This window comes from Saccoglossus kowalevskii, chromosome 19, assembly GCF_978046115.1.
Source record: "Saccoglossus kowalevskii chromosome 19, keSacKowa6.1, whole genome shotgun sequence".
Lineage (NCBI taxonomy): Eukaryota > Metazoa > Hemichordata > Enteropneusta > Harrimaniidae > Saccoglossus > Saccoglossus kowalevskii.
This window is the reverse complement of record NC_140659.1, coordinates 19,777,380-19,921,558: the sequence shown is the minus strand read 5'-3', so window position 1 is coordinate 19,921,558 and position 144,179 is coordinate 19,777,380. Positions and strand designations below refer to the sequence as shown.

At 37.0% G+C, this 144,179-nt stretch overlaps 6 protein-coding genes and 2 long non-coding RNA genes across 9 annotated transcripts; 3 read left to right on the top strand and 5 right to left on the bottom strand.

Annotated features, from left to right (window-relative positions):
* Positions 1-2,987: 2,987 nt before the first annotated feature.
* Positions 2,988-6,029, bottom strand: LOC100313680 (NocA-like transcription factor). Its single transcript, NM_001168139.1, has 2 exons — positions 5,844-6,029; positions 2,988-5,103 (listed from the first exon to the last, which is right to left on the bottom strand). The coding sequence occupies exons 1-2, from the start codon at positions 6,012-6,014 to the stop codon at positions 3,604-3,606; spliced, it is 1,671 nt and encodes a 556-aa protein (NP_001161611.1). The 5' UTR covers positions 6,015-6,029; the 3' UTR covers positions 2,988-3,603.
* A 5,138-nt stretch (positions 6,030-11,167) lies between these two features.
* LOC144356529 (uncharacterized) lies at positions 11,168-12,566 on the top strand. Its single transcript, XR_013421447.1, has 2 exons — positions 11,168-11,318; positions 12,080-12,566. It is a non-coding gene; the product is annotated as an uncharacterized LOC144356529 (long non-coding RNA).
* Positions 12,567-19,407: 6,841 nt separating this feature from the next.
* LOC102805057 (broad substrate specificity ATP-binding cassette transporter ABCG2-like) lies at positions 19,408-52,042 on the bottom strand. Of its 2 annotated transcripts, none has more exons than XM_078011233.2 (17): positions 51,820-52,042; positions 41,266-41,450; positions 40,625-40,684; positions 39,502-39,616; positions 38,400-38,552; positions 37,560-37,717; positions 29,904-30,055; positions 28,842-28,937; positions 27,936-28,129; positions 27,771-27,836; positions 27,123-27,208; positions 25,518-25,607; positions 24,618-24,742; positions 24,273-24,427; positions 23,742-23,831; positions 23,160-23,287; positions 19,408-21,579 (listed from the first exon to the last, which is right to left on the bottom strand). In XM_078011233.2, the coding sequence occupies exons 1-17, from the start codon at positions 51,901-51,903 to the stop codon at positions 21,432-21,434; spliced, it is 2,085 nt and encodes a 694-aa protein (XP_077867359.2). In that variant the 5' UTR covers positions 51,904-52,042; the 3' UTR covers positions 19,408-21,431. The 2 variants fall into 2 exon arrangements, with proteins under 2 accessions (XP_077867359.2, XP_085349724.1); XM_085493598.1 differs by lacking the exon at positions 51,820-52,042 and adding an exon at positions 43,492-43,755.
* A 4,945-nt stretch (positions 52,043-56,987) lies between these two features.
* On the top strand, positions 56,988-69,536 carry LOC100372928 (eukaryotic translation initiation factor 4E-like). Its single transcript, XM_002737092.4, has 7 exons — positions 56,988-57,065; positions 61,152-61,381; positions 63,759-63,822; positions 64,153-64,266; positions 64,557-64,696; positions 66,359-66,413; positions 69,350-69,536. Exons 1-7 carry the CDS (start codon positions 57,036-57,038, stop codon positions 69,407-69,409), a joined length of 693 nt encoding a protein of 230 aa, XP_002737138.1. The 5' UTR covers positions 56,988-57,035; the 3' UTR covers positions 69,410-69,536.
* Positions 69,537-77,100: 7,564 nt separating this feature from the next.
* Positions 77,101-96,995, bottom strand: LOC102805162 (uncharacterized). The gene is made up of 14 exons (XM_085493735.1): positions 96,980-96,995; positions 95,882-96,397; positions 94,008-94,523; positions 92,200-92,649; positions 89,855-90,220; positions 86,938-87,117; positions 86,225-86,395; positions 84,950-85,363; positions 83,651-84,013; positions 82,798-82,939; positions 81,968-82,038; positions 81,087-81,186; positions 79,500-79,623; positions 77,101-78,722 (listed from the first exon to the last, which is right to left on the bottom strand). Exons 1-14 carry the CDS (start codon positions 96,993-96,995, stop codon positions 78,372-78,374), a joined length of 3,780 nt encoding a protein of 1,259 aa, XP_085349861.1. The 3' UTR covers positions 77,101-78,371.
* Positions 96,996-107,364: 10,369 nt separating this feature from the next.
* Positions 107,365-118,908, top strand: LOC100373073 (protein phosphatase Mn(2+)-dependent 1K-like). Its single transcript, XM_002737093.2, has 5 exons — positions 107,365-107,479; positions 112,405-112,941; positions 114,241-114,436; positions 115,152-115,269; positions 115,517-118,908. The coding sequence occupies exons 2-5, from the start codon at positions 112,434-112,436 to the stop codon at positions 115,769-115,771; spliced, it is 1,077 nt and encodes a 358-aa protein (XP_002737139.1). The 5' UTR covers positions 107,365-107,479; positions 112,405-112,433; the 3' UTR covers positions 115,772-118,908.
* On the bottom strand, positions 118,805-120,329 carry LOC144356528 (uncharacterized). Its single transcript, XR_014927409.1, has 2 exons — positions 120,218-120,329; positions 118,805-119,497 (listed from the first exon to the last, which is right to left on the bottom strand). It is a non-coding gene; the product is annotated as an uncharacterized LOC144356528 (long non-coding RNA).
* Positions 120,330-127,533: 7,204 nt separating this feature from the next.
* LOC146730614 (uncharacterized) lies at positions 127,534-130,274 on the bottom strand. The gene is made up of 2 exons (XM_085493566.1): positions 129,735-130,274; positions 127,534-128,668 (listed from the first exon to the last, which is right to left on the bottom strand). Exon 2 carries the CDS (start codon positions 128,580-128,582, stop codon positions 127,662-127,664), a length of 921 nt encoding a protein of 306 aa, XP_085349692.1. The 5' UTR covers positions 128,583-128,668; positions 129,735-130,274; the 3' UTR covers positions 127,534-127,661.
* Between the last annotated feature and the right edge of the window lie 13,905 nt (positions 130,275-144,179).

Genomic DNA, 144,179 nt, shown 5'->3' with positions numbered 1-144,179 from the left:
TGGTTTTAGAATAGCCTCGGGAACCTGCTTGCCACGTAGCTGAGTGTCCACCCTGAAGGCAAGCGATTCGCAAGATGTGTCACAGTACTCGTCCATGAGCCGGCAAATTAGGGACAATGAATATCACCGTGATTGAAACAAATAACCGTTAAATAAAAGTCAATTGATTTGCACCTTTGCGTACACATTCTGACAATACAGAGCCGTTGTTATTATTGATCATCGGTTTTATGTATCGTGCCGCTGCATGGTTATATCAGGTATTACTGAATTGCCCTGAACGTCCTCAGGCAATAATACATCTGATTTAAAACTAATACATCATAAGCAATACCAATATCATTCATCATACAAGCAACAACGTCATTTCGTTTCAGTTTTTAGTAAATTGTAGTAAATCTATTCGTAGTTTGGCCTTAAATTGTAAGTATGTCACTTGCACGCATGCGTCGCCGGCGTGTGTTATTTGTTTTACAGATGCGTTCGACAAATGATCATTAAATCGTCGATGAATTTGAATATAATGACCGGGGCAGTACACACGTTGCACGAGACGTAACACGTCGAGTGTATATGATTACAAGCAGAGGCATTTTTCTAATATCTCTGTTACAAGTAACAATTTGATGCGGTAGCCAAGAAACGCACGCAGTTTGTTTACAAATGACTGATATCCAAGACAACTCATCTGTAGGTCGTCGGAATTATTGTTTTCAGAGCTCTGAAAAACATGTTTTATTACATTAATATTGTCTCGGAAGATTCACTATACAACCAATCATCAGAACTAATTCTGGTTAACACTGAAAATAAAATCGAGTACGACTACACCTGTTGTCTGACTTTTTTCTAAAGCTTACCTTGACAAATCGCTGTTTTTTTTTGACCCTGCAAGACAATATCGCATATGAAAATATAAAAAATAGCCTGCGGCATACATATAATATATGCAATATATCAGACGCGGATATTAAAAATTGTTGTTTTTTGTTAGGGCATTACACAAAGAAAATACCGCTTTCATACAGTGTTGGAACAAGTCTAACACTGTCGAGTCTTAAATCGTTAGGCGGTAACATGTATCTGGGTTCTACACGTCACACCGCAAAAAGAACTGTTTTGAACATGTCACTGGAGGTATAGGGTTAATGACTTGTACATGAAAATTGGTAAAAATCGCACGTCAATAAACAATGTCCACATTGGTGTGTATCATCATGATGCCCATTTATTCAGGTAAAAATTACACAGTTTAGAGTTTCCATAGAGATCAAGCATAATATCACATTTAACATGTTAAAACCAATATTTCGAAAAATGTAAAGAACAAAAGGTACCGTCGCGATAAATAACAATTTGTCACTGTACAATTGTTCTCGAACTCCGCCAGGAATAACGTTTTCTCGACAAATCTCTTTGTAATTTGAATGGATCACATGTACTTTCATGTTTTATTCGACGTCTATAACAGTAACCCCTTACCAGCCAGTGTTCATCCTCAGTACATATAGTGCGTGGCCAGGTGTCACGTGACATCATTACCCACGGAAAGGAGATCGGTTTCTTCCCCTCGCTTTCAGTTGAACTGTAACATAATCCGCATGTCTCAGATATGGATTAGATGGTTCTTGAAATAATTAACTCAGTAAAGTCGAACTTTCTACGAGGAGGTAGTGAAAAAACCTGGAGGGCAGGTATGATTTTCACTGCTAGTATCCAGATACCGGAAATAGTGTTCGAAATGTGTTAATGACTCTCGTGATGACGTCAGTGATTCGTCAAGAGGGTTTCGTAAAAAGCGCCACTGCAGTTAAATCGAAATAAGTGGGATATGGTGGCGAATGGGAAGAGCTGCTCCTCCTCCATACATGTTCCAAACGAGATAGAAAGTTTGGTTCGAGCTCGTATTCACTAGCACTTTTTAACTTGGTGTGTAGCAGTACGGGCACGCCACTGAAGTTAAGTGGAAATATTTAACACTACAGAAAGTCAAAGCCCATAAAATCAAACTGGGGGATACTGGGGTTGGAGGTAAGTGGGATATGGTGGCGAATGGGAAGAGCGGTTCCTCTTCCAAACATGATCCAAACGAAAAAGTTTGGTTCGAGCTCGTATTCACTAGCACTTTTTAACTTGGTGTGTAGCAGTACGGGCACGCCACTGCAGCTAAGTAGAAATATTTAACACTACAGAAAGTCAAAGCCCATAAAATCAAACTGGAGGATACTGGGGTTGGAGGTAAGTGGGATATGGTGGCGAATGGGAAGAGCGGTTCCTCTTCCAAACATGATCCAAACGAGAAAGTTTGGTTCGAGCTCGTATTCACTAGCACTTTTTAACTTGGGGTGTAGCAGTACGGGCACGCGGGATGCATAGCGAAATGCAGTAAAATGTGAAATGTTCGGTCTGCCGAGATGAAAGTGAAAAATGAACCTTGGGAAACAACGAAGGGCGCTCTCAATTTGAGTTTTTTGGTACATGGAAGGAGTTACATATTCTGTATATCATTAAATTTGGCGATAATTTCCAAAACGTCCCCGGGTTATTAATTTCCACACCAACTAATGATCGTCGTAACGTCGTACACCAGCAGGTAGAAAATATGTGCAAGATCAAAAATCTATATAGTAGAACCCCTGGACACAATTTTGGACGTACTCAACTCATAAACGACCACTTACCCCGCCCCCAATCGGTTGAAGCCTTCAAGTCAGCAAGTCAGAAATTATGATCAACATAATCGCAAGTACTAGTATTGTTAGATAGTTGACATGACGAATTCATCATTATCTGTTATTTACTGAATCGAGACGTAAGGGTAAATATTATATGGAATCATGTATACTGTAGTGAATTCACTATTCACTGAAATAGACAGTATCGCTTTACCATTTGTGAATAACAGTTGAAATCGGCATTGTTCCGCAATTATCATATCAAGAAGATGAGGAGAGGCAAACAAACAAACAAACCAGCACACGTAAATATTAACATATTCAATAATTTTAATATACCAAAATACTGTATTTATATACTGTATGTTACAACAACTCTACAAACGCCCTCTGGGAAAAGTTTAAAGTGATAATACAAAGTCAGGCGCCGTGTAGTGAATAGTACAAAAATACTAATAGACATCCTGCCCCAAAATATATTGTTGAACAAAATGGAATATATCTCATAATTCCAGAAACAAGAAATGAGTCTAGACTGAATGGGGTCATCGCTTTGTCGTGTACCAATATTAAAACTACACTTTCTGACACCTGATATACTGTATAGAAATGACACATCAACCCAAAACGTACATTCCCTGTGGGAATTTTTAAACGAAAAGAAAAATAAGACAATCTAATGCCTGTAAATGCCACTAACGAGACGACGCCTGTGAATCCGTATCCCCCCCCCACTCAAATTTGGCAATTTTTATAACAGTTCACGTTGTTTTGAACACATTTTAAAGTTAGAACAGAAAACGTGACTGGTGTAGAAGAGGCACATTAAATGTGGCGCAAACTACGAATCATTCTCAATAAAATAATAATATATAAAAAGCTTTGAACACTTAAACAATATTTACAACATTTAAATGTGTTTTTTTATTCAATGAGGCACAGCTGTCGGCAGTCTTTGTTTTAAATCGAAATATGGATATGGGGAGTAAAAGGCAGCTGCTGGAAGGGGGATAGAGCTCAGAGTGGCACCTGCTGTACTTACAGAAGGGTTCAGCCCAATGTGTTTGTATGGGTGATATCTGAGTGCACTAAGGGGGCTCAGAGCTCCCCCTGATAGTGTCGGCCTCGGAAACGCTGCAGCATGACCGGCTGCAGTTGGTGTGTAATACAAATGACAAGGGTTCAGTGTTCCCGCTAGTGGTGAGGCTACCATTTGTGTGTGATAGGTATCATTAGATACCATAGTGTGGCTACGCAAGTGTTGTAGAAGTTCTTCACTCGATGAGAATCTCTTCCCGCAGCTGGTAGATCCAGACACCCAGTTGCACACATGGTCCCGCCCTGGTATAACTGACGTGGCTGGCGCCGCTGCCGGTAATGTCATGGTATGTGGATAAAGATATGATGGCGTAGTTACTCCGTTTTGTAAGGCGTACGCTGGGAAAGTTGTGCCCAGGGGTAAGGCGACTGGAATAGCTCCGTTCAGTCCCGAATAGCTCGGAGTGTCATGTCTACATTGCGTACAGTTGGCTGTCGCCGCTGAAAACTGCGCACTCTGACAGTTTTTGCAGTAAGGATCGCTACATATTGGCATAAATGTGGCACCTCCATCCGCAGTTTTAACACGGGCGTATGTAGCGGCGTACGGGGCAGATGACGCTGTCAGAGGACTGCCCCCAAGTCCGTGGTTATGGCTGTGCTTAGGCGTACAGTGTGCTGCTGCTGCGACCGACATAACAGCTCTCATGGTCGGGCTTGTCGGGTTAGCGTCCGAGGTTTGTATAGCATGTCCGACAACTTGCGGTGAACATCCGCATGCACTTGTTGTTGGTGCTGGAACAGTGCCAGCTGCCGGTACTGGTACTAACGTCGGGGCCTGAGAGGCTGCCGGTGGTGTCGAGTCTCCTGGTTTATAAGACGAGGTCGGCGTTGACAGATGCTTGCCGGTTGACTCGTGGTGATTTACCTCAACATGCATACTTCCACAACTCAAACTAATGCCAGTATGACTGATATGATTAGTGTTCGGACTGCTTCTCGGTGTAGATGTAGGGGTCGTGCTAGCAGATACACTTAACGGCGGCGTCTCTCTCTTTAATGGCGAGGCAGCAGCCGACGGCTTACTGTCTGTGCGGTTCGATGGTGTCACTGTAGTTACGGGAGATGTTCCTTTTCCATATCCGAATTTGGTGATTAGAGCGTCCCCTTCGCGTTTTACTTTTTGTTTGTACGGCGTGAACGATGACCTGGAATGCATCGAAACAGTTGATGTTGATTTTTCGTTGCTTGATGATTTGTTAGACAGTGAATCACTGTGCGTTGTTGATGATTTGGATTCCCTGTGTGATACAGTAACCGGGGGATCGGGTTTTCCGATGCTGCTACACGTCTGTGCCAACAAGGCGAGCGGACTCTTTTTCGCATCATACTGAAAAATAATCACAACAGAAAACAAAAATTAGTTTCAAATCTCGGTCTAGCACGCAATTATAATCTATCATGCTTAGTGATGGGGTGAATCGGTAAAGGGCCGACGATCCTAATAAATCAGACATTCACAACTTAAAATATATCGCAGCGCACACAAACAACAAGGCTAAATGAGATAAATACACGCACAGAAATGCCAGGTTTCGGTTCAGCTGTTGTTATCTGTCTTCAATATATGGCCTTCGTGGTTATTTTAGTAACTCGATTGAAGATCATGGAAAATAGCGTGTTTATGGTAAAATATCCGTTGAATAAATAGGTTCATGGCGCAAATGGCGAGGTACACGTTTACATGGATAATCTCTGGTCATATATACTACCATTGTGAGAGAAACATGAACACATTGCGAGCATTTTAATATTCCCCTGCGACAGTCAGTCAGTGAATATTAAAAACAATATTACAGACATCTCCAGTGAAAAAATAATGAACACGATGGACAGGCCATAGACGAGCTAACCCTTTAAACATCGCACAGGCGCTTTTTGTTTTTAAACAGTCGTCGCTCTTAATCAACGGGGAATAACAGTCGGAGAAGTCAGGCTAGCGCGAGTTCGTGACTGACGCGTATTAATTCTTACCAATATAAAATTAAAAATATACACGTAGATAAAATCGAATGTACCAAACGCTTGTTTCCCACGTTCGCTGGCAGAATGATATTATAGAATACTTACTGTTGGCGGAGTTGGCAGCGGTTGAAGGTACTCCGTATGGAGGATATGTTGAGATCGGGCACTAAGCATGTTGATAGCACGAATTGGAAGTCGCTTTGCTTGTCTATCCGGATCCGAGCGTGGTTTTTCTACGTTATTTTCCAATGGCTTCACCGGAGCAGAATTGCTCATGACCTGACAGCGCTGATCGCTAAGCAAGAATGTGCTGGTTTGCTCGAAACCACACAAGTTTTCTTGTGAAGCATGCCGCCCCTCCAGACAACACACAAAAACACAAATTTGCCGACAACACTTCAACTTCCAGCAGTGAATTACTGCTGAGATGAAAGCAGACTGCCGATAACCAACCAATCGCGGCGGTGCACAGGTTGCATTCATTGATTGGTCAGAATGCTGACGTCGCTGTCAAACTGACGAGAAGGCGACAGCTCCTCATCATTTTATCACACCCCACTCATTATCATCACCCAATCAGTGAAGAACATCTTGAATGTATTTTGGCACTCTTCCAGGCAGTGATCAAAAAGCGTAATCAATCATTCCAACGTGATGGCTGTCAATCGCGTCTGATTTATGTCACCCTTTGTAGGCGATTACATGGCTAGGGTAATTTGAAAAAGTTTTCTGAAAAGGCCAGTGAATTGCCGAAAGTAAATCGGTCTGTGTGAGCTCAATTTGTCCGACAACAAAGGGAGTCCCGCTAACTGCAGTATGCCACACTTAGCGTTGTATTTATTGATGTGGAGCTGCATTTAGGCAAACACGGCACTGAAGGTTAGAGTGTTTTGTGTGGAGAAGGCTCTTGGCGTATTATATGTACGATGTCGGAAAACTTCAAAGCTTCACCGCCCTATCGAGATCCTTATCTTTTATCAATCAATCAATCTGCGGCAAGCTGGGGTGTTTGAAAACAGACACCGATTGACGTACTGAAAGAAGTGACAAGACTATGTTGACAGCTTCGGCAGACAAGCGGCGAACTTCAAAGCACCCCGGCCTGAGATGTCTATCTGCGGCAATAAATACGGGCCTGTTTTTTATCTACTCGATGACTGTGTCAGATAAAACCATTGCAACGTAAACTTTATATTTTGTCAAGTGTCCACAAAATGGGAGTGACTTTGACGGGTACGTCTTTGCTCCCTGTCAATTGATGAGTGATGGCAAAGCGGTAAAACCGTCAAGAGACACCTTTCAGAAAGCAGTAAAAAAAATATTAGCCCGCCGCCGGAAGTTTTCTGTAGGTGGAAATGATCTATGTTTTTGTTTATTTATTTATTTGATAGGTAATTTTCAGAAAAATTATAGACCCATTTATTTTCACAACACAAGGCAAGTATTGCAATTTTTAAGGGCACTACGTGGGGCCACACCGGATTTAGTAAGAGGGGTCAGGTCCTTGGTGTCTACAAAGGCCATATGAACATAGAAAGCACATCACGAGCGTGCCACCCTAGAGCCGTGAGTGTACATTCGAAGGCGATTTTGGAGAGCGCGGCATTCTGTATTCGGTGAGCGATTAAAGAGATAGCGAAAAAAACATCGGTGTGGCTCTGATATTCAAAAAACACAGCAGTGTGGCGGGTTACAGCTGCCGCCTTATCGGTATTATACTGGGGAAAAAAGATTGAATTTCATGATAATTGGTGGCGGCGATGTTGTGAGGCAAAGCCAGTTGTAAGAAAGCTTGCTTTACAATGGTTACGCGGAGAAAAGAGTAGAGGCCCTTGAATCGGGCTCACGTCAGAAACACATAATAGGAGCGAGTAGCTGGCGTGATGATAGATTCGCTATAATGTCGGCATCAATCAAAGGCAGGCCAATTCAATCAGCGCACTCTACGGATCTCTCTTCACGTTCCCCCTTGCGGAAATCCATTTGTGAAAGATCTAGCGCTCTCAGAGGGGCGAAATGTAGCCAACAGAAAACACTTTGACGAGCTGGAAATTCGTGCCTGAAAGGGGGCAAATTGCACTAATAAGCCAGATAGACAGCGCCAAAAACAACAATTAACGGCCCTCCCTGAAAGACTGAAGAGTGTTGGCAAATTGTTTTGTTGCTCAGACAGCTATAGTGGGGAGTATTTCTTTGAAGTCGCCGCTCGGCGGTGTGCTATGAAAACGACGTAGTAAACTAACGTCAATCAAAACCGTCAACGTGGACAATAAGATTATTACCCATGTACGCCCATACTATTTATGTGCCAGTATTACGGCTGGGGCTTTCACGCCATGGTTCCTGCCTGGACAATGGCCACAATCCCAACTCAGTATTTTTGTTATGGGAAGGGGAAACATAATCGAACCTGTGACACTGGCAACAAATACATATAGTGCGGAGACTCTTTGAGTGTGGTGAGCGATCAGCGCGTATATGTGGAATATACATCAAGTAAGCTGACTGACAAGCAAAGAGTCACGTTGGCAGATCACCAATCGTCAACAGTCTTCCAGGCAGTTATTGCGTATGTTTTATTTTACTTCCCCTTTCCTAGTAAAAAAAAAATGTTATGCTTGGCCGGATGTGAACTGTCCTGTCGTTAACTTCGCGATGATTTATCGCCAATTGGACTTTATCGTAGCTGTCACGAGGTGACCGATTACCTGTTTTCATTAGCGCAGGACAACGCCCTCTCAGGATCATTTGAAGACAGGGGTCAGCTTGAAAGTGTTGTGTTTGACATCGGCGGCCGCTTTGATGGCGACACCACCCATATATCTGCCATCGACTCAGATGATGTAAACACACAGGCATTTTTTGCATGTACTTGCCAAAACCGTCAATCTTTTACCCGACAGTTGACACCAACGTGTAGACTTTCTCATGACTCAGTCGACATCAGTCATGCTGGCTATTATCTACGCGTTTTCACCACGCTGCCACAAATCAAAATTCACCACAGACTGGTTACCACTATTTAAAAAAAAAAAAAACATTTTTTCAAGAACACACTTTAAAGGTAAATAAATAAATCTATTTCAATCTCATACATGTAATATGTCTGGAAATGATAGAATAAACTTATAATTACGGAAATGTACACCGGGGAGAGCTACGTTTGTAACAATCAGTTGGTTTGCGCATGCGCCCAAGACTCCAATGATGACTGAATATAATATATATATATATATGAAATACAGTATACTTTCTTCAATAATAAAACACAATATGGTATATGCTTTATTAGTTATAGAATTCCCTTTGTTTATGCAGCCAATTTTTAGTATATTTCTTCAAACAAGCCTCATTCTTTAGCCGAATTTTCGTCTTTATATGTACCATGGTCAGCCGTGTTTTTACTGATATTGTGTTTCAAGGGACCTAAAATCGTTCGGACAAGTGACGTTTCTTGTATTGGAGAACAGACATAATGCTCTTTTAAAACTGTTGCGATTCTTTAAAAAAAGAACTCTCGCATGCACTGATTACATTCAACTTACAATTTTTTTCTCTTATTGTGAGAAGTTCTTCGAGACCGATGTCAATCATGCTGGCTTGCGCGATTAGTGTAAGATAGAGGACCCAATTAAAATCTGTGTAGCTTAAACCCTGTTATAAAAGTGGTGAAACAACTGTCCGGATTGGCCTATGAATCAGCACGGAGTTTCTCGAGCCGCCGCTATTTTTAGTAACCGCGATCGACCATTGAGGGCTCGCACCTGACGTACGAGGGGGATGAGGGTAGTGTAAAGGTGGACACGCCTATGCCATACACGCGCAGCATCCGTATATACAACCATTTAATCTCTACTCGTGTCGGTGACAATTATACAGAGTAGAAGAAAATTATAACCAATAAACATGGAACTAACCCAAATAAACCCAATTCATCACTGACAATTTAGTGGCTCCAGAGCGATCATCCAGATTTGTTCTAAATGAGAAAAAAACAGCAGGTATTCGCATCAACCATAGTTTGTGTTATACGTTTTCCCGCCAAAATAGTCTAGCTAGATTTATCGCTAAAATGTTCTCATAGACCATAGTCTATATGATGTCGTCACATGTTCATAAATCCAAACACATCGCAGTACTCCCATTTGTCTCTGCGCTATTACGATAAAACCTGTGTTCACTTACTGTTACTTACTTTTTTGCACGGAGATCCGCACCATTTTAATCCAACTGCATTTGACAAAACATTCTCAAATAATATCAGACGTTATATCTATATACTGCTATAAAACCGATTATTTAGCGAAGGCATATCATGAAAATGATCCCGAATTGGGGACGCCCACTTAAAAAAAATAATAATAAAAAAAACACCATGGAAAATCACTATTTGAAGCGAATCTGAGAAACTGATTAAAATGTCATCAATATATATTTAAATGAATTTACCAATGCCCCCATTTATTGCCATCCATGATCATATTGAATATTTGACGCGAAGCTGGGCTTTTAAAATTCGAAATAAACACACAGTAGACGGCAAACCCTGATATCTACTGGGGAATTCTCTATAATAGCCACGGCTTTTCTTCAATACGCAGCAGGGAAAAGGGGCTTTCTTGTTTTGGCGGCGTTTATATATATACGGAGCTGGCAGAAAAGCCTCGCCGACTCCTAATCAAGCAAAGCAATTTGGATTGCTGTTAGCAAATACACTGCACCCACCGGGGGAGCGGCGTAAGGAAACGCACTTGTAAATATTCTAGCACTGGCAGGGTGCGTGATCGGCAGCTTTGTACTCGGTCGGTTTTCCCAGCGTGAGCGTATCCAACCGATCTAGACAAAACTAACTCGCCGCGTGTTTGTTATATCGATTTAGTTTTTGCCAGAGAGCCGATCCGGCTGAGATTGTCTGCGAGTTCAAACCAGAAATTAGCGTGGGCTCACACACGAAATGAATGTGAATTTCACAAACCGCTGAGTTCAAAATCTCGATATATTACGCCCAGAAGAAGAAAAAAATATAGCTAGCACAAACTTGTTGAGAAAAAAAAATGGAAAACTGACATATATACACACAGAAAAAACCGCCGCCTTTTCCTTTCTTCTTTTCTGAGGTTTTGTTTTTTCAAACAATATAAATCGAACCAGACAATCACCTCGTTATACGGAACAAATTTGTCCAAACCGAATCTCGTCCTCCGCAACTCAAGGCCATTGTCGTAACTGGGGAATTCAGCATAACAATAGTGATTAGCTGTTGCGTCACGGTGTGTCTTTTTTTAATCTGTTTTAAATAGGCGGAAGAATTCCGTTCGATCTTGTTAATTTTCACACTTCGTTACTAAAGTCAATCAAGGCCTCATCATTTGACACGTTGGGTTTCCGGTTTCTGATTATCTCTAACGGCAGGTCATGCATAACGGTTTTGCAAATATGGTAGCAATGCGACAGCGGGCTTGGCTTCGTGATACAATGTTGGCAAACCACGACACTGGGCGAGAGAAAAAGCCGCGTCGAGGGAGAGCAGGACGGAGGAGCGCGATCGATTGGGGACAGAGCAATCATACTGCTAACATGGTACACATAGAAATTCTTTACCGCAGTTAGCTATTCCGTGTGATACGCCCAAGTTATATCTAAATATAGGATTGTTGTTATTGTATGTTTTCAACTCTTTAAAACCCATTGAACATGGATCAATGTCACACACATGTTAATATCGTTATATAAGTTTATGTGTTGATGGGGATTTTGATACTTTTGTCGGAACGCACAGACGAGTCGGGAAATTGTTTTTTTTTTTCGACATGTCATTAACAGGGGTGTTCGATTCCAATGGTATCCCAGGCAGTGTACATGCCACACGATCGCACTGCGTTTTTTTTTCTTCAAATAATTCGCATTGGAAAAAACAACACTACCAGAATGTTAGAAATTATGAAGCCAGTCAAGATAACGTACGGGGAGTTTTGACAGATTCGGTAAAACGCGGGTGGTCTCACAATCATTTTTTCGCACTGTCTGCTTTTATCTCGGTTCTATGGAACCCACCACTGTGTGCGCATACCGCTCATATTTGTACGGTGCAAGCTCCTGTCAACTTTCACGGCACGATATTAGCTGTGTTATTTTGCCCACAGGCTTCTGGTGACTTCACAGAGAAAAGCCGGCTGATTAGCATGCGACTCCCCACACAGTCCATCAAGCTTACAGACAGCGTAGATTTACCACAGCGTGTACTATCTTGGAAAGTAACAGCTACAGGGGCGTGGCACTAACGGGGCATTTAACAATAACAAACTTTATACTGACGGAACTGCGTTTTTTTCTCTCATCAGATGACTGCCGAATATTCCAACTTCGAGCTTCAATCCCCCGGGACGCCCTTTACCACGAAAGATTGGACGAAATGACCCAAGGCACGGAGCACTCAGGGACTTTCTAACCTCTCAAACTAACCGTGTCTTAATTCCATGTCGAATTTCAATGATTTGGATATCCAATTGTAGAAAATTGCTACAGGCTAGTTTTTTCTCTTATTTGTGATTGAATCTATGCCATCCCACCATTACGGACTCCTACTAGGGCGCTTTTCGCTTTCTTTATCTCGCTGCTTGAGTTACCCTGAAATGATCAGTATCGTCGCCAGAGCTTGACTCGAATTGGAAATACTCAATGTAGGAAGGCATGGGTAACCGTAGATCGCCAAAAACAACCTGACTGCAATGAAGTTACGTTGAAACATTGAGTTGACACTATACCACACATCATTCATGTGTATCAGATATACTCAGAAATAAATGTCTTATTTGGCAACTGCGTATACACGATTCGCCCATATATCTGAACATTCTGTATGTTGACAAGATCCCTGTGTCGCTTCTTACACGGGCAATGGTGTCGATGCAAGATTTTTGCCTACGCTGTCCGACTGCCCAGATAGGGGAGGGAATGGAACAGGAAGGGATGGCGCAGGCTTTTTCACTGCCATGCTGACTGATATTGCATGAGAATGTGTCGCCAGCTGGCAGCATGAGTGGTACGTACCGTTAGGTTGTTTTCCGATAAATATTTTCGAACGGGATTTGGATGTAAAATAAAACGAGATTAACGCATGTATGCACGAGATTATTTGTAGTAGGGTAGCTTAAAATATATACTCAAACGTGAACATGATGTGTTGGGTGCTTGTATACAATGTTTAGGAGAAATATCTCAGAAAAAATCAGGGCAAAAATGTCACAGGAAAAAAATCACAAACCATCACAATCAGTAGAAAGAAATAATCTCGCCCCATTATAACAATTAATTTTAAAATGTGTGTGAAATAAATATGTAAACCAGGTTTACGAATTCAAAAAAATACCGTTTGAAAAGAACAAGTACATGAGTGTCGGTGAACAACATGGATGCGAGGTTTGGTATAGGTCGCCATTTTGAATATCACGCTGGTAAATAATAATTATTTTAACAATATTCAAACCATTCCGACACTTAACTCAAACGCTTGCAATGTACGGACACCTAATAACCCTAACCCTAATTTCTACAAGAAAACTGAAGTTTTGCACTCATGTTCTATGCATTGAAAATGCAGTTCCTATAACAAGACTATCACGCACATCTATACAGCAACAACACCAACGTCCATGGCATTTCAAATTTATCTAAAATTATGGTATCTAAGCATTTTAACCCGAATGACATTGGAACATATCAATTATCGACATACTTTTTTTGTTTTCCATTAAACACTTAAATGAACTGAAAATTTCCGCAACCTGACCCACTACTAGTCTAATTTTTCCGCGACTGATTTTACCGCGACCTTTTTGCTATGATTATGTACGAGGTTTTTTAACCTTGCACCGCCTATGCAAGATAATATTTTTTTCGACATCTGAATTTCATAATGCAATTTAAATCCGGCGTCGAGCTCAAGGTAACCAAATAGGCAAACCCGGTGTCCCTAATCTCTTACGCATATGCTCGGGGCATCATACACGCATTTAGCATCGATGTTGATACCGTTAGGAATTAAAAACTGTGGCTATTGAGGGTTGCGTCAGAAATTGTCGTTCGGCACACCAAATGTGACTGAAACCAACCCACAAAGCACGTTGTAGACCAAAGTAGACATCTTCTTGGTAACTGAACTCTGATCAAAGCGTCTCCGTCGGCACCACTCGCTGGGTTCTAACACACACACCAATCAATGTGAAGCCATTTATTTTTATGTTTTAAGGAATTTCACGAACTTGGCAGGGAAACAGTGAGTTCTATTGTTATTTGACACGTTCACGTGGATTTAATTTAGCGGATTTTACTTATTAAGAAAAATAGCGACGTTGAAAACCACTGAACAACCAATGCTCTAACAGTACAAAACAAACTGACCACGCATTTTTACAGTTGCCTACAGTTGTGTTTTCTACATACTATAATTTTTGACATCGTTACCCTAATGCGCAATTCGGCAGTCACTATGCCCGTTGTCCGGGTTGTCATGTCGATTTCATGCAAAAAAACAAACAAACACAAAATGCTTTTACACATTTCCGAGACGTGTTGTTTTTATTCCGTGTTGGTACTTGGAAACGTATACAAGGTGACATGTTATTTTTTTCACTGCTTATTCGTTTAATTTTTAGCGTTCATATTTTGACGAGACGTATCAAATATTTGCAACTATACATGCGGGAATGTGAAATACAATTTACAGAGACCACAGTCAGGCCAAGACTACTCTGGAAGACTTGGGCGAGAACCGCACACCCCGCCGTACACACGGCAAGCGAGGGATTTATACAAAATACAATTTTTCACGCAAGGAAGCAAGGGATCTTTCTAATCTGCGCCGTTTTTTATCCGGGTTATCCGACACGCAACTGGAGAAAGACACCAGATTGTCTGCAGTCTACATTCGCATTTAAAACCATCCTCCGGCGATATGTCTCTCATAACACAAACAACGAAAGTAAATTGCGCCCCACTAAAGAAAAAAACGTATTGATGTTTTAAGACTACAGAGGGCGCACTGGCACCACACACGTCCCAACTTTCATCAAGTGACATTCTGGACAGTTGAATACACGTTTAAATTTCCGCATTGGAAACCATCAAATACTTCGCATAATAGTCCTAATACATCAGAAAAGCTCCATGAATTCTTAAAATACACGATCAGTGGTCAGCTTCCGCTGACAGTATCGGCACACATCGTAGATTTTCAGAAAGCGCCGTTACAGATGAACATGAATTAAAACATGTAATTTTTAATACTGTTGAAAGGTGCTGTATGTTAATAAATACATTATATTATGATTTGTCATGAACCGAAAACGCTGTTCTTTTAGCATACAGCTGAGTATTCGTTGATGGAGCAATGGAATTCTCTGATACACTTGCAATGTTTTGGGAGGTACAAAACGCATGCACATGCGCATATTACTGCGCATGCGCAGTGGTATTTTTCAATTTCAACGGCCGAATACTATAATGAAGGCTGCAAAATTCATGTTTTAAGTTTACGATAAATTGATTCATCAAAATAAAAAATGTCAATGTCCAATTGAAATGTAACTTTTAATATAAGTTAATAAACCGATGCATGAACACTTTCAAATATATTAACGTGTAAATTTGAGCAATGAGGTTGAATGAATAAAAACAGTTTAATATTTGTCCTGCATTCTATGATTCGCTTGTTGCATTTTGAATGTTGTAGTTCTCTTTCACCATACTACACATACATAATAAATGTATTATTATCTGCCATGCTATTGCATGTGAAGCGCGATATTGATCACGACGCGACCACCGCCCTTTAAAGGGCTAATATAGCCGCAGCTCTGCAGCCATTGGTTTTTCGCGGGGGTGATATTAAAACCCGGGAGTTACGTACACCGTACAAGCCTAAACGGATAACTGAAACAAACCCGGATAGATCTGGAACTCACAAAATACAAAAAGGTGGCGACGACCATGATCTTTAAGCCCCTCGCAAATCTTTTTGTACTCTAAATGGGTCATTTTTTTGGTAAATGTTTGTACGCATTTAGAGGCTAAAACGAACAACTAACCAAGGCTTGGCATTTAATACACTGCTGAGCAGTCCCCTAAAGGAGATCAGATCAATCGCCGGAAGAATCATATGACGTCTTACCTTCGCATCAAATTTAAGGTAGAAGCCTACTAATAAATTAAAAACCCAGAATTAATCATTTTGCAATGAATTATACGCCAAGGCAATATAAGGATATTGACCTAAAAAAAGTTGGGGTCACCAGCCTTTGTTTCGAGAAATTGATGGTTGTATTTTAGTGGAAAGTCGCCGTTTTGACACTATTATAACACTTTTACCACAGGTTCCTATGGCAGAGATATTATGCAAAATCTCAAAATCTAACCAGGTGACATAGGCTGAAAAAATCATATATTGTTTATGATGGAGTACTTTTTGTTGTTCTGAATTATTTAAAAAATCTGGGTTTTAGAAAGTGTCAAAAAATGAAATTTTTCTTTAACATTGTGTTCTATGGAATTGTTCTAAAAATAGCAATTTTCAAGAAATATTAGGACACGTTTCTCAAAAAGCTTAACTGTAACACACAAAATAATGTCATTTCATTGTACCATGAGACATTAGCTTCATGATTGTACATAATAAACTAATTAACATTGTCACGTGATTTATGACCAATTTTGTCAAGAATTATGACTAAGCTTCTACCTTAAACAAAATTACTGAAAAACTCGTCCACGAAATGACACGTGGGAACCTAGACAGTCCTTATTTCGGACAGTCTGTCGAGATTAAGGGGTTAAAAAAAACTAATTGTTTCGCCACACTGTCTACCTAAGGCCTCCACGACGGAGTAGTCGATATGAATGGTATAACGGCGTCAGCAGTGATGATGTGTTAAAACAGATAAGCTCGCGGCAAACAATAACATGCACGAATTATGTTACGTATTTCGATACATGTTGTATAAAAATAGGTGCACTTTTGCTAGGGGTTAAATATTAATATGCGATTATTCACTGAAAATGTAGTTATAGATACAAAGAGGATTTCTGTTTTAAACATGGAAGAGCGCATTTCAATTAATCCTGCCGTTTTTTTTTTCAGTCAATGTTTTTTGGCAAACATTTTCTATAATGTCAATACGTGGACGCTGACACAATTTGACGTGAATGGTTTTGACAAATGATTTTTTTGATTGACGCTGATGGGTGGTAAACAGGTTAAGCTTCGAGACAGATGACAAACATGAACAATAGGGTAGGGTTATTAGAGATGAGGAATCGGCGTACATGTCTGGGATGCGTATATGCATGTTGTCATTCGCTGAGACACGCAGATGATTCAACAAATCACTGACAAACAATAACGGAAACGCAATAACGCGAACACTCTTTTATTTACAGTTTTCGTTTTACTTAGTTCTCAACAAATTATTCAAGGTTTCCCGAACGTGGCTGAGTTCGAAGTGAATGCGTGGGTCTTTTCGTGCGATAACATGTTCTATAGTCCATGTATTGGCATAGGGCAAAATACTGAAACAAATAAGACCATACCCCCCCCCATTTTTTTATTTTTCAAAATGTAGTTCATGAAACATTGTTTCATTACCCAGGGTTCAAAAGAACCGCAAGTTGTTGTTTTTTTAATTGAACGGACCGTTTTTTTTCCTCATAGAGACACATGTATTAACTCCGTAACCACATCGGTAATTTATCACATTTATCTAAAAAAAATAGATACATGTCCCTAATTAACATTTTTCACATGACCTTGTATAGCAATAAGCAATTTATTTGCAAAATATAAAAATAATAATCCAACAACTTTTCTGGAACTTTATTTATGTGACGTCATATCTTCAGTTGCGAAAACCGGTTCTTGCCAACCATTCACTGCCACGCACGCACGCAGAAAGTAAACACGTGTCGCGGCCTATACCAATTATTGCACTCAACATTGTCAGTTTATGCATATTTGCCGCGATATACCTGATGACGTCACAAAATATGTTTAAATATGGCACATTACACAAAAAAGAAGAATGGCAATTTAAAAATTGACAATTATATTTTATTTTTAGTTAGTGTTTTCTGGGATAAATACTGTACATATTTAAATAATAAACTATTCAATTTTGTACAAATTCATAGATAAGAAGTTGTCTATTCCAGAGACACTCAGGAAAACAGGATACTGGACAATTGTTAGCCAAAGAAGATGCAGTTTTGTTGGCACATAAACTAGGAGAACAAATTAAAGTTTGAAAACGCTGATTTGATTGTCATTTTGATGTTAAATTTTGGACCAAATGTACAAATTTTAACCATTCGGTTTTCGAAATTTGATAATTTATGTGCATTTATGAGAACAAAATTTTGCAAAAGTCACTGTGACTCCATAGTTCCACAGTGAAAGTCACTATGACTGCCTAGATACCCAGTGAAAGTCACTGTGACTGCTTAGAATTGTAGGGAAAGTCACTTGTCACTGTGACTCCCTAAGATCTAGTGAAAGTCGCTGTGACTCCCTAAAACCTCAGTGAAAGTCATAGTGACTGCCTAAGACCTTGGTGAAAGTCACAGTGACTGCCTAAGACCTTGGTGAAAGTCACAGTGACTGCCTAAGACCTTGGTGAAAGTCACAGTGACTGCCTAAGACCTCAGTAAAAGCCACTGTAACTGCCTAAGACCTCAGTAAAAGTCACTGTAACCGCCTAAGACCTCAGTAAAAGTCACTGTGACTGTCTAAGACCTCAGTAAAAGTCACTGTAACTGCCCAAGACCCCAGTAAAAGTCACTGTGACTGCCTAAGACCTCAGTAAAAGTCACTGTGACTGCCTAAGACCTCAGTAAAAGTCACTGTGACTGCCTAAGACCTCAGTAAAAGTCACTGTGACTGCCTAAGACCACAGTAAAAGTCACTGTAACCGCCTAAGACCTCAGTAAAAGTCACTGTGACTGCCTAAGACCTCAGTAAAAGTCACTGTAACTGCCTAAGACCTCAGTAAAAGTCACTGTAACTGCCTAAGACCTCAGTAAAAGTCACTGTGACTGCCTAAGACCTCAGTAAAAATCACTGTGACTGCCTAAGACCTCAGTAAAAGTCACTGTGACTGCCTAAGACCTCAGTAAAAGTCACTGTGACTGCCTAAGACCTCAGTAAAAGTCACTGTAACTGCCTAAGACCTCAGTAAAAGTCACTGTGACTGCCTAAGACCTCAGTAAAAGTCACTGTGACTGTCTGTAAGATCCCAAAATTTACCCATTTCCTCGACTAAAATACACAAACCGTGAACTTAAAGTGGTTTACAGGATATTTTCTATTGACTAAATATATATATATATATCAATAAATTAAAAATAAAAACTATACATATTGATTTTCAAGTTCAATGGGTTATAAGGCGGTGGTCGTCGCACCACAATGTATTCGATATGGGACTCACAGCAACATATACAACAATATGTACATTGCAAGGTTTGTTTACATAAAATTCGAACGTACGCTGCGCAACAACCATCGCCCTTTAACAAAAGACGTCATGGGCACACAATATTATAAATAAATATCAGCGGTCTATTAAAGGAAACAGATCGAACATGAAATTATGAATGAAACCATTGTCTGATAAACCGTGTATGAACATGTTGAATGTTTTTATTTTATTTTCTACACAAGACAGCTATTCAATATTATTGTCACAACGTGACTGATCTCTGAATACGATAGCCACAAAAATACAGTTGATATATGAAATAAATAGAGACGGAAACAATACCAATCACAAAAAAGTATCCGCTATTGAGTACAATGGCATAAAAATGGTGTACCAGCGCTTTTTGTGAAATATTCAACACAAGAACAAATGTGATTAGCAATGTAATTCTGTTGAAACAATTCGAATAAATTTCAGAAAAACAAGCAGAATAAATGTTTCCTGGTTAAGTTAGTTCATAATGATGTGTTTGGGATCCTACTGGTAGTGTTTTTGACTAGCACTGAAGATATTCAAGAGTTGACCTTTTCACCACAAGATTTCTCACCCAAATTTGTCTATTTTTTTTATCTTATATTCTTCAATATTCCTAGAAATAAACCCTAATTTTGGAGCCAACAGACAAAATTTTAGTCAATTTTCAGTCTTAACTCCAAAAAATTGACTATTTTTGTCCAAATCTTCCGAATGAAGTGCAGACTATAAATGGGACTATTTTGTGAATTTGTGATTAAAAGAGGGAACTGGTGGTGAAAGGGTTAACCATATATGCACATTAAGAGTACAAGAGTATTTAAATATTCAAATTCACCTGTGGCAGAGACTGGTTAGGTGCACTCAATCGAATTGGATTGCAATCGGTGGAGAATATAAAATAGGTTTACACAGATGGCGCTTATTACAAGGTGTAAAAACAAGCATATCAATCCCTCCAGTTTGGTTAGTACTTAAACTGCAAATTTAGAATGAATTTTGTTATCAAATTGCATAGGCTATTACTGCAAAACCATAATTTCACTATTTTGAGCATATTCACTGTGTTTTAATTTTACAAATTTGTCAGGGGACACAATGAGTTTTATTGTTATTTCACACGTTCACGGAGATTTAATTTAGCGGATTTTACTGATCAGCAAGTATAACAAAATTAAAACCCAACGAATAATTAATGTATTTACAATAATAGAAAACAAGGTCATAAAACTAACCACTGTAAATAGTATGAAAACTAGTTGTAATGCATTGCCTGCTGGCGCCATTTTTTTTTCAAATCCTCAGAGGATTTCAGCAATGTTTTAAAACAAATACAGCCTCAGGGTTCACATATTCATAATGTGGGTGCCCCCAAACTACACATGCACTTCAACCCAAGGGGATCAACGGTGACTGCTTTAATATCAATCCTGTGTACGGTTTACTAGAAACCGTGTCCTGTGCAAGGGAAAATGCTTTAACATTTTTCATGCACATAAGCACAGTGACTGGATGGTATAAAAATATGGTGTTGCTTATTGTCGTGGTTATTATTAGAATAAAATGCGTCCAAGCTAATAAAACAACTCGTGGGAAAATATTGTCACAGTAGATCGTGAGCTAGAGCTCATCGGTGCATGGAATTTATTTGTAAATAAGTGATATAAATTCACCGGGTAGTCCAAACCCGCAAGTCAAAATTAATTTAGAAAAAAAGATAAACTGGATTTTAAATATTTATTTTATCCACAAATTTTAAGTCCAGATTCTGGGGGTGGAGTGGGAGTGGCATGAATGCCAACCCATACACACCGACTAGCATTATTGCATATTTAACGTACGGTATTTAACAATTGGCTAAAATGGATGATAATTGTGCCTCATTTGAACACTAGGTGGCGCTATATTCATTAACTTCAATCTTCAATACTGGTACTTTCAGGGGAAAGTAAAGCACTACCTGAATAAATTTGCAGCATGAATATGCCATTCCAGTTTATATCTGCACCCCCCTGTTGATGAGGTCGGATTTCCATTACTGTATGGTGAATGATGATTTGGAAATAAAACTTTGTATGACTTATACACCCATGGAAATTATACTCTGTATGAAGTAAACACACAAGCTCATCAACAGGGGTGGGGGGGGGGGAAATGTAGTATTTTCATATAATATACCGGTAATGATATGATTTTATTTCAGCTTAGGTATTCTTCGTAGATTGATGTAGGTTAATGTCAACAGTATAACTGTCATACACGCCATTGCTATCTGATTGGACCATATCCCCCAATCGGTGTAGTTGACGTCCTGCGTTTTCAGGTACACAGTGCCAGGCTGGCTGCGAAGGTAAAACGAAAAACAAGTAATTGTAATTTATATGTCTGTATATTGACAGTCCATGAGCGTATACGTCCATTTCCTTGACATGCTGCATATCACAGAAGTACAGACAACATACCACATCCGAGGTACATATGCACAGTAAACTTGGTGCAAATTAATAGAGATTGATTAGGCCTCCCTCAAAAAATGTTGCTTCTCACACATCTGTTTGAAAACACTTTTTTAGCAGTTTCGCAAACTGGTAAAGTTTGCCGTAATTGTCTGAATACATCATTTTAATTGGGCAAGAGTATTTAATTATACACTCATACATGTTTTTAATTACTGTGGAATATTTAATTTTCACTTTTTTTGCTGGAAGAATGATTCAGTGAATATAAAATCCAGTGAATATACTTTTTTTCCTATATTTTACATTCAACTCGTCAAAAATCAGTGAAAATTCCATACAAAACACCCAAAAAGTCTATTCAGCAAAAATGAAAAAATTAATTGCAGCTAAAATAAAGTATTTTACAATACACAAGTTATAACACACAGTAGGGGTAAGTCCATCTGTCAACTGATATCGACAAAAGTAATATTTTGCGATATGGACATGAAGTGTATTTTGAGTTCAAAAAAAATGAATGAGAAAATTATTTGTTCAGAATTATGCAAATGACACCAACAAAATTAACTGCTGTCGACAGTGGCCGGCTCACGATCGTAGAATTTTTGTCAATCAGCAAAATGTAATTGAGCATACAACACTAAATGGCATCTGTATTTTTGTATATAATGTTGATTTGAACAATTATAACAAAGTTTCTAACAAGAAACTACAGGTGTGAATTTGTTCCACTAATGATGTATCTATAATCACTGTACATGTATGCTAGTTCCAGGGCCCAATTTTATTTTACCATGGTTGCAAATAGAACGTTTCAGTCGCTGTAACACAACTTTTAATATATTAGAGCCGATACAATGTCCCAGAATTACATTTAAAATGAAGTTGGTATAATATAATGGCAATAAACCACTGGTATACTATGAGATTTTGCACCACCTGTGACAAATACTTGTGTGTATATGTTGTGAATTTTCCAAAATCTTGTAGTATACCCGCCTTCGGTGACAGTTTATTACACTGTAACCTCAATATAATGAACACCTTTATAATGAATTTCCTGATATAATGAACACATAGCGTGTCTCCCGCTCACAACAAACCCAATGTATTATGTGCTTCATTATAGTGAACATTTCACTATAACAAACTAATTGTATGTCTCCCAAAGAGTTCATTATAATGAGGCTACTTCAGTATGGTCAATGTAAGTAGTATATATGTTACTGTGGAATACTTTATTTTTGCTGGAAAGGCTTTTTGGGCATTTTGTGTGGAATTTATTTTCACTGATTTTTGATGAGTTTAATGTGAAATATATGAGAAAAAGTATATTCGCTGGATTTTATTTTCACAGAATCATCCCTTCAGCGAAAATAGAGAAAATAAATTCCAAGCGAAAATAAAGTATTTTACAGTAGTAGTGATATGTACAACAATATTCAGCGAAATTATTGACTTACCACACTTGAATGGGAGCGATAGTGGCATTCAGTGAGATAGTTTCACTGGTAGGAGGCTGCGTCGGAGGCTGTGTCGGAGCCATCGTATCACAAAATATCATATCCCGTAGCTCAACAGCACTCAACGTCTACAGAAAAAAAATCGAATCCATTATCAATAGGTCATTGTCAGTTGTACATCAACTTTTCATTTTCATTTGAGCTCAATAAAGTATGCTCTCTATGGGAATAATGAGAGAATTCTCATAAAAGGTAATAATATATTGTGTTCATAGTACTTCTAGATGCAACCATAATAATAGGTATTTGTAAAATTTTCGAAGTAATTGTACTACTGTAGAATACTTTATTTTCGCTTGGAATTTGTTTTCGCTATTTTCGCTGAAGGAATGATTCCGTGAAAATAAAATCCAGCGAATAAACTTTTTTTCCTATATTTCACAAACTCATCAAAAATCAGTGAAAATAAATTCCAAGCAAAACGCCCAAAAAGCCTTTTCATCGAAAATTAATTCCAGCGAAAATAAAGTATTCCACAGTATTTTGACAAAAGAATTACAGACTGTGTTTTATTCTACTCACATCTAAGCTGTACTTGAATATACTGAAATAAGACAGCCATTGCAGCCACACAACAATACTATTTAGATTAACAAGGAAACCACTGAACACCTGTAAAGTATAGAAATATGTGCTTTTATACGATCACCAACAAGAATGGCACGACAATTCTGTATCAAACATATATTCACTTTATTTTTGTCACAGGTGGGTCTTGAGTTTTCTTCTCTTGTTAAACTACCAAGTGTACAACTAGTGTTGATTACTCAATTAAAAAACCAAATTTATAACCAGACACCCTTTCTCAAAATGTTTAGAAATATATGCGTGATAGCAAGTTCTTGTCTGTGCTTCGATTCATAGTTATGTATGTAAGAAACAAACAGACCCTTATCTTCTACGCACATTGCGCAAATTCTCTTTTAAACAACAAGACAACAATCAATATTTAGCAGATTCAAACAAAACTTTAACTGATCTTAGATCATCAATAATCACACACAACTACGAGAACTCAAAACAAATCTATCGGTCAGCTGTTATTTAACCTACCATCATAAACACATAGCATAGAGATATAAATAAGTTTGCCAACTGAGCAACAGACACGAGAGAACTCAAACAGAAAGCCAAGGATGATGCCGTGATTGCAGTCAGTATTAGATTCAGCAAAAATATGAAGAAATTATCAACTTCTAATTGAAAACCTGAAAAAAATTAAAAAAAATAATTGTGAAATGCTGAAGGAAAACTGTTTTCAATTACCACAAAAACAATATTGATGTAACATCTCATCATGTGCAGCGAGTATTAGAACAGTCTGATTGGTCATTTAATGTCACATGACACATAACCACCAATGATGTTGATTTATATAATCATGTGACAGAAACTCACCAATCATAAAGTAGGTGACAGTTGCAAAGATGGTTGTGGGTAATATTCTCATGGGAATCAAATCACAGAAGACCTTAGCTAAAAAGAATGCTGAGACTCTGTAGTAACCACTGGCCGATTCATGTCTGTAAATCAAGGAGAAAATGTTACATAATTCTACGCATCACACAACCATATTATGTCCACTAATAATCAGTACTGCTTTCATTTACTACATTCACATGCCGGAATTTTTAATTCTTCATGTTTGCAGAGGGATTACAGCAGTTGAGTTCACATTAGTCAGTCACTTGACTTGAGCCAAACACACGCCCTCATTCTTGATCTATTGTTTGACCCAAACATGACAGACGAAGCTCATATGATAATGATAATAATAATAATTGCTTTATTGGAATCATATACATTCGCTGTTTTATTTATTATGAGTCAATGTGCACATGAACGGCAAAGAAGGATTTGAAGAAGTTGTATTTTTCAGAAGAAACCAGTTGCAGCAGCACACGAACATGCTCCGCTGACAGTGTTCTGCATTCATTTCATTCATTACTATAGCATCTGACCATATCTGGCTACACATTCCTAAAATTGCCATGACATACTAGTATGAATCAGTATATGTTCTCTTAAATTCACCTCCGAGGGTGTGATTTTGGTTTGTGCCGAGTGTTCAGACAGCAGATATTAGCATGTGCTGAGTTTCTATTGGGACCAAGATCAAGTTTTTCTCGGCATGTGCTGACTTGGTCCGAACCGCACACACACACGTTTCGGTATGTGTAGACTTGGTCTTGACACTCCTGGCATGTGCTGATATCTGTAACATGAACACCACTATTGTGTAGCTAGATTCATTGCAAACATAAGGACACTCATCAAAGATGAGATGCATGTACTTACAGAAACTGCACTCGTTCTTGGATAAATAATTCAATAGCGGATAAATTACCAAACACCATGTTCATTATTATGAAGAAAAAGGCACCAATTCTGAAAGAGCATGTTATGAAACTTTTTGTCACAAATGTACAATACATGTACTACTATGGCTTCAAATAGAACCCTACATACTATCACTTTGTTGTTAATTTCAATAATTTGAATCAAACGCCAATGTGTGAACCTAATATGTAACTACTGTACAACCGAGTCTTATCATGTACACCTATGAACAAACTTTGAACTTGACCAGCTGTTTTACAACACAATTTAACCACCACCTACAGCTTGCTTTTCACACAACTTGTTCTGAATTACTATTGGTTAAAATTAATCCCAAATTGCAAATTTTATCAGGCCATAGATCAAAGTTTATTCACATATTATGACAGAAAAAGGCTCTAAAATTATCAACCACCAATATTGACCAATCAACATTAGGATCCTGAACATATGAGGTATAACAACGACTCATATTACCAGCATGTGTTGAACTTCAAAGGACACCTAATTTTAAAGCCAAAGTTTCTAAAAAATGCCTTGTACTGACAACTTTAATTATGTTGAATGGCGTTAAGGCAATGGAAAATGTAGGCAATTGCCTCTAGGAATTTTCATCTGTGTAAATGTACCAAAAAATAATAAATTACAGCGTATGGCTATTCAAATACTGCAAACTGCTTAATTTTCACTGCTAGCATATTTCAGGATTTGATGGCGTTCGTGATGACAACATTTTTGAAAGTCACTGACACTTTGTGTCATCAGATCCCAGAGAAATTTACATTGATACAAAATTTCATAATTTTCACTGACTTTTCATGTGAACTCAATAAAGTATGCCCTCTATGGCAATAATGAGAGAATTCTCTTAAAAGGTAATAATATATTGTGTTCATATTACTTCTAGATGAAACCATAATAATAGGTATTTGCAAAATTTTCGAAGTAATTGAATTATTTTGACAAAGGAATTACAGACTTATATTATATGTTATATTCTACTCACATCTATTCATGATGAAAATTCAGAAGATTTGTCTCCGGGGAAAGTAAAATGTTTTGCAGTAGATATCAATTTATAAACAATAATTAAATATTAAATATTGTTTATTGTCTTTTAGGCCACAGGCCCATATGACTATACATAACAAAAAAAACAAAAGAATACACAAGCACTGGAGAATGTACAGAAATTGTAAAATACATATATATATATAACAAAATTATTATACCGATAATAACGAAAACTCCCTTCTAAGGTTGAATGCTTTATGTAGAAATTTACCAAGATTACGTAGTACCTTTGCTGATTTTGAGCGCATTAGACTGTAATATTTTTCTGGATTGGGAAGATGCCAAAAATACTCAGGAATTAACTGTTTTCGCATAGAGTGAAATAAACAATAATTACAACAATCAAACCGATACGAAAGCATCACTAAGCACCACATGACATGGTGCCAGTCGTTCATCCAGCCAACACTGCATAAAACACTGCCAACAAATAAATCATGTACAATTCTCATACAAAATCAACATAATGAATACAATTATTATAATTACCTGTTTTGTATTCCAGTACTAAGAGAGTCATCTATTTGCCAATAAATAACGCCAACTACAGCAGCAAACAGTAGCATAATAAACATCTGACATAGAACAAAATAAAGCAGAATAACTACAAATTCAAGGTGGATTGCTGTGAATCTGAAAATGTGTAAGGTTGCTTAATACAGTTTCAAAAAGTCTTTGGAATTTTTTTTATATTTTGCGAATAGATGGCTCATTTCTATACAAGGTTATATGTGAAAAAAGAAATTGGGGGTACAGACCTAAGTTTTTTTAGATAAAAGTAATATTACTGTACGTTGACTACAGAGTTAATACATAGGAAAAATTCAAACAACACCAATTCTACTTGAGATAATAAAACAATGTGTTTAGAACTGCACTTTGAACAAACAAACAAATTGGAGTATAGACCTATTTGTAAAGATGCAGTAGTTCCAGTAATTTGTCCTATGTTAACACCAAGTGAGAACAAGTTCTCACAACATGACCACCACGTTCTGGGAAATGTATTGAGTAACTTTAAGGGTTGTTTAGAATTGCCACAGCCAATCGATACTTGTCGGCCATTTCATGAAATTTGAGCTGTCACTGTGATACTTACATAGAACTACTTTGTGTGGAAGGTTACAACCTACTCACCTGCATAACAGATGTAAATGGGTTCCGAACTATATTCAGTACAGTCCTCTTAGAAACTCTAGATAGCTGAAAGAAGTAAACAAGAATATTCGCATAAGAGTTATAAAAAAAAAATCAGTCACAGTTGACTATTCCTGGTTATAGCTAAATGTACAACATACCCACCTGTCGAAACCATGACGTGGCGTACCCAATCATAAGAAAAGCGGGTTCTTCGGTTTCTCTGAACTTTGCTAGAATGGGATTCAGTTTCTTGACAAGATCTTGATACCGAGATGAGTTTATAAACTGCATTCCGAGTTTGTCTACTCCGCTGTCTCTTTGGATGCTAGGATCCGATATTCCTTGTTCTAGTACATCTGTCATGGTAAAGGTAGCACAAAACAACAAAACTTGTATAAGTAAAGTTTACTTCATAAAGAAGAAAATTTAGAACGTAATGTTGATCAGTGTGCCCTCTAACAGACTGATATTGTAGGGATTTTAAATCAAAATAGAATCCCCAAAATCAAGCCAACTCAGATTAGTTGACTGCTTCAAGAAAAAATAAAACTGTATGTGACTGTACTTACTGCATTGAATTTATTTTGTTTATAAAATGTAAATTTCATTTTACCAAATTACAAATTCACTAACTATAGTAAGATCACTTTATCAATGTTCAGTTTTTTGTTGCGCCAGTGAATTAGCACAACTCGTTGCGTCACAGAAAATCTCTGTGCGTCAGTGACGTACCTACCATATCAGCTTAGAGGTCACATAGAAGTTGGTCATAAATATGTCATGCATATTATATAAACCTTATATCCTTTGTTGACATATTACAGCTGTGGTACTGGTGTCAGTGCGAAGAGGTTTTGCTACAGGATGATGAACTAAATCTTCAAATATTTCCAGCAGTTCTTTATCATTTGTCGAGATCCAACCATCTTTTAATGATGATACTTGGTGACATCTATACTTCTAATTATTATGAATCCACAGACACCCAATCTCCCAAACATGATCATAGCGTTCAAATCCCTGCTGGTGAGTCAGTGTTAAATAAAAACAAAAGATGACAAATTTTACCTATAGAATCGTTGAGGGCAGTAACAGCAGTGGAATCTCCATTGATCACATCCAGAAAGAAATCAGGGGGATTGTTATGTTCTTCACATTCATATCCTGGAAATAATCAGTATTCACATATGATATGAAAATAATATCTCAATTATATAATATTTTTTTTATTGATTCATGATTATTTGTTAGAGTAGAGAAATTAATTGCTTTCAGTTTCCAAATTTCCCAACACTATCTCATGCAAATATGAGGAAACACACATGGATACACGCATACAAATTACGATTCTGATGTTAGTTTTGATGATGATGATGAATTGTGTCATAATTACCAAATATTTAAATATTTTCTATTAATAAATTTTTTCCATTTACTGTCAGATGCTGTTATGTAAGCAATCAAATGTGAAAACGCAACAAACAAAGGTCAGTGTTGTAGTGGCCTCAAAACCTCACATGGGATTTAAGAAACGAAAACGGTATTTTTGGGGTATTTACATGCTTTACATATTTACATGGTCGTCGCGCAGTGCGTGTTTGAATTTCATGTAAATAAACAATGTATTTTACACGCGTTGTATACGTCGCTATGAGTCCCATATCGAAAAATCAATATTTCAACATAGAAATAGAATCAAAACATTCTGTTTTTGCAGTAGACATTTGGACTTTCAGAGATTATATTAGATCTTGCAGTAATGGAAAAATCACCTATTGTACCGGAATGCATATGTTCCAGCAGTAAGATGACGCACACTATTCATGTACCACTGTAAAATACTTTATTTTAGCTGGAATAAATTTTTTGCTGAAAAGACTTTTTGGGTATTTTGTATGAAATCTTTTTTCACAGATTTTTGATGAGTTGAATGTAAAATATAGGAAAAAAGGTATATTCGCTGGATTGCATTTTCACTGAATCATTTCTTCAGCGAAAATAGTGAAAATTAATTCCAAGCAAAAAGAAATATTTTACAGTATTTCAAATTAAAATTTAGTTTCCATAAAAACTGAATGATAAATAAGAAATTAAACATACTGAAACGAAGCAAAGAAAAGGTGATATTACCTATACTGGAGAAGTAGTCCAGCGCCAGATCCTTCGGCCCGTGATAGACTGTATCACCAAGTGACAGTAAATGTAACATATCAAAAGTTTTGTAAATAGAGTATCTCGGTTGATGAATCGATAAAATAATGGTCCTTCCATTTTTTGCAAGTCTAAAATACAAAAGAAGAAGAGACTGTGACAATATCACTAATATATACAGTGACAAGAAACATGTTTGGACTGTACAGATCTACACAATATACAGCGCATGAAATTAGGCGAGGGTTCTTCGAACCCGCCTATTCACATAGTTCATACCCACCATAGACTCCGGTCAGTCAAAATGACTATTTTGAACTGTAGGCATTAATCAGCGATTCTGCCGGTGACGGAGAGATAGAATCCAGGTCAGGGGAAGCCCCATGACCTCAAGATTCTTTTACCCCTTACGTCACGAACCCACGTGACCGAGGCCACATGGCAACGCCATAGGCAGCCGTCCATCACTCTGATTCCTTTCTCTCCGCCTCGAGGACTTAGACCAACGCGACGGAAAGAGTGGGGAGGTTGGGGGGGACCCGGAGTCTATGGTGGGTATGAACTATGTGAATAGGCGGGTTCGAAGAACCCTCGCCTAAATTCACTACGTTCAATTACCCACCATAGACTCCGGTCAGTCAAAATGACTATTTTGAACTGTAGGCAGAGTCAGACACCGATAGGTGGCGGGTTTTTCCGAGCAAACAGAAAAAAAAGGAATGATGAAAGTCTTTTCCCAGTTCGGGATGAAAACAAACTCAAAAAGACCTAAGTTAAGACCCAAGAAGGGTTGTGTCTTACCTTGCCTGTGCTGTCCCAGAAGCAAGAAGCCAATGCTGCTGTGGTGACAGGGTTCGGTGTGCCCGAGAAAGCTAGACCCAAGCCGAACTCGGGGGTGATAAGCTTGAAGTAGGACCGAAACAGTTCGCATGAGGGCGTAGGTCGACAGAAGCGAAACCTGGGAGCTTCCAGGAAGTGCTAGTGGAACAGACAATCTGCCCGCAAAAATGCAGAGACTGACTTATCGCCTATGCGCAGAGGCCCCTGCAGTCGTTCGGGCTGGGTCAGCAAACAAGGCCTGACCGGCTACGACGGGGCCTAACCTGAAGAGACCCTGCTCAATAGATTGGGTGTCTGCTAGGTAGTAGTTGATGAAGACGTTCTGCGTTCTCCAGAAGCCTGCCCTCAGAATGTGTTTGAGGGGGGCACCTGACGCTAGCGCTAGTGAGTTAGCAATCGCACGGACCTCATGTTCTTGTACTTGGTGTCTCTGCAAGGTCTGTGTTGAGGAGGATAGTGTATTATAGACCTCCAGTACAGTCGCAGTAATCCACCTGGGGATGGAAGTCGGGGAAACCGGCTTATCCCGCTTGCCAGGGCCGTAACACAAAAACATGTGTTTGGTTCCCCGTCTAGAAAACCTGGTACGGTTCTCGTAGCAACTCAGCGCTCGGACCGGGCAGAGAAGCAATTCCTCCTGATCCTCCGGACTGACAATATTTGCCCGCCGGGGGATGATGATCGGTTGAGGATCGTGTCCTGGGATTTGGTTCTTGGCGAGAACCCGATTCGTGTCTTAGTACAACTTGATCGCCCATAAAAGCGACACGACCGTCCGCAAAGGATAGTGCGTGCCTAGCTTTGACCGGCGCCTACCTGAAGCGAGGGCCAGTAGGAAGACTATTTTCCACATAAAAAAATTGAGTGGTGCTGATTGGAGAGGCTCAAAAGGCAGTCTGCTTAGAGCAGACAACACAGCCGACGAGTCCCAGTTGAGAGGCTCCCTTGTATGGGGTCTTGGCGTCTGGAAAGCAGTAAATAGTCTCCTAAAAATAGGACAATCGGCTAGTCCTGTCCGTACGTTCTGAGTGGTGGGGGACAAGACCGACCTGTAGCCAACGCTCGCTGCGTAGAACAAACCCACTTCGTCAAACAGGTGGACGAAGGAGCCTGCTACCTAGCCAATAGAGGGATGGTATGGATCAATCTCCTTTCCGCTACACCAATCAGTGTATGCTTGCAGCCTAGAAATGTAGGCCACGTAGGTGGAATCCCTGTTCGCCCTGGCCAGGACGTTGGCAGCCCGCTCAGATAAGACTTTCATATGTGCGGGTCTACTGAGAGCCTCTATGCATGTAAGTGATACCTGCTGGGCTCGTTGGTAGTGCGCCGTCTGGTTGGGACGGCAGGTCCGGTAAGTCCGGAAGCACTGCTGGCGCTTCGACTAGCCTTCCCAACAGAAGTGGAAACTAGGCCTTGCTTGGCCAATTGGGTGCAACCCATGATAATATGCGGGTGTGCACCTGTCGAAGCTTTTCTCCGGTGCCCGGTGAACTAGCGGGAAGGGAGGAAAGGCGTACACAACTAAGTGGGTCCACGGGGCTAGCAAAGTGACCCTGGCCCAGGCTCCTGGAGTCAGCAGGAGTGTTACGTACGTCGGGAGCTTGGCGTTCCGGGGTGCGGCAAAACGGTCCAACCTTGGACCGTCCCACGGCCGAACAGCCTAGAGGCTACCCACTGGGGTATCAGCTACTCCGTGTTCTGGAGACGGAGCCGCCCTGAAAGGGCGTCGCCAGACTGTTCCTCACCCCTGGAAGGTGGTGTGCGGTTAGCTCCACACTGTATTCCAGGCACCAAAGGAGGATTTTGCTCCGCTAGGACTGACAACGATGGGGAATGCGTCCCCCCCTCCTTCTTGAAGGAGACCACCGCTGCGTTGCCTGTGCGGAGCAGGACTCTGTGGTCTCGAACTACGGGTAGAAAGCGTGGTAGTGCTAAGTACACTGCTCTCAGTTCGAGCCGGTTGATATGGTAGTCCCGAAACTAATGCGGGGGCCATATCCTTGGGCTTATTGGCCCAATAGATGCGCTCCCCAACCCTAGGGGGAGGTATCTGTTACCAGAGTCATACCTGCGGCGAGCGGGCCCAAGGGGCTTCCTTCACTTGGTCCAAGATCGAAACCCGCCTATCTAGTTCCCATAGGAGAGCTCGGCGCTATAACAAGCGTTATACCGGGCGGCTGCGTAGTGCGGCCTGGGGAACGACCCTTCGAACCGAGGTCATCATTTCGATGATCCGTGTTAGTTCGCGGAGGGACACAGAGGGAACGGTGTCTAGGCATTCGGCTAGGCTGCCTAGCGCTAAGCAATACGCTTGAAATAGCTAAGCCAAGCATACCTCTGTGTCAAAAGTCCATGCCCAGGGACACCAACTGCACATTGGGTCGAGGTGGGACTTGTCGATTTACCAATGAGCCCAACTGGTGAAGTAAATCCCGTGTTAGCCTGACACGTTTGGCTATTACCCCTTGCCCGGGTTGTTGGTAACCGGAAGTCTGGGTACGGATTGAGGTGTACCGACATCTGGTGAAGCAGCAGCACTACCTGTTTCATCACTCTGGTGAACACGTAAGGCGCTGTGCCTAACCCGAACGGGGAGGCACCCGAGATTCGAATACTTGGCCCAGCTGGGCGATTCGAAGGAGATGGCAACTCGCTGGGTGCATCGGTACGTGCAGGTAGGCCCTGCTTAAGTCTAGCGGGGCTAGCCAGTCAAAACTGTGGATGGAGAGAAGAACCCTGAATGGTGTCTCCATGTGGAACTGATCGAGGAGCACGTACTGATTCAGTCTGCCTAGGTCCAAAACTGGACGCCTGCCATTTGTAGATTTGGTACTACGAACCCATTTGGGTAGAAGCCTGGCCTTAGCTCCGGCTGATGTACCCTGTGTATGGCGTCTTTCCCCAGCAAACTGCTACTTCCTGTCTGATTGCTTCCGCCTTGCGGGAGTCCCCTGGCAGTGCCCAACAGGGGAGACACTGACGGGGGAAAAGGAGATTTCAGCGGTATCCCGTAAACTGATGTTACCACCTGGAAAGGTCCAGGGATCGGTCACCCGTTGTCTCCAAACCGGACTACACCGGCGCAATCTGTGTGGCCATGTGTTCGGCAGTTGCGAGGGGGTGTGTGTGCTTCCTTCCCCCATGAGGTGAGTTCCCCAAGGCCTGAAGTAGTCACTAAGTTGTGACCTGGCCATTCACTGAACACGTGCCTCTCTCCCCCCCCCCCCCCCCCCCCCGGCTGCAGAGGTGAGCGTCAAACATGCCTCCCCTGCTGCCGGGTAGACGTCCGCCCAGGGAGGGTGGGGAGCCACCACCTGGCTCTTACCTCCCTGGGGGGCGTGCCACTACCCTCCCCTCCCATGGAAGGGTATAAGCGCTTGCCTCCTGGCTGACTCCAGCTAGCGGACAACGCCCTAGGGCGTTGTGTTTTCTGTGCTTGGGGTGCCCTCCGATTGCCCATGGCAGGACCAACTGGCTAGCGGATTCAAACTGAACCCTCTGATTCATTGCACTCCAAAGCTCCGAGACTGTACCCACCATTCCCTGAACAAAGAGGGTAGAGGAAGTCCAGTCTTGGCTCAGCTTGTCGACGAAAACACGTGCGTCTAAGGCCGCGTCTCGTAGCACGGTAGTGGCCCTGGCCAAGAGAGCCAGGCGACACTAGGGGGTGTCGCATGTAGATGTGCGGTGGCCCACCAGTAAAAATGTCGCCTGGTCTAGGAGGCTGGTGCGTTCTGCCTCCAAGGTCTCCAGAGTGCTGGTCACGCATAATGTGCTCAAGCAACTCTGCCCTCAGGGCTAGATGGGTCGTCTTCAATTGGAAAGGACACCCATGGAACGCGGCTATCCCCCTTTGCCCGGTTTGCCAAATTCGTGGTATCGGGGTCTGGGGAAGGAGCCTTGGAATCCGGTTGGGGGCGTTTTGGTCTCATCCCACGCTATGGGGTCTGATCCCGAAACCACACCAACCGGGTAGCGTTTGGTCCAGTGGGAAGTGTTGCCTTATGTTATCCCCACTCGGGGGCCTTAAGCATTACATCCTCCATGGCTGACCAACGCCGCCCATCAACACCGTTTGCATGCTCTGCGCCCCACTCCGCACTCAGGCGGACAGGGAGAGACTTGCCGATGGGGTTGCTTTGGATCCCGACGCCCGTGATCCCATAAGCGTTGAAGCAACCTTAGGTGGTTGCTTTAGGATCAAGGGTGGGGGTATATACATCGTATCACTGGGATCGATGATACTCCACCTCACCCCAAAAGCATGGCTCACCGAGTCATACAGATGGATGACTCTGAGGGAACGCCCGGAGTACCGGCTGTATCCGACGCGAGCGAACTGCATCTCCTTTCACTTTAATATGTGAGAGGGAGCGTGTTCGACTGTGCGTCTCATGACAGGGTCGGTTCCCTCTGGGGACGCCCGTGGGTCGGTAAGAAAGGAGTCAAAACCCACAGCGGGGACCGGACACAAGGAAAAACTCGTTACCATTGTACCGTTACCGTGTGACGAACCCTAGCTGGCTGAAAGTAGGGGGGGTCAACGTGTGCCCTGCCCTGAAAGCCCTGCCCCGAGATCGGAGACTTGGCTGCCAGCACCCCGTTGGCATTCAGTGCCCAAGGATCCAGAGAAGGACCGGGGCAATTAGCCTGGGCCTCGGCCACCCCCCAAAATAGTGGGAGAGCCGTGCCTGGGAACGGGGGTTCCCCGGAAGAGACGTGTTTGAATGCAAACATGCTTTCGTGTCTCTTCCTGCTTGCCCACCGAGGGGACATAGTGGAGACAGCTCGCTCCGACTGCGTCTGATCTACCCGGCCTGCCAGGGACGCAATTGCCCCGACAGTCCTTCGACCAAAGTTCTCAACTCGGAGGCAAACTCGGCGCCGTGCGAGGAAGGGTCCACGAAGAGACCCGCAACGGGCCCCATAGGAGGAAAGCCTCCAGGGGCACAGCCTCGCTGCAGCCGGTAAAATCGGGTAAAAACACCGCCTGAAAAAACAGACTGTGAGGATGCCCTCCGATCAGCGGGGGAGACCGAGAAAATATCGGTACCTCCGCCGTCGGGCCTCTTACTTGACGTCCCGGTACATGAAGTACCGGTAGCCGAGGGTGAGGACTTTCCACTCATGCAAAACACGCAACTCACTTTAACCGATTTGTTTACTGGACGCGCGACCTTGCTGTGACGTGGTCAGTGTCAGCGATTTTTATGACTCTGAAAGAAAATCTCAGGCCTCAGAACTCCAGTGAAAAAAACACGCTTTCACGCAAAAAACCCCGAAACCCACACGTAGCCACGACAAAGTATCTCGGATGCGGGTTCTATGCTGGTAAATTCTGAATAAACCACTGTACGGTCGGCTCGAAAGACGAGGAGACCGGAAGAAAAAGGCAGCGAGCCTTGGAGCTGTCATTACATCGATATATTGCTAAATACATTAAAAATAAAAGACGACATGCATGAGGGAGACGAATTACAGTTGTAAAAGGTGCCGCCATGAAATCAACATGTGACTACGTAGTGGCGCCGGATTTTGATTTCTTTGCTGTGAAAAATACTACACACAAAGGGAAAACGACACAAGGGTAAAAAAAGACAAGGAAAACTTATCCTACCAGCTACCATGTCGGATGCCGAGCAGCGGCAACAACCCAAGCTATAAATCCGGACAGGAAAAAAAGCAGGCGATCCAGCAGAGCTCGCTAGATTTCATCTCCACTCAAGGCGGAGAGAAATTAAGAGTGATGGACGGCTGCCTATGGCATTGCCATGTGGCCTCGGTCACGTGGGTTCGTGACGTAAGGGGTAAAAGAATCTTGAGGTCATGGGGCTTCCCCTGACCTAGATTCTATCTCTCCATCACCGGCAGAATCGCTGATTAATGCCTACAGTTCAAAATAGTCATTTTGACTGACCGGAGTCTATGGTGGGTAATTGAACGTAGTGAATTTGATTTGATTCTCTGGGTTCTAGTATTGGATATTATTATACATCTGTTACTGTAAGTAACAGCGTGCCGTAATTTTGCGGTATTTTACATGGTATTTTCATCCTACCATATAAGGAAATGCAAATACTAAATATGGAATGATTACGCGTGTGAGCGTCCTCTAATAATAAAAACAAACATGGCTGCTATCGGGGTTTGACCGGACTCTACACAAAGAAGTTAACTGATTCTGTTCTAAACTTCTTGGAAGGAAAAGATGTATAATAATGAGGTTATTACGAGAATACTCATACAGTATGCCGGGCATCGACCTCCACTGCACGTCGATCGATACTCCAGCTGTACTGTCTGTGCATACTTTGAGGTATCCTCATAACCTTATGTTATTATACATCAGTAAGTTATAGTATGCCATCAATTTTGTGGTATTAAACGTGGTATTTGCATCCTGCTTTACAAGGAAAAGCAATTTCCAAATATGATGAAACGATTGCTGGTACATTATCAAAATGGCAGACATGTTTGAACAATTTTCTACAGCTTGCTCAGTTTTGGTCTTCACGGACAAAGCAGTTAGATTGGGAACATGTATAAAAATAAGGTTATTACGAGGATACCGCAAAGTATGAACTCAGACAGTACGTGGTGGCACTACACACCAGTTGATACTCTCGCTGTACTGTTGTGTATACTTTACAGTATACTCATAATACCCTCCCTATTTCGATATTGACATTGACATTGTCAGTGTATGTAAATTATTATTTTGTATATGAGATTTGAACGGTGACACTGTAATAACTCGTAGAATTTCAACAGGTCAGTCATTAAAAATGTTACCTTTTCAATAATAAAATCACAGCATTCGCTGTACTTGCATCTAACCCTGTGGTGGGCTCATCTAGGAATAGTACTGAGGGTTGTATTATTAATTCCATCCCAATGTTGGTTCGTTTGCGTTCACCGCCTGATATTCCACGTATGAATGGTGTTCCTGCCTGTTGTAAAGCACAGGTAAAGAATTAGGAACAACACATACTGAGAGCGATTCCACCAAAATATGATGTTATCGCAATATGATACCTAAATAAATGCTATTTTTTCCCTATTTATTTCGGCTTTCAGTGAACAATGTGTTAATATGGTCACTGGGGAATCCTTATAGTTTGCTTGACCTCATGTTTAGTGACTGACCTTTCAACATGATGGCCACATGTGGGCATTCTCTCATTCAGATGCTTTCTATTCTCAGTGGCGGAGCTACGTCACGGACGTTCTACGTTGCTAAGACGCGCAGCACTGTACCATGTATTTCTATGGGCCCTGCGCAAGCTGCTGTGGAACTCGAGGAAACTGCACAAACCCAACTTTGAAGTAATCCTGAGCAACCAAATTTATATATGTTGCACAGGTAGGGATAATCTAGTTGCACAGTTTTGGAGAGTCTCAACAACTATACCAAAGTACAGTTTTCGGAAAGTTTTCGGCCTTTTGTTTTCACCGTAGTGGTTGCCAGGCGGTGATGTACGCCCCGAGAATTCATGTTCACAAAAAAAAAATTTAACACCACATATCTAATCAGCAATCTAGTATTTATCAGCAATTGATTCAAGAATTAACTAATAATACAATTCCTGGTAAACAACATACCGGTAGTTAGGGGTCCTTCTAAATACTCACCTTAGAATCAGCACATACGTTAAGACCAAGTTCATGGATAACTTGTTGTACACGAGCATCTCGTTCTTCTTTTTTTATACGACCTGGAAGTCGTAAGGATGCAGAAAATTCAAGGTTTTCTCTGACAGTCAGTGTTCCCATGACAACATCATCCTGCATTAATAAAGAAGGAAATGATGGTATTTGTAAAAAAAAAAAAAAATGTATTCATCTCTATCTTACTTCTTTCAATTGGGAATAACGACATACTAAGTGAAAATGATGTAGAGATGTAGAATCATATACAACCTCCCATGGGAGTGGAATATAAGATTTCTCACACGAGTTGGAGATTTTTCTGTCTTGTATGAGCCTTAGACGAGTGTGAGACCAAAATCTCTGAGTGTGAGAAATCCTCTAGCATTGCTTATAGTGTGAGGGTTTTTTTCTCACAAAATATGTTATAGAACAGAGTGAACAGGCTTGGAGTGTTTGAGTATTAGCTGCATGATTGTCAGCATTGGTGGATGTATTATTCCACATTAAAAAACGTAGTCCCTGTTATCCACTGCATTTTTGAGTATCAAACAGTTAGAAATCAGCTAGCAATAATAATAAATGAAACATTCTAGAAAAATACATGAAAATATGCAAAATCTGGCACCAGAATTGTGGCCAGAATAATTTTGGTTCGCAAACACATCACCCGTGGACGCCTTTTCACTCCACTAATTTTGGCTCTCTGTGCAGGAAATGTGTCATTATTATTATGTGTTTATTTCAGATCATAAAAATCCATAGCAAAAAAAAAAATACAAGTCAAAAAATCCTTTTCTCCCATAATTTCCATATCACACTCTGATGAATGAATTGAAATGTACAGTGTTCTGTTATCAAGGGATTAGAAGAAAGATGCAGACTACTAATAAAGCTAAATGTCTTTTTCCGAAGAATTTCATCAAAAGATCTGAAATAAAGATTAACAAACAATCCCTTATTACTCTGTACCACAGAATGTGAATACCCAGATAATTTACGAAACACATACGAGTTATGGTAATCTTGTGTTGTTTATTGTGAATTTGTTGTTTTTCCATAAGTTGCTGACACTACCATGACGTACCTGTACGACATATCCAGACATGCACTTAAAGTTTAGTGGTTGTCTTTGTCCATCTATCAACACCTGACCTGAAAGGCCTCTTGGATCTTTTCTTCCAGCTAAAATATCTAGCAGTCTGAAAGCAATGAAAACAAAAAAAAAGTGTTACAGGTATCGACAAAAATGGAAAGAAGTTCCCAATCAATTGTTTACATTTTATGGGATCCATAACAAACACGACACATCATCAGGATACATTGCATCATTGAACTGAACTAATATTATATTTTGATTTTTTCGATATTTCTGATTTTCAGGAAGATTTGACAAAAATTAATAGCATTATTCTGGCCACAAGAAAGTGTTAACAATGATAACAACCGGATATGGTGACACCCTGCGTCATTACCGTTGCAGACAAGGCAACAAAATAAATGATCAGTTAATGACACACGTCTCATATTCATATTCAATAATATGATAACAATAAATGCTTCTACTTTTCATTAAAAAATAATGTACATTATTATCCTGAACCCCCTCCCCAATGCACACACTGGTTTTCAATATACCCTAAATGTGACATCATGTTTCTTGTGACATCATGTTACTATTATGTACTGTGTGCAATCAAACAAAGGACAAATGATTTATTTGACAATCGCTTGGTTCAATAGTTGAATAGATTCAGGTAAACTGTTCAACTGTAGAAAACTATGGGTATTTTTTCGGGGCAAAGTCGCACGAGCGATAGCAAAAATCTTTTTCAATTTTGGCCCCAAAATTCTTCATGATAGAACAGTTTGACTGAATGGGGAACTACTTTCAAATGAACTTGTCAAATAATCGTCTTTTTAATTCTTTGCTCAAGAAATCAAAATTAATAAAAGCCACCATTTAAAAAAAATATTGACTGCGATAATTTACAAAAGATTAATAATTTCTCTTCATTAACGTAAAACAAAAACTATGAGTATGAAATAATTTAAAGTTATTGATTTCCATTTTTCGGCTGCAGTCTGCAAAAAATTAAAAACAACAAACTAATTAAACCATCGTTGTGACAATGAATGCAAGATCTAGGAATAGTAAACTGACTGGAGTCTGGAATAGCTCCACACATTCAATGATATTCAATACTTACGACGTCTTACCACTTCCAGTTGGGCCTAGAATGGCATTGACACCAGGAGAAAATACACCACTGAAAAAAAAAGCAGAAATAAACAATATTAATTTGATTAAACAATATTAGTTAAATAGCCAAAATTATTGTTGGCATCTTGTGAATTTTGATGCATTGTCATGCATATCATGTGAAGACGAATGGATTTTTGAAACGTCTACTTTTGTACACCAATCCCAACCAAATCCCTCATAGAGTAGAAGTTAATGGTACTGACGACCAATACGAAAGTTATGGTTAGAACCCAGCTTGGCCGACTTTTTCCATTAATAACTTTGCATGGAATCATGACAATGTAGCCATGTGCATACTCACTCCTCGCTTGGAGCATGAACTTATTGCTAATAATGACAATGTAGTGAAATGATGCGTATAGAATCGCATAGTGTAAAATACTTTTATTTCGCTTGGAATTAATTTTCACTATTCTCACTGAAGGAATGATTCAATGAAAATAAAATCCTATATTTTACATTCAACTCACCAAAAATCAGTGAAATAAATTCCATACAAAACACCCAAAAAGCGAAAATTAATTGCTGCTAAAATAAAGTTTTTCACAGTACTGAGTTTTAATATCATAACGGTAGTAACAGTACCTAACATTATGAAGAATATCTTTGTTAGTCTTTTTGCCATCTATTTTTGTGACAACGTTATAGGTAATATCATGGAATGATACTGTGGCTCCATGTAGACGACCGGATCCAAATCTAGTTGGTCCATTGCTGCCATAGGACTTCTGGACTGTGTCTTCAGCATCTGCACCATTCAAAATATGTTCCTGATTGCAATAAATAGAAATACCATCACTTTAGAGGAGCTAGCTAGATAAATTTGACTCCATATGGTACAGATAGCATACACTGTCACAAGAGCACGTACTACGTGTCTTTCGCATTTTTGAATACCGTGATAACTTTGCTCATTTCCACTGAATTCTGTGATGCACATGGAACTCGCACAGAATGGGACCTTCGTCGTCCCATATCACCATACAAGCATTATCTTACAAAACTTTGCCTATTCCCTGGGGCAGAGCTATGTCACAGAATGTTGCTAAGATGCGCAGCAGCGTAGCATGTATTTCTATCGGTTCTAAGCAAACTGCTGTGGAACATCGGTTGAAGAGCTGGTGAAAACAACACAAACTCAACATTTAAGTAATCCTGAGCAACCAAATTTATATATGTTGTACACGTGGGGGAAATCTTGTTACACTGTTGAGGGGAGTCTCAACAACTATCCCAAAGTACCGTTTTCTAAGAGTTTCTGAGATGTGATGGTTGCCGGACGATGAAAATGCCCAGATGTCCACCAGAGAATACATAATTTCTAGCATCAGCAGCCAATAAAAAGTATTGTTACAGGCAGCTCTCTGATTGGTTGACAAACATGATTTGCATAATAGTTAATACACCCAAAATGCAAGGGCCACCAAGATCTCATTGAGCGAGAGAGAACCACACATTTTATCCCCTCCAATGTTCCATTCTCATCCATTACCACGTCCACTGTTCCCCTGACCTACGTAATCATGGTATTCGGAAAAGTGTATGAAATGAGGGGAGAGAATGAAACAATATTTGTAGGGGAAAAAGTCTTGTGGCTTTCAAACTCTCAATGTGATTTATACGGCTGTCTGTATCTAACTAAGGTCTGCAGTGTTTGTCATGTTACAAAGATTTGACTAAAAATAGTACTGACATAATCATAGAATGTGGTACAACACGTGAGAGCGATCAAGCAAGGACAATGCTTGCAGACAATAGACATTTTAACTGTGTTACTTTGCATTAAATTTTCTATGATTTATTGTAAAATATATTGCCTGAACAAAGCCCTAGAGAAATTATTTCATCACCACAACAGTATAAGTATGTCTGTCGATATTTTAATTATGATTACCTTGATTACGTCATCAAGAATAATTAATTCCATGCCGTAATGCTTAATGTCATTTGAACAGATCATGGAGGTACCTCCATGGACAACTGTAGTTAAAGCACTGTGGTTAAAGGTACACCAACACAGGATTTTTATAATTTAAATTGGACCTGTGAATCCAAAGCAGCAATTAACACACATACTAACCCAATATAGCTAATTCACCCACCTGCCTCTACATCTGTGTCTCACCTAATTACACTATTAAGTATGTCTGTTGATTAAACAAGCTCAATTGCTATATTAAACATTTTGGAGCTCCGAGACATCATATAAAATTTAGACGAACCCTAAACACCAAATGCAGCACTAAACACTAAATGCAGCACTAAACTTGTATTTATATAGTATTAATGTGCGTTCAGTGTGATTAGTACTTGTCACTACAGTCAGTGTGATTAGTACTTGTCACTACAGTCAGTGTGATTAGTACTTGTCACTACAGTCAGTGTGATTAGTACTTGTCACTACAGTCAGTGTGATTAGTACTTGTCACTACAGTCAGTGTGATTAGTACTTGTCACTACAGTCAGTGTACAGTTGGATAATACCGCTATCTCTCTATTCTATTCTAGACTTTGAACTTGAACTTGGCTCCAATTTAACAGGAGCCAAGGAGAGGTGCAGACTACCAATTCTTGTGCGAGGGTCACACTTGTATGACTAACTATCTGACTCGCCGCTTTATCGTTTTCCAGTGCGAAATTCCAGGTGACCCAGCGCCCCATGAAAGTCACAGTACATGAGTTGAACAATAGTGTCAAAATAGGCACAGTCGCTCTATGTGAAATAGGTAACCGGCACCGGCATTTCACAGTTTGAAAATGCCCCACCAAATTGAGTCCTGTTAACAGTGGACAGAACAAATCATAACTTACTCGCTCATCGTGTTTGAACATTTCCGGAATATTTGTCGAACACTTATTTTTCGGGTCTCAAAGTCGATTACATAGGTTCTCCGTTTCACGAGATAATTTGTGTACAGTCTCTGTGACCTTTGCCCTTCGCGTCGCCGATTCCATTGCCGATTAGTGTAAATACGATCAGTGGCCGTGGTGTACTGGAAACGCTCTAGTGTCAATAGAAGATTCGATTGTTTCACAGTGGCCTGAACTTTTTACGACCCGGTTTCTCGACAGCCCCCCCCCTCCAACGCGATTTGTTTTGCGTCATCCCTGTCGATCTTAAAAGTATGCGGCTGTCGGTGAGGGCGCACTAACTCGTGCCTATCAACCATTTTCTTGGCGTCAGGTCTGTGTACAGTCACTTGAAAACTGAAAATCCAAATACATGTAAATCGATTCGCCAATCTTCTAAAAAATCGCTGTTTGTTAAATGAGTAGCTATGAAAAATCGGGGAAAAAGAAAAATTTTAACTGATCGATTTATTTGGATTTTCAGCCCTCAAGTGACTGTGCTCAGATATAATATTTGTCGATGATATGTCAATTTCCACATTGTTTCAAGAAAGACAACTGTGACAGTCAATGTGGGGAACTGTTACCTGCAACAAACATATTTAAAAGCAGAAATAGCGCAGGCCATTCAATGTCAATGTACTAGTAGAAATAAAAATGTATAAATCCTTGGTACACATATGTACAGTGAAGAACAACAGCTGGGTTTTGCTTATGAACGTTTTTATTACAAATATCTTTCGCGGTCACAGGGGTTTCGCGATCACGCTGAAAACATTTTTGTTCACAAAGCAAAAAAGATTTTACCAGTCTAGTTCTTGTTAAAAAGAATACATATCGGTAACAGTAACACCTCTGGCAAAGTGGTATTCAAGTAATTGTGTAATTTAAAGGCACGACAAACAAGGAGCGAGGACATGCTGGTATATAAGGTCGTCCGCGGGCATTACAAAAATACTACTAATTTTAATAGATGCTAACTACCTAAACACGAACAACAGTATGTATCATTTTGTTAAATAAGAAATTAGCATATAGTTTAGTATGTAAATGCTACAATTTTACAAGTGGGAAAATAACTAATGAATACAAAACAGTGCAACAAAATGGAAAACATAACACTTTTGTTTTAGTTTTAGTGAAAAAAAAATGTCATTACTACATACATACATATAATATGTTACACATTTCTAAGCTCGGAAATGTATAAAGCGGGAGGGTCGTCACCTGCGCACGCGCGGGAGTTGAGTCACAAACGACGATAACAACACACGCTAAAAACGCAAAGGCTCATTGGTAGACGCTTGTTTGTAAACAATGACACGCTACTAGTATGTATGGCCATTTGACGCATGCGCAGATGACGACTCCCCGCTTTAAGAAACAGACTTTTCTTTAAACAGATGAATTAGATTGCAAAGAAAAATAGCATGATGTTGACACTTCACTTATAATAAAGACAGAATGGGAATATTATAAAACGCTACTTGTATTAAAAACACAAAAAAGAACACGCAATTATTATATTGAAGTTGTCGATTATATTATTATTATTCGGCATTAATTTACACAATCCGCGATTGGTGCCTGCGCTTGATATATCTCGCTCCATGCGATTGCTAAGTTCACACTTACTCAGTTCGCATGGCGCTGAATGAACGAGTTTGGTAGAATAAACGAGGGGACGAAGCCCTGATTGAAGCATACTCTCCTAAATGACTTCATTATCTACTAAGTAAGTTATCATATGGCGTGACTTCAAGTTACTAGTAGTTAAGAACGAAAGATTTGCAACATTCTGTTGTTACAGTTATTTTGCAGCGTATACGTGTTTGGGCCCGTGTATTTCTTTCATTTGGACAGCGTCTGTCTAAGTAGGGCCATTACTACAATCGCCACTAATTTTGTTTTTCACCACGCAACATGTGTTTCAACACAAAATAATCCACGCGAATTGTGTTTCGATACGCAATGTGTGTTTCGCAGGATTTTTTTCAAGATGTTTTTTTTTCACAACAGAAAATGCCGAACCGGAAAACGTTGTACGCCACGATGCGAGGTTGGATAAGTGGTGAGCAAAATTCGGTGAGCAAAGTTTGGGTAAGCAATATTCGGTGAGCAATAAACTATGTAAATCAGCAAAATTCCTCTCACCAAATAAGACTAGGAATCCTTTTCAACGATGATTTATCATTAGTTCATCACAGTTTGTGAAAACAAAATATTAAAAATAACCCTCATTGCACTAATATATGACCATATTAATTATATTCAGTATTGTTATTACTTCTGCCAAGAAGGTTATATTTTGTCGGCATACGGACACCATTTCAGGTCACACCATGATGACAAATAAGTTACATGTAAAAACAGAATTGGGAATAGTTTGTGTTTTTAAAAATAAAATGTGTATGATTTCCGTTCGTTGTTAGTGTTCTGTTGAAGGTGTCAACTAATAATCATAATGAAAAAGATATGATCATAACAACATTAATGTGTATTCTCCAAATCAAATCTATAAAAGAACGATATGTTTTGATAAATACGTTGAGTTTTGATCATTATATGATGTATGTTACTTGACCTAAAAATAGACGAATTATATTGATGAGGTTTGCCTGCCATGTAAGCAATTGATTGTGATGGTAAAATGTATCAATGTAGTCATAAAAACCGTGACTTTATCGTGCTTTTATTTTGGATACAACTTTTAAGGAACATATGACAGAGATGACTAGTATAAAAAATAAATAGTTGTATATTATATTCAAGCATGACATTTAGTATACATGGTCATAACTTCACAAAATCGATATATTCAATAGATGATTTTCCATTAACTGCGAGATCTCGCATATTGCGTGAAGGGCGCGGACCGAACGTCTGCCACAGAAATCGAACGATTTGATTTTGAACTCGAATTTGTTTTTTCATAGCTCAAAGTCGAAAGACCGATTTTCGACAGGGGATTTTTACTTCATCGAAATTCACCATCATCAAATGTATACCCCCGGAATATGTTCGCGCTTGTCGAATCCAACGCGATGTTTGACGTTACCAGGACGCTAGTTTATTATGTACAATCTTGAAGCTAATGTCCCATGGTACAATGAAATAGCATTATTTTGTGTGTTACAGTTATGCTTTTTGAGAAACGTGTCTTAATATTTCTTGAAAATTGATATTTCTAGAACAATTCCATAGAACACAACGTTAAAGAAAAATTGCTTTTTTTTAAACCCAGATTTTTTAAATAATTCAGAACAACAAAAAGTACTCCATCATTAACAATATATGTTTTTTTTCAGCCTATGTCACCAGGCTAGATTTTAAGATATTGCTTAATATATCTGCTATAGGAACCTGTGGTAAAAGTTTTATAATAGTGTCAAAATAGCAACTTTCCACTAAAATACAACCATCAATTTCTCGAAAAAAGGCTGGTGACCCTCAACTTTTTTTAGGTCAATATCTTAATATTGCCTTTGAGTACAAATTATTGCAAAATTAATAAATTCTGCGTTTTTCAATTTATGAGTAGGCTTCTACCATAACTCGTGAAATATTCAATAATCAATCACCCATGAAGTTAGTGTAGTAAGTCTGTCTCAGGATTTCAGGTTAGATTCTGATGGTAGTTTAATTGATAGTTATTTTGTTCTTTGACCTGACTGAGTGATTCTTGGTTTCAGTTGAATAGTTATAATACAAATTATTGTGAAACGGGGTCACATTCCCCCGTTTATTCATGTCATGTTAATTAAGGGTATCACTTGGTGGCAAATAAACCTCCCCTGATTTACCATTGTTAAATTTTTAAAATTACAATTTTACTTTCATTCTTGTTAGCGAGGTTATTTTGTTGGCATAATATAACCTCAAGATTAACTGTTTAAAGCGAGGTGGTCGTCGCGCAGCGCGTGTTCGAATTTCATGTAAATAAACAATGTATTTTACACGCGTTGTATACGTCGCTGAGAGTCCCATATCGAACAGGACGCGGCACGACGACTGCCGCCCTTTAAGTTGCACAATGATATGAATGGAACAACCACATGTTTTATTCATTTGATCAGTTGCTCAGAGGCAATGCACGATGGTGGTCACATTATCAATACACTGCAGTAATTCAAAAAAACTCAACTTTAGAAAGGAGTATATTGCAAAATTAGCGTATTTGTGCTAAGACATGACGGATTTTTAACTCGTAAAATCATAGACACCGCATCAGTCACTAACATAACTTCCATACCAGAAAGAGACAGTAGGAGGTCAAGATAGTTTGTCAAATTGCTAATAGAAACAGTCCAACATATAAACTGCATGCCCCCTCAGTCATGAATGTGAGGTGGATTTTGGTTGGTATAGGTAGAAATTATGAGTGTTCTGCAAAATTAAAAACAACTATAATACAGGCGCCAATCGCCGCGCAGATGAAAATGAAGAGCCGATCGAAGGGCAGATAGAAGCGCTGGCTGATTCGCTAATCGACTAGTACACAGTTCAGAATTCTAGTATTGTTTCACTCTCACCCATCCATACCGTAACCAGAACCTAGGCAATTTGTCAACGCTTGTCAGACTGAGCACGGTTACTAACCATGGCCTGAGATCACGTCACTTCCGGCATTTATTTTCAATGTATGTTTTATTGTCGAGAGTACGCAATGAGGTTTAACTTCAAGATATAAAATCCAAATAGAGTCGGCGATAAACTAACGATACTTTGTGACACCTAGATATTGAATAGTATTAAATCTCACCTGTTGAATAGTGCCAGTTTCCACCGAATCCATGTCTTTACAAATATTTGCAATTGTTTGTGTTTCCGTGTTAAATGTACATGTAGTTGACATTTTAGCAATAATATAATATCATTTACGTAGAATTATATAGACTCGTCAATACTCGGATATCACGTGAATACAGACGTTCACCGAAAAATGTCCCCGAAGCTAGGCAAACCATGTCATGAGATACTACCTGGACAAATTCGAATTCGAATTCGCTTCTTCTCAGGTATGGTACTTATATACTTACTTTAGTAGCTTTGTGCAAAGTCCACCAATGCAGAGTGTTTGCTGAGCAATAAATAATATGTATTTGACCTACCAATACTGTCGATTTACGGTCCATATATGGAATATATGTAAATGAGTAAACGAAGGTTAAGTTAGTGCCCCTCCTCGTGCCATTTCTGGTTCAACACGAACGATAATATTCTTGGCTATATTTTTATTTTTATTTTGATAGAATTCAAAGTTGTCATCGATATTGATATACATTATTGGCAGCAATAAGTCAAGTTCGACACATATATCTCAAAAACATAAGAACGGTCTCAAATCAAAACAGTATCATTCGCTGGTTCCCGGCGTTCCTTGCGAATGGCAAGTAGGACGAACTTGGCTCCGAACAGTTCGATACGCGAACGAATTACAAGTTCCTGTCGGTTAACACAGTTATGTTCAAGTCGCCTGTTTACTTTAATCGGTTTAATAAAACTTTTACGCCCTAAATCTGAAAGAAATGTTCGGTTAATAATTTTAAAACATGTTTGATTCACGCTAGGAAACTGCAATCCTTTCAAAATTATATTATAGGATAAATGACTAACTTTATAAACTTACTAGAACCTTTGAGCACTATTGCTGTTAGACGCGGAAAATCTAACCCACTCAAGCCAGAAATAGTATTGAAATATTCACCAGAATACAGGATGAACAGAAATGTTAGGAAACTCCTTTCAGAGAAATTAGTGTTCAATGTTTCTTTCCTAACTATATTCGTAAACAAAAGTTTTAGTATATCACGTGTGCCATTTCACTACAATAACATTACCTTGCAAAACATAGTTCGCGATAAAATGGTTCGTTTTTACTGAAGTCTGACATTAATAAATAGTTCGGATGTCACATACATTTTTTTTCACTTTTGTAGTACGTTCTCAGATGTAACAACTACGGAAAAATGGCCTGGCGTAGTGAGGTGATTGACCACAATATTGAAGACTGTCTGTGGCTGAGGTACGGCAACCGAAGTGGCTCACAACATGGCATTTTATAAAACCATTTTTACATTTTTATTTTATAATTCATTTTTAATAACCATTTTCGGTTCTGAAATCGATTTTTGTTTCTGGTATCTGTTTTCATTTAAAAAAAATGTTTAAATCCATTTTCGTTTTTTAAATCCATTTTTAAAATCTGTTTTTATTTTCGAATTTCAATGTCGTTTTTAAAACCCATTTTCGTTTTTAAAATCCGTTTTCATTTTCAAAACCCGTTTTCATTTTCAAAATCCATTTTTGATTTCAAAATCCATTTTTGTTTTTTAAATCCATTTTCGTTTTCAAAATCCATTTTCATTTTTAAAATCATTTTTTATTTTCAAAATCCATTTTTGATTTCAAAATCCATTATTGCCTTTAAAATACACTTTCATTTTTAAAATCTATTTTTTTTAAAAATCCGTTTTTGTTTTTACTAATCCGTTTTTATTTTTAAAATCTATTTTCACGTTTTTGTTGACATTTGAAGTATAGGTATATACGTATTTTTCGAGTTGAAGCAAATTTCCCATCATAATTTACATAAAAATCACTGTTGTTTCCCCGCCTATCGCATTAACTTCAACCGTTTTTACGGTAATTGTTTTTACAAACCTGATAGTTTTTTTTATTTTAACCAGTGATGTTTCCATGGTAAGACTTCTTTATGTTTATGTAAGTTCTTCTTCAGGCTATAACAATAGCCGTGGTTCCGCGGCGATTTTGGTCCATCAAGGGTTCTTGGCTAATTCGGTCGGCTTACACTTTTGCGTCAAATGCATTTGAGGTCAGGCTTGTCCACCGACGACGTTGCCTTGTTTACCGACAATACCCTACCCGGTACCAAAACGCAGCAAAACCACGGCTATAACTTATTCTAATCAACCTTCGAGCTCTCATTTTATCAGCTGTAATGTTGATACTCAGGTTAGAACAAGTTATAGCTGTGGGTCTGCTGTGTTATCGTACCGGATAAGGTACTGTAGGTATACAAGGCAGCGCCATCTGTGTATGTACAGGCATTCCACGCCACAGCGTAAGCCGACATACGGATGAAGCTGAGAACCCTCTATGCATCCAAAATCGCCGTGGAACCACGGCCAAATAGGTTATAGTCTGCAGAAGAAATTACGTAAATAGGCCTTATCATGAAAACGCCACTGGTGGAAATAAGAAAAAAATGCCAGAATCCGAGTTACAATTCCTCGTCATGTGGTATGAGGTCAGAGGGCGAGGTCACAGGTCAAAAAGTGAAAATGAAAATGGATTTTGAAAACGAAAATGGATTTTTAAAATGGAAATGGAATTTGAAAACCGAAAATGGATTTTAAAAATGAAAATGAAATTTGAAAACGGAAATGGATTTTTAAAATGAAAATGGAATATGAAAACGAAAATAGAATTTAAAAATAAAAAACAGATTTTAAAAACTAAAATAGATTTTGAAAATGAAAATCGAATTTGAAAACGAAAATAGATTTTAAAAATGAAAAAGGATTTCAAAAATGAAAATGGATTTAAACAACTGGTTTTTAAAATAAAAACAGAACCCAGAAACGAAAGTGGGTTTAGAAATCGATTCCAGAACCGAAAATGGTGTTTAAAAAAGGATTATAAAATATAAATGAGTTTTCAAAATGTAAATGAATTGTAAAAATGGTTTTATAAAACGCCATGTTGTGAGCCACTTCGGTTGCCGTACTGAGGTGCTCAATCTCTTTCCCACAGGTCTTTGCGCTTTACGCTTACGCTTTTTGTGTTCCGTTGCATCGAAAGTCTGATTCGTTTATCTATTGGTAATTGCGAAACCCTACGGTTTCAACAGAAAACGCCAAAAAAAACAGAAACCAGCGAAATCCAGAGCTACAGAACCGCAGCTGGGGGGGGGGGGGGGCAAATATAGCAGAAACCCTTTGTGTATTTGTGTCAATGCGACACAGTTGAAGAGGAATGTCTTGCCCCTCAAAATGCAGGAAAGCGCGTTTCCTCCGGCGTGAGGAATGGTGAGCAGACCCCCCCCCCCCCCCCCATGCTAAATTTCGTGTCGCCGCCTTTGCTATTGTCATGGTTTACTGAGAATATTGTTTCACTTCCATCAACCTAGTATACGACCATAACCAGAATTCGGGCAATTAGTAAACGCTTGTCAGCCTGAGCATGGTCACTTCCGGCAGTTGTGTTTCATTGTCAGAATCACCTAATGAGGTCGAAGCCCCAATATTGAATATTTTAAAATCTCACCTGAATATTGTCTGTTTCCATTGAATCCATGTCTTTACCAATAATGTCAATTGTTTGTGTTTCTGCGTTATATGTAGTTGACATTATATCAGTGATATATATATCTTTTGTGAATTGTGTATACTCGTCAATATGACTCGGATAGGTTACCCGGACACGATTGCTTCAATTCGAGTTCTCTGCTTTTTAGTCCTGGTACTTTGGTAGCTGTGTCCAGCATTGCAGAGTGTTTGCTCGGCAATACACGAGAAAGTAATTGATGTCGAAATGTCGTAGCTGGGTGGAAGCGATGTCGTTAAAATATGCAGGTTTGTGTGATTTAAATATAGCAAATCTCTTAAAATAGTATTTATTATTATATGACGGCCACTGATCGTTATCGACAATGTGAACGGCATGCCCCTTTCTCCCGGGCATTCCTTACACCAATTTATAGGGAGTGATTTGTAATGTAATCTTATTTTAAAGAACGGTGGTCGTTGCACTGCGTCCTGTTCGATGTGGGACTCATAGCGACGTACGCAGCGCGTGTAAAATGCATTGTTTGTTTACATGAAATTCGAGCAGGCGCTGCGCGACGACCACCGTGCTTTAACTTAATAATATAGAGTATTTACGTTCGATTCTTGGAATTCTCCCACGGTCTGTATTAGAGTCATTGCAGTGAGAACATTACTAAAATTACTGTCTGTCCGGCGCATGGCCCGGGAGGGGGTTATTTCAAGTAAAATAGGTAGAGGTGTGTCGACCAATTATTTCTGACCCCATCCACTATTTACATACTCACCTCTAGACCAATATGTTAGTCTGATTTCAGTACTGCTAAACGCATGCGCAGTATCACACGGTGATGTCATACAATATAAATATACATATAACAGGTACGAGTTCAAAATACTGGAGAGAGTCAGAGACGGCTCCCGAATAACATCACGGTCTTCAGGCGTTTTTCCAAAGTTGTTTTTTTAGATTTCTCGAACCTTTCGTTTACATTGAAACCCAGTAGGCGGCACGTAACCGCATAGCTTCAAGTTTTTATGGAAGATCCCCCCCTCCGAAAGGGGTGAATTTTTTCAAATCTGTGAACAAAATAAGTGTTGAAAACATAATTTGAAATTTCACACTTTTTAAAGGATGGTTATCGTCGCGCCACGCATGCGAGAGATATGGGTCTCATATAAACAAATATGGCGACTTTGACTACTAGTATTTGCGCAGATCAACGAGACATTACCAAGCTTTAATTAGGCATTTTAGGCGATTTGGAAAGCATCGAAGGAGTCATCGGCGGTAATTAGTGAAAGTTGCTCCCAGGTCAAAACTCATACTTGTGATTTATCATTATAAAAGCGCATTGGAGTATGGGAAAATCAATGTTCATCAAACAAATGTCGCACATGCGTGGCGCGACGACCACCGCCCTTTAAGAAACATGTAAAACATATTCACAGAATAACCTAGTTATTCTTGCATAGACCCTCTAACGTCAGGCGGATGTGCTACAACCGATAAATAACTAAGTAAAAGTAAATAAACAGTATTCCGTTCCAAGATACATGTACATCGTACATCTACTCCGGCATTATAATACCAAGAACAAACAAACAAACAAGTTATTCACTATCGAAAATCCAATGCTCACAGTGAAGTACGCGTTCGAAATTCGCGTAAAAACATGTATAATCTTTATATCACGTTATACACGCGTTTAGAAATGATATGTCGCATATGACACATACGACTCGGAACAGAACGTGACGCAGCCTTTCTTAGGGGTCGACCATTTGAGATAACAAAATGTTCGCACATTCAAGACAAATACAAATGTTCAGACAAGACCTCGTGAAAAAATTGTACTTCCAGCCCCCCCCCGTGATTTCAAATGTTTGACCCCTTCACTCCTTGTTGGTAGAATATTCTCATAATTCTTATTTCTGATTACAGATTCAACAACAGTCATTTTGTAAATATTGTGCGTATAAAACCCATTTTCACTGATTACAGTTTAATGTATTATCCCGTTTCGTTTCGTTTCGTCGATTACAATAAGCCGCATACAGAAAGTCATTCCCCGGAGTCATCCACACTTCCGAAACTCCTTTTCGCGCCTCGGTCTCATTCGCATTCAGCTCCTGCTTTTTTCTGGGTTTTCTGCCCTGTATTCATGCCAAAGTCACTCAGAGCTGAACATAAAATTGCGTAATGGTATCTGATGGAATAAGAATCCCGGCAAAGTTGTGTGCATTGTGTATTATATTTTTATTTATTTGTTCCTACCCTTTTACATAAGGGGCTCACTAGTAAGTAATCAGGATCTGCAATAAAATTTTTGGAAAAAGCACATACTATATAAATGAAAAAGAAACAGAAAATTTAAAACTTAAAGGAAGTATAAAAAATTTAACTTTTAAAAACTTAAAGAAAATACAAAACAATGAAATTTTTAAACATAAAGTGGATACAGGAAATAAATGTAATCTACATAATCTTTTCTATATTTCATGGCATCAATGAGAAATCTTTTCACAATTCTATCAATTTCTTCACATATCTCATAATTGTAGTGCTGAGTGCTATTGCTTAAAAGGAAACATAATAATGCTTTACCCTTCGTAATATCTTCGTAAAAATTTGCTTCACCATTTTTACATTGGATATGACTTATATTTGTCATCATATTATCCCTATGTTCTTTGTAGCTTTCACACTCTTTCACACTCTTAGCCTTAATACTTGGTTCCATAGTGACAAACCATATTCTACTCTATTAATATTTCCATGACCACAAAGTATTGCTTTCATAACTGGAAATAAGGTATTACATTTTTCTACTATTTTTGTACAGTGGGTGTGGTCGGAAAGGTTACGTGTAATCCAATAGCCTAAATATTTGTACTCAGCAGATTCTTTTATTTTTGATTTTCCAATTGACCACTCTCAACGTTTGTCAACTCTTTTGTTTGTGATTAGGACATTAGATTTATCTTCATTAACGGCCATTTTCCATAAATTACAAAGATTGTTAGTAATTCTTAGCATTGCCACTAGTTGACTTTCATTAGGTGAAATAAGTACTATATCATCAACAAAAAATAGGCCATTAATTAGTAACCCCAAGTAAAGATTCATCAAGCATTTTTTTGTAAAGTGAAAATAATAATGGAGCCAGAAGACATCGTTCGGTGTAAAGTGTCAGTGTCGATATCACCAAATGATATCCTACTTTCTATGTGGTAATATGTCTGTTTATGACTCTCCACAATTTTCCCTGTATACCATTCATACCATAGAGCATACCATAAACTGTCTCTCCAGATGGTGTCATATGCTTTTTTGAAATCCCAAAGTGCCAAATAGGTATTTTTATTTTTGCATTTGCGTGCAGTGGCTATTCCTTTTAGAATAGGTATTTGGTCTGTAGTAATGTAGTGGACACTGAATTTCAACCAGTGTTTTATTTTTTAGTAGAAGAATCTTCTATGCACTTGTATGTGCAAATTGCAAGTGCTGGTGACGACACATTTTGCCACAGAAGTCATATTCGTGTTTGGGACTACATGACAGGGCTGTGTCAAATGGCAATTTGTAATGCGCTGTCATCCTGGCGTCAACCAGGCCCGGTCGAACACAAGCACCTGCTGACCTTAAACCAAGGTTCTCCCAAACTCGCATTCGTTAGTGAATGAATCTCGGCCAGTGGAATTGGCCTGCCGAGCCGACCCTTTGATGTTCAGCCTAAGGTAGGATTTGAACTTGGCTCTACCGATCATGAGTCTGATGCAACAACCACTATGCTACCAGTGACCGGTACCCAATTATTTTTCAAGTATTCTATTATATAATTTCCCTACAACTGAACTTAATGATATACCCCTGTAGTTATTTAAATTTTATTTGTCACCTTTTTTATGCAATGGTATTATAATACCTTTCCCCCAATCAGCTGGTACTACTTCAAGATGAAGACATGCATTAAACATTATATTCAGTGAATTAATGATAACTTGTCCCCCTCCCTTAATGATTTCATGTATGATCTCATCCGGACCAGCAGCATTGTTATTTTTTAAATTATAAATTATTTTATCAACTTGATTATCTGTTACTAATATATTTTGCGTGTTTTGCTTGGAATCTTGATCATATTCAGCTACAGATAGTATTAAACTATCAAATAAATGATCATATTCACAATCATGTCAATAGTTCTCATCTTTCTTCATCAAACAACGAATGACACCAACAGGGGTTGCATACACAGTAACTTGTTCGAGTGCAAAAAACGACAGAGAATGCTCGCAATAGGGGGCAGGATGTTCTCAATACATGTCTGAAATAGGGGGTGTTTTTTTCTTCAATATGTCTGCTCTAGGGGGTACTAAATTTACATTGCGTCCGCAATAAGGGGCATGGTTTGCCAATGAGCTGCCAGCCCTAGGAGCCTATTATTTTATTTTTTAGCAAGAACGCACATGGTGTATGGTTTTAATATAGAGTGACCCCCGGGTCCCAGTTTGAAGCGCGGTGGTTTTAATAATACAAATTTTCTATTGGTTTACAGCAATAAATATATAAGTGATTAAAATAATAATTGGTTATGACATTGATGTAACACATGCGAAGGAACTATTTTTAACAACTTGAAGACGACGGAGTACACCATGAAGTTCCTTGGTAAAATCCAAGATTTCTTGTACCCGGAGTTGTCCGAATACCAAGTCCGATTACGGGCATAATACACCGCACCACATACCATCAAACTGTAAGGTCACGTTCCACGAAAAATAACTCAGGCTTTTCTATTTTATGGGTCATCAAAACGGACATTTGACAAATTGAGAGGGTGACATGGTGACATTTTTTCATTCGTATCCATTGGTTTTCATTATACGGCTGCTTTGCACATCCCCCCCCCCTCCCCCTTCAACCCAATTTCCATCACGGGGACAAATATCTCTATTCAAATCATGATATATTTGTCGATGATGTGTTTCTGTTTTGTCATACGATAATACGTTAGTATTTCCGGAGATTATACAGATAACGTCGGCGATTATCGTCGATATTGTCGATTATCGATTTTTCTTTGAAAAGTATCGCAAACAAAATTCGGAAAACAATTGGTGAACTTTTTTTCCGCTTCCGGTCGACACGCATGCGCATAGAGCCAGTCGGTAACATGTGACTTTGTCGCCATATTGGATCCTTCTATCAAAATGGCGTCCGAACAAGTATCCGACAAACAGGTAAAACTCTCAAATTTGCTGCGACAGATTGTATTTCTGACCGATTTATCTAGACGCTGTAAAATTATATAGTAACAGGAACTTCAGAATGTGGAAAACAGAATTATTGATGCTATACGTCCCTGATATTTCATCGAAATATGTTAGTGAAATTCAACCGGCATGTGTTCACATACGTCTATTCATTTGCCTACACGACCGATGGTTTTATTTGCCAGATTAAAACAAGAAAGTGCATTTTCTTTGTTTTTGCTTTCTTTTTTTTTTGGCCGCCTATGTGACCACTTTGTCCCATTTTGGTGTTTGCTTAAATTTCAGCGAAAATTCACAAGTGATGTAGTCTTAACGTTAAATTTAAAAAAAAATCCGTGAACCAGAAGCAAATGACCATGCTCGCCTATGCTTGGAATTTTTCTCCATTTGTACTACACTAATGTTAGTACCGCAAATTTATCGTTTTCAAAAGGGGAGTGTTCATGCATGATAAAATACTATACGGGGAAAAAAAGGACAGGCTTGTTTATTATATTTATAATTATCGCCGTCAATGTTAGATACGATTAGTACGATTCCGTAGTTCCAGATTGCGACAGACGTTTTTCTACATTTACTTTATCCAGTCGTTGGGTCGCAATCTTATTGTCGTCAATCCACCGACAAGTTGAAGTTGAAATACAGCCGGTCATTGGACTATGAACCACAGTTTAAGTTAGGACAATGTGTTGGTGAATATTTAACTGTCGATTAATTCTTTCATTGTGTTGTTAACGATGTTATAAACAAAATACTACAGACCAGCAATCATTGTTATATTACTGGTAAAATTTCACGTAATTGTGATTTAATTATTATTACTCATGGCCAATTATTCATCCAAAAATAAGAACATTCATTTCTAATGTATGTCTTGCTGTAAAGATCTCAATTGTTGTCAATTCCAGCTTTCCTAAGCTTTCCCCACCAGTAAAACAAATTAGATTACTTTGTATGGACTTCGTTTCTTGTGGTGTGTCTCTTGACTCAAAAACACCTGAAAAATCTTGTTTCATTTTACAGAATTGATCAATGAAACATTTTGTTGGCTAATTTAGATGTTGCCTACAAATATAACAACAATACAAACCCTGTACAATTTCAAAACTGAACCATTACATACTCCCTTCAATACAAATGTTTACACTTAAAATCCAACCCAAACATGCATAAAAGGAAAGATTGCCTATAGCTTGAAATGCATCATGGGTGTAACCATGTGTAGGGCTTCATTATAAAGCAGCGACTATAACTTTATGCATCATCGGCGCTCAACAGTGTTGTAGGGCTTAATTAATATAGAAGTGGTAATGTTAGGTGTTCACATTTCTATTTTTTTTCTTCAATTATATTCCGACATGCAATTACCTGCACACATCTGACATCGCACCGTTGGTTTTGTTGTTGTTTAATTAATTGTAGGCAACATTGTTCACAGCATATCGTTCTGCCTTGTATTCATTCATTCATTTAAAATCAATGAAATGAAAACAAAGTTGCATGTCCTGGGAGGAAATTCAACGACATAAAACTATATTGTATCAGGTTGAATCCCGTTGCTATAAATAGACCAATTTAACAACTGTCTCAGTGTGCGCACTTCTGCAATACTGTATTTGTTGGATACATCACGCACAGATGATGTTTCAGCTGGTGGGTAATCTTTTGGTTAAAAAAAAAAACACTTATTTTTTTTTTTGAGTAAAAAAAATCATTTAGTGCTTATCTGAGCTGAAGTTTCAAAAATGTGCCTTAAGTACTTTAATTTAGTAGTCATTTTTAAAACATTTAAGTCTTTCACCAAAATTTGAGTGAAATTGAAGTTTTTGTAGTCGCTGACACCTGTTCAAGAAAAGATTGTAAAATTGTGACTAGCTTGAATACTAGTAGATGAACTTCGTTTGCAGTGAGCTTTGTTTTCACCATGAAAAATGTTAGTACTTCTTCAATGATTTTTTTCCCTCCTAATATCATGCTTTATTTTATGAGCATTTTTAAGGATTTGTTTATGAATTGCTAAATTACATGTAGTATTTGCTGTTTTACCTGAAGGTGATCTTATACTGTCTGTGATGTACGACAGACCCTTGGATTTTTGTCCTCTGTTACAAGCATTGGGTGTGATGAGCTGTGGTCTTATCCTGAAAATAAATTATTAGGTTCCTTTCTGAATTTATAGCGACTACGTTTAAATTCTATGATTATAGATTCTATTACTTTTCAAGTTAGCACATTTAGCTGTTAGCGAATTAAGCAATGATTGAATCCTGTCATTAATTATGTTTTATAGGGGGAAACGGGCTCTATTATTTGTATTCTTTTTGGCATGTAGACATGCCTTAACATGTAAATGTCTGTAAAATGCTATCTTGGTGAAGATTCAATTCTCTTGTATAACACTGTTCAGTGTTCTCCCCAGAAATTTTTCCATAGAGTCGCGGCTAATTTGCATAATAATTAGCATACAATTTGCATAAATTAACATGTTGTTTGTCATATGGGGAAATACAACAAGACCAGTTTTTTTTCCTTTTTTTTCTATTTATTTTATGTACAATCTGTATACAATTATTGTATAACAATAAAAGTGCACTGCATGTTTAGTATTGCAAATGTCCTGCAGAAACACTGAGTTTTCTGTTTCTTTGCTTGGCCCAGCAATCAGCAACTTTATAAACCCTGTTCGGTCCCGGTAAATTAAACATTGGGTTGATGATTCTCAGTGCTTGTATTCCGTTTCTGTTGTTTTCTGGTTAAGTACTACAACTGTTACGAGTCACGATATTTACGCTACTATGTAATAATAATAGTTTTTTCGGGCTGAAATTTTTTTTAATCATCGATGTTGTCTGTTCAACACAATTGTGAACAAGTCGAGACAACGGAGGTCTGAATTAGGAATTGTCGTCATTGTTATACCACGTAAAATTTAGGCTTTTCCTCCAAGAAATAACACAAGTGTCACTCCAATTTCCACACGTTTCTTGATTAAAATTCCTAATTTCTTGATAAATATATTATTTTCCATTTTGCTTCACTTAATTCATCCGGATCTGAGCACGATATGCGATCCGAGTGGGAAGTTCACACTCGCTGGATTTTACATGGGTGACGCCATCTTGGATTCACGATCACGAGGTCAAAATTGTTTACTTCATAAATATATATTTTTCACATTCTGATCTCAAAACACAAATACAATATCAAAAATACTGATAAAAATCAAAACCTAGAATAATAGTACGATTACATTTCTAAAAATAATAATTCAAATACGTTTCGTACACACCGGAAACATGTGGCTTTTGACCCCAAGTGTGACTATTCATTTGCATATGAATATACGTTTTGCAAAAAGCGTTTGACACCGAGGTTTACGGCTTTGCCTTTATAGAACTGCTTTGTTTTTTTTAAACGATATCCAACCAATGAGAAACAACAGGGGATTATCCCGGGAATTTGGCATTAATACCATACATTTGTAGATTTAACTAGTTAGCCAGGAAACTTTACAGTCTGTGAGAGACTGAAGAAATCAGATCACGGGATAAATAATAGCATCGCGGAGAAAACACATAGCGTCGCGGGCAAATCCGATCGCGTTGCTGTTTTGGCCTGGGAGAACACTGCTGTTATGCGAACCCATTCTCCACTGTATGTGAAGTGGTACATATAATTATGTGCACCCTTACCAATGACATCAATTGTTGCCCCCTATTTTGTTGCAGAATTGCCGTTGCAACCTGGGATCGAGTTTACTTTTTACATATATATACTATGTAACAGGCTAGACACAACAGGTAGTTTATAGCTTTGGACAATTATAATTGTCTTTCAAACTCACTGGCCTCAACAGACTCTAGAAAATAAATAGGAACGTACATTTCAAAAGAGCGAGTTTAAAACGTCAGGCCTTGTATTAATGCAAATTTTACTAATCATCTTCTGATTTATGGTAAATTTGATAAGAAATTGCAATTTACTATATTAATGACAGCACCTCAGAAAACCCCAAAAGTATTGTTAACAACAACCATTTTTTTTTTATTTCAGGTTATTCCTGTAAAACCTACTCCTCAAGGGTTGGCCTCTGACTCGAAAGAAGAGGAAGTTGTCATGGAAGACAAGTTGACTGAAGAAGGTGCTATTAGCACCACGGTATACATCAAGCATCCACTTCAACACAAATGGGCTTTGTGGTTCTTTAAAAATGACAAATCAAAAACATGGGCAGCGAATCTTAGATTAATTACAAAATTTGACACAGTTGAAGACTTCTGGGCGTAAGTATTATAAACATTCTTTGTTTATTCACTTGGTATTGATCTGCATCATATTGATATATCTATCTGTGTGGATGCTTATGATTAAACTTTGTATTGATTTGTAGTGGTGAGGGGTTTGCAATAGGTCGATATATGGAATAGAATGTTTTATTTCTACTGTGAAGTGGATATGACATTTCTTTTTAGGTTCAAGGTCAATATAGTTTTATAAAAACACAATTGTCAATTGATTTACTTGGGGGAAATTGGTCATTTCTAATTTTAAAAGTAGTCTGTATGAAGGGAACTAGTTCAATTGTTAGCTGTATATAATTACTGCCCATGGTTTACCTGAATTTGACAGTATCATTGAGTGTCTGGAAAACTATGAAAACATGGAATATAAGATTATTACGAGGATACCTCAAAGTACCAGTATGCACGAAGGCCGTACAGTTCAAGTATCGACCGACGAGCAGTGGAGGTCGATGCGCAGTGTACTGTCTGAGTGCATACTTTGAGGTATTCTTGTAATAACCTTATTATTATACATCTTTTCCTTCCAAGGATACACTGGGAATGTCGAAATCCAAAATCAGCGAACGTCTTTGTGTAGAGTCCGGTCAAATGCTAGTGTCAGCCATGTTTGTTTTTATTATTAGAGGATGCTTATGCACGTAATCATTCCATATTTGGAATTTGAATTTCCTAATATGGTAGGATGAAAATACCCTGTAAAATACCACAAAATTGTAGTGCGGTGTATAACTTAGTTATGAAATGTAACTCGTCCTCAATAACATCACATTTGACACAGTTAAGTTCAGTTTTTTGGTCGTTTATGTCTGCCTGTCTCAATATGTAGCCTATGACAACCGTTAAAATTAGCCTATCATCTATCTGTCATTTAATTGTTTCAGATGAATAGTTACACAGTATGCTTGTATATCAATAATACAAATTGTTTACTATTGTTTCAGTCATTCTTTGAACGATTATGTTTAACCAAATATTGCTACACTACAGCAAGTTATTATCAACATTGTCGGTAAATGTACAGCAATTGCTTCCAATGTTGTTGAAGTTGTTTTGCTACAATAAAGTTTGTTTTGATACATTTGCGACGCACCCAGACTTCTAGCCGCTGTCATTGGACCCACAACGCTTTTCCATTTTAGCGTGACCGTACACGCGATTTCCAGTAGTTTTAATAACGGATGATTCATCCAACCAATGTACTTGTTCGACATCATAGTTGGTAACAATATCTATGAAATCCAGAGTCCACTCTTTGCGTTACGTCCTAGACTCGGCGGCAACACTGGTCAACTTCTTTCGGCTCATCCCCAAATATTTCGTAATAACACAATGAATAGTTGACAAGCACGGGAAAGTATCGATGGTACACACATTTTCGGCAATTAAATTTATTCTAATCTCCCTCAAATAAATACTTGGCTTAGTCTTCTTGTATAATTCGATGTAACACGTTATCATTAAGTTTTGGGCATTGCTGTGGACCGCCAGTATCATGTTCAATATCACCAGTTGAGGTGAAATTTTTGCATATATTATATGCAGTAGATTTTGTCACACCAACCCTTTTCGCTATGTCAGCAAAAGATATTTCTTCTAAATACAGCTCAACTATCTTTTCGCGAATCGCAGGTGGAGTCGGGAATCCCTGTTTACCCCGAAACATGATGACTGTGAATGTGACAGTCACAGTCAACGAGTGCGTGATTGGACAGTGGAGCGGCGACTTGAAATCTGGGTGTGTTGCAAATGTATCAAAACAAACTTTATTGTAGCAAAACAACTTCAACAACATTGGAAGCAATTGCTGTACATTTACCGACAATGTTGATAATAACTTGCTGTAGTGTAGCAATATTTAGTTAAACATAATCGTTCAAAAAATGACTGAAACGATAGGAAAATTTTCACCACCAGTTTCCTCATTTCATCACAAATTCACAAAATAGTCCTGTTTATAGTCTACACTTTCCTTTAGAAGATTAGAACAAAAAATAGCCAAATATTTTGAGTAAAAACTGAAAATTTACTCAAATTTTGTCTGTTGTCTCCAATATAAGGATTCATTTTCTGAAATATTGAAGAATGTAAGGAAAAAGTGCAGAAGAATGTGGGTGAGAGTCTGGTGGTGAAAAGGTTAATCACAGTTAAATAGCAGCAAGCAATGACACATGCTTATATTGATATACAATATAATTTGAATATATTGATTTAACCAGCGTGCAATGACACAAGGGAAATATTCTGCAAATTGTTGTATGGATATCACTTTCAGTCTGAACGCAACAAATGGTGTTAAAATTGTCAGTTATGCTTTCAATGTTTTTATAGTTACAGAGATAATCGTTGTTTTTAATAGGCTATATAATCACATTCAGGCTGCAAGTAGGTTACAATCTGGATGCGACTACTCACTGTTCAAGGTAGGTTGCAGAGATACGCTAGGTTTACATGGTAGCATTTTATCAGAGTCAAATTATTGCTCCTCCACAAAATAACATGAGATTATCTCTTGTATGTTTATGTGTTACAAGTTTTCCCCATGTCGTTCAGAGTTGAGCTGAAATAGTGCACTTGACATGTTCTCGTTTACATTGTTCAGGTCTATCCTAGTTCAACACTGAGGGTTTCTTGAGCTGAACTTGATGCAAGCTGAACATGTTTAAATGCTCATTTTTGCTGGCTCAAACCAACTCCAGCTGTTGTGCTCTGTACTTTGTCTTCTAGTACTTTGACTGAATTTGTTTTTTTAGGATGGTATTGAACCTATGTGGGAAGATGAAAGAAATAAACGTGGTGGACGTTGGTTATTAAATTTGCAGAAACATAACAGAAATCATGATCTAGACCGATTTTGGTTAGAAACTGTAAGTAGAAGTGTTTTGAACTTTTTCAGTGTCTTCAAAATAAAATATACAAATTAATGAAATATAGTTCAAATCAACAATTGTGTAGTCATTCGTCATCAAGAATATAGTAAAATTTCTCTAACATGATCTGATGGTAGACTATGAATTAAAACAATATTGACAGCCTTCGTTTCGACCTTTTACTTCATAGAAGTGCTTTGTCACTCGAGGGTGCACTGTAGGATAACCATTGAAACGGTCATCAAGTATGAATAAAATTTGAACTAAAAGACTTTTTTTTTTTCTAGTTATTATGTCTTATAGGAGAAGCATTTGGAGAGGAAAGTGATGAAGTGAATGGCGCAGTTGTAAATATTCGTAATAAAGGAGACAAAATAGCAATATGGACGGCTGATTCCACTAGAGGAGATGAAACATGTAAAATAGGGTAAGGATAAAGCATGGGAGAGATTGAAAGCAATGCATGTAGTCAGTGTGCAATCTAACAGGACTAATATTATATGGACCCTAAGTCAAAATTAATTTTATTCAGTCTGTTGAATGCTGGGTAGGTTAGTATGCTGCGCAAGTAAATTACTGTAAAACCTGTTGAAAAAGCGGCATGCAATTTTAGCGAATTGTGGTAAAATGCCGTTAATAGCGAAATGTTGATTTAGCGAATTTCTTGTCATTGTTGATTTCTTTGTTTGGCGGCAATTTTGAATTGATAATAAAGTCATTAGCGACATCTTGAATTAGCAAATCAGTTCTCTCGCTAAACTCGCGAAAAAGACGCGTTTTACAGCACAACAAGTTGCATCACAGGAAATCTTTGCGAGTCAGTGGCGTGTCATATCGGCTTGAAGGGCACACTACATTAGGTATTGTTAAACTATATCAGGATTAGTGAGTTTGAATAATCTAAAAAAAATAACATGCAAAACAACGTGCAAGCTAAAAATCTATGGTAGTTGAATTTTTTTTTTGTGTATGTATAAAAGAAGATCACACAATACATTGGCACATTTATGATACTTTAATCTGCACTAGATATTTTTTGGTGTGTAATTGTGACTTCTTCCTCACAAAGTACAAGGATGTGACATTTATCAGCCATGTATTAAGGCCACTGGGCAGTCACTTGTTAGTCCCCGTTCAGACGCAGTCCGAAAACGGGGACTTATGTTTTGATCTGCGTGCGTGCGTGCGTGCGTGCGTGCGTGCGTGCGTGCGTGTGTGCATGCATGTGTGCGTCCGTCCAGACCTGTATCTTAGAAATGCCTGGACCAATCACGATCAAACTTCACACATACATCATACATGATATTATACATATGCATATGTTTCACAATCTGATTCAAAATGGCCAAATGGCGGCCATTTTTGTGCTAAAAATCATCAAAATCAAGCATTTTTCAAAATTGGTATATAGGTTAGACATTATAGGACCTTGATGCACATCATTTTGTTTTTCAGATAAGATTAAAAATAGCCGACTGGCGGCCATTTTGTTTTAATGAATGTGGTTCTAGTGCCATATCTCTGACTTACTTTGACTGATTATGTTCAAATTTTAAATATACATTATAGATCATGTCATAGATATACAGATATATTGGTTTGACGATTCTATTCAAAACGGCCGAATGGTGGCCATTTTTGTGCTAAAAAATCATCAAATATCAAGCATTTCTGGCATTTCTGGATGGATTTTGTTCAATCTTGGTTACATACATTAGACATTATGTGTTCCTGATGCACGTCATTTTATTTTTGAAATGGCCGACTGGTGGCCATTTTGTATTAATGAATGCAGCTCTAGTGCCATATCTCTGACATGCTTTGACTAATTATGTTCAAATTTTATATATTCATTATACATGTATTCAAAATGGCTGATTTTGTTTTAATTAATGCTGTTCCAGAGCAATGTCTCTCAATACTCGTTTGACGATCAGATACAAATGTCAATCATTTTAATGTTAAACAATCATCATAATCATATTCTTGACATGTTTATGTTCCAGCTATATTACTATAATGCTTGGCTTGTTTTAATCACATATTACCATGGTATTTGCATGACACAAATTACTATTTATATTTACAGACGTTTATTTAAAGAAAGACTTAATCTTGCACCAAAACATATCCTGGGCTTCCAGGTAAGTTGTTTTTGGTTTATTTTTTTAATTTACTGCTTTTAAAGGTCAGCTAAATGCTGTGTTATATACTAAAACATTTTTATTTTTATGTATTTTAAAATGTGGTTATTCATTATCTTGTCATTTGCATACTCAAATTCCCCTGGTGACATACGCAGGGGAACTTGCAGGTCAGCGTGCAATGCCGATAATGTATATAATTCTTATTCAATTTAATCGTCTTTGACTAAATTGAGACTTGTGTACTTGTTGCTTGAGTACGAGTGGACCATAAAGAACACATTAAGTTTATCGTATAGGGTTGAGTTAGATACAACATTGTTTTTTCTGGTGTAGCTGGTCGTTGGTCAATGTACAATCAGTCACTTGAATGGTGATCAATGAAATCGTTTGAAGTGCTGACATCTCCGCGTCTATTTTTTCCCCAAGTTTGTCAAGATGGAGTTTGATGTTTGGCTTGTCTAATAATTATTTGCCAGGTTACTGGGTATGTTCATACACTGGTGTATTCCATCGATTGTCTAAGTAAAAATAAAGATTCAAAATAAAAAGAGACAAAATGTTTTAACATGTTGGGTCATGACGAGAATGGCAGCATTTGATTGTATAACACAAATAATTGAGTGAAACACAGCAAAAATTCAATTTGATTCAAGTGTGATTGTCATAATACGACATTAAATTGACAGCCCACTTATTATGCAGATCTAACTACTGGAAAAGATCACAGTAGTGTGAAGTCGTCATTAACACCAATCACCAAACAATTCAGAAACATTTAGGCAGTGAAATTAAAAACAATTACAAACGTTTGAATGCTGCGTAATTGCCTATTTGTTCGACACTTCTGTTTCCACATTACGTCATTGCTACCTCTTGCATAGCATGAATTATTTGTCCGTCGTCGTCGTCCGTGTCAATGTTTTACTTTTTCGACTTCTTCTTGAAAACTACAAGCCTGAATGCTTTGATACTTGGTGTATATGTACCTTGGGTAGACCTCTCTTAGGTTTGTTCATTTCATGTTGATATCTTCAATTCTCTAATTTTGGTGAATATTTTTGTCATTTTTGGTAAAAAGTGATATTTTCGACTTCTTGTTAAAAACCGCAAGTGCAATTGCTTTGATATTACATATATAGGTACTACATGTGAACCTCTCTCAGAATTGTTCATTTTGTAATGATATCTTTAATTCTCTAATTTTGGTGAATATTTTTGTCATTTTTGGTAAAAAGTGATATTTTCGACTTCTTGTTAAAAACCACAAGTGCAATTGCTTTGATATTACATATATAGGTACTACATGTGAACCTCTCTCAGAATTGTTCATTTTGTAATGATATCTTTAATTCTCTAATTTTTAGCATTTTTGGTAAAAAGTGATATTTTCGACTTCTTGTTAAAAACTGTAAGACCGATTGCTTTGATACTATACATATTGTTCATTTTCTGATGATATCTTCAGTTCTTTAATTGAAATGTGCATTTCTAACAGCGGAGCTATCTCAGCCGATAGGCTGCTTGTTTACCATTTTAATTTTTCGGCATTTGTCTTTAACTCCAAGTTCTTTTATAAATGAGGGCAGATGATTGGTGTAAGAATCTGCGGATAATGGTATAAGGAGAATGTCCATTCCAACTTTTTTTAGCTCTGCTGTTGACAAAGTCGACACAGCGGAGCTGTTCATATTACTGATTATCCGTCGTCGTCGTTGGCAGCGTCAACTTTACAATTTCAACTTCTTCTTCAAAACCGCAAGTCAAAATGTTTTCAAATTTGATATGCAAGTACCTTGGATGGTACTTTCTCAGATTTGTTCATTTCATGTCAAATTCTCTATTTTTGGTGAATATTTTTGTCATTTTTGGTAAAAAGTGATATTTTCAACTTCTTGTCAAAAACCGCAAGTCCAATTGCTTTGATATTACATATATAGATACTACATGTGGACCTCTCTAAGATTTGTTCATTTTGTAATGATATCTTTAATTCTCTAATTTTGGTAAATATTTTGTGTCATTTTTGGTAAAAAGTGATATTTTCCAATATTGTTGAAAACCTCAAGTCTGATTGCTTTGATACTATACATATTGTTCATTTTCTAATGATTTCTTTTGTTCTTTAATTGTAATGTGCATTGCTATCAGCGGAGCTATCTCAGCCGAGAGGCTGCTCGTCTTGTTGATTTTAAGGGTTTAGTCCACTGATGTCACACCTTCGGATCATTTTGAAAACGCTTAAAATCTCACATGATTACTATACACATCGCTGAGTCTACTAAAAATGTTTCAAAAAAAGCTCTGACCGAAAATATATCGTTAATAGTATAGTTAAATTATTCAGTATTATGATGATGATAAACATATAGTTTGGTGGTGCACTTTTACTTCTGCTGGAGTTGGAAAGTTGGAAACAGTCGACTGTTTCAGGATAGGTGGCCATGGCTACAACACAAGAAACATCTCAAATTTACTCAGATGTGAGTAATCATTTTTAACCAAATAGTGGAACACAAATCTAGTTATGTATTGTACATGAATGTGCAACTACTCAGGTTTAGCATAACGTCCAGATCAGGAGAGAGGTACTGATGGCCAAATATTTTGGTTACTTCGCCCATCAAGTCATTGAACCACAGTGAATTTTTTTCTGCTACTTAACAAATACTGTGGAATACTTTATTTTCGCTGGAATTAATTTTCGCTGAAAACGCTTTTTGGGTGTTTTGCTTGGAATTTATTTTCACTGATTTTTCATGAGTTTAATGTGAAATATAGGAAAAAAAGTATATTCGCTGGATTGTATTTTCACGGAATCATCCTTTCAGCGAAAATAGCGAAAATAAATTCCAAGCGAAAATAAAGTATTCTACAGTAGTTTCTTATTTTGTGAGTTACTTTCGTCTGTTATTTATTTTTCACAATTTTTACAGGCACATGCAGATACTATTAGTAAGACCGGTTCAACAGCTAAGAACCTCTACAGTACGTGATACTAGTTACTTCTGCTGTGTGTATGGTGTGGTAGACTTCTAGCTAAATTATACATGGACATCGCTGACCCGGGAATCAAGACCACCTAGGATGATGTGAAATGTATGTCATAATCCCCTAGGATGATGTGAAATGTATTACATGATAGCTTTGCATTTATTTTTGAATCAGCTGTGCCAGCATGTTTCAATTCAAGTCATTTGATTTCGGTGTCACTTAAAATGCTACAAGGAAATTACTGTAAACCATTTTATTTCACTGCTAGGAATTTCCGCAATTTGATTATTTAATAAGGGCATTCGTGACGACAAAATTTTGCGAAATTTGCTGCGACTTGGTTTCTTCAGGACCCCATTGCTACAATGCTGCAATCAAAATTCATGATTTCAAAATTTTGACCAATTACAGGGGGTTCACAGTATTTTCTTTGTTTGTGATTTCCGCCAATTAACTAAATTGCATCTGTTGTCATATTTATTTTTCTCAAACATTTTAACTGTGTTTACAGTAGTGCTGTTCATATAATGTTGCCTTGAAGGTGTGAGCTGAGTTGAGTTGAGCTGAGCTGAGCTTAGCTTCTTTTTCTACATATACCGCCCCTCCTTGTTTCTTTCCTGTACAGTCAACAGATTGTAAAGTACCAATCTGAAATGGGCCTTATACTTTTTATGTATTCTTTAGTTTATAGTTTGAGTGTACTATAAACTTGTTTACAATGTGTGTGAAATAGTATTCTCAGGGGGCGGGGCTATGTCGCAGAAAGTTCTACATTTCTAAGATGCACACCACTGTGCCATGTATTTTTATGGGCTCTGTGTGAGCTGCTGTGGAACATGGCTTAAACAGCACAAACTCAACTTTGAAGTAATTCGAAGCAATCAGATTTATATATGTTGCACATGTAGTGGTAATCTTACCCTGTTCAGGGGAGTCTCAACAACTACTGTAGAATACTTTATTTTCGCTTGGAATTTATTTTCCCTATTTTCGCTGAAGGGATGATTCCGTGAAAATAAAATCCAGCAAATATACTTTTTTTCCTATATTTTACATTAAACTCATCAAAAATCAGTGAAAATAAAATCCATAAAAAATGCCCAAAAAGCCTTTTCAGCGAAAATTAATTCCAGCGAAAATAAAGTATTCCACAGTATATCAAAGTGCAGTTTTCTGAGAGTTTTCGGTCTTTTTCACCATCATGGTTGCCAGATTGTGAAAATAGCCAGATGCCCACCTCCTGAGAATATGCATCTACCAACTGTACTGTTACCACTGCTACAAATGACTCACATTGTCTGTAGCATCTAACATGAAAGTCACTGTGGCTACTATATGTGTCTGAATAACCTTCACTGATTATTTGAAATCAGTTGTTGTGTAGCTGATTGATGTGAAGCCTGTCTAACTTAGCGCATCTCCTGCTAAAAGCGTCCATGGATAGCCAGAATGAAAGGCGGCGGCAGCTAAGCAGGCGATGTGTTGACATCAAAAGATTTTAAACTTCAGAATTCTGTATCACTGATTTTTTGTAGACAAGTTTTTATTCCACATGGGTATTATCTCTCCAGATAGTCCATGTGTACGATACCTGGCTCTAGAGTTAACTCCAACAGTGATAAGACATGTACCTAAAACAGTTCTAAACTATGCCCGGCTTTGAAGATCAGCTTTGCGACAAAAACACTTTTTATTTTCCCTCATTACAGAATAGTACCGGTAGTACAGAATGTTTTTTCTTTCTGTGGTAATGTTAATATGGTTTCTTGTAGGTCAAAACACTGTCAAAATTAGGGGGGGGGGTGACCTATTTTCACTCGGCAAACCACTTCGTTGCGACAGAGTTTACACGGTATTTTGTAGACCATTTAATTTTCTCTGCTGATGTATTTAGCTGAAACATCGACCAACAAATAAGATTGCCCATGGGCAATGTTGCTGCACTTTTTTTTTTTGTGCCATAACCTAGCACAGTGGTAATGTTTTTCAAGAGTGCAAATTAATATACAAATGGAAATTATTTTTGTCTTGTGCATCAATTACTAGAATAATTTTTGGTGATTCATTTTTTTTTCATATTAAAATAGAGGTATGATCTGTCAGGTTGAATGAAAATTTCAAACACACATTTGTAGAAAGAGAATAAATGGGCCCAAAAACTTGTTATTTTTATTGATGTTGTACTAGTTTAGATTTACAAATGATCAATCTTTCTCTAATTTCCGCGATTACTCAAGTCCTTTGGTGAAATTTACTTGGCACAGTAACATTTACATATCACTGCAATTGTTTGATTTGACAACGAATCACACCTCATCCACATGTCCACAGTTATAACAGATATTCAGACTCTATTCTTTGTATATGGATGTCGGTTACAGTGTTCGAGAAAGTACATGCAATGCATCTATGTAATACATCCATTCTACATGCAATGGGCATAACTCAACACTATTTTCTGATATGCCTATATATGGATATACATGTGAGCTTAGTTCAATCAGATCAACACTATTTTTTGATGTGCCCATACATGTATATGGGTATACCTGGGAGTATAGTTCAATCAGATCAACACTATTTCCTGATATGCCTATATATGGATATACATGTGAGCTTAGTTCAATCAGATCAACACTAGTTTCTGATATGCCCATATATGGGTATACCTGGGAGTATAGTTCAATCAGATCAACACTAGTCTCTGATATGCCCTTATATGGGTATACCTGTGAGCTTAGTTCAATCAAGGCAACATTATTCTTCCATCAGTCATTTATTATGCTTAACAATTTTTTTTGTAAATAAATGCATTACAGACAATAGAAATATTGACTACATTTCCAGTCCCCTTTGCTATATGACCACTTTACCCCAGAGTTGATGGGAATCTCATTGTGGACTTAGCAGTAGCCTGGAAATGTAGGTTGCTTAGCAACATTTTGATAGTGCTAACTTTAGGTAATTCTAGAATGTTGACATTATTAGCTGCTAGATTTTTGTGTTTCAAACCTACTTGCAGCTGGCAAAGTAACTGCAGCTGCTTTTATGTTAATTTATGTAAATAATTACATAAACTTGAAAAAAAGATGCTTTCATTATAAAATGTGTAAATTTCTGTGGATTACTTTAAAATGACTTTGTATGTAGTTTATAGGTATACACTCCAACCTTTTTAACACCACTCAACTTTTTGGTCATCTTTCATAAAATGCCTACTATATTTTTTCCCCTCATATATTCTCAATTTTGATCAGTCAGTGTTGTGAATGGGGGAAAATCTGTTCACTAAGTCCAAAACAAAGTTATTGAAATATTCATGAAATTGTGGAACCAAAATTTTGACTGGAGAAAATGCACCATATCTGTTGGTAGATGGTTATTTTTTTGTGTCTACTTATCAGTCTAATTTTTAACCACCATAGATCTGTTGTGTTCAATTTTGAATTCATCATATATTTGCACTAAGCAATTTAAAATATACAAAGTAGAACATCTGTTTTGTTTTGAAAATTATTTCTTATTGTATATTTATTCTTCAACTTCCAATCTTGAAGCACATTTCATCATAGTTTAGATAAGCTTGTAGCCTGTGTTAAAATTCAACTTCAACAAAACTTATATAAATCTGATCAATATTTTTTTCTTTCTTTTAATTATATTTTTAACATACAGAATTCAAAATGATGGTATATTTTGTTTTTCTTTTTTTAAGTATTCATCCAAAAAAAAAATCCACAGCAACATTACAAAGCATTTCCTGATGAAACACTTCCTTTTGGTCTGTGTAGATAGTTAACAGGTTTTTGCACTGAAATTATATAATCGCTAATATTATCTCTAGAATTTCACCGATTTTGCATGTTACAAAATCAAACCCACTACTACGACCATATTTTTTGGATAAAATACAAAACAACAAAAAATTATAAGTTTATATACAAGAAACTAACAGAACAATGTTATTTGTGTTGCCATGGTAATCTGTATGGGGAATATTGGAAAGTTTGTTTGATGTCCTGCCTCAAGTGTTTTTCCTTCAGAACAAGATGTCATGCCAACGACTTAAATCATTTACTTTTGTTTTTCTCATTATTGCATGTTTTCTCCTGGTGGAATTCTTTTACGTCAAAAATTAACTCTGAATGCACGAGATCGTATATCCATAAATGCAAGTACCTGTAGTGCCACAGTTGGCATCACGTTCGTTAATGTCTCATGCAACGTATGCGTCTTTAAAATATATTGTTTACACAAAATGGATGTAAAGAGTGGTGGTTGTTTCGAAAGCGTGCATTTGAAAGAGGTTCCGAACCACAGATAGCAGTAACGTAAAATGTGCGATCGCCTTAACCACTGTTCTTTAATGAGAAAACAAATTAAGACAATGAGAGTGTAAAATTTTCTATGGGTGTAGTTATGTTCGCGAAGCTCAGTTTTAGTCGCAATTAGCGTTAAATGAACAGGTTGACATTGCTTACGGCATTTTCAGTGTTGCAACTCGAAGCAGAAATTGAACCAGGATAAGTGTTTAGAAAGTTTTTATAACAAGTCTGTTATGTGAATATCATGTCTATTTGTAAACACAACTGTACATGTATATTTTCAAGTACAGATGTGCTTTGTTTCTTATTTTGCTCTCCCTCAATCATTAATCATAATCATCTACAAGTGAAAAAAGAAATTTACTACTAAGTTTGTAGTAAACATTTTCTATTTGAAAATAAATACTGTTAGTTTATTCAATATGTATTGGATTTCTTTCATGATTTTGCTTGTAGGAGTGTGTGCAGCGTGTCTGTCAATCTGTTTGTGTGAATATCATTTCCCATTAGCTTCTTTCTGTTTGTCATGGTGCACCAAGCCATGCAAGGCAGGTAACTAGTAATGGTACAGGCATTCTGCTTGTCCATCAAATTTTTAGTCTCCTGGTTACTTAGTGTTAAATCATAGTGGTTGAGTATGGTCCCATTACACACAAAAGTTGTGGCTTGTATATGAATTTGTTTTTTGTGTTTGCAACTAAATTGACCTGACATGACATTGAAGCCTGGTTCACAACAAATCCGAAGGGTCAAATTGTTAGTCATATGCCATGTAGGGCCACTACTCGTATGAAGGGCACCACCAATAGAAAAAGCTCATTACTTCCAATGAATAACTACAGAGGGCACTGTGTCATGCATTTCTTAGATGTTTTTTTAGAAGTAAAATTCATTGTAGTTGTACAGCATGCAAGTATGCATTGTGTACATTGACACATGGGACCAACACCATTATGCGAGACATGTTAGATATGCCAACATACATAATGTGTTTACATAGAATTCATGTGTGCTGCACGACCATAGCACTTTCGTGAGTCTGACGTGTGGCGAATAAGGTTATAATTCCATGAAGTTGTTGTATGCCCACTGTTTTCCCATTGACATTGCTCCACACTTGGCTACTTCGTGTTGCGATATTTGTTGGGTATGAAGTGCAAAATATGCATAAAAATAAAATATTACTTACCATGTACAGTGTATGGTATATCACAAAGTAACATTATAGTAGTCGCGTGTACGCTGCATCAAAGGGACACTGCCAGTATTTCAATAAATTTATCATTGAGAGTATACAGCTTCATGAGGAATAAAGTTTAAAAAAATTTAAAAATAATTACCAAGGATTATTATTATACATCTGTTGTCGTAACGCCTTAAGTTACAGCGTGTCGTAATTTTGCGGTAATTTACTGGGTATTTTCATCCTACTATACAAGGAAATGCAAATTCCAAATATGGAATGATTACTACGTGTGTAAGCGTCCTCTAGTAATAAAAACAACTTTTTGGATTTTGGCATTCCCATGATGTATCCTTGGAAGAAAAAGATGTATAATAATATGGTTATCATGAGAATACCTCAAAGTATGCACTCGAACAGTACGCCACACATCAACCCCTGCTGCGCACCGGTCAATACTACAGCTGTACTGTCTTCATGCATACTTTGAAGTATTCTCGTAATAACCTCGTATGATTATGATCAGGGCATTGTTCGCCAGTTATTAGCATGTAACTGTGACAATACATGTTTTCAAAATGATGGGATAAAGAAATAGGAGCTTAAATTATGAAAGTCTTAGCGAGATTGGATGTTTCTGGTTCATCCCCTCTGTGTTTATTTTAGTACTGTTAGCTTACAAGATGATATTGGAAAGCGAGGCTCGGAATAGTTAAATTTCTCCTAGTTTTCAAGATAGACTCGACTTCACTGATCGGTTTGCCATCTTTTGACTGTAACTAAAAATTGTCTGGAACTTTTTTATTTAGACATGATATATTTAGATGTAAATAGATGAGGTAATAATTTGTACGCCATTATCGAGATGAACAATTAAAAGATATTTTTAATTGTTAAAATGTAATAAAACTCTATGCAGCCGCAGATAAATAACTAATTTATAGTAACATGTACACCTTTTGGATCATACTTTATACATGTACAAGTTAGTATTTGGTATACTGGGAATGTTATTCTGTGAAAAACAGTGGTGGACTGTTGTCCAGAAAGCGACAAAACTGAGCAATTTCAGTGATTGATAACATGATAATTATGCATCGCAATGCTAATTTATTGAAGACCCTTTTAATATGTGAAACTGGTTCAATCATTATGCAAATCAAATTCATTGTTTTTATTTAGTCCATTACTTAGCATGGTCATGTAAATTTATGGTAGAATATTTACCTACAACTGGGTTTAGGAAAATTATGCACCAAATGCATCCAATGCACAGTAAATCTCATCCAATGATATTTAAAATGCAATACATAATCAGATCTTAAAAATGTTTTTTTTATTTGAAGCTGTATACTAGTAATGCATCTTACCTTCCATGTATTATACACAATTTATGTGGTCAAAAAATAGGGGGAATATTTATTGGGTCTAATGCCCTCTAGCAGTAAAGTTGGGAAATGTGATTATTAAGGGACATCAGCTCATTATACATCTTAATTTTTCAATGAATGGAGAATTGAAAATTCAAGGTATTTTCTATAAATTATCAAATTTATCTCATTGTAAGTATGCACAGCTCAAGTTATTTAATTACTCAAAAAAAAACTATGGGTATGACCAAGCTTGACCAGTAGATTGTCATTTTTACTGGCTTGGCTGTATGCGCACCAGGTTTTAAGCAGTTCTTTTAAAAACTGGTCGCTGTAATTATTCGTTGTTTTGTGAGCAATGCACAGTTACCATGACAATGATGCTTTGGAGCATCATGTGTTGCATGTAAAAGCAGCTGGGAGATTATTTGTTGTTTATTCTCGACCACGGATTGTCAATTTATGGGGCTTTAACATGCCGAGGAAATCATTGGGAAACCGGCGAGTGAAAAACGAATGGCTAATTTACTTATTCTGTAGTAGCATTACACTGTCAAATTTTAGAATATGGACACAAATATTTGTTTACATTGCTTAGGAATATTGTGGTCTGAACATGATTTTGCCGAGAATATCATAAACATTTCGTTTAGTTGTCTATATTCTTGATACATACATGTGACCAGACTATACTGTTATGCATCAGTTTTAAGTTTGTCAGTTTTTCAAAACAATCAGGAATAAGATTAATATGCCAAAAGGGTAGCACATGACTGTTTTAATCAATTGTTACAATATAATGGAAAACCATCGTGTCATGTTTATAAAAAAGATTTATTCATTTTATGAAATTGTTATAAAAGTATTTATAAAAATACAGCTTATCAAGTTAAAGAATTGAGACAATGCTTAAAAATCTTTCAAAGTAAAATTCAGGATTACATTTTTAACCATAGCCTTAATGGAAATAAAAATAAAAATAACCTATACAAATTGTTAAGATTAATTCAAATGTAGCGTATGATATAAACAAAAATCAATAATTCAATTGATATGCTCACAAATTGGAATCACAGAACAATTGAAAATATCCCCCCCCCCCAAAAAAAAATATCACAATATGGTTGATAAAATATATATTTTAATCTGTATGTGACACAAATTAAAAGTTTGTCAACTATTCACTATGAAATGGCTACATGGACTGAACTTGTATAAAAAAAGAAAAAAAAAAGAGTTGCTGTGGTTTTGTGATAAATACCACTCTCGTCAATCATTATTGTTCTTCTCTTTCAGGCTTTTCTTTCCCTACATTCAGCATTATACACAGTCATTAAAACGTAATAAACAGAAACATCGGTGGCATTCACAGTACAGATTCATTAAAGTAATAATAATAATTATCATCATCATCATTATATATATATATATATATATCGTCTGGCTTGTTTGGATCGAATAACAGATGGACGAATGAGGGCATGATTTCATCACAGACTGAATAGGTCTGAATTGGGTCTTGACTATTAACATGAACACAACTGCTGTAATCCTTCTGCAAACACTAAGAATTAAACATTTCGGCACTTGCCAAGATCCTATAACGTGATCAGTATCAGTCAATTGCTGACTGATACTTGCATGACACATAATTCTTACTAGCTTGTAAATGCTAGCAATATGTAATTCATTGTTGTGTGAACCCTACCTATACACACATGCAGTTCTGACTACAGTGCTACTTTATGGTCAACCGTTAAATCTAGGACAACATTATTGCAATCATTAAAAACCTAAAAAGACCATTCAATTAGGAGTATGTAAATAAATACATATAAAAATAAGTGATTTTATTCCTGCTCTTGTCCAGGAAATGTAACAGAGCAGTAATTAAAGCATTAAAAATATTGCATTTTACAATTAAATTCCTTTAGCTTGGGATCTTCACATAACGTGATCTTCCCAAAAATGTTAAGCAAATCGGAATCATGCAATGTGAATATAATAGTATCCAAGATGGTTATTACAAGTGACATCAACTGGAATGGTAGGTCTCTGCCTGCAAACGAACACAGATCTGTGATCATCAATCTGTCGTCTTGGTTTTGTCTAATGACATATACTCGCTGTCAACTTTTTGGGTCCCATCAAGTTCCTGGTAATGTGGGTTCCAAACAGCGCTCAACCTTTGACCTTCACCCTCTGCAGACTCACAACCGGGCGATGACGGTACATCTTCTACAGGTTCACAGAAAGGTGCATGCTTCAGTGCTGGATCATCACACTCTGCATATTTGTTTTCCAAAACTGCATCTCGTGGTTCCTCTTGGTATGGCCCATTATAGCCATTCACATTTGCACCATTGGGACCACCAGTGTTGTCATTTTGATTGGCTTCAGTTACAGGATCTACATCCACCTGTACTGCTTCACTGTCCTGGACAAAAAGGAGTAAGCAATTAAAATTACCCATGATTCACAAATTGGTTTGACTCTCCACAACTAATAAATGCTGTTACTACAACAGACTTTAGATGCTAATGGCTGCCAGGATATCGTTGACAGTGAGAGGCCGACAAGACTCGTTTCTGCCTTTCAAATAGTGTTCTATTCTGTCATCACGTTTACTGATCTTCATAACCATAGCAACCATATAACAGTGAATGCAATGACAAAAGTGAATTTGAACAGCAATTTTTTTAATATTAATCTTATAAAGGTTTTATCAAATGTTTTATTGGGGTGTAACTACAAGGTACCATGGCGTGACCTCAAATATGCAACGTTATTTAGAATGAAATGTTTTATTTTTATTGATGAAAACCAGGCGCGCTGGGCCAGGGAAATTATTGCCCTGATGTGAGGGCGCACTTCTCATAGTGTTACAAGGCTGGGCAATACTAGGTATACGATAATAACAAATTTGTCACACCTATGAGAACTAACTAAACACAGAAGTGACATGAAAATGCTGACAATATTCGACTTCAAGTAAATCCTGAAGTTGTTTATAGCCTGAGAAAAACCCATGCTAAAGTATTCCAACCCCAGGTATAAACACACTATTCTAGTTTTTTCGCTTGTTTTACCAATTTTTTGTCGAAATTGAACGCCTCCATGTATAATCACATTATGTTTTGCTTAATCATTTGTGAAATACCGATTTAACTATACTAGAAAACAAAATGAACATAAGAAGTACTGTACATCTCACCTTGTTTTTACTTTTCACTGCGCTGCCTTTACCATCTGTAAACTGTTCATCATATGCCGGATTGGTGAACACTGCAATATCTGGACGGCTCAATAAATATCTTGATTTGCGGCTTACATGTTTTCTGAAACAACAAAACATTGCGTATTAAAAATAACAAAAACCTGCATTATGACTATGGAAAAAAATGGTGGTCGGTATGCACCAAATGTGGATGCCGGGATTGACCTTTGACCTATGTTCACCTTTGACATGGATGACCTTTGTTGACCTAGATTGACATTCTTCCTAGACACCAATCCTGTATAAATACACCACTGAATGGCCATGACAAAAATGTTTTCTGGTATTTGGACCATCTTGACCAAAGACTTACACTACAAGGTTCAAATTCAAACAAATTAACAGATCCAACTTTAATAAAATCCTCATATTCAAAATATATTTTGTTTATTTATTACCTATTATTCTGATGCCTACTAAACACCAGCCTAGCAACATTCCAGACCCTTTACTATTTACTGTATTGTTTACCAATAGACTGAGTATTTTAAGTGTCCACATGTAATTGTAAATTCCGATCTCACTTGGCAAATGAGCAATTCACAAAATACAGATGCAGTATTCATTTATTTATTACTAGCCTGTGTCCTTCATACAAAATAAAATCTATGTACTGGTATTCTGGTGTAAGGCAGAAAATGAGATCACTATTTATAGTTGTATTGGACAAAAAAAAATAACTCTAGGACAAGCTTTTATATTATTTTAACCTTCTCAACCACCAGACGTCCTTGCCCAAATTTGTCTGCACTTTTTTCTTATATTTTTCAATATTTTGGGAAATGAACCCTAATTTTTGGGCCAACATACAAAATTTGAGTCAATTCTCAGTTTCATCGTGGTATACAACCCTCAAATAGTATAATTACCTTCCAAAGTGTGAAGAGCTCATAGGTCGATTCTGAAACATGTAATTACAAACAATATCACTTTGGAAACATTTCCGACGATTAAATGGCCGGCAATTAGATACAAATTCAGCATATCCCAATACCAGGGAGGTCATGTAATCATTCAGTATGCAATGTTAACCTTTTTGCTACCAGTTCCCTCTTTTCATCACAAATTCACAAAATAGTCCTGTTTATAAGTTTGCACTTTCCTGCAGAAGATTGGGACAAAAATAGCAAAATTTTTGAGTAAAAACTGAAAATTGACTCAAACTGTGTCTGTTGGCTCCAAAATTAGGGTTCATTTCTGGAAATATTCAAGAATATGAGAAAAAAGTGTGGACAAATTTGGGCGAGAAAGTAGTGAAAAAGTTAAGTTTCATCGGATGTACAAGTATTTGCATATACAAGACCACATGAACAAGTGACCTAGCAAAACTACATTTTTTAAAACAAAATTTCACATAATGGTACATTGAAATTACATATTTCAGTTTCATGTGTGTTTTTTGTGACTGTGACAGAAAATCGTAAAAATTTCATTTTTTGAGAAAGATTATGGCATCAGAGGATTAAATATTTAATCACATCCATCATTAACAAATTGTACAAACCATCGTTAATAGTAACTAACCTGCAGATTAATACTAATACTATCACCATGGTAACACCAATAATACATGCTACACTAATCCCAATACCTAGAGAAATAGCCTCCTTTTTAGCTTCTTCTTCTGAATGGAAATAATATAAATGAGAGATTTAATATGTGATGTGCAAGAAAGTTTACTATTCAAAAAATTACCTTGACAAATTTCATTCAATCAGCCATGAGCGATACTTTTTACATATTTTTTAATCTTTGTCATACTGAGTCAACATGATCTTTGAGTTACATAAATAGAGTGAATTTGAATATAATCAGTCAAAGCATTTAATAAATATGGCTCTAGAAGCCCATGTAATTGTTGGTAAGGCCAGACTTTTTTTATTCCTCGTTTCTCGAGTTTTTATAAGGCATTTTTTTTGAGGAGGGCGGGAAAAAAATAAAATTAATTCTTTTTTTCCATTGGATTTGTGTGATTCTCAAAGAATTGTAAGTGAGATCATTGATCGGAGAGAAGAAATGAAATAAAATTTTATTCCATGTATAACCTTATTTCTCATCTGTGTGAGACTTCGGTACTTTGATCATGATACTCCCATGAAAATGCAACTTGGATTTGTTATGCGGCGGGCGGTAAAAAAATGAAGATAAAAATAATATTTCTTTGCGCTTACAAGTCGGCGGGTGCAAAAAATTACGCTGAAATAAAATTTTATTTTTATTTCATTTTCAGCTCCTGTTCATTCGGTGGGTTCGCAAAACAAGGGATAATAAAAGTCTGGCCTAAGGCATGTTTTGGTTTTGAAACTTCGCCATTCAAAAATGCACAGGATTTTGTATGCATGATTTTGCCTTGGAATATTAAAACGTTATGTTATGCAAATTTCCTAAAACTTTACTCAACTTACCTAGTTTTTCCTGCTCTGCTTTGGTTAATATTCTTTTTTCACATTGCTGCCCAGTAAAATTACCAGAACAACTGTGGAGATAAAATAAAAAGAAGAAATATATGACACTGAGCACTTTCATCATGTTACCTAAAGAAAAGCTGCCAACAAAGTAATCTGTAACATGTATATTACATGTATGCACTGTAGGTTAAAGCCATGCGTAGCTTTATTTATTCTGTTATAATGTACCGTAGGATGGTTCCCAGAATGAACAAGACTTGCTTGCAGTCTGTTGCGATTCCAATGGTAATGTGAGGGTGCTTACATTGACGGCAAATCTGTTAGAATTTTGTGACCACAGGACTTTTGCATTAACCCCTCGTTTATGCAATTTATATTTATTTTTCACAAATTTTTCATCAGAATCACAACAGACTGCAAGCAAGTCTAAGAATGAACCAATACCTAACATCAGATTTTAATCTGACGGCAAGTGCCCAAATGTATAAAATGGGACAGCATGTTATAGACCTATAACATTGTTTTTCCACAGCATTTTTAAGGTCGTAAGAAGGATACTTTTCAATGTAAATGCTCAGGTAAAACATAAGATAAGGCATTGTGTGTAGTCAAAATAAATGTTTTTGGCTTGAAGGCAATTATATTAGAGATATTCTACTAATAAAGGATTTATCACACTTGGTTATATTCAGGCACATAGACTTGAGTACATTAGGAGTAATTTTGTCAAACAATCCATTCAGTTTTTTTGATACAAAACCATCCGCATACGTGGTGGTATTACTACCGTAACCCAACAATTGTGAGTGGATAAAAATTTGACTTACAGACAATACATTTCCTGTGTACCATCATCTCCTTTAAGAACATAACAAATTCCATCATTTTTACAATAAGTTAAATGATAATCGCCCTGGCAACGGATGTCTCCTCTCTTGCTCGTTGACTCGCTTGTTGCAGTTGTCACTTCTGCATACCACAGATTTCATTGCATAGGAGAAAGAGAATAAACTCTGTTATGAAATACAGGTAAACAATTCATACAAAATATACCAGTAAATATTAAAATATACATGTGTTTGTTGTTGGTCAAAGATTCCCCAATTGAATGTTATTATTTTACAGACAGATCTGAACATTTTAGCTGAAATTAATTTTCGCTGAAAAGTCTTTTTGGGTGTTTTGTATGGAATTTATTTTCACTGATTTTTGACGAGTTGAATGTAAAATATAGAAAAAAAATGTATATTCGTTGGATTTTATTTTCACTGATTTATCCCTTCAGCAAAAATAGTGAAAATTAATTCCAAGCGAAAATAAATGAATTTTACAGTAGTTCAATTGTGGTCAAAATGACAATAGACATCCCTTCTTGCAACATTCACAAGCCAAAAACTAATAGTAAATGTACTGTATAATTTGCTCTATAATTTTTGATGAGTTGAATGTAAAATATCCCTCAAGGGATAGGAAAAAAGGTATATTCGCTGGATTTTATTTTCACTGAATATCCCTTCACCGAAAATAGCAAAAATTAATTCCAAGCGAAAATAAAGTATTTTGCAGTATGCTACAAGAAAAAATATGGTAACTGCTTACATGTATAGGAGTAAACAAATTTGACATTTGCTGCATTTTGATGTTTAAGGTATCCTTCAAATAGAAAAAAAAAATCCATACCTGGTTGGTATCCAATACATACGTCTTCATTATCTTCATCTGGGAAGTTTGAACATTCAAATTCCTCCGGCCATTCATAGTTGTACTGATCCAAAATGGTACCACATCCTTCTTGTACGCCACGACACAGTGACTGACACGGTGGTATGATGTTGTCATTCACGCACGGCGGGAACAACGTGGCACATATGGCCAAGTTTAAATGTTCGTAACAGTTAGTCAGTGTAAGTAGTATATATTCCTGTAAAAGGACCTCTGCTTCTTCTTGAGTTTGGTGGCCAAACATGTTTGGGAAACCAGTCTGTGAGTATGACAGTCCCTGACAAAATGATACCGTAATATCTTCGCATTGGGGAGAAAGAGCTAGAAAGAGAATGAAACTAATAACAATCACAAAAACCTATGTTTACTGTTAAATTTTCTCAATGTCCAACTAAGTACAATACCTGAATTTCGCTAAAATTGAATTCTCAAACAGACTTTTCACTTAAAATTAGCCAAGGGAGGTAAGTCATTGCAGCATGCATGTGTGAATGTGTTCCACAACCCAATGCGCTCAGACAGTGAAGAATACAAGCTTTGGTCGGGTCACACAAAATCTGGAGTAGCTATTAGTGATTAAAAATATATTTTAGCATGGTTGCTCTTATTTACAGTACTTTTAATGGGAACATAATGTAATGTTTAATTTAATTATCTGTTGACTATTGAAACAACATCTTTTTTCATTTAATGAGAAGTGGTCTTTGCAGCACCCACGTCCTAATGTTTCCCACAACCAATGTGCTCAAACAGTGATTTTCCCACAATCCAATGCACTCTCCCAGAGGCAAGCATGAAATTATACGAGTTTTGATCTGGTCACAAGATGAAATAATAAAATACCAACTTTGACTCCTTAGAGACTTTTGATGCATTCCAATCATCCCAGAAAATACCTAGTTAAGCCTCAATGATTTTTGTATGATCTATGCAACAATCAAAGTTCCCATCTTTGTTAAACCGTTTGAGTACCATAGTCAGCTTCACATTAACAATTCCATTTATAGTCTTTTCCACATGAATTGTTGCGTAAATTTCAAAAATTTCGATCAAAAACTAAAAGCATGTCACATTTTGTCAGTTTTGTCCAAAAGTAAGATTGAATTCAGAGAAAATTACAGAAAATATGAAGAAATCTACTGAAATTTAAGTGGGAAAAAAGTTTGGAATTCAAAGGGTTAATATGAGACCTATATCAAATGCAATGACCACCACCCCTCATGTATGCATGTTTGTATAGAGAAAACATACATGTACCTAGCTGAGAAGTAGAAACACTCTCTGTAAGCAGCTTAGTTGAAAATGGTGGCTGTGTAGTGGGCAATGAAGGAGAATGCACACAGGATGAATCACTGGGCAAAACAGAACAGTTTAGTTCCTGCGGCCATGGGAGGTCCACATCTTGAAACACTTGAAGACAATTTGCGAGGCCCTCTTCACAGAATGACCTACAAGGTGGTTGGATTTGCCCAAGCCGACATGGAGGCATGAACGCAGTGCAGAGCAAGAGCTGAAGGTGCTCGTAGCAGTCAGATGACATGATAGGCTTATAGACCTCCAAATAGATGTTGGATTGTTGTTGCGATGAGTGCCCGGCAAAGTTAGGGAACCCGGTCAAGAAATATGGAAGATTATGAAGACAGAATGGTGCATTGATAACTTCACAGAATACTGCAAATGAAGTGAACACAGAGTTTTATGAGAATTATAGTATAATAGAAGCAGTGAAACAAAGAATGAAACATTTAAACTTATCAAAGTCAATGTTAACAAGACATATTCACTATAGCTACTATGAAAAGGATCACAGTCATCATCCTGAGTGTGCTGAACAGCATTTCTGAACTGAAGCCATAAAAAATACCTAAAGTACTATCCCATGTCATTGACTATGAAAATAGGTATCATCTTGCAACTGGGACACAACCTGAATACACAATACTGTAAATGAATGAAGCGTTGGTATTCAATTTTTTTTTAATATGTGTATTAATCATTTTTCACATTACTAGTGATTAATCGAGAACTGGGCACTTGTGGTTTAGACAACTGACTCGAAATGATCAAGGATTTTACACCTGCAGCCAATCAGTGCCCTACAGTACAGTACTTTTTTTAGACAACCAGTGATGCAGTTCTGTAAGCCGTGTTCTGATTGGTCACAAACTTTTCTCACACAAAATTAAATTGGTTTATTGTACAGGTAGGCCATTGCACTTATTGCACTTAAGTTTTGTGTGTACAGGAAGTGGTTGGTAAGAAATGATAATTTTTTTACATCTGAAGAAAAAGAATAATTGCTTCACCTATTAAATGCTGTTGTTATTAAATATAAATATATATGTTCCAGTCATAGAACATTAACATTTTGGCAATGTGGTCACAGATGATCATTAGCAGTCTGGTTGGTAAAATGTACAAAAGCATATATTGAAAACACTTGCGGGAATTGTTCATGTGGTCAAAGTAGAAACAATTAAACAAAGCTTTACTGAGACATTGACATTAAGAGTAAGACATTTAAAAACTCACCAAGACACTGAGGGAGTGGATGACTCCATTCGCCTTCAAGACACGTCAGTACATGGGCCCCACTGAGATGATATCCAGCATCACACATATAGGTTACAATGGTGAAAGCTTCATAACTGGGTGTCCCAACCTGAAATCCATGGGCTATGGTGCCAGGATCATTACAATTGCCTATAAACAATAACAATAACAATCACTGCAGAGAACAATGAAAAGTAAATTGACATGCATGATATAGTAGTAAATGTTAGAACAAACAATTAGAAACTATGTGTATCATATGAACTTTGCATACAAATCAAAAAGTATTTGTTCTCATACAGACACGTAACCTGCCTGCTCAAGCTCCACAGACATAAGCCAAATAAGAAAATAAGGCAAATCCAATTATACCCCGGTATATAGATTTTCTCATACAGGTTGGTAGAATTACAATAAAATCTACATCATGATTTTCGCATAAAGGCCTGAAATTGGAAATAATTACATTTCCCTACATAAGACATTAAAAGCTTTTTTCCTTTTTCAAAGGGTTTCAAAGTGATATTTCCCAAATTTTTTAAAAATGAAACAAACACTCCAAAGATAACAGTAAGAGGAGGGGGTTTGTATTGTAAAAACTTTCAAGAATAAATCTATTTAATTTAGACAGACATATTCTATGCTTACCAAAATATGGTTTCCATGGTTACAATTGATAACACTATACTTACTAACACAGCTTGGAAGCGGGAGGTTCCAAGTGCCATCTGACGTACATGTCAACGTAGATGCTCCAGACAGAATATAACCCGAATCACACTCTATGGTGAGAGCAGTGCCAACGTGAACTGGATAACTTTCCAAAGGAACACTTAAAGTAGCTGATGCAACAGATCCTGGATTCTGACATACTGTCAAAAAAATGCAAGCAGTAATTCTAACATTGCGCAACTATTATAAGCATACACATGGTAAAACCTGTGGGTGGGGGGTACATATCGGTAATATTTTTCCGATTTGATATACCTGTAGAGCAAATACTGTGGAATACTTTATTTTCGCTGCAATTAATTTTCGCTGAAAAGGCTTTTTGGGCGTTTTGTATGGAATTTATTTTCACTGATTTTCGATGAGTTTAATTCAAAATATAGGAAAAAAAGTATATTCGCTGGATTTAATTTTCACGGAATCATCCCTTCAGCGAAAATAGTGAGAATAAATTCCAAGCGAAAATAAAGTATTCTACAGTAAGTTAACTGTTTTATGTGTAATAAACAGTGATGACAGAAATGGTACTTTGGTATAAATATGGGTATAGATTTTGCCACTATCCAGGTATTAAAATGGTCACACTTTTGAGCACTCAGGGGCACCTTCCTAGCCAGCTATGTATCAACTGCTCCCCCCCCCATACATATACAAACATTATATGAAAATTAGAGAAATTCTCATTCAAAAATAAAACAAGCAGCCTGTCGGCTGAGATAGCTCCGCTGTTAGTAATGTAAATGGGAATTAAAGAACAGAAGATATCATTAGAAAATGAACAAATTTGAGAGAGGTTCACATGTAGTACCTATATGCATAATATATCAAAGTAAATTGGACTTGCGGTTTTCAACAAGAAGTCGAAAATATCACTTTTTACCAAAAATTACAAAAATATTCATCAAAATTAGAGAATTAAAGATATCATCATGAAATGAACAAATCTGAGAGAGGTCAACATGTAGTACCTATATATGTAATATCAAAGCAATTGGACTTGAGGTTTTTAACAAGAAGTCGAAAATATCACTTTTTACCAAAAATGACAAAAATATTCACCAAAATTAGAAAATTAAAGATATCATTACAAAATGAACAAATCTGAGAGAGGTCCACATGTAGTACCTATATATGTAATATCAAAGCAATTGGACAAATCTGAGAAAGGTCTACCCAAGGTACATATACACCAAGTATCAAAGCATTCAGGCTTGTAGTTTTCAAGAAGAAGTCGAAAAAGTAAAACATTGACACGGACGATGACGGACAATCACTCATATGATGGTACTTTGGTATAAATATGGGTATAGATTTTGCCACTATCCAAGTATAAAAATGGTCACACTTTTGAGCACTCAGGGGCACCTTCCTAGCCAGCTATGTATCAACTGCTCCCCCCCCCCATACATATACAAACAACATATGAAAATTAGAGAAATTCTCATTCAAAAATAAAACAAGCAGCCTGTCGGCTGAGATAGCTCCGCTGTTAGTAATGTAAATGGGAATTAAAGAACAGAAGATATCATTAGAAAATGAACAAATTTGAGAGAGGTTCACATGTAGTACCTATATGTATAATATATCAAAGTAAATTGGACTTGCGGTTTTCAACAAGAAGTCGAAAAAATCACTTTTTACCAAAAATTACAAAAATATTCATCAAAATTAGAGAATTAAAGATATCATCATGAAATGAACAAATCTGAGAGAGGTCAACATGTAGTACCTATATATGTAATATCAAAGCAATTGGACTTGAGGTTTTTAACAAGAAGTCGAAAATATCACTTTTTACCAAAATGACAAAAATATTCACCAAAATTAGAAAATTAAAGATATCATTACAAAATGAACAAATCTGAGAGAGGTCCACATGTAGTACCTATATATGTAATATCAAAGCAATTGGACAAATCTGAGAAAGGTCTACCCAAGGTACATATACACCAAGTATCAAAGCATTCAGGCTTGTAGTTTTCAAGAAGAAGTCGAAAAAGTAAAACATTGACACGGACAATGACGGACAATCACTCATATGATAAGCTCGGCTCGACAAAGTCGACAGCAGAGCTAAAAAAGAAAGAAAGAAGTATAAAACAAAAGTTTCTTGTATGGGATTTCATCTCCCAATCTTCTACTTGCAAAGCAATGATCTTAACTACACTTTCAAAAATTACAGTTTTGGAAGATCAACTCTAAAATCTATACAGGTCAACTATACCTGCAGATTATCCAATACACAAGTGTGATAGCAATCAGCTGAATATTATTGCAAGAAAAGTTTACAATGATGACACCAACAGACAACAGACATTTTGCAACTACTGGGGTACTATGATCTTCCCTTCACTTTTTTACAGGCAGCCAATAAAAGTTAAAATTGAAAGAATCTAAATTTCAGTAACTTTAAATTACAAATAACCAATTCCAGTGGTTGAAATAAAAATTATATCAAGTTATACTTGACTGTGTAATTTATTAATTATTTAAAATACATGCAAATACACAAATTTAGTCTTAATACCAGATTAGTTAATTGGGAGCATTAATAGTGTTTTGTTGTTGTTGATTTTTTTCTTTCTTTATTAGTTTTGTGATGTACATGACCATTTTTACCTTTTCCGGGAAATACATGTACTACGAGTAATAAATATTGTACAATTGCCCCTTTACCACAGTAGATTGTAATTGCACTGTTGTAAGGCATAAAATGCAAGCCCACAACATTACAGTACAGAGCAGTGTAAATATTATGCATATATTCATGAATATTAGGTATAATTTTTCAAGTTTAAGTTAAAATTTGTGATAGAGAGAGCTAATAGAAATGTACTTTTCTTATTATTCTTTGGTATGGGAAAACTTGTACACACTCACCAACTGGTTGGTATCCAACACACACGTCTTCATCATTAGCGTCTGGGAATGTTGAACATTCAAGTTCCTCTGGCCATTCCTGGTTGAAATGATCCAACATAGCACTACATCCTTCTTGTGCACCACGGCACAGTGACTGACAAGGTGGTATGATGCTGCCATTAACACAGCGAGGGAACAATGCGGCACATATGGCTAAGTTCAAATGTTCGTAACAATCAATCAAAAGAAGTAATGAATATTCTTGTAAAACAGTTTGAGCTTCTTCCTGCGTTTGATGACCAAATAGGTTTGGAAAACCAGTCTGTGAGTAGGACAGTCCCTGACAATCAGACACTCTAATGTCTTGGCACTGTTGAGAAGAAGCTGGAATGACGGAAAAAGTTTCATTTTAAAAATGTTGTGAGTCTGGGTAACCATTTTTATTTGGTCATGGTTAGGTCAATTTAGGTCAATGTCATATATACATGTAGCACCACATATGGTAGAATGGGGAGATATTTGTTTTTTGTTTCAGAGGATGTTTTGTTGATCTAATGCAGGTTTTTATTCAAAGTGCCTACATGTATTCAAACGAATTTAACATATTTTTTCTTAATACGAAAAAGACAAGCCATGCATGGCACAGTCCCCGTTAGTTATCAAATTTAAGATATATAGTTTTGTTTATAGTAATATAGCTGGAATATAACTATGTCAGAAATATGATTTTTTAACATTAAAATGATTGACATTTGTATCTGATCGTCAAACAAGTACTTGTCCATATTGAGAGATATTGCTCTGGAACAGCATTCAAAATCAGCCATTTTGAATACATGTATATATATATAACATAATGTATAACGAATATATGAAATTTGAATATAATCAGTCAAAGCATTTAAGAGATATGGCTCTAGAAGCCCAATCATTAAAACAAAATGGCCGCCAATCAGCAATTTTGAATCCAATCTGAAAAATAAAATTACTTGCATCAGGAACCTGTAATGTCTAATGTATGTTATAAGTTTGAACAAAATCCATCCATAAATGCAAGAAATGCTTGATATTTGAGGATTTTTTTAGCACAGAAATAGCCACCATTTGGCCACTTTGAAAAAGATCGTCAAATCAATATATTCGTATATCTATGATGTATAATGAATATTAAAAATTTGAACATAATCAGTCAAAAACAAGTCAGACATATGGGTCTGGAAACCCATTCATTAAAACAAAATGGCCGCCAGACAGCCATTTTGAATCTGATCTGGAAAATAAAATGATGTGCATCAGGAACCCGTAATGTCTAATGTATATACCAAGTTTGAACGAAATCCATCCATAAATGCCAGAAATGCTTGATATTTGATAATTTTTTAGCACAGAAATGGCATTTTGAATAGGATCGTCAAACCAATATATCTGTCTATCTATGACATGATGTAAAATGAATATTTAACATAATCAGTGAAAGCAAGTCAGACATATGGCACGAGAACCACATTCATTAAAACAAAATGGTCGCCAGTCCGCCATTTTGAATCTAATCTGAAAACAAAATTATTTGCATCAAGGTCACACAATGTCTAATGTATATACCAAGTTTGAACAAAATCCATTTGTAAACAGCCTAGAAATGCTTGATTTTTATGATTTTTTAGCACAAAATTGGCCGCCATTCGGCCATCTTAAATCAGATCGTGAAACAAATTGATGTGCATATGTATAATATCATATATGATGTATGTGTGAAGTTTGATTGTGATTGGTCAAGGCATTTCAAAGATACAGGTTCGGACGCATGCACGCACGGTCGCACGTAGGTCAAAACATAAGTCCCTGTTTTCAGACTGCGTCCGAACGGGGACTAAAAATATAATCGTGTCGCCACAGAATTTTAAATTTATTAAATTAAATTTACATAACCACTGCTGTGAACGAACAAGCAAGCCAACTCGCAATATTGCAATATACTATAGAATACTTTATTTTAGCTGGAATTAATTTTAGCTGAAAAGGCTTGTTGGGTGTTTTGTTTGGAATTTATTTTCACTGATTTTTGACATGTTGCATGTGAAATATAGGAAAAAAGTATATTCTCTGGATTTTATTTGAAAATAAATTCCAAGCGAAAATAAAGTATTCTACAGTAGTTCACTGTTTTGCTAACAAAAAAGCAATAATGATATCAGCTTAATAGCATTACAAACAATACTGCTGATTTATATATAGTAAATGTTATTCAGGGCTTAAAACAGACAACGTAAGTACACAAAAAAGATACTAATATTTTTTTTGATTATTTTGGTCCAGATACACATGATGAGTTAAAATTTAGTATTCGAAGAGTTAATGCTCACCTGTACTGGTTGGCATTGATGATAGGACTACTGATGGTGATAGTGTAGTCGGTGCTGGTGTTGTAGTATCCTGATCTGACATAACAGTTCCAAAACAAACTTCCGAGTCATAAGAATCAGGAAATGTATCACATATTAATTTATCAGGCCACGGAAATCCAAAATTATTCATTACAGGATAGCATCCATCGTAGACTGATTGACACAATGACTGACATGGTGGAAGTATACCAGGAACATCATCACATTTTGGAAAATACAATGCACAGAGGAAATCAGCTAAGTGCTCAGAACATTGGATTGAAAATAATGGAATATACTGGTTAATCTCCAAAGCAGCATCCTCTGCATTTGTTAATCCAACATAGTTTGGAAACTGCGTCTGATTGTAAGTTGTATCATTACAAATACTGCTAGTAATTGGTTCACATTCTGTTGGTGTCACAGTCACTAATGAGGTAAAATAAGAGAAATTTAATTAGCATTATTACCAAAATAAATGTAAACAACTTCCCACGCCTCTACCACTTGTAGCGTTCACGTTACAGAACTTTGCTAGTGACAAGAGTCTAGACTGAGTCGGCACGTGTCAAAACATATGTGTGAATGGGCAGGACCAAGTCAGCACATGTCAAACTTGATTTTGGTCCCAATAGAAACAGAAACTCAGCATGTGTCGAGACATGCTGCCTGAATGCTTGACACAAACTGAAATTATGCCCTTGGTGTTAAATTTGAGATAATATATACTTATTTATAGTAGTATGACATGCCAATGGAAGAAATGCAGCTCGATATGGTCGGATACTGTTGTAGTGAATGCAGAACATTGTCAGCTACATGTATTTATGTGCTGCTGCAATCATTTTCTTCTTACAATGCCACATCAACTGAAAAAAATAACTGTTCTTTAAAGTGGGAGTGTCGTCACCTACGCATGCGTCAGGTTGCTATAGCGTGTCATTGTTTACAAACTAGCATTTATCCATGAGCCTTTGTGTTCTTACCGTGCGTTGTTATCGTCGTTTGGGACTCGTCACGCGTGCGCAGGTGACGACCCTCCCACTTTAAATCCTTCTTTGTCGTTCATGTGAATGATGACTCATAATAAATACCACAACAGCAAATAGATATAATTTCAATAAAGTAATTTTTATTATCATCATATGTGTATCATCTGCCATGTTTGGGTCAAAAAATATTCTTCAATATTTCTGAAAATGAATCCTAATGTTGGAGCCAAGTGACAAAATTTGAGTAAATTTGAGTTTCAGCTGTCACTAAAAAATTTTGACTATTTTTGTCCCAATCTTCTGAAGAAAAGTACAGGACTATTTTGTAAATGTTATTGTGACGTTTTTGGGACTACTTTATTGCATCCATCTAATCACCCAAGTGTACTGATATGTGGTGTAACTGAAAATGGGGGAATAAACAAGAAGTTAAACGTGACAGATCTCTGGTTTCTTTGATGTTTCAGGTGTTCCTGAGTCAACACATAACAGTGATGAAAAGAGGGAACTGGTGGTGAAAGTTTTCTGTGTAACAGTGTAAAATTCTGTATTAAACCCAATGTGACAGTAGACTGGCTAATATAACACAGAAGATTGATGAGGTGCATTACAAAACACCTGGCTATAGTAAAACATAGTAATTCAGCTTCTATGAACTGAAAACCAAACTAACAAAATTTTGTAGTTTTATGCAAACAATGCGTAAATGTGGAGGTTGAGAAGCCAATAGTAAAGATAGATGTTGTCTCTTTCATGTTAATGTATGAAACAAAACAAATTAAAATGCCTATATACCTGCAATAGTTTGTGTTACTGCTGCAGCTCCTGAAGTTGGTGGTGCTACTGATGATGATAGTGTTGCTGCTGATGATGGGGCTCCTGAAGTTGGTGGTGCTGCTGCTGATGATAGTGTAGTCGGTGCTAGCGTTGTAGTATCCTGATCTGACATAACAGTTCCAAAACAAACTTCCGAGTCATAAGAATCAGGAAATTTATCACATCTTAATTTATCAGGCCACGAAAAATTATTCATTACAGGATAGCATCCATCGTAGACTGATTGACACAATGACTGACATGGTGGAAGTATACCAGGAACATCATCACATTTTGGAAAATACAATGCACAGAGGAAATCAGCTAAGTGCTCAGAACATTGGATTGAAAATAATGGAATATACTGGTTAATCTCCAAAGCAGCATCCTCTGCATTTGTTAATCCAATATAGTTTGGAAACTGCGTCTGATTGTAAGTTATATCATTACAAATACTGCTAGTAATTGGTTCACATTCTGTTGGTGTCACAGTCACTAATGAGGTAAAATAAGAGAAATTTAATTAGCATTATTACCAAAATAAATGTAAACAACTTCCCACGCCTCTACCACTTGTAGCGTTCACGTTACAGAACTTTGCTAGTTTCAAGAGTCTAGACTGAGTCGGCACGTGTCAAAACATATGTGTGAATGGGCAGGACCAAGTCAGCACATGTCAAACTTGATTTTGGTCCCAATAGAAACAGAAACTCAGCATGTGTCGAGACATGCTGCCTGAATGCTTGACACAAACTGAAATTATGCCCTTGGTGTTAAATTTGAGATAATATATACTTATTTATAGTAGTATGACATGCCAATGGAAGAAATGCAGCTCGATATGGTCGGATACTGTTGTAGTGAATGCAGAACATTGTCAGCTACATGTATTTATGTGCTGCTGCAATCATTTTCTTCTTACAATGCCACATCAACTGAAAAAAATAACTGTTCTTTAAAGTGGGAGTGTCGTCACCTACGCATGCGTCAGGTTGCTATAGCGTGTCATTGTTTACAAACTAGCATTTATCCATGAGCCTTTGTGTTCTTACCGTGCGTTGTTATCGTCGTTTGGGACTCGTCACGCGTGCGCAGGTGACGACCCTCCCACTTTAAATCCTTCTTTGTCGTTCATGTGAATGATGACTCATAATAAATACCACAACAGCAAATAGATATAATTTCAATAAAGTAATTTTTATTATCATCATATGTGTATCATCTGCCATGTTTGGGTCAAAAAATATTCTTCAATATTTCTGAAAATGAATCCTAATTTTGGAGCCAAGTGACAAAATTTGAGTAAATTTGAGTTTCAGCTGTCACTAAAAAATTTTGACTATTTTTGTCCCAATCTTCTGAAGAAAAGTACAGGACTATTTTGTAAATGTTATTGTGACGTTTTTGGGACTACTTTATTGCATCCATCTAATCACCCAAGTGTACTGATATGTGGTGTAACTGAAAATGGGGGAATAAACAAGAAGTTAAACGTGACAGATCTCTGGTTTCTTTGATGTTTCAGGTGTTCCTGAGTCAACACATAACAGTGATGAAAAGAGGGAACTGGTGGTGAAAGTTTTCTGTGTAACAGTGTAAAATTCTGTATTAAACCCAATGTGACAGTAGACTGGCTAATATAACACAGAAGATTGATGAGGTGCATTACAAAACACCTGGCTATAGTAAAACATAGTAATTCAGCTTCTATGAACTGAAAACCAAACTAACAAAATTTTGTAGTTTTATGCAAACAATGCGTAAATGTGGAGGTTGAGAAGCCAATAGTAAAGATAGATGTTGTCTCTTTCATGTTAATGTATGAAACAAAACAAATTAAAATGCCTATATACCTGCAATAGTTTGTGTTACTGCTGCAGCTCCTGAAGTTGGTGGTGCTACTGATGATGATAGTGTTGCTGCTGATGATGGGGCTCCTGAAGTTGGTGGTGCTGCTGCTGATGATAGTGTAGTCGGTGCTAGCGTTGTAGTATCCTGATCTGACATAACAGTTCCAAAACAAACTTCCGAGTCATAAGAATCAGGAAATTTATCACATCTTAATTTATCAGGCCACGAAAAATTATTCATTACAGGATAGCATCCATCGTAGACTGATTGACACAATGACTGACATGGTGGAAGTATACCAGGAACATCATCACATTTTGGAAAATACAATGCACAGAGGAAATCAGCTAAGTGCTCAGAACATTGGATTGAAAATAATGGAATATACTGGTTAATCTCCAAAGCAGCATCCTCTGCATTTGTTAATCCAATATAGTTTGGAAACTGCGTCTGATTGTAAGTTATATCATTACAAATACTGCTAGTAATTGGTTCACATTCTGTTGGTGCCACAGTCACTAATGAAAACAAAAGAAAACAATATTATATACATGTAAAATTAAGTGCTACTTAGTCTTTTGTTAAATAATACATGTAATAAGAGTGGGTAATAAGATTATTTCTTTTTGTCAGTTAATTTTTTTACTGTAAAATACTTTATTTTCACTTGGAATTAATTTTCGATATTTTCGCTGAAGGAACGCTTCAGTGAAAATAAAATCCAGCGAATATACCTTTTTTCCTATATTTTACATTCATCTTTTCAAAAATTAGTGAAAATAAATTCCATACAAAACATCCAAAAAGTCTTTTCAGTGAAAATTAATTCCAGCTATAATAAAGTATTTTACAGTAGGTTAATATTAAGTCGGTTCTATTTTCTGGACGAGGTTGCTGTAAAAATGTTTTAATAGATTTTCTCTATCAAATATAAATATGTATAAAAATTATTTATTTTCATAAATATAGTTTTCTTACATGTGGGATTTTAATATAAATTCTGTGTGTGCTGATCCCCACCCCACCTGCAAGTACAAGGTTCAAGACCCATTGAAGTAATTCAACAGATCTTGAACTTCAGAGGCATTGAAGGAAATTACCTTGGTTCCCTTCCATATTGACTATATTAATTCTATATTTGTCCATGCATTTTTATCAATTTGAGCCAATTATCAATTTGTAAATGTGCGCCCTCTCAAGTTCAACTCTGAAGTCTAAGCCCGGTTTCAATGTAAACAACAGGGGTTGCGTTTTAGCATTTTTGTGTAGAGAGACAAGATAAGAAAATAAACAGGAGCTGACAATACATGTATATCTGTGTACAAATGGGACCCATTTTTGTACTGAAGTGTGGGTCCCTCTCAAATACTGAGGGTTCAGAAAAGCAGGATATGAGGCTAACGCAATCCCTCATACATACTTTATATTTCTTTGAATTACCCATGGTGCCCTCAATTCAAAAAACAACAGAACATTAGATCTGTGGCTAGAAATATTGCCAGAAATACTTGTACAATATTCCCCGAGACATTAGTTACTTTATGACTCCTTGTCAAAGCCCAGTGGAATTAATAATTTCATGATTTGGGTTGTTTCATGAAATTCACAAAATTTGTCTTGTGCGACAGCAAAAAAAAGTTACAATATTTTTATTTATTTATTTTTTTGCCAGGCGACAGTTCCGGACATTGAGTGTCACTGTTGTCTCTCCTGACTTTTTTATGTGCAAATTGCAAGTGCTAGTGATGACACATAGTGCATTTTGCCACAGAAGCCATATTCATGTTTGGGACTACATGACAAGACAAGGTTCCCCCAAAGTCGCATTCGTTAGTCGTTAGTAAATGAATCTCGACCAGTGGAATTGGCCTTCCCATTGAGTCTGTGGCACACTCACCCAGCCCAGATGTTCAGCCTAAGGTAGGATTTGAACTTGGGTCTACCGATCATGAGTCTGATGTGACAACCACTATGCTACCAGTGACTGGTGAGTTACAATATATTAAAATTAACAAATGTGAATAAACCATACAAAATTTTTTGTATTGGAAGAGCATTCATGAAAGCAACAGGAGAGCAAGCAACGGTGTTGGAACACTATTTGAAGGACACTAACTCACAGCATTCATTTGCTTGTAAAGACTATTAGCAGTGACAGAAAGAAGACGCATGTTCTAGAGAATAGAGAATTGGAGCATATATCAAAATCACTGAGGTGATTATTAAAGGGACTATGGATAAATAATAGGTCATTTCTTTCGTCAAACTAAATTTGATGTAACTTACTCAAAAACATATATTTTTTTAAATGTTTTTGTGCCTAGCTACAGCTCTGGACATTGAATGTCACTGTTGTCTCTCCTGACTTTTTTTAGTATGTGCAAGTTGCAAGCGCTACCGGTAGTGCTTGACACATAGTGCATTTTTTCCACAGAAGCCAATTTCATGTTTGGAACTACATGACAAGGCTGTGTGGTCGTCTCTCTATCAAATGGCAATTTAATGCGCTATTCTGGTACCAAGCAGGCTCAGTCGAACACAAGCACCTGCGGACCTTAACCAAGGTTCCCCCAAGGTTGCATACATTAGTGAATGAATCTCGGCCAGTGGAATTGGCCTTCCCATTGAGTCTGTGGCACACTCACCCAGGGTAGGGGGTTGACCCTTTTTGGTGTTCAGCTCGAGGTAGGATTTGAACTTGGGTCTACTGATCCAGACTCCACCACCAACCACTATGCTACCAGTGACTTGAAAACATATTTATTATATTGAAACACTCACCATTATTAGAATTGGCGACGGAAAAAACTACAAAAACAGTTGCTATGGTAATCCACCATTTGGACATCTTGCTTTAAATTACATCAGTACCTGAAAGATAGATCAGAATATAATGAATAAAATATATCATATAATATAATTGAGTATAATGGATTAGAATCGTAATAAATAGATTAGAATATAATGAAAATGGATTAGAATAGTAATAAATAGATTAGAATCATAATTAATAGATTAGAATATAATGAAAATAGATTAGAATAGTAATAATAAAAGATTTACTATTACTATCATTATATAATATTCAAATCTATTTATTACTATTCTAATCTATTATGATTCTAATCTATTACTATTTTAATCCATTTTCAATATATTCTAATCTATTTATCATGATTCTAATCTATTATTATGATTCTAATCTATTTATTACTATTCTAATCGATTATTATGATTCTAATCTATTACTATTTTAATCCATTTTCAATATATTCTAATCTATTTATTACTATTCTAATCGATTATTATGATTCTAATCTATTTATTACTATTCTAATCGATTATTATGATTCTAATCTATTACTATTTTAATCTATTTTCAATATATTCTAATCTATTTATTACTATTCTAATCGATTTTTATGATTCTAATCTATTTATTACTATGATTCTAATCTATTTATTACTATTCTAATCGATTATTATGATTCTAATCTATTTATACTATTCTAATCGATTATTATGATTCTAATCTATGTATTACTATTCTAATCGATTATTATGATTTTAATCTATTTATTACTATTCTAATCGATTATTATGATTCTAGTCTATTTATTACTATTCTAATCGATTATTATGATTCTAGTCTATTTATTACTATTCTAATCGATTATTATGATTCTAATCTATTTATTACTATTCTAATCGATTATTATGATTCTAGTCTATTTATTACTATTCTAATCGATTATTATGATTCTAATCTATTTATTACTATTCTAATCTATTATTATGATTCTTATCTATTTATTACTATTCTAATCTATGTATTACTATTCTAATCGATTATTATGATTCTAATCTATTTATTACTATTCTAATCGATTATTATGATTCTAATCTATTTATTACTATTCTAATCAATTATTATGATTCTAATCTATTACTATTTTAATCTATTTTCAATATATTCTAATCTATTTATTACTATTCTAATCGATTTTTATGATTCTAATCTATTTATTACTATGATTCTAATCTATTTATTACTATTCTAATCGATTATTATGATTCTAATCTATTACTATTCTAATCTATTATTATGATTCTAATCTATGTATTACTATTCTAATCGATTATTATGATTCTAATCTATTACTATTCTAATCGATTATTATGATTCTAATCTATTTATTACTATTCTAATCGATTATTATGATTCTAGTCTATTTATTACTATTCTAATCGATTATTATGATTCTAGTCTCGTTATTACTATTCTAATAGATTATTATGATTCTAATCTATTTAATACTATTCTAATAGATTATTATGATTCTAATCTATTTATTACTATTCTAATCGATTATTATGATTCTAATCTATTTATTACTATTTTAATCTATTATTATGATTCTTATCTATTTATTACTATTCTAATCAATTATTATGATTCTAATCTATTTATTACTATTCTAATCGATTATTATGATTCCAATCTATTTATTACTATTCTAATCAATTATTATGATTCTAATCTATTTATTGCTATTCTAATCGATTATTATGATTCTAATCTATTTATTACTATTCTAATCGATTATAAATAGAATACAATTATTCATATTAAGCGTCCTGATACAAACATGTAAAATACATTTTCTGTATACACAAACTTTGCGTTGGGTTGTGTGACAACTGTATTGCTTCAGCTATAATACTGCTGCATTCTAGGTCACAGAAACTATAAACATACATGTACTAATGTAATTTCCCCTTAGACATATCAAAACTACACCCAACAAGCTTGTAAAAATTTACTAATATAAATGATAGCCATTCAGTCAATACACTGGAATATAAACACTTTTAAAGTCCATGGTAATAAACAAACTGAAAAAAGTATTATTACAAACAAAATACTAAAACGTACAGCCATCTACCCCTTTTATACAAACTACCAACCTCAAACAATTGAAACATGGCAAAACTTTCATTAGCCATGAGATTATTATGAAACAGGAATAATGTCCACTGAGGAGTTCATTTAGTGATCAGGGTACACACTACATGTATAGTGGGTCAGAAAATAAATAATTCAAGTACCAAGAAGAAAGGAAGTCAGCTCTTTTGACATTTTAATCATCAAACATGATCATGGACTTTTTTTTGTTTTTTTATTTTTATTTTTTTTTTTTTAAATTTTTTTTTAATGCGCTATCCTGGCCTCAACCAGGCTCGGTCGAACACAAGCACCTGCGGACCTTAACCAAGGTTCCCCAAAGTCGCATTCATTAGTGAATGAATCTCGGCCAGGGGAATTGGCCTTCCCATTGTGTCTGTGGCACACTCATCCAGGGTAGGGGTCGACCCCATTGATGTTCAGCCTAAGGTAGGATTTGAACTTGGGTCTACTGTTCATGGGTCTGATGCGACAACCACTAGGCTACCAGTGACCGGGTAAACTTTTGTGCTTAAGATATACTAGTATATGTATTCTACATACTGGTACACCAATGCAGGAAATCTTGACATGATTGAATCTGACTTATTTTGATCATACACGTAGATGCACCACTGTTAGATATTTCAGCACGTATGGCAATAGTGATTTAAAGTATTGTGGTTGTCGCATCATACCTGTATTTGTGTTACATGATTTTTATTTATTTAATAATAAATATTCACTTGGAAGATAATGGGTACAGTGCATAAAAAAAAGTAAAGAAAAAGTCATTGCAATGATCATCAGTTCACATCAATGCCAAGGAGATGTTGTTGTCTAGATTCACAACAGATTTTCAAATATTGGCTTTAATATAGACTGGGAAAGTTGGGACTTTTTTTTTGTCTTACGAAAAAATAAATTAATTGTCAATTTAGAATTTTTAGTGTGATAGCGAAAGAAATCTCGGTTGAATTTTATATGCCAAAAGAATTCTTGCACTCATGCTTTAACATATATATACAAGATGATTAGCACAGCTTGAGTTACCAGGGGTTCAGTTGTCTCAAATTTAGCTTAGGACATTTCGTCAAAAACAGCAAGTAGTGTCATGAAAGTTCCTAATTATTTGCAATATTTTGGGTGTAAAACAGTAAATTCAATTATTAGAAAACACTCAGGCTGATTGTCTGAAATGATTGAACAAAATTAAGACATTTGAAAAAATATTGTTGTCCGATGACCATCTGAATCACTTACATGTAGCTATAACATCAAGTGCTAAGTAATATAGCATCAATGTGAAATGCTATTACACCAGAACTAAACAGGAAAAAGAGAGAACCAGCTGAAAACTTACAGTTGTTTTACACTATGATATGATATGAATTTTATTCAGTACAATGGCCTCAGGTCTATGGTACAATAAATCAAAAAATAGAAAAATACATACAGAGGGATTCCTTTAAATAATTGTTGAATCAACTAGTCACAACTGGTTAAGTAGATTAACCAGAAGCGTAGAATACAAATTTTGAAATTCGAAGTACAGATAAGATGTCAAACTGCATTAAACGAAGAAATTTTTCGTAAGTCTGATTTGACAGATAAAATATAGGTAAATATTTTTTTCGAGGATTTACATTAACGTGGACATACAAGGCAAAAATGGTATTCATCCTCAACCAACCCTAAATTACATAATTTACAGATTCTCATATTCCTCGGTATGTTTTACACAATTAAAAACAAGCAATGCGAACAATACATGACATAGTTGATTGGTTGTTTACTGATCTTAGTCATGGCAGGGTGCCAGTCCATTCAGACTATAACAGTATTGAGTTACCAGAAATCTATTTTATTTATTAAATCATTTTTATTTTTGCCTTTTTTGCTGACAGCACAGGACAGCTGGGTAATGTGATGGCCAGGAAATTATACTCTGGTGCTACCACCACATAATTGTATGACAAGTCATATTATCAGGATCCTAGGATGCAGGAGAATATGACTACGGTATACCTTTTGTGCCTTTGCTGTAGGTTTTAAGTTGTGGAAAAGAATTTATTAAACAGATGGTCAATAATTTGGGGCATAACATTTAAGCATATATAATAAAGAAAATATGGTTTAGATGCCATAATTGTTCTGTTCCACCAATTTGATTTTTAAGCAAGATTGCGACATTGCATGCCTTCATCTACAAAATATGAAATATTAAAAAAGTATATGTCTTTATTTGTTGTCAATAATTATGTCCTCACACCTAACTTATGCTTGTCAAAACATGTGGTAGGCACCAGGCTTTTAGACAGGCATTTTAGACAGTTATAAAATTTCATTTGACAGGCAAATTTTCTACAAGCCTGTCCAATTTTGATTGAAAATTACAAAAAAAAACATAAGTAATTAAAAAAAAAAAATTTATTGTAAGTCTGTGGTTACAGAGTCAAGACTACTGTTCTTCATTTTTTTTCAAGTTTTAGAAAGAACTTCCAATTTTCTGGCTATAGCCCTGGTAGGCACTGTTCATACATGTAAGAAGTAAAAGTAAATAGGAAACTATTTTGAATTGGTTCATGAAGTTTTGAGAATCAAACTTTATTGATTAGAGACTTGACTTGACTTGACTTCAAGTAAACTTGATTCAGGTTGGGGCTTGGGGAATATTATATTATTGAACACAAAATGAGGGTATGGACTATTAAACATGCTATATCACTTTCAGGGTTGGACAGCTGCATGGAGCTGCTACCATACATTGTCGTTTTCTTACTATATCACTTTCAGGGTGGGAGACAGCTGCATAGATTTGAGAAAGTATATGTACTTTTAAAGAGTTGGGTTTGAAATTCATACCATGCTATATCACTTTCAGGGCGAGGCAGCCACATGGGGGCAGGACAGAGTTTATATATACTGGTCTATAATAAATCCATTTACAGACCTATTTTGCGATCTAGTTCCTAATAGAATTTAATCACTTAGCAACAAATACAAGTAATTTTTGTCTGAACAACCAGCTTTGAATACTGCAATGATTGATATATTGAGAGACTACAAAAACATAAATTTTTTCAATGTTTGATGAATTTTCCTGATTAAATGATTACCGGTACTAGTATTTATTAAATGCAATGAAATTTGAACCATTAGAATACATCTGAACACAATGAGCTCAGTCTGTACAAAGACAAAAATTTAAGATTAATTAAACAATCTTCCTCATTTTGCCCAGGTATTTTCCACGTCTTAGTTTTAGTTCTAGCATGGTTCTAGAGACCATACTACCCCGGTACTCTCATACTATTTACTCCTTCCAGTAAAAACAAAACAAAACAAAACAATTAAAAGATTGTTATGTTTATCATTATAAAATTGCATGTTAATACAATTCATTACATAGGTACTGCAGATTAGTCAAATGCTACAACATTGGTATTGTCTACAGCTGAGATGCAAATGAAATAAAAAAATTCCTTCTGAAGTTGAACTGTATTTTATTTTGAAATTTTCTTGAATTGTGTCATGTTTACTGCAACTGCCAGGCTGCATTTTCGTTTCAAACACAATGGCAAGCACTCCAATGATTGTGCATCTGCCTACATATTAACGGAATGGAATGCCAGATTAACACATTTCACCTGCCGACTCCACTTTTTCCCCATTGAGATTGGTATGTCAGCAGAGGCTTTCAGCAGCGGATGTGTTAACCAACCATCAAATTTATTTTCGCTGGAATTAATTTTCGCTGAAAAGACTTCTTTATGGAATTTATTTTCACTGATTTTTGATGAGTTGAATGTGAAATACAGGAAAAAAAGTATATTCGCTAGATTTTATTTTCACTGAATCATCGCTTCAGAAAATAAGCGAAAATAAAGTATTCTACAGTAATTGTTAACCTACGTACTTTTGTATATATACCACATGGGTTCAGACTAGAAAACAATTTCTATTACCGGGTAATTATGTTTTTTTTTCTTGTTTAAGGTAGCAACAGGGAAAAACAAGTAACAATTTGATTTATGATTCAGACATTTTCTAAGTTACTTACGCCTGCAACTATAACAACTGATATATCATCTGAAATGTTAGATATAGTGAATACAATGCCATACCAGTGCATATGCCATACCAGTGCATATGGCGTACCAGTGCATATGGCGTACCAATGTTGGCCTATGAGATCACCTGACATTTGTCATTTTTGACTATTCTGACTATTAATAGCACAGTTTTTTAACACTTTCATACATGCAAACAACATGTGAATTGCACAGCACATTTGTAACACTGCATGCTGGTGTCTTGTTTTTTCTTTTTCTCTTTTGCTTTCTAGCTAAATAACTACAGACAGGCTAAAAAGAATCTGTTTTGATAGGCTGTAACATGGATCTATAAACCACAGGAAGAACAACCATTATTCGTTTCCTTTGAACTATGATAGTTGCCAAGATGTTGAATGTTTATTTTGACTGTTTATTTCGTTGCATTAACAAATTTACGCAAATGAACGTTAATCTCCGACTATCGGTCATTTTCGGAGTCAATCGGACGACTTCGGGAGATCACGTGATCAAGTTGTTTTGGTTATAGCATAAAAAAACAATGACGCCAAGACAAAAACACTGATAAATGAGCGACATTCAACAGGAAAAAAAAAATGCATTGCCACTTTTGGCAATCAAAAGGAAACATCGAATAAGTCAGATATCAACAACAAACATGATTTATGGCACTGAAAGGGGCAAAGTACATATACCAATTTGTCCCCAAGTAATCAAACACCACTAACAAGGAACTATATTCAAGTAAACACTAGTAGATTAGACCTATCATTTTTCAGATTAATTTGTAAGCAAATAAATTCACAAGACAGGTTATTCTGTGGTCAAAAATAATTTGTATTTATAAACATGTTCACTCTAACAATATGGGACAAGCACCATAGCTTATTGTCTATAACTGTACCTAGTGGACCATACAAGGTCACCTGCTAAGTGTTTGTCAATATTGGCTAAGGCTACTGCTTTAAATTCATATATTAGATTAAATTACATAACGGTTTAAAGTACAAAACCCAAACTTTTTAGGGATGGCATCTATACCATATTTTTTTTATTATATACGCTTAAATGTTATGCCCAAATTGTTTGTTGTTTATTTTTTTCTTTAAATAAAAATTTTGCTTGGAAAAACGTTCTACTGTAACCCTTCCCTTATCCCAAGTCACACCCTAACCCTCCAGCCCCACCTAAATCAATTGTATATGTTCTTCTAAATTACTGTACATGCCCTCAAGAGGGGCATATACAATTGGAGGGCAATAGAGGGTAGGGATAGGGTTAGAGTTAGAGTTAGAATTAGAGGAGAGGTACAATTCAAAGTTTTTCATTGTGCTTTCAGGAAAATTGAACATGAAACATTTTTATACACATGATTGACCAGAAACAGGAATACTAGTTTTCTTTCAGGGCTGAAATTACCACGATAAGGCCCCACCACCTTTTCGGCAACCTTCAGACAATATGGGGTAAGGCATTCATTAACTGTGGGAGGTGTAGGATTTTTAGAAAATATATTATCTATACTGTTGTAGTAAGCCAGCACTCACTGGCAGTATTAAACAATTGCTATTTTGGTATAGGCATATTAAAATTACTTTTCTACAGCCCCCCTAACAACCTGCTGACTCATCCCTAAACTAACTTAGGTTTGCATGATCACAATTTTATCTTAACTTCGGTAAATTTATTTTTTAAAGCCAAACGTACTAAACGACTCCTAAGTAGTTTCGATGTCATTATTTCTCCATTCATGAGATATTAATATGGGAGGTCACAAGTAAGGACGAGTGCTTTGCATGCACAAAGTAAGTCTCGGTGGAGCGAAATCAACGCACGGCCCGTTTATGTATACATTTCGGACCATGCTCACATGCCCACTTCAGCTTAGTAGTTTCCCATCAGAGTTTTTTTCAATGAAATGAGAAATATTAAATTCTGAAACGACCCGTGCTCGTAGTGCCCAACATACATTCCACAGATCTCGTTTCATTCGCGCAACAGAGAGATGAATCTTGTTTCGCAAAGAAGCGTGAAGTTTTTGTAAAATTATTCAGTTCTATTAATTTGTGGTCTACGTTACCTGTTCCAGGAAGCTCTGTAAAGTTGGTCGTCCTGAAAAAATCAACTATGTACAATAACCAATAACACGACTTGTACTGATACGTAAGTCCCCGACTCGACTATAAAAATGCAAGTACATGTAAAATGCGAACAACAATCTTCTTGGACTATTCTATAATCATCTGTGCGGATAAGTTAAATGTTGTAAAGTAGTGACACTGACCTGACTTGAAGTGAAATATTACTCGAAACAGTGATAATATAATAACAAGGTACTCACTAGAATGCTTTTGACGATATTACTTTACCCACTTGCGAGCGAAAGTGTTCACCCATCTGATTCAACCGATCACCCCTGCATATTTTATAAAGGTCCATCTCTCAGTTGAAAGGTCACCAGTATGGCGGAAAGTGGAAAACACTGGGAACGAGCTGTTTGAGACGCATTTCTGTATGTTATGGTTTATTGAAGTTATCAAAGTACTGCTACCATCAAGTTACTAGTTTATAACTAAAAGGTATTTATATGACGAATTATCGTGTAATTTTAGTATAATTTTCGTATAATGTGGCGTGTATTCAGGTCCTGATAACGGGTCACGTACTTCGACGATGGTTTTTGTTCGACAAGTCGGACGACCGGCACAATTTTACTCGTGACCGCGACCGCGGAATCAGTGCCTCTGCCCCAGGAACAAAGTATATCTGTACATCGCCCCTCGGTGATTAGTAGCTTGAATTGAAACTCTCATACCTTGTTATTATTACTTGCACACCTATGTACATTGTATTTCTCTTTCGTGTGCTATTGTAAATATGGGCGACCTTTCAGTGAGTCGTGGCGGTGAACCCTGGTATAGGTCACAGTCCCTCTATAAACTTAATAGGTGCACGCTAGTTTACACTGAAACTAGCCCCGAGTAAAGTCCTGTAGGCTGGCCTCCTCCCGCTGATCATTCGGCCCCACAGTCATGAAAAGTCACATAGACCGGGGATTCAACACCCAGCTACAAGTTTATGACGGAGAACTTTTTTTTTAGTTTTCAAACATCCATCGACCAATCTAGCGATCATAAATACTATTCTTGTGGCCGAAAAATAAACCTATATCACTGGAACATTGGAAAAGCTAGTTTTAAGCAACGAAATGACATTTTGTTTATAAATACGTCAAGAACGAGATGACGGCGTATACTTTCTGTTGACGTTGAAAATGTTGATATGATCGACCTTAGTGGGAATCTTATTATTATTATATACCCTATATATAAAATATGTTTTTGAAATGCAGTCCCTCACCCCCAGTGGCTATTTTCGCAGATTTTTCGTCGCAGAAGCGATTCACGTTCTCTGGGCATCTCTAATAAATACTCTATCTAACCGCTGGACTGAATTAGCTGAATTATGAAAAATTCATAGAAGATTGGGCAAAAATCGGTCGTTTTTGGCCTCAACGTTTTTTTGCTCGGAAACGCAAGGGCGATAAGACTCGATTTTCAAGAACGCAGGTCGCTCGGATCGGACGGTTTCTATTGTTTCGAGTCTGTTGTGTGTCTAGAAACATAATAACTTTGTTTTTGGTAAATATAGAACATGCTCTGTTCAATAAAGGATTTTGATATGCAAATCAAACAATTTTATTAGTTCCTTATTGTAACATCTCCCATATAAATAGTCCTGTACTCCCCAGAATTTGACAATGGTACTAGCCCAGAATTGACTTTCTGTTCAGCGTGTCTTTGATTGTAGCAATGTTTATGCCACTGTACGAAAATACGCACACGCGAATTTGACAACATTCACTCGAGCGTTTTAGGATAGTGGGAATAGAAGCAAATAGATGGAAATGCCAGTTACGTCACTCGTGAAGATTGATGATTCGATTGCCGGCCGGGATAGATGTATTTAGTGTTCATTTCTATGCATATTGTCTACACCTGCGATTCTCAATTTCGATGTGTAAAATCATATCGCTGCTGTGGACGGCGACGGCTGACAGATTGTTTTGGTTCTGCGGCTCTCTTGGCATGGGCAACTGATTTTTAGGTTTCTGTTTTTTTGATATTCTGACGTTCACTTGGTCGTATTTTGTATATACCACTCAGACACTTGACAACAAGTAAGTAAACGGGCCGGAACATAGTCAACATGCCAGTGGGACTCTGAAGGCCCCGGAGAAAGCGCCATCTTACAATATTAATGAACAAAATTTACATTACAATTTCATGCTTCCGAGCAATCTGATACAAAGTATACAAGTACTGTCTACAATATACTGCATAATGGAATAACATACCTATCTAACTGCTGTTGATTTTTGTACAAAATTCCAAGAACACAAAACAAACAACTGACAACAATCGACAAAACAAAAACACTACACAGTCACTGTAGCCAGTAAGAAAAAGATACTGTGGAACTCATTGCAAATGTAAATACAAAATAAATGTCAGTGAATACAAATTTAATAATTTGCAGCCTCCATGGACAAGTTCACAGCCTCTAATATTGCAAAACCGTTAGTTGTGAACTGAACTTTAAATCTCATCAGGATATCCACATGAAGATAGAAAAAAAATGCAATATTAAGACAAGAAAATTATGCTGTTTTTGTCAAGGCTATATACTAAATTTCCTTATTTTGGGTGTATTTTTAAAATGTAATCATAATACAAATGTAAAGTAAACAAAATTATCGAGTGATTTTGGATTTGTTGGAAAAGTACTTGAAATGCTGTGACATGGTCTACTATTGGTGGTGGGAATTACCAAGCCAGTTTATAAAACCAGCTGGTTGGCATCCGCTCCGCTCAAAAACAAGTATCATGTTTTCGGCTGTTGCCATGGTAGGACATGAACGTGCAGCTAACGTCGGTTTATAACTAAAACCGGGCCCCGTATACAAGGTTCGCAAAAAAACGTTCAGTCCTTAGAAGTCATTTTATTTTATTGCTAGGACGTATTCTGCTGTTGAATTTATTATTTCCAACCGTTTTGCGATAGTATTTTCTAGATTGAAACATGGAGGCAAAAAGCTGCATGATTGAAGGCAGCATTTACAGTTCATTCATAGTTCAAAGTTGCGTTGGGATTACGTTGATAGAGTGTAACAATGTTGGCGCTGGTGATCTCTTACCAGTGCGCAACGTAGCCAAAATAAAAAAACAAAAACATGATCATATAAACACTGCTATTTATAATAATATAAAGACTGGTAGGAGGTAATAAATTTGGGGCGAAAGTATTCAAAAATCAGTTTTTGGCTGTTGCTATGGCAGCGGTGAGCGAGAATTTGTTTTCAGATTTTACAATCTAACTAGAGTGAAGGTGTGACTTGCCCGCCAAGTTTGAACCAAACGGCCCAGCCAAAAAAATCACAGAAGAGTCAAATTTGTCGGTAATGAAAACAGATATCAAAAATTCAAATAGTAACTTAGTGCCCACACTCAAGCTGAGTAGAATGAGCTATGTCTGAAGAGTTTTATCATAAATTTGTAGGAGGAGATTCATTTAGCACGAAGCTATCCAGTTTTTTGGCTGTTACTGTGGCAACGATAGGCCAATTTTTTTCTTCAGATTTTACCTAATAACTAGGGTGATGGTGTGACCTGCCTGTCAAGTTTGAGGGAAATAAGCCAAGCCAAAACAATCACAGAAGAATTAATACGTGAAAACACCGGAAACCACACACTCAGAAACACAAAATTGATTTTAAGGGCAATCCTAGAACGGATCGCCAATAGTGAACAAAAATGTTCATAAATATTACTGACCGCAAAGACGCTCATCGCGAAGTGTCTTGTTATTAATATAAATATTATTATTATTATGTAATTTCATTTCTAGTTAAGGTATTTGGGATAGTTAGACGTTTTGACCTGCTTATGTTTCAACCCCAAAGCTGAATGCCTCTAAAATCGCTCGATACAGGCCTTACATATGCGACTTCTCAGGACTGTGGGGGCCGAATGATTAGCGGAAGGAGACCAACCTACAGGATTGTACTCAGGCTGACACTGGAACATGAAAACATGTCAGCGAATCCCGGTACATTTTGGAAATTACCAGAAAACTGTTGACTGTTCGTTAAACAGTGCAAATAATACAGTATTTATATTTTCATTATATCACTATATTTGGGTATTTTATTTTATAACTATTTTCATCGTTGCTTTTCATCCTATTGTCTATAAAACAAGCCAGATTTAACTTAGCATTTCTTAGCCTATGCTAAGCATCCACGCACGTTTTCGTAGCATGTATTTGACCTCTCGGCCTGTGCTGTGAGCTGTGCAAGATCACTACTTTCAAATAATAACAGTTTATCCTAATAAAAGCAAGACTAGGCGATGCTCATAATCTTGCTAAGCACACAGGCAGAGGGACTGTGTCTATAAAGTAAAACGTTGACAAGGTGGTTCGATTCACATTTTATACAGTTCATAAAAACTGTCAAACTGTTATAGTGTGTAGTTTGGTTCCTTATTTGATTTGAAAATGTTGCCATTCAACTACATAATTCACATTAACCTGGAAAACTCAACTCAACATAACAACGTAAATGCATAGTGAGTGACATTGACTTTTACAGTTTAGTTCCAGTGTCAGATTTAAATGATTTGGACATCACAAGAAAACCAAAATGATAGTTTCTATAAGGCTTATAGATGGTATATTTCACAAACGGAAACTGTGTTCCTTCCAGTAATTTTGAACAGCATGACAATTTGCAATATACTGTAGAATACTTTATTTTTGCTTGGAATTATTATAAGGAATGATTCAGTGAAAATAAAATCGAGCGAATATATCTTTTTTCCTATATTTTACATTCAACCTGTCAAAATTAGTGAAAATAAATTCCATACAAAGCACCAAAAATGTCTTTTCAGCGAAAATTAATTCCAGCTAAAATAAAGTATTTTACAGTAACATACATTTCCTTTATTAGCATAGCACTAACTTAGTTTGTTTTCTTGAAACTTTTAGCCTGGTAAAACCACCATGGTTACTGTTGTATATTCAACTGTACGTGAAATGTTGTATATTCAACTTTACGTGAAATGTTGCATATTCAACTCTACGTGAAATGTTGCATATTCAACTGTACGTGAAATGTTGCATATTCAACTGTATGTGAAATGTTGCATATTCAACTTTACGTGAAATGTTGCATATTCAACTGTATGGGAAATGTTGCATATTCAACTGTACATGAAATGTTGCATATGTCCTGAATAAGCATAACATTTTGACTTGAAATTCAGTTTGGAAAACTCTTGTAACATTTTCAATGTTGCAGGGTTTGTTTCATCACAATAAAATGTCATTTCTACAAAGTGTTTCATGTAAAGCCTGTGGCTTGCACAATATCTTGCATAGAATCTTATCCAAAATTGTATAAATATATCTTTGAATGATGAAAATTTCCCTTTTCCTACAGAATATGCTTTGAAACATTAATTTGTGGAAATGTTAAAAACCACCAGACTGGTCCTGCATGGTCGAAATCAATCTGTCTTGCACATTCATAAGAAAGCTGCAGCTCCAAGCACTTCTCAACAAACAAGATGGCGTTCCTCACAGGGAAAGACCCGCAACAGACGTGGTGTCAACTTTGATACCTTTGGGACATGGGATAATAGGATCAATGCACCTATTATGATACAGCAAAGCATAAAGCATGGAAAAATCATCCCAAAAGTATCCATAGATGACGTCGGGCATGCCTCGTTAACGGGAAGACGGAAAGTGAACGAAGACCGAATATGTATCAAGGAATTGACAGGACCGGATCTTTTGTATTTCGCTGTGTTTGATGGACATGCAGGTTCTTTAATTGCAGATTATGCATCTGTTTACCTGGAACATTTTATAAGATTTTGGTTGGATCAGGAGAAAGATTTACAGAGTGTGCTGAAGCATTCATTCATAGACTTTAATAATGTTTTAACAAGACACATGCATTTTGAGTATGAAGGTAAGTTGTAAAACTTTATTTATGTTTCGCTTTATATTCATTTAATTAATTGCTTGGCCCTTCCATCATTTGCTATGTTCACACGGCAGCATTCTACCAGAGCCGAACTACTGCTCCTCCCACCGATTAATAGGAGATTATCTCCAATGCGTTCATACGATCTGACGGGAGCTGAAAGAGAGCCGAGATCTGCCATAGTTCGATTCAGTTCGGTCAAATAATTAGTATGAAAAAAAAACATGGCTGAAAATGATGTTGGTGTCAGGATTGTGTTGTTTCTTTACATGGAATGATTCTATTGAGCTGGGAGAAAAAAAAAGAAACAGTAACGATCTAGTCTGAGCATGGAGGTAGAAAAGTCAATGAACAGGTGTTATGATTTAGGTACTAGTATCTCGAATAAACAGGAAACATGGCAGCTAAAATGTGTTACAGCCTATTGTTATTGTTCAAATGTTGTGATATGTGTTACAGTTATCAATCTTTTTCCGGTTGACCTGTCAGCCTATCGCTGTATTTCTTTACTCTGCCAAATAAATATTAGGGCGCGTACCTCTTTTTCAAATCGTAAATTGCGTGAAGTTACGAATGATGTTGTCTCCACCATAATTGATATGATAGGTTACTTGAAGAAGACGTTTTAGGGCGTGATTTGGGCTCCGATAGTTGGGCCCTGCGTATACACAGTCGGGGCTCAACCAATTGGAGTTCAACCCCGGGGGTTATTTGGAGCGAACTTGGCTCCAGCCGGCTTGAGCCAAATGCGTATACACGACCATTTTTGCTGGCTCGAGCCGTGGGGCTCCGATAAAATGCTGTTGTGTGAACGTAGCAATTGACAATTTTAACAAATTTTAGAAAATATTTTCCAGTTGACAAATTACGAATTTCAATTTCTGATCACAAATGTGCTAACAATTGCAAATACTATTGAAATAAATTTATCCACATAATCGGTATTCACTTCAACACGTTATCACACAATGAAAATTCATGAGCAAACATGACATGCATTTACTTTATGTCATGATTATTCATGAAAACAATCATGCATTTTATATAATAGCATGTTATTTTATCTCCTGATAAAAGCAATTGTTATACATCTGACCTCGGAAATAGAATTTATTTGTTGTATGTACTTGGGCATTACGAGTATGTATTGACCTTGGCTATGAGTTGGTCGATATAGTCGTCAATGGCCTTCGTGTATACTTTGCGATATTCTCCTGTTAACCTCATAGTATTTCAAAAAATGTCATCACAATTTTGTTTTCTACTTAATAATTATTTTGATAGAACCAGAGTTTTATTTTATGGGATCTACTGCCACAGTGTGTTTACTGCGAGACGGCATTGAGTTGGTGGTTGCTAGCGTTGGTGATAGCCGTGCAATACTGTGTCGCAAGGGTGTCGCTAAAAGATTGACAAAAGACCATGAACCAGAAGATCCAGATGAAGCTGAAAGAATTAAAGCAAACAAAGGATTTATAAGGTGAGTGTTTTTTTTAGTATAAACTGCTGTAATTTCACAGGAAACAAATTTTCATGAACTTCATGAATCAGAGAAAAAGTTGTTTTTTTATGAAAATTTAAACAAATATGAGAAAATTTACAGAAAATGTGTAGCTAAATTCATAAAAAAAAACTTTGCTATGTTTTCGAAAATTTTGATCAAGACTTGAAGTCAGTAAAAATTATGTCCATTTGGTTCAAAATTTATCAAAACAATTACGAAAAAAAAAAATAGACAAAATCTTGCCCCAAATTTTTGGTGGGAAAAATAAAAGGGCGGCAGTCGTCGCACTGCATCCTGTTCGATATGGAACTCATAGCGACTTATACAACGCATGTAAAATTCATTGTTTATTTACATGAAATTCAAACACGTGCTGCGCGACGACCACTGCGCTTTAAGATAGTCAATTGCTTGACCTTTTCATCACCAGTAGTTCCCTCTTTTCATCACAAATTCACTAAATAGTCCTGTTTATAGTCTGCACTTTCTTTCGAAAGATTAGGACAAAAATAGCCAAATATTTTGAGTAAAAACCAAAAATTTACTCAAATTTTGTCTGTTGGCTCCAAAATTAGGGTTCATTTCTAGAAATATTTAGGCGAGAAAGTCTAGTGGTAAAAAGGTTAAAAGATCTGTGTCCTATGTTACTTTATTCTAGGTTAAAATTTTGTTTGTTTGTTTACATATTCAGTTGGAACAGTCTTGGTACGCCATTAGTAAACGGTTCATTGACAATGACCAGAAGCTTTGGTGATCTACCACTTAAGCGCTACGGTGTTATCGCCGAACCAGAAACGACATCTCTTGAGGTAAGTTTTCTCAGCAGTGCACCAGCAGGAATGCTGAAAGCACCCTCTAGTGACAATAAAGTTTGCATGTTCAGGATTTGTTTGACAGTGTTTCCCTATAATATCTCAAAGACACCTTGACTTGGATGTATTTGAATACAAAATGCATAAATTAAAATATATTTCTACTTTTTTAATTTATCTTCATGTGTATGCGTACAATGAAACTAGTAATACCATAAGACACATGACTGTCATTGCATTTTAGGTGCGGCATAACCGAGACAGTTTCTTGGTGCTCTCAACTGATGGTGTCAACTTTGTGATGAACGATCAAGAGCTATGTGAAGCGGTAAACAGGGCACCCGATCCATCGGAAGCAGCACTTCGTGTGGCAGACCAAGCACTGCAGTACGGTAGTGATGACAATTGCACAGCGATTGTTGTACCATTTGGTCAGTGGGGGAAATTTAAAAGCACAGCAATGGGATACTCAAGAAATTTCTTCAGCAATAGGTTTTAAATATTTATTGTATCATAGCATTGTTGCTTAGACTTAAATTTACCATATTTCCGCATCAACTAGCATTGAGAAAGTCTTTAGAAGTGACAGTGGTTATCTTTTTGTACTCCATCTTAAAAGGTCAGTCTATTTTTACGCTATTTTGTGCATTTTACAACATAAAAAGCACTCTGACTATCACCCTTTTAAATATTGTAGTGTATAAAGATTTGCATTTTCATTTAATACTGTTATACATTTCTATTATGTGCTTATTAAGATACTTTATACTGTGTTTCATATTTTATCATTTTAACCTTTTCATCACCAGTTACCTGTTTTCATCACAAATTCACAAAATAGTCCTGTTTATAGTCTGCACTTTCATTCCAAAGATTTGGACAAAAATTGTGTGTTGGCTCCAAAAATAGGATTCATTTCCAAACAAAATTTGGGCGAGATAGTCTGGTGGTAAAAAGGTTAATGTTTAAATGCATGCTTTTATTACCGAAAGGATGGCATAATTTCTACATGCTTTAGTTTTGTACTTGATTTCTACTGCAGGACACACAGTAGTGAAATTTGCAGACAGTGATCCAGAAATGTAATGTGCATACATTGTATCTGCTGCACACAATTTATAAATAACTTAAGGTAGAAGCCTACTGACAAAATTGGTCATGAATTGCATTAGTTTAACATGTACAATCATGAAGCTAATGTCCCATGGTACAATGAAATAGCATTATTTTGTGTATTACAGTTATGCTTTTTGTGAAACATGTACTAATATTTCTTGAAAATTGCTATTTTTAGAACAATTCCATAGAACACAATGTTAAAGAAAAATTGCATTTTTTGACATTTTTTAATAATTCAGAACAACAAAAAGTACTCCATCATTAACAATATATGATTTTTTCAGCCTATGTCATCAGGCTCAATTTTGAGAAATTTCATAATATCTCTGCCATAGGAACCTGTGGTAAAAGTGTTATAGTAGTGCCAAAATGGCGACTTTCCACTAAAATACCACTATCAATTTCTCGAAAAAAAGGCTGGTGACTTTTTTTTAGGTCAATGTCCTTGGAGTACAATATATTGCAAAATTAATAAATTTTGGGTTTTTCAATTTATGAGTAGGCTTCTACCTTAAGAATAAATTATGTCGGTGTAAAGCATCATATTGGCTGACTTTGGAGAAGATGAAGAGCACAGATAAATCATTTGTGTGAAAGTTGATCTCGACATAGCTTATATGTAATGTATCACAAAAAAATGAAAGTAAGTGCATCATGGCTAAAGTATTTTTTTTTTGAATAGAACGGGTATTTTTTATTAAAAACATACTTATAAAGTATAATATAAGCCATCTGAAAGCTATCTATTTTGTAATAAAGGGACATTGAATATTTACTCTCCATCATTCAAATTGCTACGCTAGCTTTAAGTTGTATGAAAGCGAGCTAAATGTGATGGATGACGAACATTTTGGTCTTGGACGATTTGGTATTGGTAAATAAGATTGCTCATTTACGTTTCCATAGATGATGCTCATTTATTTAACGTTGGTAGAGATTATGATATACAGATTATTATTACCAAATAAAAAAAAGCACTTTTTGTGAATTCTGTAAATCAAGGAAATTACAATATCTTAGGGTTCTTTAGGGACACAAGGACAATTCGACTTTCTTGAAATTTCGACTACAGAAAATTTAAATAGCAGTGGATGATCATTTTAAAGGGTGACACATTGGTTTTGAGTAACGTTAATGCATTTGTAATATAGTGTTTATTTATATTACCGGTAAGTGTGAGCATGCACTGGACAATGAAAATTGCTCATAAATCTCATGGCGAAATCTAACAGAATTTTTCAGGTTATGTATGTGAACCCATTAAAGATGCGCTGTTAACTCTTCACCAACAGTTCCTTCTTTTCATCACTCCCGTTTATAGTCTGCAATTTCCATTAGAAGATTGAGAGAAAAATAGCCAAATTTTTAAAGTAAAAACTGAAAATTTGGGTTTGTTCCCAGAAGAGTATAAGAACAAAATATTTAGCCAAAAAAGTCCGGTGTTGAAAAGGTTAATACAACAAATATAGCATGTGAACTAAACTTATCATTTGTATGGGCTGTATAGAAATGTCCACTCTCAGTAAAGTTCTTTGGTTGTTGTCACTGGTTCTGATGTATTATAGGGCTACAATGCTTTTAACGAAATATTTTTAAACCTATTTTTAACAATAAATATTATAATTATATTTATGATATATTTATCATTTTTAGGCAAAAAAGGATTTGTATTATCAAGCTCACATCAATTGAAAACATGTGCTTCAGTTTTTTTTTTTGTAATTTTGCATACTAGTTGAAGTGCAGCACATGTAGCAAATGAGGATTGCTACTTATTTGAATGTATTCAATAAATGTTACAGAAGTACTGGGGCGGCAAGTCAGCAAATTTTCTCATTATCTAATTGGCTATAAACTTTTGGTTTTGATTAAGCTGATGAGCCTGCCTATTAAGTCTTGTAAACCTCATAATGTTGTTTAAAATACTGTAATTGGCATAAAGATTTTCAATTTTCTTGCATATTCTCGTTTAGCATCCATCAAAAGTGAAAACAAAAACTGAAAAGGCTCAGCAAATGGTGCTTTAGGATAGTTATTGAGACTCTCTTAAAGAGTAACAAAACTACCCAGACATGTGTAACATATATAAATTGGGTTGCTTAGGGTTACCACAAAATTGAATTTGTGTCGTTTTTTTTTTACTTCTGCTATTTCACTGGCTTCTCGACCGGCGTTCCACAGCAGCTCATGCATAGCCCATGAAAATACATTAGATAGTGGTGTGCAACCAGGCAACATATAACATTCTCCTCCTTGAGAATAGAGCAAAACTGCAATGTAAGAATGCTTAAATGTAGACCCTATACTTGTCTACAATTTTATTGGATCTACCTCAGTGTAAAGTTATCAGTGCTGTATTTCAAAGGCACACCAAAGTTTCTTAATGTCAAACAAAACAAATTCACCATGGTACTATTGTAATAGCAATTTATTGCACTTGATTAGTATTACCATGCTTTTATTGTCAGTGCTAAGTTTGATTGGAATGTAAATAAAACATTAAATATTATTCTCTGACTAGAATGTAATTATTATTGTACATGAATGTTTTTACTACTGACGTGACATTTCATGTGGAATGAGGCAATAGGTGATTTTCCGAACAATTGCGAGATCTCGCGAGATGCATGAAAGACGCGCGTCGAACGTCTGCCGCAAAAATCGAACGATTTGATTTTGATCTAGAATTTCTTTATTTCGCAGCTTACATTGACCGGCCGATTTCGACAGGGGAATATTGATTCCGAATACCCTTACTTAATCGAAATTGTCTATCATCAAATGTGGACAGCACATTATTAAGCATGGAAATGTCCCCGAAATACTTACGCGTTTGTCGAATCCCACGCGATGTTTGACGCGACTACGACGCTATGACCTTTGTTTGTCCTGTTTTTACGTTCGATTTCACGCATAACGCATGATTCTCGCAGTGAACGGAAAATGGTCTATTCTATCTGTCTAATAGATATGAAGGGAAACCCCCAACACCACCCTCATATAGTCACTATGATTTCCTAGTTGTCATTAATTTTTTAACATTATTATTTTCTTTGATGATTTCTACCTTTCTGATTTGTCTTTTATTTCCATCTCTATCAATGGTCTGAAAAAAATGAGAGATAATATCAATTTAACCATGCAATAAATCTACATACAAACATATACAGGAAACTCTAATCAATCCGACACTCTGAATATTGTATTGCAAATATCTGGACAGGAAGAATAAAAAATAAAATGTTGTAAACCAGAAAATGAAAATTTATACATATGAAATGTTATAAACAATATATTGCCATATATAGGAAAATGTTATGGACATTTTTTGCGCGATACACAATTCCAGATTTGCATCTACCCCGAAATAATAGAAGTGATACAATAATCTCTGCTTCCCTTGCTATTGGCTAAATGCTGTAAAATACTTTTTTTGTGTGCTATTTGTGCTAAAGAGATGATTCAGTGAAAGTAAAATGTACCAATTTTTTTCTATATTTTACATTTAACGCATCAAAAAACAGTGAGAATGAGGTCTATACAAAACACCCAAAAGGTGTTTTCTGCGAAAATGAATTCAAGCTAAAATAAAGTATTTTACAATATAAGCCAAGTGGAATTTTTATGGGATGAAGCAAGTAAAATCTCATGAAATGGCATTTTGAAATTGAGATGCAGTATATTCTATGTTCTGGGGTACAGCACACAAATTGTTCATATCACAAACAATTTTAAAATTGCTTCACACAGTCCTACTATATCCACTATGAACAAACTGTAGAGGAGAAACACAGCAGTAAACAAATCCTGATGGAAAATATCTTACCTCTGCTCTGACAAACTTGCCAGACACTAGACACAAAGTATGTAATATTACATTATAGAATTCATCCACGGTTGTACCGGGTTTTAGTAAAACACAGTCACGGAGGACACCAGTATCCTGATATCTTGAGGAATCTTACAAAATAAAGATACAAGCATGAAACATTCTGTATTAATAAATGCAGTCGTGATACAAGTAAGTCACAGAGAAACCACAGAAAGAACTCTGGAGAGCTGGAGTCATACTACGAATTCAAAGAAAGCTTAGAAAGTACTCCTGTGTGCTGTGAGTATAGGAGACGCATTAAAATTACATCATATTTTAAGATTGGCCTTTTAAACAAGAAGCTTGACAATTAACATTTGACTGCTGCTACTTGAGAAGAAGAAAAAAATGTAAATATTCTCAAAATTTATATTACAGAGAATACATTTGAATATACATCAGTTGTCTTCAGTCTAATTAATTCCAGAGCACCTCTACCACAAATTCTCAATTTAAATCTGACTTTGTGAGATATCAGAAATACGCTAATAATAATCAAATAATCAATATGATGTTTTTCAACATTAAACCAATCATGTCTGGATTACCCCCAATAAACCAAATTAATTATTATTATTATACATCTATCACCGTAACGCCATAAGTTACAAATATGGAATGATTACGCGCGTAAGCGTCCTCTAATAATAAAAACAAACATGGCTGCCACCAGGATTTGACCGGACTCCATACAAAGAAGTTTGCTGATTCTGTTCTAAACTTTTTGGATTTCGGCATTTCCATAATGTATCCTTGAAAGCTGTATAATAATAAGGTTATTACGAAGATAGCTCAAAGTATGCACTCAGACAGTACGCTGTCGCATCGACCTCCGCTGCACGTCGGTCGATACTGCTGCTGTACTGTCTTCGTGCATACTTTGAGCTATCTTCGTAATAACCTTATATTATGCAAATTAAATAATTATTATGCATAGATTTAGGTCTGTGTATTGTTACAGGGTAAGCATGTACCAAGTTTTTAACCCAAATCTAATAAGGTCTGTGAATTTCCTAGAACATGAATGTACCAAGTTTCAATGAAATGGGATAATTAGTACGCGAGGTATTAGTGTAAAAGTGCAAATTGGCTTATTAGGCAAATTTGGTAATTAATATGAACGGATTTTAAATCCAAACTAATCAGGTCTTTGCAACTGCTAAAAATCAGCTAATTATCATGCAAATTAGGTAATTATTATATGCATGGATTTCAACCAAAGCCTAATCAAATCTGCGCAGTAGCCCATTGAAGATTATTGAAAAAAAAGTGCAGAAACATTTGAGCCGCACATATGTACCAAGTTTCATTGAATGAAAATTGAATTTGCAAATTAGGTAATTAGTATGCACAAATTTCAATCCAATCTTTTGCATTGAATTTGCTAACTTCAAAGACTAAATTTACTGGTAATAAGTATTCTCTACATCCACAAATTTTCATTTTGAGTTCCAAGCGACGATAACAACACACGCTGAAAACGCGAAGGTTCATAGGTAAACACTTGTTTGAAAACCATGACACGCTATGATCATCTGACGCATGCGCAGGTGACACCTCCCCCGCTTTAAGCCTAACCTTGGCAGAATTCCGGACACACCTATTTATTTCTCCCTCATTTAAAACAGCCAATTGCAAAGAATAATCATGAAATGTTTCATGGAATTTCTGTCCCAATAATTGTGTTAGTCAGGATTTTTTCTGGTCTGGACTTACCAATAAATTTCAATGTATTCAAGTCCTGTACAGGATAGGCATAGACAGGTGGTTTCAGAGATACCGCTAAGTTTAGTGCGTTATAAACATTACCGTAGTAGATCCAAACCTACATGAAATGCAACAATACGTACAAATACTTAGGAACAATGTAACCAAACTACCGTAGTAACCAATCATAGTATCATACATAAAATTATCATTCAATAACCTAATTATTACAGTGATCGCAAGATATTTACATACACCGAACTCTCGCACCAGGTAGATAATTACAAGGGACTTTGCAACACCCCCTGACACTTTCCTAGACACTCCAATGACCGTTGTAGACGCAATAAAATTACATACCGGACGCAGAATGCCTTTGAAGTTTGGCCACAAAGAACGAGGGGTAGTTGGACTATTGCATTGCTTTGTAGATACAAGAATCAGATTAAATCAGAGTAAATTTAGTAGCGAGTTTGTCTACATTTTCAAAAAGTATTGACAGGTACCTAGAAGCATGTACATTGAAATATCACAAACTAATAGTTCAGTCTGACGTTTATAGAATATTTTATGATGAAGAGTTTCTTTATTAATTTTGGACCAAATCAACAGTTTTCTATTGGCTATAGATCTCAATTAAATTTTTAGAAAAAAATATGGAAACAAATATGTCTGTCAAGGATCTAATATCATTTTGTAGGTAGTTTCAAAACGAAGTTGACCATTTTTTCCAAAAATATACACAACAATTTAAATTATCATCACTAACTGACTAATTTATCTGATGGAGGTCTAAACAAATGAGATATTAATAAAATTGGCCTTTGATGTTCAAGATGAAGTAAAAAAAAATTTTGACCCAAATTTATAAGAAGCAGCCTGTCAGCTGGTATGAGCTTCTGCGCTGTTCACAATGCATAGACTGAAAGCAATCTGATTGAAAATAGTTGGATTGAAAATAACATCACAAAATAAAAAGATCTGTCTAAGTATAGTTCCTCATGGCATGTACATTTATAGTATCAAAGAAATTGTGCTAGTCATTTAAAAAAAGATGATGCCATAAACTAATTCAAGCTAAGAGAATGTAAATTATTGACACAAAATTGACAAATCTGAGTGTTTTCTCCCAATGTACCTACATATAAAATATCAAAGCAGTTGGGCTAGCTGTCTTCCAAAAAGTGAAAATATTTTTTTTACCAAAAATGACAAAACTAATTCACCACAATTAGAGAATTAGAAATTATGTGAAATTTGCTATTTATTGATAATTAATTTTGACCTTGAATTACTATGATTTGATCATGACCATTAATATATCATTCATGGTCTATCTTGATCAATTATGGTCATGTCAAAACATGATCAAACATACCGATAGTCATTGACTGTGTTTTGACTACCCTGTGTTAAAGCATTATTATGATCAATATGGACGGAAGGTTGTACATATCACTAGAAAAGCCAGAAATCGCCCCTAGAGTACCTATAACATATCAAGTTTCATTGAAATATGACCAGTGGTTCTTGGAATATCCAAGAAACAGACACTAACATATATAACAGCGATGAGCGCCGGAGTAAAAAATTCTGCAATTTCAAAATTTGTGAAAGGCAACACAATTTGGCTTCAGTGACCAAACAATGCTTACTTTTGTAATACAGTGGTAGATATCATCTCAAGTCTTTCTGATATTCCTTGCTGCCCGTCAACATCTTGTAGTATTCGGAATTCTGCACTACCCAATTCATACTGAATATGATTGTCTTTGACTAAACTTTGTATTAAATAACATTCACTTAACGCACTCACAGGCATCATCGGAGTCTCTGGAAACAGTTCTTGAAACCTACATCCAATAATAAAATTAAATCACAAAAATACTTGGTTTGTCTTTTTGTTTACACTTGAATGATAAACAATAAAAGAGCTATGAGTTACATTTGTTTGTATAAAGCTCTGACAAAATGAACATTGAATTTGTTTCACCAAATGAATGAATACAGGTCAAGTCAGGTCACAATGCCTAAAGTTATGATCATGTTTCTGACAATCATGTGTGTCACAGCTTCCTTCTTAATAAGTTAAGTTACAAATGTTATCGTTTTTTCCTGGACCTAATATGCGAATACCTGAAGATGAATTAATAAAACAAAAATTAATCTGTCTAAGTGCTGTTTTTTGTTTACATGTCCATATCCAGCTGTCTAGGTACCGGTAATTGTTTTACATGTGCATAACCAGCTGTCTAGGTAGTTGTTTTACATGTGTATACGTAGCTGTCTAGGTGCTATTACATGTGCTTATTCAGTTGTCTATATATTGTTTATATACATTCATGTGCATTTATCCAGCTGTCTAGGTAATGTTTACATATACAGCTATTTACATATCTTATACATCCAGATATTTCACTCCATGCGCGGTACTAGGTAATTTTGGCATTCATAGTTGTACAACTGTCCTTTCTTTCAGCTCAAATTATTTCTAGTGATCATGTATTCTTCACCTTGCAATATTCTTTTCTGCTTCCATTGCATCAGACTTGTTCAATACCGGCAACATAGGGAATCTTAACTTGATGAACTCCTTAACTAAGTTGTTGATAACATTAGCAGGATCAGTCCATAATGGAAGACTTGTAGGAAGTTCTCTGAAAAAATATATGATGCATACTTATAAAATGAACATCAACACTGGATTTTCAGTTTCTGATGAGATGGAGCAAATTCAAGGTTTTCAAAATCCTGCGACAAAATACCCTTAATTCTGTGGTGCCCTTTTTCTTTTTCTTTGTATATTTATCATTTCTCCGCAGACATTGAAAATTCCTGAGTTGCGAAACATTAGGATAATGATATCATAACCACATAATATTTAATATAAGAACAAATTCAAGTCAAATTCATTTTAATGTTAATACAAATAAAATTTAGAGAAAAATTAACAAAATTCATTTTGAACAAAAATATGAGGTCAAAAATGTATACATCATAACAAACATTTTGCTGTAGTGAAATAATGCTTGAATAATGAGTTCTGATTCAATCTCACTATAAACTATTTTTGCATAATATTTGGTCAATTTAATGAATGCCGACATAAATAATGCCAAGTCATTCTTAGGAATTTCTAAAGCATTATAAGATGGTTTCCATAATGTACCTTAGGTTTTGACCATTAAAACCATGGGTGGGGTGAAAAACAAAATCGGCACTGAGAAAATATTATAAAAAAAAAAAATACACAAATTTGACACAACAGCAAATTTTCAGTATCAACATATTTTGAAAACAAGCCATGCATGGCACAGTTCCCATTAGTCATCAAACTTAAAATATATACCTAGTTTTGTTTATAGTAATATAGTTGGAACATAAACATGTCAGAGATATGGATGCAGAAGCGGATGCCTAATTATGATGATTTTTTTAATATTAAAATGATTGACATTCATGCAGTCATCATGTATTTGATCGTCAAACGAGTCAGTGTCCATATAGAGAGATATTGCTCTGTAGCAGCATTAATTAAAATAAAATAACCACCAGTCAGCCATTTTTAATACATCAGTATATCTTTGACATGACTTATAATGAAGATATAAAATTTGAACATAATCATGCAGTCAAAACATGTCATAGATACGGCTCTAGAACCACATTCATTAAAACAAAATGGTCGCCAGTTGGCCATTTTAAATTCAATCTGAAAAAACATGCATTGAGGTTCAATAATGTCCAATTATGTACTAATTAGTTTGAACAAAATCCATCCATAAACGACCGAGATCCGGTTTTGAAATGCCAGAAAGGCTTGTTTTCGATGATTAAAACAGCACAAAGATGGCTACCATTTGACCACTTTAAAACACATAGAAAAACCAATAAATCTGTATATCTATGGCATATGATGTATAATGAATATTAACAATTTGAACATAATCAGTCAAAGGAAGACAGAGATGATACTAGAACCGCATTCATTATTTAAAACAAAATGACCGCCAGTCGGCCATTTTTAATACGATCTGAAAAACAAAATGATGTGCATCAAAGTTCAATAATGTCCAATGTATGTATTAAGATTGAGCAAAATCCATCCATAAACGACTGAGATCCAGTTTGATTTTGATGATTTTTCAGCACAAAAATAGTCGCCATTTAGCCATCTTGAATCAGATCAGGAAACAAATTGATGTGCTTACGTATAATACTATGTATGATGTATGAGTGAAGTTTGAATGTAATCGGTCCAGGCATGTCTAAGATATAGGTTCAGATGTACGCACACACAGACACACAGACACACAGACACATGGGACTAAAAATAATCTGTATAGTTTGTTTACATTCTTCTAGTTCCAATAGTTTCTAATGAATGACCCCCTTAATATTTTTGAACCTACCTTGTATCTATACCAGCATTTGTGAATGTGGCTTGGATGACAGGTCTGTTGGCATGGTAACCAGTAAACATATCAAGTAGCTTAGGTGGCCTTTTCACAATAATATCCCATTTGTTCATGATATTATCGTAAATCCACCGACTAAAATAGACATGAATTTGAGGTCATTATTAGAAAAATAACACATTTCGATTACAAAAATATCATACATCAGAACTCATTAAAATGTCCCGCTTTTATCACATGTATCGCGCCATGTGATATTTTTTGATATCAGACTCCATATATCACAAATTTGCAATTTAATTGGTTCTTGCGCACAATTTGATTGACACCACTAATTGACAATCTCTTAAAAAACCAAAACACGATCCGTTTACTGACTTCAAGTATGTAATAATTATACTGCTTGGATTACTGATTTTTTTGTTTTGCTTTTCCCAATTTGCTGATTATTTCAATATCTATAATAATAGTATTTTTGCACTGTTAATGACAAAGTTGTGAACATTGCCATTTCTGATTCTCCCAATCCCATCTTGCTGACACTGAATCCATTTCTCTAATTTTACCATTTGCCAATCTTTCATGAAATGTGTGCACTGATAGAATTACCGCAAAATTGCATGAAAGGTTGCCAATCCTTATTTCCATGGAAACAAGGATGTTAATCTTCATGTGTGTTTTATAATAGCAGCTCGGAAAGAGGTTGAAATTCAAGCTGGTAACTCTTAAAAATTGTTAAATTCAATGGTAATTCTAGAACCCACAAATGGAACATTGATTATCTATTTGTATTACTCAAAACTTTATTGAAAAGAAAGAACTGAGAAACAAACTCAATTGTGGGATTTTGAGTTTCGGTTTTGATGAGCCAATGACAAAACACAAATTAAAATCGAAATTAAAATCGAAATTAAATTAAAATTAAAATCGAAATCAAAAAGCTCACGGTTGACTTGAAAGCAACAAAGGACGCTACTAGCTAACATTACAAAATTGCGCATGCGTGAAACAAACAATTTGCATAAATACAACAAGACAATTGCGCATGCGCGCAGTGCAAATAATAAAATTCACGGGAATAATTAACCATTTTGAAATACAAAATTACACAATTATTCTCTCAGTTCAAACAAAACACAACAACAGTTTTGGCGGATAATTAATTTCGTTTTATTCACTAATGAAACAATGAGTTTTGCTGATCATGTTCGCCAGTCAACAAGACAAAAAGGCCAAAATAATAAAAAAAAAAAAAAAAACGCCAAAACTGAAAATCAAAGAGTCAGTGAGAGATTCCCTTCCTCAATTGCAGTGCGTATGCAGGCAGCAGTACGGAGACGATGGCCGAACGACGATTCCATATACAATAAGTACGCTTGAGAAGACCAATCTCCTTGAGCTTTGACTGCATCCGGCTCAGCCCCTGATTGGAAGGCAAATGACGCACCGCCACGGCGAAAACTGTGTCCGGAATATGAGGCTGGATCAAGGCCAATCGCCTTCAGTAACAAAGACAGATGATTAGCGAAAGCTTGATGCGTTAGTGGATGAAGAGTGCCAGGCGTAGTCGGAATGAGGAAGGCAGGTGCATCGCGTGGAGCAGGCATCATCAAGACCATGCGTTTATATGCTGCCACTGGGCACAGCGAAGAGCCAGAGATTGCCAGCACAGGCACGTGCAACACCTTATCGCCAAACTGGATAGTTTTGGACCAGGTAACCCTGACCACAAGACCAATGTCATTGAGACGAATTTTCCCACGAGTGAGATGCATGCTGGCATTAAAGTCTGATGCAGAGCGTGGAACCACATTAGAGTTCCTAAAGAAAGTGAAAAAGCACAGCAGGAATGCTGCCCAAAGCGTAACGTGAAGCGGGCGATGAAGATCAAGCAGACTGTGAATACGTAGTAAGATTTCTGGGGTGATTGGCAGCTTCCGCCGAACCAGATGTGGGGACAAACGTTGAATCCCGCGCAGCACTAGCTTCAATTCAAAGTTGCTGAGTGATGGGGGTTCCAAGCCCATAAACAGATGCAATAGACGAACACCCTTGAGATAATTGCGAATAGAAGCGGTCGATGCGAATGAGCGAGAGAGAAACTGCGTATACCGAATAAGTGTCTGAGGAGCTGCTGGGAGAGGTATCACCACGAAGAATCGACAAAACAGGAGAAATGCTCGCCACTGTGACATAATGTTACGAAGATAACCAGTTGAAAATGCTGACTGCAAGGATCGCTTGGCTTGAACGTCCAAAGACACAAGAGAATCAACTGGACCTGCACAGGAATAGAAAACAAATAGATATTACCATGGTGCGGTGAATTTAAAGTTACCAATTGACACTGCCGCCTCAGACAACCCAAATGTGGACTGCAACTTCGCAACCCGTGCCTGGAATTCCGGCGAGAGGTGTGACCGACTTGGAGCATCAGCCAGATTCGTGGCACCAGCAACATGGATTGCTCGGAGGTCAAATTCATAACGTGCTTGGATGAATGCGATTTCCCGAAGACAGCTCAAGGCAAAGGAAGAATGGCAGCGGTGATTGTTGATAAGCGCGACTGTAGTTGTATTGTCTGAGGCAATCTGGATGCGGAGTCCAGTCCAGCGTGTAGCCCAGAGCTTCAGAGCGATGACCACTGCAAGAAGTTCCAGACAGTTGATGGATAGATCCATATCGATGATATGCATGGGAAATGGTGTGCGATAAAACTGGTTAACTGTAATGCCGCCGCAGCCTGTGAGACAAGCATCTGTGCATAAAACAGTATCTGGTGCAGACCAGGGTTGGTTGAGGATCATCGATATGCCATTATACTTGGACAGAAATGTCTGCCACCCAGGGTTCTCCCCAGAAAAAATGCATAGCGCCGGGGCTAATTTGCATAATAATTTGCATATCATTTACATATCTTTCCTTCATTGATTAACAGAACTTATTTACAATTATGAATATTAGTGAGCTCAGTCACAGGGCAAATATTTTTTTTAATGGAATCAACACATTATGTTTCACAATTTAGAAGAGTTTGAAACATTCTCGAAATACAAATGCTGCAGACTAAAAACAAACACAAAAACATTATTGTTGCAATTTAATTGTTTTGTAAAACGTTGAAGGAAACGCATTCAAAATGTTAAGCCAGACTTATGTTCACGAATCTCATAATTTTATTCACTCCAAAAACATTCTCCTTCAAAAAATCTATCACGTAATTAATTGACGTATTGTTGTAATTTATTATTTGTACCATCAACTTCTAAAACGTTTACAATTACAGTAATGAGCGAACAAATAAAGCTTCAAAACGATCATCAAAGTTACGACGTGACATAACTTACTTGGCCATGTTATACACCAGTTATAGCAATAATTCCTCAACAAATTTTACTTCTTTTTTTTTTGATATGAAATGTAAGTAAAATCCGACTTATTTTTATCGGGAGCGATTATTTTTGATCACTTGATCGCTTCGGTAAAAAAAACAGACCCGCCATGATGTTTGTGAAACATTAGCATGTGTCCTTTGACCCGATGGGTCAAGAATTCCATTAACCAATCAAAATGCCGCATGGTAATGCCGGTAGAACCCGAAGTTTTCCGAATGGTAGTGATCATAAAAATTACATTGCGGAAGTAAAGCGATGTCGTAGCACGATGTGTTGGCATCGATTTCAATTGAAAACTGCATGACAGCTTTCGAAAGAGGTGATTTGCAATTTTTAAAAGGTAAATTAGGTCTTGAAAGAAGAGTTTTTACATGATTCGCTATGATAACAGTTCAAATGTATTTTACCAAATCACGCAATAAACACGTTTTTTTCTTGAGTAGCGTGAACTGATCGTGAACTCCGATTTGACCATGTTATATCGAGGTGGAATTGATTTTGAAATAATTTTAGCTTTCAATCTAAAGACTGTGTCTATCGCAGAAAGTATTTACTTACAAACAAAGAGGTGCTAATTCCACAAATTTGACTATGCGCTACGTATCGTGCGACTAGGTCTATTGTTTATAAATTATAATCCACGACTGGCAGGATGCGTGTCGGTTGGTACGTAATTATACCAACAATCAGACAATAGTCCTCGTCGGAAGCATTTCCGTGGTGGTCACTAATTTTGAGTGACGGTCAGGGCCGCCCGGCGTGGCGAACAAAGCTTTTTCACATCTTATATTGCATGTCAAATATGAAATCAAGCGCCGAGGTGGGAACACATAGCGCCGAGGTCCCAAGTGAAGCGCCGAGATTCACAGGTATAGCGCCGCGGACCTCGGCGCTAAAAAGCCCTGGGGAGAACCCTGCCACCAAAGCAAATCACGGCGAAATTCATCATTGACAGCAATTCGCGAATGTTTGTCCGGAATAGAACGTAAAGTCTCTAACATCCGCGAGATGAAAAGTCTGCCTGGACGAACGCAATTTGAAACATACGAAAGCAAACCAATCAGGCTCTGAAGGTCGGAACATGAGCAAGTTGTGCGATTATTCCATAGAGATAACTCCTGATCGACCTTCACCAGCTTATCCTCTGGCACAGAAATGGTCATATCAACTGTGTCAAAACAAGAACCTAGGAACACCATACGAGTAGATGGGGAAACTGCCTTGGCAACTGACTCGTTTAGACCTAGCTCCTGCAAAACTGCGCCAAGTGTCTCAAATGCAGCGCGAGCATTGCAAGGGTGTGCAGCCCCCCCAAAATCATCAATGTAATTAATAATGTCAAACCCGCGAGACTGGACAATATGGCGGACTGCATTAGTAGCACGCTGACACATCAGAGCAGCTGTGCGAAGTCCGAATGGTGGGGCAATATCGAAGTAATATTTGCTGTCCCAGGTGTAGCCAAGTAAACTGTAATCAGATGGGTCCACGCGGAGTTGACGGTAGGCCCGACTAAGATCTCGCTTGAAGAGCAAGCAACCAGGACCCAGTAAACGGATTTGATCAGTCATTGAATCGACGGTGGGGTAATGCAACTTAAACTCCTGCCCCAAATACTCATGGCTGGGAATGCCGTCATTCACTGAGTAGCCCTCAGGAAAACTGAGATCCATAACAATGCGACGAGTGTTGGCATCCTTCTTGTCTACAGTCATTAAAGGTGAAGTAGTGAGGGGTGTTGAGAATGGAGGTGCATCAAACGGACCAATTGCTGCGCCGAAGGAGCGTTCTGTAGCCAAGTAGCGTTCCACATGGTCTGGGAAAGAAATAGCAGAGTTGTGGTTTGCCGCGTGTGATGTTGGTAAATAATCACGCGAATAACTGATCGGCCAGCCGAATTCAAGGAAATCACAAATATCATCAGTGTAATCTTGAAGCAAGATACGCCAGTTGTGCATGTTGAGAGACGAAGGGACAGGAATGCGAGCACCCAGATAATTGTATGTACCTGTTGCCTTGATGTGGTTATGTAAATCCATGAAGTAAGCAGGTGGATGGCAGTCAGCCATGGATGTGGTGCCGTTAATGCAAGTAATATCTGTGCCCTTGTAGTCATTAATGCTTGTACCTGTACTAAACTGATTGCTGCCTGTGACATGCGTGGTATCACCGTAAATGTTATTGTTGACTGTAACAGCATCGAAATGTGGCATAATATTGTCAGTAGAAATACCACCCATGTGGCTGCCACCTGAGACATTAATGGTATCAATGCCTCTGTAATCGCTGACCGCAGTAGGTGCAGAATCAGGCTGAGAATTAATAATGTCCGTAGTATTTGCACCAATGTGAATGTTATCTGGCACATTACTGGTGTTGATGTATTCGTAATCGCTGACTGCTGTGGGCGAAGAATCAGTATGTGGAATAGAATAAATGTCAGTTGTATTTGCACCCATGTGACTGCTACCCGAGATATTACCAGTGTCAATGCATTTGTAATTGCTGACCGCGGTGGGTGGAGAAGCAGAATGAGAATTAATAATGTTAGAGGTACCGCTGTGATTGCTACCCGAGAGATTAACGGTGTTGATGCATTTGTAATTGCTGACCGGTGTAGGTGGTGAATCATTATGTTGAATAAAAGCGTCAGTAGTATTTGCACCCATGTGACTGCTACTTGAGACATTTCCAGTATTGATGCATTTGTAATTGCTGACTGCAGTGGGTGGAGACACCAAATGTGACTTAACGGTATTGATGCATTTGTAATTGCTGACCGCAGTAGGTGATGAGGAGCAGGCATCACTAATGTCAATTTTACCAGTGGCACCAGACTTGAATGTTGTTTTATCCAGTCACGCCGAAGTTGACATGTCCTTTCCTTTTTTAATTTTTGAATCTGTCCCAGGCTTCTGTTTGCAATGTAACTCGCTGTGTGCATTAAAGCGATTCCTGTATGTGAAGCAGTAGTTACAGATGTGACGATATTTGCAGGGGTCAAACGAGCATGACCCAGTTTCATTGAATGCAGTGCAAACGGAAATGTTATTGTTACTCGAACTTGTAGCAGCAGATCCTTTGTTCCTAGCAACAGGCTGTGACTTCAACTTATCCGGTGAAAAATCAAAGAAAACCTCTTTGACATCGACGAAAGAATCTAACCACGAACGCCTGTGCGACTCAACCAAGCGTATCACAGCTGCATGGTAGCTACGTACAACTTGCCATTTGTATTGCGGCAATTTAACGAAAATGTCATGCAAGAGCTGAAGTCTCCCATTGCGCTCTGTTACAGACAAACTCGGGTTCTGTAACAACAACGTGTATCCTTGCAAGAATTGTTCCAGTGTCAAGTCATCATATTTTAATTCGTTTGAAGTGTAGAAACTTGCAATGTAATGCTCCGGTGAATTAGTAAATTGGCGATCCTTTGTCTTCATGGCCGTGGCGTGGGGTATTGTTCTACCAAAATGATCAAAACGCCACTCACCAGCATTGTGTTGTTCATCACCAACTGTCCTGTCTACGCCAACCATCGATGCGAGAGGGGCGAGTTCCTCTTCGACTTCCTCCCTAAGGTGGGTCATTTTCCGCAAATCGCCAAGACTGAAATTACCGGACGCACTGTGACTGTGTTGCCGTGGGTGATGGTGTATACCGGTGGCAGTGAACTCAACAGACGCCGAGTGATCGAATTCGCGTTCGAGTTTCGCCACTTCAGCTTCTAGACGAGTTTTCTCTAGTCTGGCTTCGAGCAATTTCTTCTTTTGATGTAATGCCTGGAGATCTGATGTCAAGGAAACGAAATCGTCAGCGATGTGTGACTTTGAGTCCGAAGAAATATCGTTGTGTTGTCGTGGTGAAACAGACAAAGGAAACTGATCGGCGTCATCATCAGAAACTGGTCTACCATCGCAGTGTTTCCCTGGTTTACCCCAAAAGTGGTCTTTAACGGGTTGTCGGCATCCAGCGCAATTGTGTTTCCTTTTACCAGACGACATTGTGTAATTGCGAAGCGTAACAAAAGTTCGTAATTGAAAACGAAATCGAAAAGTTCACGGTTGACTTGAAAGCAACAAAGGACGCTACTAACTAACATTACAAAATTGCGCATGCGTGAAACAAACAATTTGCATAAATACAACAAGACAATTGCGCATGCGCACAGTGCAAATAATAAAATTCACGGGAATAATTAACCATTTTGAAATACAAAATTACACAATTAAGACTTCTTTCAAAGTTTATTATAATGATAATCAGAATAAAAACTCACTGTATTTTATCATTTAGTAGCCATTTGACATCATTAGCAGGATCATACCCAATAGCTTCTTCACCCTTCTCATCGGTTCTTCCAGATATATCAATAATGTGTATTAAAACATCAGCATCACATAAATCAGATAAAAATCTACAAGGAAATGTAAATGTGTCAGTATGCTTGCTTGTCAGTATGTTAGTATTTGAGTAATTCACTATGTCATTATGTATGAAATAGTACCTATTTCCTCTGCCTTTCCCATCAGCAGCGCCAGGAACCAAACCAGCAACATCTTTCAGTAAAACAGAAACTAATCTTTTCCCTGTACAGCTACGTCCAAATGCTATAAAAACATGAAAAATCAACGAGATATTTATACCAACAATGGAATGATATATCATGAAAAAAATATAGTATAGCATCAGAGGTAAATTACTTGTGGTTTGCAAGAAGCGTGACATGATGCCAAGATCCCTTTTCAATCTCGCTCTTGCATAAACGTTCCAACTCAGAAAAATGCGAATGCGCATGCCCAAGGTAACTAGGATACTGGGAGGTCCAAGTGGATCAAAATTGCTGCTCACGATATGACGGATTACGAGAACTATATTTTCTGTACATTTTCGATGTATTACATTTTTTCACTATGATAGTGGTAAGACATGTTTTATTGTTTTATTACAAACATTGTTACATATGTCATGTCAGAAGGTCGTAGAATCAGTCTCGCTATCTACGAGATGAGACTTGAAAGGGATCTTGACATGATGAGTACTATGCGCGTTGCAAACCCCAAGTAATGTACCTCTGATAGCATACATATGAAAACTTCAAAATTGAGTTTATAAAATTATTTTTGATAATATCTGCATATATTGTGTGTTTTTAAGGGTGAATAAATACAGGGGCAATTAAATGACTTAATTGTAGGTCATCTGACAAAATCTGACTATGGCATATTGACATTCAAGTACCTAGATGAGAGTCACACATAATTTCCAAAACGAAATGAATTCAAGACATCATTCGATATTAAGTTGGATATGGCAAAGATTTTAATAATGTAGTATGTAATATACAATATTGTCACTTACCTGCTTGACACCTTGGTGACATATTTTTACATACACAGGGTATGGAATAGAATGCTTATTTGGTTCAATAGTGGTGAAAGGATGTGTGCCTGTCCTAGCTAAGTCACGATTTGTAGCACCATTAAAGAAAGAAGATTTACCAGCAGAAGGTTTCCCCTAAGAATGAAATGGCAACAAAAGAGTTATGAACATGGTCAATGTATTACCTTCCACAAATATTCATATTCTCATCTACATGTGAATTGCAAGTATTGGATGGTAAGGGAGTTTAACTTACCACTAAACCTATGATATATTCCCATCTACCGGTGAATTGCCAGCCATGTAGATTATTGGATGGTAAGGGAGTTTAACTTACCACTAAACCCATGATATATTCCCATCTACCTGTGAATTGCCAGCCATGTAGATTATTGGATGGTAAGCGAGTTTAACTTACCACTAAACCTATGATATATTCCCATCTACCTGTGAATTACCAGCCATGTAGATTATTGAATGGTAAGGGAGTTTAACTCACCACTAAACCTATGATATATTCCCATCTACCTGTGAATTGCAAGCCATGTAGATTATTGGATAGTAAGAGAGTTTAACTCACCACTAAACCTATGATATATTCCCATCTACCTGTGAATTGCCAGCCATGTAGATTATTGGATAGTAAGCGAGTTTAACTCACCACTAAACCTATGATATATTCCCATCTACCTGTGAATTGCCAGCCATGTAGATTATTGGATAGTAAGAGAGTTTAACTCACCACTAAACCTACGATATATTCCCATCTACCTGTGAATTGCCAGCCATGTAGATTATTGGATGATAAGGGAGTTTAACTTGCCACTAAGCCTATGATATATTCCCATCTACCTGTGAATTGCCAGCCATGTAGATTATTGGATGGTAAGGGAGTTTAACTTACCACTAAACCTATGATATATTCCCATCTACTTGTGAATTGCCAGCCATGTGAAATATTGGATGGTAAGGGAGTTTAACTTACCACTAAACCGATGATATATTCCCATCTACTTGTGAATTGCCAGCCATGTGAAATATTGGATGGTAAGGGAGTTTAACTTACCACTAAACCTATGATATATTCCCATTTACCTGTGAATTGCCAGCCATGTAGATTATTGAACGGTAAGATAGTTTAACTTACCACTAAACCTATGATATATTCCCATCTACCTGTGAATTGCCAGCCATGTAGATTATTGGATGGTAAGGGAGTTTAACTTACCACTAAACCTATGATATATTCCCATCTACCTGTGAATTGCCAGCCATGTAGATTATTGGATGGTAAGGGAGTTTGACTTACCACTAAACCTATGATATATTCCCATCTACCTGTGAATTGCCAGCCATGTAGATTATTGGATGGTAAGGGAGTTTGACTTACCACTAAACCTATGATATATTCCCATCTACTTGTGAATTGCCAGCCATGTGAAATATTGGATGGTAAGGGAGTTTAACTTACCACTAAACCTATCATATATTCCCATCTACTTGTGAATTGCCAGCCATGTGGATTATTGAATGGTAAGGGAGTTTGACTTACCACTAAACCTATGATATATTCCAATCTACCTGTGAATAGCCAGCCATGTAGATTATTGGATGGTAAGGGAGTTTAACTTACCACTAAACCTATGATATATTCCCATCTACCTGTGAATTGCCAGCCATGTTGATTATTGGATGGTAAGGGAGTTTAACTTACCACTAAACCTATGATATATTCCCATCTACCTGTGAATTGCCAGCCATGTAGATTATTGGATGGTAAGGGAGTTTAACTTACCACTAAACCTATGATATATTCCCACCTACCTGTGAATTGCCAGCCATGTGAAATATTGAATGGTAAGGGAGTTTGACTTACCACTAAACCTATGATATATTCCCATCTACCTGTGAATAGCCAGCCATGTAGATTATTGGATGGTAAGGGAGTTTAACTTACCACTAAACCTATGATATATTCCCATCTACCTGTGAATTGCCAGCCATGTTGATTATTGGATGGTAAGGGAGTTTAACTTACCACTAAACCTATGATATATTCCCATCTACCTGTGAATTGCCAGCCATGTAGATTATTGGATGGTATGGGAGTTTAACTTACCACTAAACCTATGATATATTCCCATCTACTTGTGAATTGCCAGCCATGTGAAATATTGGATGGTAAGGGATTTTAACTTATCACTAAACCTATGATATATTCCCATCTATCTGTGAATTGCCAGCCATGTAGATTATTGGATGGTAAGGTAGTTTAACTTACCACTAAACCTATGATATATTTCCATCTACCTGTGAATTGCCAGCCATGTGGATTATTGGATGGTAAGGGAGTTTAACATACCACTAAACCTATGATATATTCCATTCTACCTGTGAATTGCCAGCCATGTAGATTATTGGATGGTTAGGTAGTTTAATTTACCACTAAACCTATGATATATTTCCATCTACCTGTGAATTGCCAGCCATGTGGATTATTGGATGGTAAGGGAGTTTAACTTACCACTAAACCTATGATATATTCCCATCTACCTGTGAATTGCCAGCCATGTAGATTATTGGATGGTAAGGTAGTTTAACTTACCACTAAACCTATGATATATTTCCATCTACCTGTGAATTGCCAGCCATGTGGATTATTGGATGGTAAGGGAGTTTAACTTACCACTAAACCTATGATATATTCCATTCTACCTGTGAATTGCCAGCCATGTAGATTATTGGATGGTTAGGTAGTTTGACTTACCACTAAACCTATGATATATTCCAATCTACTTGTGAATTGCCAGCCATGTGAAATATTGGATGGTAAGGGAGTTTAACTTACCACTAAACCTATGATATATTCCTATCTATCTGTGAATTGCCAGCCATGTAGATTATTGGATGGTAAGGGAGTTTAACTTACCACTATACCTATGATATATTCCCATCTACCTGTGAATTGCCAGCCATGTGAAATATTGGATGGTAAGGGAGTTTAACTTACCACTAAACCTATCATATATTCCCATCTATCTGTGAATTGCCAGCCCTGTAGATTATTCGATGGTAAGGGAGTTTAAATTACCACTAAACCTATGATATATTCCCATCTACTTGTGAATTGCCAGCCATGTGAAATATTGGATGGTAAGGGAGTTTAACTTACCACTAAACCTATCATATATTCCCATCTATCTGTGAATTGCCAGCCATGTAGATTATTGGATGGTAAGGGAGTTTAAATTACCACTAAACCTATGATACATTCCCATCTACCTGTGAATTGCCAGTCATGTGGATCATTGGATGGTAAGGTAGTTTGACTTACCACTAAACCTATGATATATTCCCATTTACCTGTGAATTGCCAGTCATGTGGATCATTGGATGGTAAGGTAGTTTGACTTACCACTAAACCTATGATATATTCCCATTTACCTGTGAATTGCCAATCATGTGGATCATTGGATGGTAAGGTAGTTCGACTTACCACTAAACCTATGATATATTCCCATCTACCCCCAGAAACTTTGAATTCAGTGTTACTTAATTTGGATTGTGGTATTTCTTCACTCTCATCCAATTCTGATATCTAGATAATATAAAAGGACAAAACATTTCTGTAAAATATGTTCAAATTGTGTCACACGAAAAGGTACACCTGATCTTGCACTGACCATGATCTTCCACTCCCATCCATACCTGGTACAGTAAACTGCATGTGACCACTCCTATCCACACCTGGTACAGAGAACTGCATGTGACCACTCCCATTCATACCTGGTACAGAGAACTGCATGTGAACACTCCCATTCATACCTGGTACAGGGAACTGCATGTGACCACTCCCATTCATACCTGGTACAGAGAACTGCATGTGACCACTCCCATTCATACCTGGTACAGAGAACTGCATTTGACCACTCTCATCCACACCTGGTACAGGGAACTGCATGTGACCACTCCCATTCATACCTGGTACAGGGAACTGCATGTGACCACTCCATTTCATACCTGGTACAGAGAACTGCATTTGACCACTCTCATCCACACCTGGTACAGGGAACTGCATGTGACCACTCCATATCCACACCTGGTACAGGGAACTGCATGTGACCACTCCCATTCATATCTGGTACAGAGAACTGCATGTGACCACTCCCATTCATACCTGGTACAGAGAACTGCATGTGACCACTTCCATTCATACCTGGCACAGAGAACTGCATGTGACCACTCCTATTCATACCTGGTACAGAGAACTGCATGTGACCACTCCCATTCATACCTGGTACAGAGAACTGCATTTGACCACTCTCATCCACACCTGGTACAGGGAACTGCATGTGACCACTCCATATCCACACCTGGTACAGGGAACTGCATGTGACCACTCCTATCCACACCTGGTACAGGGAACTGCATGTGACCACTACCATCCATACCTGGTACAGGGAACTGCATGTGGCCACTCCCATCCATACCTGGTACAGAGAACTGCATGTGACCACTCCCATTCATACCTGGTACAGAGAACTGTATTTGACCACTCTCATCCACACCTGGTACAGGGAACTGCATGTGACCACTCCCATCCATACCTGGTACAGAGAACTGCATGTGACCACTCCCATCCATTCCTGGTACAGAGAACTGCATGTGACCACTACCATCCATACCTGGTACAGGGAACTGCATGTGACCACTCCCATTCATACCTGGTACAGAGAACTGCATGTGACTACTCCCATTCATACCTGGTACAGAGAACTGCATTTGACCGGTCTCATCCATACCTGGTACAGGGAAGTGCATGTGACTACTCCCATTCATACCTGGTACAGAGAACTGCCTTTGACCGGTCTCATCCATACCTGGTACAGAGAACTGCATTTGACCGGTCTCATCTATACCTGGTACAGGGAAGTGCATGTGACTACTCCCATTCATACCTGGTACAGAGAACTGCATGTGACTACTCCCATTCATACCTAGTACAGAGAACTGCATTTGACCGGTCTCATCCATACCTGGTACAGGGAAGTGCATGTGATTACTCCCATTCATATCTGGTACAGAGAACTGCATGTGACTACTCTCATTCATACCTGGTACAGAGAACTGCATGTGACTACTCCCATTCATATCTGGTACAGAGAACTGCATGTGACTACTCCCATTCATACCTGGTACAGAGAACTGCATTTGACCGGTCTCATCCATACCTGGTACAGGGAAGTGCATGTGACTACTCCCATTCATACCTGGTACAGAGAACTGCCTTTGACCGGTCTCATCCATACCTGGTACAGAGAACTGCATTTGACCGGTCTCATCCATACCTGGTACAGGGAAGTGCATGTGACTACTCCCATTCATACCTGGTACAGAGAACTAAATGTGACTACTCCCATTCATACCTAGTACAGAGAACTGCATTTGACCGGTCTCATCCATACCTGGTACAGGGAAGTGCATGTGATTACTCCCATTCATATCTGGTACAGAGAACTGCATGTGACTACTCTCATTCATACCTGGTACAGAGAACTGCATGTGACTACTCCCATTCATACCTGGTACAGAGAACTGAATTTGACCGGTCTCATCCATACCTGGTACAGGGAAGTGCATGTGACTACTCCCATTCATACCTGGTACAGAGAGCTGCATGTGATTACTCCCATTCATACCTGGTACAGAGAACTGCATTTGACCGGTCTCATCCATACCTGGTACAGGGAAGTGCATGTGATTACTCCCATCCACACCTGGTACAGGGAACTGCATGTGACCACTCCCACCCACACCTGGTACAGAGAACTGCATGTGACTACTCCCATTCATACCTGGTACAGAAAACTGCATTTGACTGGTCTCATCCATACCTGGTACAGGGAAGTGGATGGGAGTACTACCATCCACACCTGGTACAGGGAAGTGCATTTGACCACTCCCACCCACACCTGGTACAGGGAACTGGATGTGACTACTCCCGTTCATACCTGGTACAGAGAACTGCATGTGACTACTCCCATCCACACCTGGTACAGGGAACTGCATGTGGCCACTCCCATCCATACCTGGTACAGAGAACTGCATGTGACCACTCCCATCCATACCTGGTACAGAGAACTGCATGTGACTACTCCCATTCATACCTGGTACAGGAAACCAGATGTGACTTGGTGTAGGAAGCCAGATATGAACAATCCCATCCTAATTGGTGCAATGAGCCAGATATGACCACTCTCATTTCACCTGGTACAGCAAATATTTGTGACTAGTCATACCCCTAGCTAGTTCAGGAGACCACATGTTAACATGAAAAACATGTGACCACTCAAATTCATACCTGATACAGGGAGCCACTTGAGATAGGTCACACCTACACCTGATATAGAGAACCACATGGGATTAGTCACAACCACACCTGGTGTAGGGAGCCACACAGAACTAGTCGCATTCATACCTGGTACAGGGAACCATATACACACATTCCATTCTATTCAGATAGTTTACTTTGTTTTCCTAAATAATTCTGCACCAAATGAACATAATTGTCAACATGTGTTTGTTGTGATCATGTGATCATAGGTTTGATTTCATGTTTAGTCTTGTAATGTATCTTCATACATTTTCTTTTAAAAACAAGAGGCAACAATTTTGCTGGTTCAATTTGTCAAAGATGACAAAACTTGAATTCCAAAAAGTTTGCCAAGTCTTTCAAATCATGATGACGTCCCTAAGCATTATGTAATATAATTAATTATTCATGAAAATGTTCAATTCAAACAAGTCAAACAGCAAATAAACCAAAAACAGAGATTGATCTATTAATATCTTTTGAAGCATCAAATTAATTGTACTAGGATTTCAGTAAAATTAACTTTTATGATTTACAAAAATCGCTAATTTGCCTGAAGCTCAACTATTCTTGACAAAAAAAAATGCCATTTCATTTGGGATTAGTGTAGAGTATTACAATATTATATATTAGTCATAAACACAGATTTCCACTGAAACTTTATCAGACATCCATAAATACAGATACCTACACAGATGAACTAAAACTGCAATGAAAGCAATCAAATAGATAACTGGTCGTATGCAAATTACTGCACTCACCACAGGCAAAACTATGTCGAACAAATATATAAAAGACTTGATGACCAAACCAACCACAGTAACAGATTTAGATTTAGTGAATTTCCATGGATGTTTTTAGCACAATGTTCTAAATCACAGCCATGGTCATTTATATGATCGTTGCTATAGCAATTGCAATTGTTATCAACTTGTTACAAACTATATTAAGTATCAACGTTATATTTGTGAAAAACAGAGAATTTAAGATGTTGAAGATATCGTCCCAAAATCTGACAGAGGATTACCCAATGTATCTTTCTAGCAAGTATCGAAGCAATTGAGCTAAGTAGTGTTTCATCAAAAAAATCATATATTTTTATAATTTATATAGATTTAGAAGCTCAACACAAGTCTTTAGCCGGCAAGTCTTTCTATAGTGGCATATTGAGATTATTATTCGTGAATATCGCACTTAAATTTGAGGGACTCAGTCAGGAATCACAACTTGGAACACGTCTAATAACCTTGACCGGTTGGGCCCTTCTATTCGGCATGTGTTTTAGAAAGATTGATGTTTTTTTCATTTATTGGATAGCTTAAACCTAGTTGTAGTTGGTGGATTGGTTTATTGTGCTTGTTTTATTATATTATGTACAGTATACGTATATTTAGGCATTCACTTTTTCTGTTCAAAATAAAGATGGCCTCTCACCAACTCATTGCCATTCAAATTTTCATGTCATTATTTTTGTTTTCAAGCATATATTTGGAATGTTATTTACAATTCTGGTGACATGTCTCTAAGAATAACATCCTTCAGTATCAATTCTTTAGCACTGCCAGAAATTGAGTAGGCAGACTTTTTTTTTCGTCCCGATGAGAATTTATTTACGAGTGCCATTTTATTTTTGATTTACTAACTTGCTCGACGCGAGATAGCGGGTTGGCCCTTTTTATAGTATGAAAACTACGTTTAACCATAACATTTTTTTTTCAATGTGAATAGATTTGTACATTAACATTTTGGTGATGTGGTTAGTTTTTTTTCTCATATGTTCGTATTTTGACAAATCACGGTAATATGTTCTGTTCTGTTTAATGTCTGTGATCACAGTGCTAAAGTTAGTGTACGCTCAGCTTCGTGGATCATTGTCAAAGGTGTGAATGGTTTATTTACCGTAACCAGCCCTAGGACAATAGACTGCGAAGCATTTCCAGACCGGGGATAGAGGGACTGTGTATACGTCATGGATTATTTTGCATATATTTTCAATTTGACATTATAAACTGATTACCAAAGTGTCCAGAATCCTTCTCATGTATTCTCAACTAATGCTTATAATAATGGTTCAGTTTATGTATTCCACATAAGTATGCATAAGAATTTTGTGTAAAAAATACATTTCACACACATTGTGTACACTGTATGGGACCCACACTGAACACTGTTGTGTCACAATGGCTATTGCTTTAAAGGAGCACTTCCAGTTAAGCCTAATCTCATGACAAATTTACTTTCTGGATTAAAATTACAATGAATAACAAAAGATAGATTAACTTTGTAAATAACATAAACAATAGTGTCTCATGATTCTTTGGTGCAATCCCTGGGCTCGAAAAGTCCCACTTTAAAAACTAAACAGGATCGATCAGAACTGATAACGGCTACTAAGAATAGAACTTACACAGTCGTTAAGATGTCTTAGAAGTTGTTCTTGCTTTTCTCGTGACATGATATCCCGGGGGGGGGGGTCTACTTGCATAGAAGTGCAATACGGGTATGTGCCGCCCGACTGGGGTGTCATTTCACGTTATTTTGTTTAGAAGTGGGTAGCCATTTATCAATGGTTTGGTTGAGAAATGTGTAGCATTTATTTACTTTTTCACAGATCCTTATATTCAAAATAAAAAAAAAATGGT

Excerpts from the sequence above, each read along its gene's own strand:
- LOC102805057 (XM_078011233.2), bottom strand. The coding sequence starts at position 51,903 with ATGTCAACTACATATAACGCAGAAACACAAACAATTGACATTATTGGT. Across the intron at positions 28,938-29,903 it reads GGACTACTTCTCCAGTATAG|GATATGAATGTGAAGAACAT; the intron begins GTAATATCACCT and ends GATTATTTCCAG. Across the intron at positions 27,209-27,770 it reads CATTTACATCTGTTATGCAG|ATGTTTATTATGCTACTGTT; the intron begins GTGAGTAGGTTG and ends GTTCTATGTCAG.
- LOC100372928 (XM_002737092.4), top strand. The coding sequence starts at position 57,036 with ATGGCGTCCGAACAAGTATCCGACAAACAG. Across the intron at positions 57,066-61,151 it reads AACAAGTATCCGACAAACAG|GTTATTCCTGTAAAACCTAC; the intron begins GTAAAACTCTCA and ends TTTTTATTTCAG. Across the intron at positions 64,267-64,556 it reads ACCGATTTTGGTTAGAAACT|TTATTATGTCTTATAGGAGA; the intron begins GTAAGTAGAAGT and ends TTTTTTTTCTAG.
- LOC100313680 (NM_001168139.1), bottom strand. The coding sequence starts at position 6,014 with ATGAGCAATTCTGCTCCGGTGAAGCCATTGGAAAATAACGTAGAAAAA. Across the intron at positions 5,104-5,843 it reads CGCTGCCAACTCCGCCAACA|TATGATGCGAAAAAGAGTCC; the intron begins GTAAGTATTCTA and ends ATTATTTTTCAG.
- LOC100373073 (XM_002737093.2), top strand. The coding sequence starts at position 112,434 with ATGTTAAAAACCACCAGACTGGTCCTGCATGGTCGAAATCAATCTGTC. Across the intron at positions 112,942-114,240 it reads CATGCATTTTGAGTATGAAG|AACCAGAGTTTTATTTTATG; the intron begins GTAAGTTGTAAA and ends TTATTTTGATAG. Across the intron at positions 114,437-115,151 it reads GCAAACAAAGGATTTATAAG|TTGGAACAGTCTTGGTACGC; the intron begins GTGAGTGTTTTT and ends TTACATATTCAG.
- LOC146730614 (XM_085493566.1), bottom strand. The coding sequence starts at position 128,582 with ATGTCACAGTGGCGAGCATTTCTCCTGTTTTGTCGATTCTTCGTGGTG.
- LOC102805162 (XM_085493735.1), bottom strand. Across the intron at positions 81,187-81,967 it reads AGCAGAGCAGGAAAAACTAG|AAGAAGAAGCTAAAAAGGAG; the intron begins GTAAGTTGAGTA and ends ATTTCCATTCAG. Across the intron at positions 79,624-81,086 it reads GTATTAGTATTAATCTGCAG|AAAACATGTAAGCCGCAAAT; the intron begins GTTAGTTACTAT and ends TTGTTGTTTCAG.